Here is a 144,179-nt window from a genome sequence, read left to right on the forward strand (position 1 = left end):
AACATTGTTGTGCTCATTGTTGTGCTTTTAATTGTTTACATACATATGTTTTAATGGGCAAAAACAAATTAAACATTTTCTTTAATACACTGAAATTATTCGATTTTTTCCATTCCATTTGGTTTCCCCTCTGAAGATTTTCTATACCTCAAGGGATCAAAGGTGGCGGTTCAGATCATCATCAGACAGTACCTGTGTGAGTCTCTCTGATTGACCTCTTTCCATTTCATAATGGCCCCACATATTCCCAGATCCTTTAACCTGGCAACCCATCAATCCCCATTTGAAGGCCCTTGACGTAGAGTAGAGGCAGGCTTTACATCATTTCTCCTTTCCCTTGGACATTCAAAGATTTTTCTCAGATGGCAGAACATTTTCTAAGTGCTCCTTGCCTTTTAGAACCCACACTGAACACAACTGCAATCACAGAGAGGAAATAGAGAGCAGTCTCAAAAGGCAATCGTTAGAAGATTTCACCAAGGAGAGCCATAAATCGCTCCAACTGGACATGTGATGGGCCCTTTACCTTTGAAGCTCTGAGGCTGCAGATGTTGCAGGCAAGAACACAGTTCCCTTCAAAGGAGTTCTCTCTCTCTCTCTTCCTCCTGCTTTCTCTATCTACCTTTCTGGCTCACTCCCTAGCCCTGTTTCTCTTCAGTCTGTCTCAGAGTAAATAGTCAGAGTACCGGAGTGTCATCCAGGGGCATGTGTGCTGCTCTCTCAGGGCTGAGTGTGTCAGTGGTATATAGAGAGAACGATGGAGAGACCTGTCAATCAGGGTCTAGTTCATGTTTTCAACATGTCTCCTCTTCCTGAATCAACATCCAAGGATGAAGTCTACCAAGTTTAGAATATTGCCCCCAAAATACTTTGTGTATGTTGCTGTGTTCACTTAGTTGAATGAAGACAAAACTAATTAGATCAATTATAAGATCAATCCAACAAATGCAAGTTAATGAATCCTGAAATACAATCTAAATAGAAATGTCAAGGATAAAGGAAAAAAACCTAAAGCACCCTAATTTGCCAGGCTAACACAGACACACGGCTAACCAATGTTAGGTTTAAAACTACAATCCAAATGTGGCTTCTCTCCAGTAGACAGAACTCTAGATGCAAGAGTTGTCTATAAATTGAAATGGTAGTTTTCAAACATATTTCACAGCTATAAATGTTTTCTTAGAAATACATTAACACATAAATGGAGAAAAACAACCATATATTTGGGTTATGACAAAGTAAGACAGTTGTACAGAGCATTTTAGACATTCATTAATCAGATTCTTCTAGAATCAATGAATTGAAATGACAACCAAACATGCACAAATACCAGGTTTTGGCCTTAAGAATACAAAATAATATGTCTTGAACTTGCAAAAAGAGGAAGACAAAAGACAATTTGGTATAGAATATGAAATATTTTATTACTAAAAGTCGTGGTACACTGAAGGTGCTCTTTTAATCAGCTTCATTTCACAACTCTATTCTTTATTGAAATCACAAGATTTTTCAGCTTACTGAAAAAACAAACAAATCAATCACATGAAACAGTGGTAACAATGGATTATATACAACATGGAGGGGAACACAACAGCGTGTGGCTTCCAGAGGCTGACTGACATTGTTCTGTGTTGTACAAACTAGGCTCATGCAGGAGGCACTTAAATCTGAGAGCCTATAGAACCAGAGCCATGCCTGAGTGTGTGAGGAAGAGCGAGAGGGAGAGAGATAGAGAGACAGAGAGGTGGGGGAGAGCGAAGAGAGAGAGTGTTGTGAAATAACCAGGGGTCAATTAAGCTGTTCAGTAAAATACAACAATGACCTGCCATGAAATGGATAGTCCTATTGTTCAGGGAGTACAGTACTACTGTTGAGTCTATTCCTTCAGTGCAAGCCTGAGACCTGCGGAAATGGGGCTAGTGCCAACACGTGGAATATCAATGCACACACAGAGCATTTACACAGGCCTGCACCACACACGTCTATAGCACAAGAAAGGGTGCACATTCAAAAGCATGCATCGCCCCACAATGAGCAATGTGATCATAAAAAAACAAATTGAGGATGTGCTGTCATTACGTATCAGCTTTTAAGCAACTACAACACAAACTTCTAAACTGACTGACACTCAAGATTCTTAACAATGCAATAGACATATTTACAGGAATTAAATTCAATTTTTTCTTTTCTTTTTTTTAAACATCAGTCACTTCAATGCCAGTTAAATAGAAAAAGTCCATAACTGAATCACTGAGGGGGGGAGTTTACAATGATATTACTCACAAAATCAATTTTCCATGAATGTCTATTTCACTGCCTTATTTACAATAAAAACAAGATATTGTACCCATCATAATCAAAAAAAGGGAGGAGAGAGAAAACAATTAATCCATAACATTCTCAATAGGAGTCTGTCTGTATTTTGGCTGCCACACTGCGGTGTTTTCTGGCAGGGCTGGTCTGGTAGTTACTAGTTGGTATGGTGGTAGTATTATGGTCTTTCTGTGCTCAGATCTTCTCCTGGATGAAGGGGTGCTGCAAGGCCTGATTGATGGTGATGCGCTTGGCTGGGTCCAGCATCAGTGTAGAGTCCAGCAGGTCTTTGAGGTTCATCATCTTCTTCTTCTGTTCCTCTGGCAGCCGCTGGCCCCCCACCATGTCTGTCAGCAGGTCCTTGGTGGGGTTAATGGTGTTCATGACAGTCACCTTTTCCTGTAGGAGGGTGGGAGGGAGGGGAGGAGGGAGGCAAGAGAGAGATTGCTGTGAGAAAGGTGAACCTTCTCAACTATTAAAAGTCTTTATGTACATTTTGAAAGCCAGCAAGAAATTCATGATTACTAGCCAAAGTCAAGAGCTTGTGTTCTGCACTCAACATTACTCATCATTGGATTGTTTTCTAAAAGCAAGAAAAGTCAAAATATAGCGTAAGAAGGAGCCACAAACCCTTTCCGTCACTTTGTCGACTTCAATGTACAGGAAATTCAAGTTCTGATCGAAGTGCTGGTCTTTGAACAGGCCTTTCCGGATCATCTGGGAACAGAGAAACAAAACATTGCATCATTCACATCCCCTCCTTTAAAACTACAGGCACCAACAATGCCCATTTTTCTAAGGAAAATATAACTTTAGTAGAGGCTAATACCAGCCAGGTTCTCTGCTGTGGACACCACAGAGTAAGTTATATCAAAATGTTGTTAACAATTCTATGGTAGACAGTGTACCTTGTTAGGCATCTTGCCCTTGAGGTCCATGGCCAGTTTCACCATGTGGTTGTTGGAGGAGCCGGGGAAGAGGATCTTTCCGGTGTAGAGCTCGTAGAGCGTACAGCCCACCGACCACATGTCGATACCATAGTCATATGGCTTCCCGATGACTGTGACAGACAGAAACAAGACACGTAAAATGAGTTAGATCCAAGCAGAGGCAACGATTGAGAGAATATTGATGTTTATAGTTGACAAAGCTTACTGATCTCTGGAGCTCTGTAGAACCTGCTGACTAGGTACGGGGTGATGTCGTTGTCAGCCACATGCGACGCAGAGCCAAAATCACAGAGTTTCAGGATGGTCTTAGACTCATTCACCTGGTGGGGAAAAGACGAGGCATAGCCAGTTGGTTAGTCAGGACCGTCCGAGTAGTTTTGGTCGGAACACTAATGTGATATACATATGTTAGGCATCTTACCAGGATGTTGTCAGGCTTGATGTCGGCATGGAGGATGTTGCATCGTTTCAGAAGCTTGAGGGCCAGGAAGAGCTGCTGACTGTAGGAGCGCACCGCCTTGATGTGAAGACCAACATCTTTACCATACTTCTTCAGCACCTCTCTCAAGTTCATGCTAGGTAGGGGATACAAGAGAACAGGTTAGGACAGTGGGATAGATGACATGACAAACATCACTCTGATAATGCTACTGAGGACATAATGGAGTGCTAATGCAGTCTCTCTGTAATACAGTGCAGTGTGTATTCTCTCAGTACCTCAGAGGCTCAAACACCAGACACAGATGCTGCTTGTGGTAGAAGTGTCTGAACAGACGCAAGCAGTGGAACTTGTCGTCAGGGTCGGCGTCGTTCAACTTCTTGAGGAACTCCAGCTCCTTCAGCCCTGTTTTCTGCCTGCAGAGAAAAAAACAAGACAATTGTAGACCATAATAATCCACTAAAACTTGAATAATTTTTTAAAAGAAAGCACCTTCAAGGTAAATTTTAAAAATGTCATGGATGAGATTGCTGCTGCCAGGACTCACATGAGCTCGTTGTTGCGGATGATTTTGACTGCCACCTCCTGGCCGGCCCGGGCGGTGTCCCTGGCCCTGATCACGTTGCTGAACACTCCCTGGCCCGTGTAGCCGTACACATCATATCGCTTATCCAGGGTCTCCCCAATGTTCACCCCTGCACCATGGAACACACAGGGAGGAGGTGAAGAACCAGTTTAATTAGAAGTGAGATTCTTCAACACCTTACAGAGTGAATGAGATAATTCAGACTACCTGATACTGGATTACAATAAAAATTCCATAGACTCTGATTTGCAATAAGACATATTTATATAAAAACATAGAGGGTTTTAACCTTTGTGATTGTGTAATTGTTAGGGAACACTTACGGTAGTAACCCTCAGCATCTGTCCAGTTGTCCCTGAGGTTGGGATTCTCCTTGAAGTCCTTCCCCACACCTGCTGCTCTCATCCTGGCACTCTGAAGAGACAACAACCAGACATGAGGGGGCAGCAACACTGACACAAAGCCTAGAAGCACGAGATCAACATGATGCACTAGGTCCAGGCATGCATACATGTTTACATCAGAAACAAGAATGGCATAAAAATTATAGGCATAAACACAGTCAAGGACCTGTTCCTCCAAGACTTACATCAAAGTCTGCCGCAAACATGTCGTCTGATTCTGTAAACATATCAGGGGCCGAGGGCTTCTTTGGGTTGGCTCCTGATGAAAATGGGGGAGAAACAACATACGGTAAGTATTCATTAAATGTGTCACATTTGCGAAAACATTCTGTAGTGATCAAAACATGCATAACATGATTAGGGCTGGATTAAGGCTAACAAATCAACCCAGGTTTTTGCATTTTGCAACATTGCATTTCAATGTCAGTTGCACACGTACAGTAACCGCTTTGCACTGTCAGCTTTCTCCCAGGCCTTATACAAGACAATGGTGGCAAGCATGGGAGAAGAGAGAGAGTGCCATTGTGCTGTATCCCCTGTCAATGCCAGCACACCTTATAAGAGAGGGGCCCTGGAGTAAGAGAGTGGATGTCCACATCTAGTTTAAAGAACTCATCTGAAAGGTCAGATTAATACAAATATTTACACAACAAAAAAGCAGAGGCAATACGCTATGAAAGTCCATCAATTCAGAATGTAAACAGAACTGGAGACACTAGTCACTTTTGGAGACAGGTCGGACTGGTAGATAATGAACGATAAATATCTGGTATAACTATTTCACCCCAGAATTTAGTTCACCATTCACCAGTAGATTCTTGTCTACGATCCATCTATGATTTGTCCCTGCCACCGTCCTTACCATCCTTTTCCTGGGCGATGAGGTTGTGCTTGGCTTTGATGCTGGCCTCGAAGGTGTTGAGGTTCTCCCTCTCATACTCCTTGACGTCTGCAGCCACACGCTCCAGGATGTCGTCTGGCGAGGGCGAGCGGCTGCGCGTGCTGCTCTGGGGACTGCTGGGCTCAGACGCCATAAACGAACTACTGTCCTCGTTCCCACCCTTGTATTTCTGCACAGGGAGAGGTGGGATTGGTTGATTACATTTATTTATTTGATCATCTAAAAATATATATTTAAACTATGATCATGCAGAGGGAGATGTGATCAAAACAACAATCTGGGAAAAAAGGAGTTTGAGTATACTAGGCCGGCTTCAATAATGTGAGAGTAGAGTTTGAGGTCAGTAAATCAGCAGTTTTTTGTCAGTTACCTAATATCAAATTTGAGGCATGGTAGAAGTGAACTGACCTGGACGATAGCCAGGCGCTGCTGACGGCGTTGCTCGATGAGAGCCTCTTCATCCACCTCCTCGCCGTCAAAGTCCTCCAATCTGCACACAAATGTGAAGAATTTAGACCTAGCTAGACCTCAACATTGTACATTTATTTCATAATGTAGCTCATCATAGGCAGCAGGGTGCTGTAGTATCTGTCTACTCACACTTCCTCCCCTGAGGACTCCCTCTCCACCTTCATGCCCTCTGATAGGCTGCCCTTGAACTTGTCCTCATCGCGGCTGCGCCTCCTCCTCCTGTCTCGGTCCCGGGACATGGAGCGCCGACCGTACTGTCTGAGCCTGCCGTACCTGTCCCTCTCTGGCGACCTGCCACACACAACACAGGGGTACAAATCTTACACACTGAATGATCAATCGACAGGGCGGTAGTAATTCATAGAGTAGAGGTGGGTTTACAATGTCAAGCACTTTGAGACTCAATGAAACCCTCTATACACGTTATTTTTAAGTTAAGTGCAATATTTCAGTTTTGGAGTGTTTGACATCACCCATGGCTCTTCATACACCATCCATACAGTGTCTGGGAGCTCCTCTCACCTGCGTCTCAGCGGAGATCTACTCCGTCGCCGCGGCGACCTTCGTCTCAAGGGTGAGCGGCTCATCCTGCGGCGGGGGGCTCTCGGGCTGGTCTCTCGTGACCTCTCTCTGCCTGGCCCCGCCTCTGGCCTGGGACGCTTCCTGTAGGAGAGACACACACAGCTGAGCAAAACACTTGACATTACAGTAGATTACAGTACATTATGACATCACATTCTAAAGTAAGAGACACAACCTTCTTCTTAGGGAATGTGGCAATATGTTATAAGGCTTACAGGACATGCCCATGTCTATATGGAAAACATAACTGCTAACCAAACATGAAACAAGCTGTGAAATGCATAATAATGCTACAATAATCAATCTTCTGACTCCGTGGGAATCTATGGCCACGTGCCATTGAAAACGCTAAAATGCTACATTTTGGTGTCTGCATTTATTGACTTGGCAATCGTGCATGTTGAATAACTGACTGTCAGATTTCATAACACAGCCGTTGTACGGGACAGTGAAAGCAGGGGGACACTTATATGGCTGGCCAGTAACTTACCTCAGTGGTGATGAGTCCTGTCTATCCATGTCCCTCCGCCTGGCGTCTGGGGAGCGACTGCGGCCTCTCCTGGCTGGGGACCTGGCTCTGGGAGGAGAGGTGCTCTGTTTGGAGGCCCTATCTGAGGCAGTGGAGGCTGCGGGCTGGTGGGGGTCTCTGGAGCGGGGGGAAGCGCTGCGCCTCCTCAGGGGGCTGTGCCCTGCTCGTCTGTGGGGGGACCGGTTCTCTTTCCCGGACGAAGCGTCCTTAGATGGGGACTTAGTGGGTCTCTTGTCCCTCTCTGTTTCTGCCGACCGCCCTGGACGCTCCCGTGACCGACTCCTCCGTCCTGGGGCGCCGCGCTCTAGATTTGGCCTCTCGTCAGGCTGAGGCGAGGAGCGTTTGTCAGGACGGCCGGCCCTCTGCTCTGCTCTCCTGTTGGAGGGAGAAGGGGACTTCCTGGTTCTGTCTTTGGACCTATCCCCGCTCTTGGAGCGTTTCCTGTCTTTTGATTTGCTTCGGCCACGGCCACGCTCTTTGACAGTGGCGTCTTTGCTGCTTTTGGTCGTTTTGTCAGACTTGGACTCCTTGCCTGTCTTGTCCCTGGACTTGCTCCGACTGTGGCGCTTGGAACTTGATTTGCTGGCTTCTGTGGAGTCCCTTCTAGCTTTACCACTCCTTCCTCCTCTAGGTGAAACAGGTTTACCCATGCTGCCCCTTTGGCGCTGCTCCCCATTGCGGACTCTCCCCTCTCCATCCTCCTCGGAGCCAGAGTTATAACCCTGTAAAATCAAGCCCATGCCTGACTGCACCTTGCCCTCCATCAGCTGGCTATCCAGCTCAGCTTTGATCATGGCCCTCTGTTTCTCTAAGTCCTCCAGCAAGGCCTTGTCGTCCAGGCTAGGGATCCCAATAGCGGGGGAGGAGGTGTCCGTTTTTCTGTGACTGGAGCTGTTGATGCCGTGACCAGATGGAGAGGAGCCATCCTTGCGTTTGTGTTTCTTGTGTTTGTGTCGATGTTTGCGTTTGCGCTCCTTGTCCTTGTCCTCCTCAGAGGCATGCTTGTGTTTTTTGTGCTTGCTCCGGTGTTTGTGTTTCTTCCTCTTGTGTTTGCTGCCACTGCTGTGATGTTTGGACCCCTCTTCAATCTTCTCTCCATTGGTCTCAGCTTCCTCCTCTCCACCCTCTTCATCCTCCTCCTCTTCCTCAGACATGTCACCACTCTCTTCATCGTTCCCACTTTTCTCTTGACTTTCCAAATCCTGTTTCCTGTTCGGGAAAAAAATGTAATGTTCAGGGACATGTCTGGGAGGTCATAGGAAACAAAACAAACACGTATCTAATGGATACACTTCTTGAAAGTTGCAGCTGTTGCTAAAAAGTAAAGATTTAGGAATTGTATTCTCGTCCCTCAGGTGGAGCACCTAACAGGTGCATCTGTCTGCCTTGTAACCAAACGTTACCGCTTGCCAAACTCTCAGGCTCAGAATAACATCAACAAGCGGAGCTTAACGATAAGCGGTGGCTAGCTAGATAACTTTTTTGTAATTTGATATAGAAATTGGCTATAACTGGTGCTATAAACATAATTTACAGCGCAAGCAAAGACAAATTGCCAAGTTATCCAACAAAACAAAGCTTTCTTTGTAGCTACTAGCAACAGCTACATAGCTATTTATTTTTGCTCCCCTACTTGACCGCCAAGACGAATTAGCTAGCTGGCTAACATGGTTAGCTAACTAGCTAGCCTATCTACAATGGATTGTTGCTTGCTAACTAGCTAGCTAGCTAGCTGGAATGCCAAATCGTATGTTTTGAAATGATCATATATTCCTTATATTATCGTCTGTAGAAAATAACACCGTATTCGTATCATGAGGTTAGCAAACACTTTTGTACACTCTGTGCTTGAGTCAAGAGCTAGCTCGCTAACGTTGGCTAGTCCTCTCGCTAGCTGATACTGAATTAGCGCTGAATTAAACCGTGATATATTGAAGATAAAGACTAATTCACGACATAATTGAAACAGGTAAATATACAATTATTTGCATGACTGTCTAATCTCCAAAATTATCTTACACGTGTTCGTTCCCATTATTCATTCTTCTAGACGCGATATCCATCTCTACGTCGGCCATTTTCCTCGACCGGAAAATCTCTTCTTCCAGTGTGTACACAATGTACACGCACAACACCAATCAACTGTAATTCTGCCCTCTACAGTTTTGGCGACTGAGTTGAATTTTACTTTTGTCCACTAGAGGACGATGTTGGTTCAGGAAAATAGACAAAGGCTGTGTTCCAAAATGCGTTCTTGCACTCCATAGACCGTATACCAAGTTCAGAATACCCTCTAGATAGAGTGCAAGAATGCATTTTGGAAGACAGCGAAAGATGAATGACAGCGGCAATGAGGAGGTTTCTCTCACTCTGTTAAACCGTTGTCTGTCTCTACTTTCTTTTTAAATGTCTCTCCTGTCTCTCATCTAAAAATATAAAATATCCCCCTATAATGAAACTTACATCAGCCTGTCAACCGTCATCTGAGTGTCAAAAAGCAGAACTAGTTACCCCTAGTTCAGCCTTTATTCAAGTCTAACAATATACTTGCAACTCTGGAAGACGACTCACACTGACACAAACTTTACAAAATAAGTTTGAGAGCACAATTTTCTTCCATGTCATTTCGCGTTGGCCTACTTCAAAACAGTTAAGAATTGATGGTCAGTTCTTTTGCACTCTTTCCGGATCATAATAGATAAACCACCTTGAGTTCCAGTCCATACATATTTTATATGTAGGAACTGTGTATTATAGTGATGCTTCCCAAGGATAGGCGGAGTATACATCCCAGCCTGTAACCAGTGCTTCTTCTTCTTGTTGCACATTCAAATGATGTTCAATGAGTAGAGCATTTTACATTTACATTTTAGACATTGAGCACCCCCCATGGTGTCTGACAGGGCCCTCCAAACTCTCATTAAATCAGTGCCTTAGCCCCAACACCCCAGCCCGCCACAACACACTCCCCGACACCCCCATTCTACCCCCCCCAGCACCCCAAGCTTCTTTCACCCTATCAATGGATTTGTTGGACATTCTCATTTACAGATTCAACCACACTTGAGAGTCTCTGAGTGCAAATTAAGAGGAGTGCATTGTTTCAATGTGTTTACATAGGCAGAAGTCCAACAGTAAAAAGGAACTTTGTGAAGTGAAGTTCAAATCAAATAAAAGTTTATTTATCATGTGCACAGGATACAACTGTTACATACAATGAAATGCTTAGTTCGAGCTACCTCTCAACAGTGTAGTGAAGTACAAGAATAGGGGTACAATAAAAATAGAATAATAACAATACAGTACACAATATACTATCAGTAGTAAAAACAGTCAAACAATAGGTGTAGTCTTGGATGGAAATATACAGATAAATAGTATAAATATAATATTGCAGCAATGATGAACATGGGGTGTGAGTATGTGCATGTATGTATGTGTGTGTGTGTGTGTGTGTGTGTGTTTGTATGTGTGTGTAAATGGTGTGCAAGTGTCTCTAGTGATGCTGAGCAGCTGGGGATATCAGTTCAAAAGTCTTATAGCTTGGAGGTAGAAGCTGTCACAGAACCTGTTGGTCCGAGACCAGATGATCAGGTAATGTTTGCCAGACGGTACCGGAGAGAACAGGGTGTGACTCGGATGGCTGCGGTCTTTGATGATCTTCCAGGCCTTCCTCAGACACCTCCTGGAGTAGATGTCATTTGCTGTTTTCACCACCCTCTGAAGAGCCCTTCGGTCATGGGTGGTGCAGCTACTAGGCAGTGATGGTGCACCTATAGAAATTGGTGAGGATCTGAGGGTCCATGCCAAATGGAAGAACAGGCATTGGAGCTCTGTCTTGATCCCTGTGCCGATGTGGTGGGACCAGTAATGTGTACACCAAGGAAGTTAAAGCTACTGACGCTCTCCACTTAAGCCCCATCGTCGTGGGTGAACAGGGAGTACAGGAGGGGACTGAGCACACAGCCCTGGGGGGCCTCCGTGTTGAAAGTCAGTGTGGAGGAGGTATTGCCATTTTTAAGTTGGCACACTATATTAAACACCTCATAGATATGGCATTGCCTGGTGCTATAAATCACATTTTAACTAAGAATCATGTAAGAAATGCACATCAATTTCAGTGGTAATGCTACAGTACAACTGTTAGAGTGGATGGAGAAAGACCTTTGCAGACCAAGGAAAGCACAAATACAGACCAAGGACAGCACCACCTACGCTGCACAGGGTCCTGTCGTAACTATGGCAACTAGTATAACCAAGTTAAGATGGTAAAACTCACTCCTTTTCGATAGCGTAGCTGGTTTACATCGGGTATTTGAGGAGAAGGTCACGTGTGTTGTCACTGTTTACTGCAACAATCTGACGTCTGTTTCACTAGACTACTGTCTGAACGCACACTCATCGGATTTGGTCTCTTGGAAATTCAGTTTGAACAGTTAGTATTCCAAAACATATTTGAAAAACAAAACAGATTTAAGTATTAAGGTCTTCAATGTGAACAAAGCTTAACAGACCAGATCCTTTCTCTCGTGGAACCTGATTGAGCAAATAATCAGCAGGGTGGTGCTACTTGTAATTATGTTGTGTCATGTGTCATATGTGTCATATTGTGACATTATGCTTTGGTGAAGTAGCTTTCTCCGAAATACATCAGCAAATAAAACATTTTTGAAGGGATCAAGTTGCTGTCCAGAAGGTCTTTTCTTTATACAGGCCAAGGACACTTTTATAAAGGCTTTTGTAAAGCAAGTTGATAGACAGCAGTCTTCACCAACAGCTATAGTTTATATTCAAACACTGCTTGATAGAACACATGAACTTTAGCCTGTAAGAATGTGTCACTAAAGGCAGTAGCTTGTGAGAATATACTGTATGTCTGCACAGTTTTGTCTGAAGCTGTAAATTGTGTTATTTTGGAGGAACTGTTGAATGGTTCTGTACTGCAGTGCTTTCATGAAAGCCTCTTACGGAGGGGTAACATTGCAATAATGTCATACATACGTAACATGGCAGATGGGAGATGCACTAAGGGCAAATGTCTTATATATAGATAAAGCAGCAAAGCACACAGGACTTGGCCCTGCAGCAACATAGCTTTTGAGGATCTCACTCTTCCCTTTCTATTAATATCCAGTCTATATTTCCCTCCTTCTGCTTAACTACAGCATTTGTAACAAAATACAAATATTTTGGTTGGTTGTCTCAACTCATATAGCCTGATTGCTTCCCTCCATTATACATCCCTAGGCAACACCTCACAGCCAAGTCAAAAGATTCCGCCTTTTCCTTGGAAGAGGGGCTGTGGGTTGTAACTTACTGCCATCTCCGGTCTTCCTCTGAGCAGCATGTCTCTGATTTATACCGTAAATGTGCAGGCTGCAGGTCTCACCAGAGATTAAAGTGTCGGACGTACAGACATTAGATATTCCATTAGTGGAGGCCCCTGTCCCATAGTGCCCACTAAATCACAGGCATGGCGTATGGCTGTACCGTAGGAGGAGTCTGGCTCTGGATCTGTAGACTGCCAGACAGTTGACTGTAGGATTTACAGTAAAGCTGAGATTACTACAACAACTACTTCGATGTGGTCCACATTGAATAGGATTCGTCCTATTGTGTCTATGAGTTTGCCCTTGCTCCTTGTGCATTACAGTGGTTCATTGTGGATACATTTTTATATCCTTTGCCATAACATGTACGTGCAATTCAGAGCCTGTACAGTATGTCAATGAACACATGCATGACTGTCAGTAGGGAGAAAAATGTCAGCTGGCCTTCTTTTCTTTAATGAATTTTTTTTCGTGCAAGTAATAACTCCTCTGCAGCCTGTCTTGATAATGAAGTGAATTTTCCTCCACCTACAGGTCACATGACCCATACCGCAAACCCACGAGATCTCCCAGTACAGGCCAGGACATGAAACAGCCAATACCTGACACAGCTACACCAGACCTAGGATGAATTTATGTAAAGTATTTAAGTAATTTTGAATACTTTACATGCACTTGATATAGCTTTCTCGGTGCAATGGAACCATTGCAATAATCATTCAAAGTGCAAACCTTGCCCAGCCGATGCACCAAACAAGCTAAATCAACCACACCTCAAACACTTTTTCGACCCAGGTCAGAGCCACAAAGTATCTCTTTATTCCACTATGGTCCATGTAGTATAAAAAAAAATCTGTTTTTGCTGTTCAAGAGAAGCAGTGGTCACTGTTCAGAGAACAAGTGAAGCAGTATGTCACAATAGCCTACCGATCAGAACTGTGTCTTTGGAAGTTTGGTTTGTCATTGAGATGAATTACAGTGAGCAGACGTCAGGTCTCCTTCCAGCTCGGGGGACCTTTACTCTCTGGGCTTCAGCAGAGACACAATAACGACAAGCCCATAAAACATGGACTCCAGCAGATGCTCCTGATGGCGACCGCAGTCCATTACTGGGTCAGTGAAAAACACTCAGGCCTTTTTGCGAGCGCACCATTGTCTCAGTGTGTAGACGGGTCCAGAGTTATGGCTCCAGATGACTTCCTCCTGGTACAGGGCCGTAGAGGTAGATAGTCCAGGCCCACGACGCCTTTCATTGAGCCTGGGGAACGCCTGTCTCCATCCACGCAGATGTTCTTTGTTCCCTGGCAGATGCCTCCCTCCATCTTCCATCCTTTTGTCTTTTCCCTCTTGTCTTTGCTCCCCTTCTTTCCAGTTTAGTTTTATGGGCCTTTCGGTGTTTGGTTTGCTGCAAGTGGAGGGGTCGGGAGAGGAGTTGCAGGGAGAAGTGGAGCGCTTTTGAGAGCACGCCCCAAGCATATGGCCTTGTCGGAGGTTGGGATTTATGTTTGCACCAGGAGAGCAGACTGGCTGAGATTCATGTGACATCCCGGTGTGTTGGTATCTTCAAGGAGAAGAGAATAACTTTGAGAAAAGGGGTCATTTCTGTATGTATACAGAAATGTATACAGTCATTTTAATGTCAAAACTGCTAGACTTTAGTCATATGAACATGCATTGGCTCCAATGGAATGCACAATGGTGCAAACACACAAAGTCCCGGATGAGCCCCCAGATAGCAACACCTGCATCGTTGTGGAAGAATTACAACATGCTTAAAGTAACTGTCACACCTGAGACAAAGAGAAATACAGTTTAATTAAAAGAGGGAAGAGCAGCAAATCCATCCATCATTTATACTATTTGAGAATGCTGGCCATATTATTTACTTTACAATGACATTTCACCCTCTACATTGAAACATCAGCTCAAACCTGACAAAGACTGCTAGTTACTTAGGAAAAGGAGACGACTCCACTCTGACCAATTCCATTGATGCAAGATAGAAAGAGAGAAAGATATAACAGATATATACTGTATATAGAAAGGTAGATAGATAGATAGATAGATAGATAGATAGATAGATAGATAGATAGATAGTGCACACAGATCCAAGCTGTGTATGTGCAAGTCTGTAGGTGAGCCAATGTTTGACTGGAGGCATCTCAGAGTCAGTTCACACCCACACTGTCCCATAATTCTCCTGGGTGTGGCCATTTTTAATACACCAGCTGTGGTTGAAGGATTAAAGACCAGGAGCTGCAGACGTCTTTGTGTTCCTCCCTTTCACTGTATAATGTATGGGTGTGGATTGTTATAGGTGTTGTAAACAAAGGCCTAAACTGTATAGAGGCTAGGTCCTGCCAGCTACTGCAATCAAAGTACTACATCATTTAGAGCAGTGTTACATATTATTGTTATACTTAGGAATTACTGGACTCTTCCTGAAACAAGAAAGAGTCCAAAGAAAAGCCAATAAGACTTTACAATTTGAAAGCACAGAGTGGTACAGTCGTTGTACATCGTTCTTTCTTACTTCACACGGCAGGGTATGCCATGACCGCACCTTTGGTGTGACTTAACAAATCAGGCATGTGACTAGGACTCTCAAATGTTGTTTCAAGGGGCTTTGGCAAGGGATCATATAATCCCCCCATCCTACCCCCTCTTTGGTGGTGGAGCAACCATTCATCTCTCCTTCCATGCACAAAATCCCAAACTTAAACTCATTCACCCCCTCTCCAAACACATAGGCATACATGCATGTACGCATGTACGCACGTACGCACGACACACACACACACACACACACACACACACACACACACACACACACACACACACACACACACACACACACACACACACACACACACACACACTTTCTCCCCAATAGAGGTTTGGCACTGGGTCTGTTGTAATGGGAGACAAATGTGCTTTGAATATGAACATTGTGCTGTTTTGATGAGTGGTGGAATGTCTTTTTCCATTTGATGTTTTCTTTTTCAAAGGAATTACACCAAAATGAGGCAGTGAGCAGAATTTGCTGACACTGTTGATGCGGCTCAACCACAGAGGAAGGCCTTGCTCCAAACAGAGTGATCCCATTATTCTCTAGAAAATGAGGGGGAAGTTCCTTGGGACAATGATGTCTTGGAGCACATAGGCCTCAAGTCTAATACAATTTGAGATAGACTGACTGTATTACTAGAAACGTGTGGCTTTGCATGAATACAGAAAAACTGTGGACATTTTAAAACTGCAAATAACAGTTGGCCTACTCAGCAACCAACCCTATCACACGCCAATGTAATTCAACATGATAATCAAGGCAGCTTTACTTCCACTGTGCGTCACAGCTATTTTCAATCCTCTAACATCCCTAACCCTAACCCTAACCCTAACCCTAACCCTAACCCTGATGTCAATATTCTTCTGGGGTTATGGCTCATATGAAAAGCTATGTGAAAATTACAATGCAGCAGTGAGGCTAAAGGTTGGAAACCAGGTGTGTAACCAACCCTTACTCTCCATCAGCTAATGGATATTTGCTGGCAAATCTATTATGCCACCTGAGCTTCCATCAAACTGTCCACCAATCGCGTACCATAACTATGCAGACAACACTCAATTATACATAGCTCTCTCATCGAGTGACTAGGTGACTATAGACTCACTGTGTCTGTGCATTGACCCAATCAATGACTGGATGTGCCAAAATTTCCTCCAACTAAACAAAGACAAAACTGAGATAATTGTCTTTGGTGCTAAAGAAGAAAGGCTGAAAGTTCATGCTCATCTTGATTCCCTTTCTTTGAAGTCTAAAAACCAAGTCAGAAATCTGGGTGTTATTAGTGACTCAGATCTAAATTTTAACACCCACACCAAGTCTATAACAAAATCGGCCTATTATCATCTTAAAAAAATATGAAGAATTAGGGGATACATGTCCAAACAAGACCTAGAAAAACTAATTCACACTTTCATTTCCAGTAGGTTAGACTACTGTAATAGTCTTTTCTCAGGCCTTCCCAAAAAGCACTTAGGCTGCTACAGCTCATTCAGAATGCTGCTGCTAGAGTTCTAACAAGGACCAAGAAAGCTGAACATATCACACCAGTTTTCAGGTCTCTGCATTGGCTACCAGTGTGTTATAGAATTGACTTCAAAATAATATTACTTGTCACTTAATGGTTAGGGCCAAAATACATCTCTGACTTGCTTCCACACGATGAACCCTCAAGACTTCTTAGGACATCAGGGACCAGTCTACTAACTGTTCCTAGGATTAAAACAAAACATGGTGAAGCAGCATTCAGTTATTATGCTACACATAGCTGGAATAAACTTCCGGAAGATCTTAGATCAGCCCTAACTCTGGCCACTTTAAAAAATGGGCTAAAAACCTTTATGTTCGCCTTTGCCTTTAATTTAAACTAAATTGCTACTAATAATTGCACTATGATTCTAAAATGCACTCTGACTTTTATTCTTTTTTTATGTCTTTTATTCTTTTTTTATGTCTTTTATGCTTTTTTATTTTTTATGCTTTTTCCTTATTAACTATTTTATGTAAAGCACTTTGAATTGTCTCTGTGTATGAAATGTGCTATATAAATAAACTTGCCATGCCACTAAACCTAAAACAAACATGTAAGGCTGATAATAAACTAATAAATAAATAAATAATAATCTATACATTATTATTTCTTATGATAAAGGAGTATCTCTCTGAAATAACACTGTGTTTTTCAGTTTATGGGACACAAAACCTTCATGGTTCACAATAGATGTACTGTAGACTTTGTGTGTTCCATAGTTGCAGCTTCTGCATTCTTTAACTGGATGAGGGATACTCCAAGCTCATTTGGCTTTAACAGTGCTCAATAACTCGTAAACAGCATAGTAGTAGAGGTCAAAGAAAGCAACTGTATCCTATTAGATATACAGTACATCACCCACAAGCTTGTGTTTAGTATTCCTTCAGCATGTGTACCTCTGATATCATTCATCACATGTAAGCGCGAGCTAAGGATTTATAATTCAAGGGCCCTTTATAGCACATCCACACATCATTTACTGCGCTGTGTCCATCAGATTCCTTATGATAAAAACAGAGACTATTTTGACGTAGAGGCAAGGACTTTGAATATGCTCCAGGGGATTTTTTTATTACAAATCTGTAACATTTTAAAGGGCCAATCTGGGATTGGTACATCCATTGTTTTACTTTTAAATAAATGATATACTGATTGATTATTGAAGAATATAACTTAGAAATGCTGAGTGTGGGTTGCCATATTTTCAGAGACATGCCTAGACGTTTTCATTGGTTACTGTAAAACAGCTGAAGGACCCAAAGAGGGACCAAAGCCGTCACTGAGAATCAGGCTGAAAATCTACATTTTACAACTGATTTGTAACTTGTTTATTACATAATGTTAGCATTATATCATCATCAAATTAAGTTTAACTGGAACCAAAAAAATCCCAAAATAAAACTACACAGTCACACACAGAGTTTATTGTTTCAGAAAAAGTTTTACAGAAGTCCTATTAAATATTAAAGCAATTAATACAGTATCATAATTTATGTCTCCCCCACCAATAATGAAAAATAAAACGAAAATAAAGAAAAGACTTCCAGGAACAGTCAGATATAAAGACGCCATATGTTAAAGAAGCCTCCTTGGGTTACTTTGAATGATAAAGTCATTAGGATGGAAGGTTTTATGTGGCTGTGACACGTGGAAACATTATATTCACCTAACAGGACACATTTTCTTGCTCCTGCAGTGCCTCCATATCCATGGTGGAATGCCCACAGAGGTGCAATTGAGTGCTCAGAGGGAAGATGTGAGCATGTGAACGCAGGCTTTTACACCCCACATCTGTTCTGTTTCATGAAATTCAATGTGTGCATTAGAGGGGGATTGCTTTCTTCAATCTCAATGATACCATCTTCTTCACCATTGAACTAGGGCCCTCTCTTTAACATTCACAGTCATATGTTTAATTACTACTACAGTATGTTGTTTTCTATTCTGTGTGTGTTTGTGTGTGTGTGTGTGTGTGTGTGTGTATGTATGTGTGTTTGCGTGAAGTTAGAGACTAGACATCTATTTTACCACTTATCTTTGCTCACTATAAACTTCCAATTTCCTGTATAGTCAATTATTTTTTATTAATAGCATTTACCAGAACTGCCTGCAGTATTCTTTGAGAATACAGTTGTTATAAATATAGAAGAATCCTCATAATTTGAATTTGTTATGGGTTTCCTGTAAACCTCTTTGAATGGACCCAGCCACTCCTAAAGCACTCAGTGAAACATTACCATGCTGTAATGGTTAATGGGGCATACTGTAGCAGAGGATAACTTACACTCCTCTTTGCTCTGTCCTTTTCTACTCTCACAGAATGAGTGGGTATCCAAAACTATCCAGTATTCTGGTTATTTTCCTTAGGTTTGAATAATATTTTGTTTATGAGGAATGATATTGCCGTACACAATCAAACATGTCTGGAATGCTGTATAAATACATAATGAGATTTGTGTCGCTGTTGGGCATTTGAAGATAAATGATAAACCTCCCAAACAACAGTCCAGAATCCAACACAGCCCAGAATCCTTACACAAGTGGATATACTTCTCACCTCCTCCTTGGCACCTGATCTGACATATAGTCTCTTAATAACTTCATGACCAAGCATTTTGACTGTCTCTGTTTTCTTTTTTTCTATCTCCATGTGATACTCTTTATTTGGTTGCTCTGTAAGTGGCCCTCTTCTGTGCTTCAACTTCTCTTTGAAGATAAAGAAAATAAGATGAGTCGAAGTTTGAGATACAAACCTGACTGCAGGTAGCACTATAGCCTATCTTGGGCATTTTTGTCAATAAACCCAATATTTTTTATCAATAAACTACTGAGCCATTGTTGTCCATGTTAGGCAATTGGTGTTTGTGAAGATACCATAACAATGAAATGTGAGCACCACCTGATTGTCATGACTGTTGTAAAACTTTGTTTGAGGGTTATTCCTCAGACTGATGAGCTACTGTACAAATGAGGTCATAGTTCTTGATCATGAACAAGGGGAAGTTTGTATCACAAGAGGAGCAAAAAAGGGGAACATAACTGTTAAAAATAAATTGATGTACAGTAGAAAAGTGTTGAACTTGAAGCAGCTGTATGGACAATTCGGTCACTCTTCGGGCAGTTGCATTCCTTTCATACTATCCACAGTGTTGACAAGGAAGGGGAAAGAAAAGGAGGGGAGGGAGAGGAGTCAACTTCTGCGAGGGGAGGAAGCCTAGGGATATTTTCTCCCGAGCGACAAAGGCAGTCAACTCTACATTCCAGTCAGTGTGCAGAATGCATGCATTCTCACAGGGCTGACCTCACCAAACTGCCAAGGGATTGAAGGCACGAAGTTAGAACACATCATCGAACATGCAATTCTATAACATCCTATGAGGTACATGAAGATTCAAAAACTATAAACAAAACAGTAAGACGATGAAAAAATACTTATGTGTTTAAGGGAAAGGCAAGCGACTTTTTGAAGGCGTTAATTTAGACTACTGCATACGACCTAAGTCAAATACATATTTTAATAAATTGCTAATTGTTTTTTAAACAATAATCATATCGACTCAGGCTTCGAGTTTCGGGTGATTGTCTTTACGATCAGTTATTTTCTTAACCTGCGTTGTCCGTGCCACGTTTGAGATTGCGTCTGCGATGGGCTGACCAAGCGAAACTGACATCCCTTTTCTGATACAGTGTAGAATGCATACTAGAGTCTGGTTGGAAGTTTTTGAACTGGCCGTTGTCACTATTTGTAACATTTGCCGGGGTTTTCCGTACAGGTTAATGATTCATTTGCTGTAAAGTTATTTTGCCAGGGTGGGCATGATAACGGTGCCAACAACTCCCGCGCCCGACTCCCCTTCTTCAGAATGCTGGACTGACTGTTGAGGAATGGCATCGGCGATATTCGAGGGGACGTCTCTGGTCAACATGTTTGTCAAGGATTGCTGGGTTAACGGAATCCGGAGACTGATCATAAGTCAACGAGGAGAAGAAGAGGAGTTCTTCGAGATCAGAACCGAGTGGTCGGACAGGAACATTTTATACTTACACCGGAGTTATTCCGATTTGGGGAGATTGTTTAAAAGACTGGTTGAATCCTTCCCTGAGGACAGACGAGAACTCTCCAAGTCTCCACTTATAGAAGGTTTGTATTCGGTACTTAAATGCATCTGACATGAGGATGATTATCATTCATTGAATGATATATATATATGTGAACAAAAACAAGGTTAATAGGCTATATTAACACGTTATTTGAGTTACTTTAGGCCTACGAATTAATACCCATCTCTCAAGAGTGCCCATCTCAATGGATATGGATCAAGGATATAGATGAATAAATCAATATATATATATATTATATTGATTTATTCATCTAGATCCATGATCCATATCCATTAAGATGGGCACTCTTGAGAGATGGGTATTAATTTGTAGGCCTAAAGTAACTCAAATAATGTGCTAATATAGCCTATTAACCTTGTTTTTCTTGATCCAGGTAGACCGCTTAATAATTCACAGGGTCCACTTTGGGTGACAAAACCAGACCCATATCACATAGCTGCCCTTTGGACTAGCCTATGATTCACTCAGTACTGTTTAAAGTTCTCAGGAACCAAACAACATACCCGTAACGTCATGGAGGGGTGTGTGTGTTCTCTAGACTGTCAATAATAGGACCGACTCATCTTGCCATCAATACCTTTATCTATCAGCCTGCATTTACTTTACTGATTTGTATAGGTCACATTTAGTTGTGATAGAATACACATCGATTTTTACAATGTTTATACTACATGAGAATTAACTGACAAAGGTCCATGTAGCCTACATTTTGTGAAAAGGTTGGGACAAACAGATGTAGGAGCAGACTTCACCATGATTACTCCATAATAATGTTTATCACAACACTTGAACATTGAAAGACTCAATGTCTCCCTCTATTGAATGTTTGTGGGTCGTTCAATATTCTACTGCTTCAAGTATTTCATTATTTAATTCACCAACATACCCTGTCATTTTAGTTAGTTAGTTATTAACTAAGAAGATGAGTTTAACCTATTTCTCAAGTACAGCATATAGTTTGATAAACCACCAGTACTCACACTGAGGCCTGTTGTATTGGTAAATCTTGTTGAATGGGTAAATTGTAGATTGATCTTTTGGCAAATTGTATCTATCTGTGTGCTGCAGTATTTTTAATTACTGACCACTTAGTTCTGTGATTTTCTCCACAAATTCATCTCTTGCTTATTACTTATGTTTCTATTACCGTAGCCTCCACTAACAGCAAAGCTAAACCTCAACTTACCATTCAACAGGGTGTCTGACTACTACCTGTAGGCCTAGATGATAGGCGGCTTAGATATTGCTAATTTAATTTCTCTCTTGTGACACACACAATTTAATTCCAAACTACTTCACACGTATATGATTATTGGTTGCTATGTGATTGCCTACTTGGCGATTTTACACTCAACTATAAGAATACAGTATACATTTCCTTATTACCCTAGTGATCATTGGACCTATTTCATGCCATGAAAATGTTTTCATGCAATTACTTCTCCTTATTACATGTGTCAAAGTTCCATCTTTGGATCAAACCCACTGCTGCTTAAGTGATCCTATCCCAGAGTAATGGGTAAAGCAGGACCACATACAACTCAAACACACGACCCTGAGGTCTCTCTGTGCCTCTGGTGGCTCTGTCTGTCACAGTGGTGCCCTGACATTGGCATTGCCCAGGCAGGAGGCTGGCAGGACTGCCAGCACGTGCCACGTCTACAATCGCCCTGCACAGCCTCTCTGGCACTTCTCTTTTGTCTGTGCCCGCTCGGGCTAAGTGTGTTTTGGAGAACAGCCTTTTAGTGGCGACTGAAACGCTTTGCTTCCTTCCCCATACACTGGAATAGCTGTGTTGTTGACGATGTGTTCCTCTTCTGCCTCGCTGCCTCTGCCATATGTCATGCATGATTGGAAGAGATACTGGGCTATATGAGTCACATTGCTCCTCTCCATTTTTGTAGTGTCTCATTCCTGTCTTATGTTTTATGAGCTGCAACTGAGAGACAAATGGAAGAAGTCCGGGTATTGAAATGGCGACTTCATCTCAGTGCTACTTCAGTGGTGGTGCTGGTGGCGTATGATCATGTCAGTGATGGATAGCTTGCACCAGATTAATCCCATTCCTCAACCAACTGAATGCCCTTTCTTTAATTTCCACCTCAGCTCGATATTTCATTTACATCCCTCTAATTGCCACTCAGTTGAGAAGTAGCCTGCCGGTAACTTCACTCAATTAAGAAGCTAGCCCTAGCCTCCCAAGCGTTATTTTCCTAGTTTTCTGGCCCTACTCATGTTTTGCTGTTACTGTGCTGTACCTAGGCAACAAGGGAGGCGCGCAGAGGTTTCAGGCTATGAAGTCATCGTGAAAGAAGGGTGGATGATACACATGGCTGGATGAAGGAGTGGGTGCCCTATATTTAGGCTAGTCCCTTGGTCTGTGTTTTCCTTCATCACACTCACATGACATCTGACATGTGACCCTAAAGTGGGCACAGACAGGAAGTGATGATGAACCAGGTTGCATGTGAGCCAGATATGATTGTACCACCCAGGAATCCAGACATGGCTGATTTAGATGCATGGGGGAGAGCTGCTGCACCGAGAGCTGTGTTTAGGACTAAAGTCCACTTATGGAGTGTGATGTTGTTGTGTTACGTTTACTGCTGACTGAGCAGCACAGGAGATGGAACATGCTGATCAACCCAGAGAAGGATTAGAAAGAACATGTTCATTAAATAGGGGAGATGGTGGTTCGGTGATAATACAGTATTGTGCTCACTTGGGGCGCTTTGATCCGCCAGAGTGAAACAGATGACTGTGTAATAACTGTTTGTAGATTGTGTAATAACTGTTTGTAGATTGTGTAATAACTGTTTGTAGATTGTGTGCAGATGACTTGGAATCGTCATGCTTCCTATTATAACTTTGGTCACAGCTCAAGCTCTAATGTATTAGTCAACTGGGTCCCACTTTTATGTAAGTTATGGCAAAACCATGCATTTACATCGGTATTACATCAACAGGTACATTTAGAGTATAAGAACTTTGATACTTGTTTGAGATTTGTGTATTACACATTGAAATTGCCTACTACTACCTAATAACCATGAAGTTACACCCTTTGATCTATGCTTGTAAAGACGCCAGCATCTGTGAAGTCTTTTTCTCCCAACTGATCTTACTACAGTACCTGGTTTAAAATACCATTGCCTGCTGCAGGCTAATTCTTTGCAGTGCACATGGGAACAGCTTGTACAAGAGGACAATTTGACCAATTTGTGCCCATCCTCAGTCATCTGTCAGGCATAATGTCTCCCTCTGGGTGAGGAGGACCACTGGTGCCTCCAGGAAGTTGTGACAGGAAATGGACTCTTCCACAGGAAGTATGAGGAGATGCACTAAAGTACCCTGGTAGAAAGAAACACAGCTGGTTTGAGTTTCAACATATTTTATGGCTTATTTTCAGAGGACCACAACCTATAAATTCATATAAATATAGATAATTGAAATTATAGATAATTGAAAGAGGAAAACATGGCATTCATGTTTTTGTGTCCTTTTAAAAAAATTACAGCCTTGTTTTAGCATTCCATGCCAGACATCATGTTTCCATATCAACGGAGAGATCTTGTGGACATACTTTTATCTGTTTACACAGAAGTGTGGTTGCACTTTATGTCTCTAAGGACAGTTTATGTTTTTTCATTTGAGATGCTAACCACTTTGTGCGGCATTGATTCATATTTCCCCTAAGCATTTACCTCAACATTAATATCTACAGTATGAACTGAGGGTTCTAGCCTAAGATAAAGAAAAAAATACCATATGATATTCAAAATAGTATAGCCATCACTGTGACCTTGTTGAGATCAGGCTTTCCTAGTTTGGAAAGCCTGGGGAAATCCTTTATAGAAAGTAGCTACAAAGGGGTGGAAATCTGTTTGAAACGAGTGACACCTCGCTACATGTTAAACCAATCAAATACCTTTCCTTCAAGTTTTCTTCCATTTTCTTCAATGTTGCAAGCTGTAAAAAAGTCCTACCAGGTTGTAAAAGACGACACACATAACAAAAAGCAACCATTCTACGCGCAGGTGGGGGGAGGGTTCTTGGAATGTAACATCCAATGAAATTGTGAGCACATTCTCCCATCGCTCTGTCCAGTTCAATCCAAGCCAGAACGGCAAATAAAAAAGACCTCAAAAAGAGGCGTGAAAACAACGTGATTTAAAGGTATGGCTATCCGAAACTACCTACACTGTAACTTTTCTGCAGTGAAACCGCCTGGAAACACTATCCACAAGCACAAGGTTTGATGAAAAACCACAATAAACCTCTATCCTCAGACAAAACATGATTTACAGTATAGTTATAGTTTGGGTCATGATTAATCTTTTATAGCATATTGCCAATTTGGACAACAGAGCTCTTTATCACTAGAGCACAAGAACATCATCTTGAAACACTGAACTACACAGTCTGGGAGGGAGAGTCTTTAAGGGGGTGAGCTGCTAGTGATGATTTAATGGCTTAATCACTCCTTGCAACACCTGGGACATGATGTCATCACCGTCGGCCATTGTAAATGAATTGGGCTGATACACCAGCAGAGGGTCGGTCTCACATCCTCTTATCTCACAGCCCAAAGGGAGTAGCTTGCTTTGTGCAAACGAGTTGCATCAGGCAGTGATACCTCATAGATGTTTTCTACATATTCATCATCATCGGCCTCACCATTATCGTCAGCATGACCATAAATGAGGTTTTAGGATGTTTGGGAGATATGGTCAAAGTGACTAATGTGTCATATGGGCAGTCTTGTGTTTTTGTGTGGCTTTAGTATTGTTTCACTTCCCCTTATTCCCTGTTAAAGGATGAGTAAGGATAACACTCACTCCAACTCAGAACTTTCCTCTTGTTTTTGGAATTTAGAGATCAGCTGCATCACTGGTGCATCTCGAGCTCAGAGTCTCAGAGTCAGCACGTGACTAGTATTTCAGTAGATGCTCCCCGTGCTGCAGTTACCCACCATCTGCCATTATTGCTTTTAGAACTGCATATTTTAAAGCATTTCATGATCCATTGCTGAAGGTTGGAATGATATTTTACACTCGCGTGCTATGCCAACATAAAAAAGTATATTTATGTCTCGCTTTCTGTTTAAAGGGTAAAGATTATGGGGGCATTGTGAATAAAAAGGTTATTGCATCAACTGATTAGCACCTTTTCACTTGCATTTGGGGCAACCTTTTAACAGAGCTAGGTGTGATTCAGGCCCTCGCATTCAGTTTTTGTGTGTGCTGGCCTGATGAGAGATAAGACACTAGCGGACACAAAGGTCAAAGCGGCTGATCTTTGCTATGGTCGATGCACAGATATAGTGTTCCATGTGCTCTTACCTAGTCGGTGGGTTGTTTTGGGATGAAAGCTCTGACTCTCTCAAAATGTAACTGTCTCGTGGCTTATGTTTTATTATTGGACTTGTTTTGTACTTCCTGGATTGAACCCAAGTCAGTTTGAGACTAATTCACCTAAATGTTTACCTCAGCTGATAGCCTCTCGGTTTTGTGAGACTACTTGTAAGAAGGTGTTTTGAATATCCATAGTAGTTGAGCTGTCATGTTTGTGTTATTATTCAGGGCTGGTGAAGATTAAAGAGGCACATGACATTGAGATGAAGCTGAACGAGGTGGAGAGGCTACTGAAGAACGCTATCATCATGCCCTGGAAGGTGGGTCTCACCTTCAACCTCAATGAACTCTCGGGAATTACAGACACACTATGATTCATATAATCATGTTTCCTTCAGACAGATATGTAAAGTATGTGTCTCATACAGCTTGTCCGTACATTCGCTACTGTACATTTGCGAAAAAATAACTTCTGTCACAGTATTCAAGGTCAGAGGTGATGTTGACGTTCTTTGAGCGATCACCGCTGGACCAGGTGCTAAAGAATGACAACGTCCACAAGATCCAGCCCTGCTTTCAAAGTCCAATCAAGATATCAGGTACGCCATTACTGTGGGGTACTTGGCCAAGACCAAGACCAATGTTGCTGACAGACCAACACTACATACATACGTGTCATCACTTTTTATCTCCCATACGTCTATAAACCAATGCAGCTCAACAACAATAGTACGTTCCACTTGGCATCTGAACCGACATACCTCTGAGTAGTGGTTCATTTCCTTTACTGTGAGATGTTTTGCTGATGCTTTCCCCACCGGTTGATGTGACCGTGTGTCTGTCCTGTGCCTTACAGAGATCATGCGGTCTAATGGCTTCTGTTTGGCCAACACTGAGACCATCGTGTTTGACGAGAGTCTGCCCCAGGACAAAGAGAGACCTTCGTCCACCGACTCTGCAGAACACCTGTGAGTATTTACTCACTGTTAAACCAATTAGCTTCCACTTGCCAGTCAATAGCAACTCCAACCTACTGTATATCATAAACAAATATCATTCATTTTGTATTGATTTATCCCATTGTTCAGTAATGACAGACTATCCAATGTTACTTTGTCTATACATTCCTTTTACTAATACGAGTGGCTGGTTATGTATGCCCTTTTGCCTGCATATACACATGCCTGTGTGTGTGTGTGTGTGTGTGTGTGTGTGTGAGTAAAGTTCCTTGAATGTGAGTCCCCCTCCCCAGGAAGTGTCTCTGTGCACCTCTTCCTTCCCTGGGTGTGTGTAGGAAGCAAGGGAGGGACATTTACAGCACACAGGCCCCTTTTCCCAGCCACATTTCACCAGACACTTTACATCATACAAGTGCATATTACACAATTTCATAGTACCCTTTAAGTTTCAATTGCATTCATAACAGAATTGAGGAATTTAGACTAAATGAAATAATGTAAGGAGTGTTTGAAGTCAAATAAAAAAATAATCTAAATATATATATAATATTATAGCTTTTCTGTATGTATTCAGTGTATTTGAACCATGTTGTAGTTGCTTTGTCTTTGCACTGTAAGGTTTTACCCAGTCCTTTGATTGACGTTGTCTGATTTTCCTCCCACAGGTATGAGGAAGGCACAGAGTTCCTGACAACAGAACCAGACATCTGTGATGAGGACCCAGAGGCCTATGTCACCAACCTGTCCTACTACCACCTGGTCCCCTTCGAGACAGACATTCTGGAGTGAGGAGCCGCAGAGGCCTGCTCCTCGCCGGTGTATATGCTGTCAGTGAAGAACACTTGCTATGTGGCCCAGCTGTGCAGCTGTGCAAAAGCCCGTCTAGCTAATACCTACAAAGGCTAGCTGTGCACTACACAGTACCTGTAACTGCAGCAACCTTCTCTGCTGCTGCTGCTGCTGCTTGGGCCAGCATTCGCCATGGCAGCTTTTGACTTTCAATTGTTGGATGGGGGAGCAGATCTTGAAGTAGCAGACAGAGTGTATAGAAAGACTGAAAGGGATATACTGTAATACAGTATCACAGGCTTCCAATGTCTAATATCACTGTCTGTGACATCACCACCGTGCCTCATCATCCACAATCCTCACACTATGTATGTCTCAAGATAATGTCAAGGAGCTAAATTCATGAGAAGTGGTGTTGCAGTGCTACTCCTTCATACAATAACTATGTACAGTATGTGTGCAGTGCTCAGCCTTGAACTGTAGTGTTGTCAGTATTATGACAGATTATTGTTTTCTGTCAAGTTATAGCTTCACTCTCTCTAATCCTTTGGATTAGATGGGAAATGTGCTTTTTTTAGGACTATGTGACATTGCCACACCAGAGGTATTGTCAGGATGATAGGTCTGGTTATGTGTTTGAAACTGAAATCATATGTTGATAAGGAATCAAAATGCTTTAAAGATTTTGTCATATTCTTACCGAATTTATGAAATTGGTTTGAGAAATAGCAATGGGTGAATTATCTCTATTCTGAGTCAGATCATCTGATGCACAGTGTAAACAAGCAGTATTTTGCTGTTCAAGCAAGGCCTGTTGTGGTGTAATAAGCAGTTCTTGTGAGCTGAGCAGCTCAGACAGCTGACTACAGTCTCAGTGTGGGAGTCTACAGCCCTGCCCTTCACTAAAGGAACAAGTCCTCTCTTTATCTAAAGACAACAAATGGCCATGCTGTGTGGAAAACCACGGTATAGGGAAATTGTTAAACTGAGGCACACATTGGACTGACATTTTTTTGTCACTATTGGTATATGGCAGCTGAAGACAGGAATGAGTCGTGCAGTCAAACTTCAATTGTTAACATCCCCAGGCCTTCTTCATATCATTAATGAAGCCATCATTTTGACATCTTTTTGGCCATGACAAATGTTTTCAACGTGGCATGCATTCCCCTTGCCCATCTCTGTATTCAGAATCAAATGAAAGATAAAAGTAAATAAACAATCCGCTAAACATTTGTTTCTCCTGAAGGATGTCCAGCTGCCTGCACATTTAGCTATCCTGTGGCTGGGTAGCGACTGTCGTATTATTTGCTCAGAATGTTTCCCTGCAGAAGTTAATCTGTTTGGGAAGCTGTAGCAGCTTTTGGCCCTCTGGTTATTGGGTAGCATCCTTGCTCTGCACAGTTCTGTAGCCGCAGGGGTTTGCCCCCTTTTGAATACACAGGCTCTGAACTCTCAGAAACTTGGCACATGGGGCCTTACCCCAGACTCCCGTCTCTATGAGTCTGTTTAGTAACACAGTCATGCCCACCACTCACCCCGTGAGAAAGTAGCGCTCTTTCTCAGGGTGTGAAAACAGTCCCAACTCTTTTCTGTCTGTTTTTCTTTCTCTGTTTTATCTAAGGCAGAAAGTCTACCTAGGAGGAAAAGAAGCACATGATAGAAATGTTCTTTGGAGGCACTGGATGTTGTATTGAGAAATGGCACAAATTGATTCTTCAAGCTTCCTGGTAGAGAATGCTAATGCTGCCACCACTGACTCTATGCTAGAAAGGGACTGGAGTTTTTCTCTAGAGGATCACAAAGAGGAAACAATTCTGTCTGTATGGATCTGCAGAATGGACATGCATGTTCAGAGTCTCAGTCTGGACACATTAGATTGCCTTATGATGAACCCTGTGCATGCACCATAGCTAAACGGTACTCAACCAATCCTGTGTGGCCTCAGGAGGACCCAACCAATCACCAGTACTCTGGCCTCAGCCAAACTCTTGGAACACACTGATGTGTCCACATTATCATACTTAGGCGTAATAATTCAGAAGAGGATGCTTTATTTTACAATGAGAATCTAATTTAATATAATGTTAAAGAGGTTATTTATTTTTCTAGTCACAATGTATGACAGACTGGCTCTTGTATTGCTAAGCTAACCATGCTTTGCCGTAACCTCATGTTTATATGCTTACGGCCAGTGTGAGCTCTTTGGGGTGATGTAGAACTGTGGTAGCCAAGGGTTGAACAGATGTATTTCTCAATTTGGTGCAATGAACCTTGGTTATACATCCAACATGTTATGTATTTGGACCCCTGAAACATATCCGCTCAGTATTATTCATTATATAAATGCTTATATAGAATCCTCAATGCTTCTGTCAGTCATTGGCAGGTTATATGTAACAATTCTATTAAATATGTTTTCCAATGAATGTGTGTCACTATGTCATTAATGATTTGTGTGGATATATGTGACACCTCAATTGAAGAGATGACAAATCAACAGGTACTGTAGCTGATGGAGCATAGTTTTTAGTTGGGTGTAACAGTGCCACCTTGTGGTAAGTATTAGCACTCTCCAGGAAAATGTAAATGAGATGAGTATGTATATGGAACTGACCATTATATAAGCTATTATAGTAACACACATCAATTAATGTTGGATATACATTTTACTTGTGCAAAGCCAAACATCAATGAAAACCTCACATGCTCTGTGGTCCTTGAATGTTCATGAATAGCACTGACTACTACAAAATAGTTTAACCAGTCTACTATAAACTTTGAATGCATTCTTCAAGATAATTTGGTTCCATGGTGGTAGAAGCCCTATGTGACTGTACATGAAGCAAAACATATGGTATCTTTATCTATGTCTCATGCCTCTTGCTCTCTCTGTCTCAATCAAGACACATACACTCCTGACGGTTATTCCAGGTATTCGGGGCACAAACTGTGGAAAGCTGTAGTGGGGGAAGAAAAATATAATATTATACAATCAATGTACACAAACAACAAGTGTGCGGTTAACATTGGCAATAACCACACAGATTTCTTTCCTCTGGGCTGTAGGGTGAGAGAGGGATGCAGCTTGAGCCCCAACTCTTCAATATACTGTATACATTAATGGACTGGTGAAGGCACTAGAACAATCTGCAGCACTACTCTGAGGTCAAATGTCTTGTGTTTGCGGAGGATCTGGTGCTGCTGTCTCTAATCCAAGAGGGCCTACAGAAGCACCTAGATCTTCTGCACAGATTCTGTCAGACCTGGGCCCTGACAGTGAATCTTAATAAGACAAAAATAATGGTGTCCCAAAAATGGTTCAAATGCCAGGACCACAGATACAAATTCTATTTAGACACTGTTGCCCTAGAGCACACAAATAACTATACTTCACAGTACCTGTACACACAGCACTTCAAGGCTCTGAACGATCTGAGAGCCAAGGTAAGGAGGGTCTTCTACACCTTAAAAAGGAACATAAAACTTTACAGAAAAGAGTTCTGTTAAATTCTACAACCACCTAAAAGGAAGCGATGCCCAAACCTTCCATCACAAAGCCCTAACCTGCCAAGAGATTAACCTAGAGAGGAGTCCCCTCAGCTAGCTGGTTCTGGGGCTTTGTTCACAAATACAAACAGACCCCACAGAGCCCCAGGGCAGCAACACAATTAGACCCAATCAAATCATGAGGAAATCAAAAGAAAGTTATTTGACACATTGGAAAGAATTAACCAAAAACTGAAGAAATTTGAATGTTATCTGGCCCTAAACAGAGAGTGGCAGAATACCTGACTATTATGATTGACCCAAAACTAAGGAAGACTGACTATATACAGACTGGGTGAGCATAGCCTTGCTATTGAGAGAGGCCGCCATAGGCAGACCTGGCTCTCAACTCCGGCCTATGCGACTGGATACTGAATTTCCTGTCGGACCAACGACAGGTAGTGAGAATGGGCTCAAAGACCTCCACCCCCCTGACCCTCAACACAGGAGCCCCCCACGGCTGTGTCCTGAGTCCCCTCCTCTACTCCCTGTACACCCACGACTGCGTGGCCACTCATGGCTCCAACTCTGTGATCAAATTCGCTGATGACACCACAGTGATTGGCCTGATCACAGACGGCGATGAGACGGCCTACAGGAGAGAGGTCGACCGCCTGGCCCAGTACAGCCAGGAGAACAACCTCTCTCTCAACACCGACAAGACCAAGGAGCTGGTGGTGGACGTCGGGAAGAAAGGCCGGGAACAGGACCCTATCACCATCAACGGGTCCGTAGTAGAGAGGGTCAACAGTTTCAAGTTCCTTGGTGTCCATATTTCCGAAGACCTCACCTGGGACGAGCACACCAATCAGGTAGTGAAAAAGGCTCAGCAGCGCCTCTTCCACCTCAGGCGGCTGAGGAAGGTTGGCATGGGGCCCAAGATCCTGCGTACCTTCTACAGGGGCACTACAGTGCCTGGCACGGCAACTGCACCGCCCTCAACCGCAAGGCGCTGCAGAAGGTGGTGCGGACAGCTAAGTGCATCAGTGGATGTGAGTTTCCCTCCATCCAGGACATATACAGCAAACGATGTGTCAGCAAAGCCCGGAGGATCATCAGAAACCCCAGCCACCCCAATCACAGCCTGTTTGAACTGAACGTCAAAAAAGACGGAGCCTCCTCCAGAGCCTCAGGGCCAAAACTCAGAGGCTCTCCAACAGCTACTTCCCCCAGGCCATCAGGCTCATGAACAAGCCTACCCCGAACCCATATCTTTACTCCCAGCACTCCCACAGAATGGACTCTACCAGCACATAGTCACTTTAACAACACCTCTTACACCAACAGCACAGTGCAATAATAATGACATTCCACTGAACCACTTTACTTTTTTTACTCTACGATTATACTGAAATTATGTCATGTCTACTGTCTTGTGTCCCCAACAATCGTCACTGTCCAACCGTCTCACTTATATTGTACTATGTCACTTATTGTCTTGTCCTTACCTCATTGCACTACTGCGTATTTGTATTATTTGTATTGTATGCTGCATTGTCAAGGAACCGACCCCAAGAATTTTACTCCCTGCACTCGTGTATAAACTTGAACTTGAACTTGAACTTGAAGACAGGCTATGTGCCCACTCCACACAAAACGTGCTGGAAACTGAGCTGAGCACATATTTTCCCCAGATCACACAGACCCACAAATAATGTGAAAAATGAAATTTTTATAAACTCCTGTATGTGTTATGTGAAATACAGCAGTGTGCAATCATGGAAGCTTAATTTGTGACCTGTTGCCATAAGAAAAGGGCAACAAACTGTACATAGTAAGTCATATAACATTTGAAATGTCTTTATTCTTTTGAAACTTTTGTGTGTGTAATGTTTCCCATAAATGTCTGATTGTTTATTTACATTTATACTTGAAATGTCTTTATTCTTTTGAAAATGTTTGTGTGTGTGTATTGTTAACTGTTAATTTGTTATTGTTTATTTCACTTGCTTGGCAATGTAAACATTTGTTTCCCTTGCCAATAAAGCTCCTTTGAATTGAAATTGAATTGGATTGAGAGGAAAGAGAGAGAGAGATGAAAAGACACATTGTGGAAAAGTAAGATAATTCTTACATTTATTAACAATACAGGCATTTGTCATTTAAAGAGTCGTAGTGGACATAAAATCATATTTAATCGGGCATCATTGTAAATTATCAGAGGACGCTTCCGATTTACAGAAATGCAGCGTAGTCACAGCGCATGCGCAGAGAGACAGGATTTACCTCTGTATTTCCTGCTTGATATTTCCACTCGGAGCGATGGCAGAAGTGAAAGCCACCTTGATTTGTGCAGGTACTTACACTTTCTGAACGATTTGATTGTGTCCATTGATAAGTATATCCCGGCAATACCTTAGCAATTGGTCTGATAGCTAGCTTTACTGGAATTCTACTACAGAATTCACGGATAGTAGCTAAAGGCGCTAGCTAACTAGCTGATGGTGCATCATGAGGTTGAAACCTAAAGGCAGCAGCATCTCAAATTGCTCAGCATTTTAAAATCCGTACAAAAATGTGTTGTTAGTGAGTTTATTTATTCATGTACTGTTATTTCTGTTTCTGTCATTGAAGCGTTTTTTCTAAGTTCAGCTGTGCTTGCAATTGTTGAAGATCTCGACGACACGTAAGTGATCCCATTTATTTTGATTGTGGCAGCTTCCTGACTGTTCACCAACATTGATAATTGTGTCCCCATACGCATGAAAATTGACAAGCCAACAACAAACAGAACTGCTCACGATTTGGTGATTCTTCAAGACTGCACTCATGTTCTTTAGCTGTTCAGGTCCATAAGGGTTGAAGCTGAACACATTATATATCATTCAAGAAATTTGTATTATTTTCCAATTTCTTTTTAGGAGCATCCACTTTATTGTAATTTCGAAAGTATCTCTTGCAAATATCATAGAATATCACCCCTGTTATATCTCAGTGTGTATGTGCAGGGCACAACCCAGCGCTGTGTTTAATAGTAGTTCAATGTGTTCATGTGAAATGACATTTAAATACATGAGTAAGAACATGGAATAGAATATTCCTGTAGGCTACTTCTAGTAAACTCCTACAGTAGAAGTATGACCCATCCAAGGGTGTGTCCAATCCCATCACCTCCTTGTTGCATGATGTCTCATTCACCCATCAAGACTGTGGATCTATAAAAAAACAAAAACACATTGATTGTTCAAATTGAATAGCTTTGTTACGTAGTTGATAAGAAAAAAGCATGGATTGTTTTAATTGAATATACTCGTTTTTTTTATTTTTTTTATTTGTTTTGTAACAGTTGATTAAAAGAAAAGCTATAGCTACAACGTAAGAAAATATAGTATTGATTTAGTTTCTTTTCAGATTTAAAGACACCAGAGTGGGCGATGTCTGGCTGGTTGATGTGAGTCCTGTGTTTGCAAAAATACACACACACACACTAACGACTAACAAGGCTGTCTGGATCCATTCAGCTCTGCTTTTACACCCTGTCCTGACACTACTGTCCAGCTCATCCCTTACGGAAGTAGCAGTAGCAGTGGTGGAGGGTGGGATGAAGTGAGGTGGGGAGGGTCTGGGGGAGAGAGAGGGGAGTGGGGGTTGCAGTGTGTGTTTTAGTCAATGAGAAGTCATGCATGGCGGGCAAGGCCGGGAGGCTCGGAGTGGTTTACCCTAGAGTTCATGTCTGGGGCCTGAGCAAATCCAGCTGGCACAGAAGCCGCTTTCACTCCTAGTCTGGACAGGGAGGGCCAGTGTGAGCACTGGGGGGAGATGATCAAAGTGACAGTAGTTTTACACCAATGTGGATCACTATGGGCGCAGGCTCACACACAGAACCCCACTCCTGTACACTTGTACAATACAGGGCTAGGCTATTTTCATACTGAACAATGAGGCTAGAAAAGCCTAAAAATGCAAACTCAAGGACAGCACCTCCACACCCAATAGATATATTACACTCGTACTGCTATACCTTTACAACTGACTGTTGTGTGTTTTGAATGTCTTGAGTTCTGAGTATTTTTATGTAATGTAGATAATGTGTGTTATGAGATGCTGGTTGCTTTTTGACTAAGCGAGAGTTCTGTGCCTTGCGCCTTGCAGTTCTATGCACCATGGTGTGGCTACTGTAAAAAACTGGAGCCTGTGTGGTATGATGTCGGGGCTGAGTTGAAAAGCTCTGGGTCGCCGGTCCGGGTGGGCAAGATGGATGCCACAGCATACTCTGGTGAGTCGATGTTACAGTGACCATATGTTAAAGGGTCTTCCCATGCGCCAATTAATTGCTTATAGCTTTACTTACTGAACATTACGCCTAGATTGTCTAAGTACATTTGAACAACCACAGCATCTGAGAAAGCCGACTGTAGACCCACATGGTTAAAAACATACTAGTGGTATTTGCTGTTAGAGTGTTTACCAACATATGTCTCTTCCTCTTGACTGAGTGTTCAGCAGTGTGGTTTAGCAATTTCCTGTGGCCCAATCAAAACTCTTATTTTCTGTATAAAATCCTATAAAATCCAATTAAGCTTGTATCAGTTTCACCTAGCTGTTGAAGATACTGTATTCCTAATGTCAAAACCTAAGTCTGCAGTTCATGGGATCTGTTCTTCTCTTGTTCTCATGTTGACCCCAAGCCTCTTACTCTGGCTAATCATACAAGACCAGATTAACGTTCCAGGGGCTAGATTACATGACAGTCACTGTCTTTACACGGTGTCTAGGATTAACTAAAAGGCTATTTAGAACCCATAAGCAGGTGACAACAGCTTTCAGGGATTACTGGATGTGCATTCTGAGGATTCTTGGAAAGTGTAGTGGAGACCAGGCCAATAAACTTAGGATCACGGCTTCTGTTGTCAGCATGTAGTGGTGCCTCAACAGCAATGGACCCAGTCTGTGCTTGTTGTTCCATAAGGATTATTCAAACTCCTCTTGTTTTCTTAGATAAGAGTGAAAACTGAAAATAGATTGGATTCTAAAAAGTCCCTAAATATGAAAGATTTTACGCTGTTGCTTGAGATATTGCCGTTATTTCTTACAGGTATGGCCTCAGAGTTTGGAGTACGAGGATACCCCACAATCAAATTGTAAGTCCTTTTTGGCAGTTCTTAATAGATTTCAACAACTACAGTTATGACACAATCTCATCACACTGGTATTTGTACGTTGACATTGAGCATTGCAGTGTGTCGGTAGTAGTTTTCCAATACAAAAGGAATCCTATTATTTTCACTTCACAATAATCACACTCCTTAACTAAACTCTACTGAGTCTTCCATTGTGGTTCATCAGCATCTAGCCTAACAATGAGGCTTAGGCTTACCCATGGGGACTTAGGTGTTATTGAGACTTACCCTGAGGCTAACACATAGTCTAATTGTATTAAGAAATGATGATTTAATATTTGTTATACCACACTTAGTGATTAATCATGACATTCTGATTGGCTGAAGAGACATTCTGGAGTGTGCATAATTTTTTGATAACCGTAGCAGTAATGTTAGTGTGCTCTACATTGAAGCACAAAGTGACTGACAACAAAGTCACAAAGCCAACTCTGGAAACCGCACAAACCTAAACATGATGCGTTGTATACCGAGGTCCAACTAGGGGAAAAGGGGAATGTGATCAAAACTGGTACTCGTATATTGTTGCCGGACGAACAATGCAGTCTGGTCTGCAAGTGGCTCTTGTTGCGTTTATTATGTCTGGTTGGCTAGAAGCTAGGTAGCTGGCTAAGAGCTCAATTAAAAGTGTGAAGGCTGCGCCTCGGGCTGTTTGACACTTCCGCGTCGTGGATTATTTCCCTATGAGCCTCATCTTAACCTCATCACTCATTATCCCTTACATAATGTTCCTCTGCAGTTTAGCATAAGGCTATTTGTTCAAAATTAAAGCATGGCACAGACCACTTTAGACTAATAAGGTGACACATTCTAATGTTTTTACTAGAAACAAAAAACATTTATTTTCCTGGTCTTTTGTAGAACATCATATTAGGCACGGTTCTATTTCAGTGAGCTCATTTTCTAAACTTCCTAGGGTCACAGCGGGGCCATATCACATTAAACCAAGCGAGTGATGAAATATTCTCGAGGACTGTTGGGAAACATCCTTGGAGGGAAAAAGATTGAGACTGAGAGCTTCATTTGCTGCAGCGTTCATTAGAATAGATCAAAATAGCCTTGTGTACTGCCGTAACCTTAGAGAACACTCCTTGATGAATTCTACTTAGTCCTAGGGGTCGTCAGAATGGCAGTATATCATGGTAGACCATGTCAACGTAGGGAATAGGATCTGTGTTTTCACACCTGTACTTATTGGAAAGGGTCTAAAGCCCAGAGCAAATGGAAGGGAAGTCTTGATCTCAGGATGTAGGAGATCTTCTCCTGATGAAAACACATTGACCCCAGACCTCTTGCTGTTCGGACTCAGGTTGTTTTTGAGTTGGAGGGCTTTGAGCCTTACTTACAGGAGGAAAACAGAGAACAGATGATTTTAGCTTTGGCATTTTTTTTTTCTTTTTTTTTTGCCCCTTTTATCTTTGGCATTTCCATCATGTTTTTCACAGTATTACAACCTCCTCTGACAAGCCAATTCAATCTGATGCAAAGTGCTTTGTCAGCATGTGGGAACATACAAACACTGAAATGTTGTTTTCTCTGTCTTGTTGTTCTCTTATGCAAATGTATTCTTCTATCCCACACTACCCTAAATTAACTTTCTTATCATTACCCTAAAATAAATGAATATCTCTCTCACCTCCTTTCTCTCAGGCTAAAGGGTGATCTGGCCTATAATTACAAGGGACCAAGGACAAAGGATGACATCATAGAATTTGCCAACAGGGTAGCAGGGTAAGTCGCAGGATTCTTACTGAATATTCAAACATCTCGTAAAGTGAGAAAGCTCTCAATGTCACACCAGAACTTTGACGACCAGTGTCTGTGACACTCCTCTGCCTCCAGGGCCCAGTATTTAAAAACTTTTAATCTGGATCAGAATGATTCTGTAATCCCCTTTTTTGCTATCCAGGATCAGATCGATTTGGCAGATTTTGAGCCGGTATTTTTAAAACATGGTTATAGTGACTTTCACCTTCAAAATCCACCCTTCCAGTGGGATCAAGATGATCCTGTTTTTCAGCATCAAAACTATCCTAATCACTACCTTTTGAGTTTAAACCCCCTCCCAAAAAAAAGCAACATTCAATCTTGATTAAAGGTCAAATTGGATTTCCGAATCCCTATCCGAATGATCAGAATATAATTTTTCTGTTTTGAAATACCCAATTCTACAATTTAATGAAATCTGATTGCCAAAATCTGATCAGATATGTTTTGAAATACTGGGCCCTGGGGAAAACATAACTAGACCCATGAATGACTGAATTGTGGGTCAATACCTGGCTGTGAATTAAGGCAGTGACTGTAGGTTTCTGAAAATCCACTAGATGGTGCCAGATACATACACATCACATGCACATCAGGGTTCAGCCAGAGAAAACAGTCATTGGCCTGTCCTGTGTTTTACAATATAACAATATGAAAATAACTAATGCTAAATGCATTATCTATTATATATGCAAGAACTGTCATTTTTTTCTGTGATGTTTGTGTTGCATGTGTGTGCCTCTCTCTTGTCTTCTCCAGGCCGGCAGTCCGAGCTCTTCCCAGTAAGCAGATGTTTGATCATATGATGAAGCGTCATGACGTGCTCTTTGTTTATGTTGGTGGGGAATCTCCACTCAAGGTAAGAACTCTGAAAGTTTCTCAGCTTCAAAGTAACAGCTTCAAAAGCATAGGGCTAACAATCGAAGTATGTAGGTAATGTTTAGGGGAGTCTGCGGTAATGCAAATTTATTAATAGTAGTTTTAAAAGCTCCTCATGACAATATGTGTGTGAAGTTGTTTAGACCAAACTGCTGTCTACTTTATTGACACACATTACATTTCACATTTCTCTATATTAAAGGGGCAATCTAGCATCCCTTTTTACATGTTTTATTAATGATATATAGCCATTGAAGAATGGCTATAAGAATATAACTTGAAGAATATAACTTATACATCTCATGAGCATAGTTCAACCATCTTACCCAAAATATAAGCTTGTTTTACTCCATTGTTTGTAAACAAACACTCTAGCTTCAAAACTTGGTTAAAACTGTAACCCACCCATAACTCCACCTATGGATTTGAGAGTGGTTACATTTCTCCAGCCCCATCCATCAGCTGTTTACCAAAAAAAGTGTTGTTATTAATTCAATCCGAGATGAACCCCCTTAAAGTTAGTACAATGTAATACATTGTATTAATAATTGTTAGGGGTTTACATCCTCCAAGCTGAAATAATGGGCAGTAAGCTACAGTTCAAGCCACACAGTGAACACTTAGTTGACTTTTAAGACAGTCCTCAGTCCTCATGAATCATACATGGCTGATGTGTCAGCAGCCACTCATCACTCCTCAGGCTGAGAGTCTTCTGTAAGCTCTGGGCTGACGGGGGCGATGAAAGCTGCTAAGAACAAGGGGGGGCACATACACACCATAGAAAATTAATGGGGTTGACGTTGATGACGTACACTTTGTGTAATCAAATGACGTTCATGTTTCTTTGGAGCTTAGAATATCTTTGATGCATGCAAATGTGAATTCAATTGCATTTGAAAGAATTCAGTCAAGTCAGATGTATTTGTTTTCTTAAAATGTGTGGATGAGACGAAGTTAGCTTTACCTCTGTTGATGTGTATGTCAAATTCTGAGCCATGTAGTTGAGTCAAGTTCACTCTGAGTCATTCTACATACATTCCACCATCATGTCTCTATGTCTGTAGATATGAGATGTCGTTATCTCAACGTCTAATCAGTGCCACCGAAGCTGTCACAGCACTTGGGTTGTGTTTATTGATTGGATCATAAAGCAGCCATCTCATGCTGCTGCTGCTGCCAAGCACTCTAATTGAAGTGTGTGGCTCATTTATAAAACCGGTTAAAGACACAACCTTGACAAATGTTCTGCACAAGTTACCGAAGAGACAATTCTTCCCAAAAAACTAGCTGAAAGATGTGTTTGTTTCTCATTGCAGGAGAAGTATATTGACGTGGCGGCAGAGCTTATTGTGTACACCTATTTCTTCTCTGCTTCAGAAGAAGTCTTGCCAGAGGTAAGGTCATTTTCTCTGATTAGATGTCAGGGAAGCAATTTTATATCAAAACCACACAAATTTCAATCTCACTCTCTTTTCCTGGGTGAAATTCATTGTGACGATCGATCGTTTTTTGCACAAAATTAGACTTCCATTCAAATACTCCATTATATGTTTTGTAGTAAATCTCAAGGTATGACCAAGTAAAAGTCGAGACTCTAGAAGTGACATTCTGCACACAGAATGTAGTAATTGTAGTAAATGCAACACAGACAGTAAAGCTTACCAGCATGCAGCATATTTGCAATATTACTCGGCATGAGGTCCACAGCTAGCTTGCATGGCCTGCTGCCAACTGAGAGCTGTCCCTTATGGCTCAGGTGCACATAAATTAAGCAAGTAAGGGATGATTTATGGAAGTCGATCTGAATTATGTATTTGATGTGTTTTCGCCCAGTCAGTGACTTTGGCAGAGCTTCCCTCAGTGGTAGTCTTCAAGGACGGAGCCTACTTCACCTACGATGGTGAGTATTGGGTTTTCTTCTGCCTTTCTCCCCCCCTTTTTTTGGCATGTCATGAAGTGTTTTGAAATGACTAGTTTTTTTTCCATGAGAAAGAGGTCAGTCTAATTTGGGCAAGAAAAGGGTGCCATTTAGTACTCCCCCTGCTCCCCTCCCTCAGCCTTTTTTCCCTACAAGCTTTGTTCTCCCAGTTTTGAGCTCTGAGCGTCTGTTCTTTTATCTGATTCACCACACAGTAGAGTTATGATGTGACTCCCTCATCATAAAGCTGTCCAGGCTCTGCCCACTATTGTCTCTGTGGCCAGGCAAAGTGATGTCCTGGTGGTTAGTCTCTGGGCTAGGCCGACACAGACAGGCAGGCAGGCAGGCAGGAAAAGGCTAGATGGATGGATGAGTAGATGGGACTGGATGTGGGTGTGGGAGACCAGACCACACTGCAGTGCAGTCCAAGGAAACCAGGGCAGGGCCGTGCATTCATCTGTGTTTGACATGGCCATGTCTTAGTCACAGCAGCTTAGTCAGTCAAATTGAAGAATGCTCTGTTATTTCACAAATTGAAAGGCGCCATTTTACGCTGGTACTATTCCAGTTCAGAACCCCTCAGCATAGATGCATGCAAACATTATATGTGAGGTCAAGGGAGACCAAACCACAGTCCAGAGAAAACCAGGGCAGGGCCGTACTAAGGCCTACATCTGTGTCTGACATGGCCATGTCTTAGTCACGGTAGCTTAGTCACTCAAACTGAAGAATTGCTTGTTAATTCTCGTATTGGAAGGCGCCATTTTACACTGGTACTATTCCAGTTCAGACAGAACCACCTGAGCGTAGAAGCATGAGCTCGCCGCACTCTTGCATCACTTCCTGTATACCACCACTGAGCACCTCTTGGGGGAGGCGGAAACGGAAGGGAAGGGCGTCCAGGCACAGGGCCACCACAAAGGGGCTCCAGTAGTGGATGTTCGGGAGGTTTGGTGCACGATTCAGGGCCCTCAGAACAAAATTCATCCCATGGCTTGGCCCAGCCTGCCAAAGCGCATCTATCTGTTCCACCTCGCAGTTACAGAAGGGGGGCTTTTGCCCCCAGAAGCTCACCAGGAGCGGGTCTCCGCAGATGATGTTCACCACAAACATGCCACACTCCATTGAGTCCTCCAGGACCCTGATACGAAGGATGTTCTGTTCGGCTAACATCTCCATGGTTACCTGCAGATTGGCTAGTTAAGGATGTACCGAGCTAGCAAGCAGAGCAAGATGACATGATTGGATCTTCCCCTCATACGATGGATTCTGGCTTTCCCCTGAAATACATGAGTGGGTTGGGGCAGATGAACATATTTTTCATTGCGAGAAAAGCTGTCACCTCAAAAACAACTGTAGGAATATATTCAGTTTTTTTTTACTTTTTCACTGATAAGTGTCAGAACCATACATGCAGTACTTCAGTTGCAAAGATAAATGCTCTAGTCAGTATCAAGTAGTATTTTTTTCAAAACAATGCCTTCTCTGTTTGATAAGTTCTCTGTTTGATAAGTATTTTACCTCTGAGTCCTCAGCATTATTCCCTGCTGTATTTCCTGACGTTTGTACTTCACTCTGTGTCGGACAGAGGAATAGTCTTGCAGAACATCCACTGAAATAATGTTAGCCCTGAGGATGTACAGTAGAGAGAGATACTTTGTTGTTAGACAAAGTGTCAAGTGTCTCTGTAGTGCTCCATGACACTCTTGTCTTTGCATGTGTTGATATCTCCCCACCATAGGCAAACTTATTGGCTCTTTTATCAGGCCACTTCTGGTAAACATTTACATTGACCTTCATAATGAATGAAGCTAATTTATATTTCATGACTACCAGGTACTTCAGATATGAGACCACACCGCCATTTACTGTTCCCTGCAGTTGGGTTGAATGATGAATGATGAATAGATGGTGGCATGTGGGTCATGATTAAGTTTGTTTGCATCATCTATATGTACTTTTCTGTGTATTTGCCAATGTGTGGACAAACACACTCAGAACTCAGAACACCGCTTCAGTATTCTCCTACTGCAGTTTTAGCTGGCCATGTTTAAAGAATGGATGCCAGCAAAGCGGCACTCTATCCAAATACCGCAGCCCCCACTTTGTGTAAACGTTATTTGACATAATGCTGTCGAGCTCTGATCGGTTTGCTGCACAGAGCAAACAGCCCCGGTCCATTTTGGAGAATTCCTCCTGGATTACAAGTCCAGTGCTTCATACATTTTTTAACCGCCTAAGTGCTCAGGTTTTTGAAGTTTGACAAAGTTGGGACTATAATTTGACAATGTTACAGACTGGAGAACATGTGTCGACCTAACCTATACAGGATAGTTTTGTGAGACTCCTAGTGTTGGTATTTCTATTTCTTACATAAGCAAACTCGGTGCCTGTGCAGTGCAAGCTAATGGACTGAATCGTGAGTCCCAACAGTGCTATAATGAACACTGAAATAGAATAGAAGCAGAACAGACAGACTCCCAACGAGACGGTGAGATCATTAGTTTGCTCGTTATTTGGACTTATCTGAGCTAACTCCCTCTCCCTAAGTGCTTCTCTATGTCTCTTTTTCATCTCATCCTTGTTAATACAACACACATATATCATAATTGCCATGAGGTCATCTTGGTAATTTCTTGCTCGGCTGTATGTGTAAGACATTCAGTGGTCTATGGTTTTGTTGCCAGTTGTGTGGTATGGTTTATGATATCAGCCAGCAGAAGCGAGGGAAAATGTGTTCGCAAATGTCAGAGAATATGGGCTGAATAGTTTCCTAAACACTCTCTCTCCCTCTCTCCAACAGTGTCCATTGTCTCACAGGGCTAATATACCATTAACCTTCCTTAGCAGGCATATGTCAGATCTGCCTCTCCCTTTCCTACTAAGATACCAGTCTCTCTTTTGCTCTCCTCCTCCCTGCATCTGCTTTTCTCCATCCCTCCATCCATCCCTCCATCCATCCCTCTATTCCTTCACCCCCCTCCCTCGTTCTTCCTGTTGGGGACTGTATGGATATAGCAGGGCTAGAGGCAGGACGAGGCCAGCTCTAATTTGTTTAAAGGTGAAGGAAGTCCAGGAGCTAGTCAGGCTCTTCAGGCTGTGTCTCCCAGCATGAGGTCTTCGCTTCCCTCTCACCTCTCCCTCTCTCTCTTTCCACTGCTACAGAGGGAGAGGAGAAGAAACTCAAGCCTCTTGCCTGCTGTCTATAAAGGCTTGAACGTCTGTGGAGAGAACTTTCTGGAATGTCTGTCCAGATGTTTGACTGACTCGACATTTTAACAAGGAGTGTTTCTGCAGCGATGTGTATGCTACACGCTAGCATAGCTTTCACTGCAGTAGGTTAGTTTGTATTAGCATTGACCTTGATGATCTATACGTGTATTACAGGTACCAAGGTATATCTCCTGAGGGAACTCTAGCTTGTTATAGATGTATTAACATCTTTAGTATTTGTATTCTTTAAAGCCAGACAACTTTACCAAATGTGTTAGTTATTAACATTTCGTAATGGAATCTTGTATATTTGATTATTTATAATTATTTAATAATTGTAATTATTTAATCCTGTGCCCGACCATTCGTGCCTCTGTTTTTAACCCTGGGAAAGTTGTTTAGGCAACCTGCCTCCACTTCCCTGCTCTCATAGTAGTTAGGAGACATTGAGGGGTGTGTGTGTGCGTGCATGCACGTGTCAAAATGGAGAGGGTATTTTCCACTTGCACGTCTGCTCCAGATGTCAGTGTACAGTAAAAACAAAACAAGTTCACACACTCAGGATATAGTGTTGAATTCTACAATTTATTATTGGTCTTTTTAATGCATCTGGGGAGTTGTGCATGCATTGAGAAATTGAAAAAAGGTTTTCAAGACCGTTTCCTGAATGTGAACCACATGTTTTAGTTCTGAGTCATTCAGCTGTCTGGTTTTCCTCTCATAGGAGAGATGTTTGGCTAATGAGGTCATTGGGGTATTATTTCAGATGTCAGAGACTGAAATACTGCTAGTTAAAACCTACAGTATATCACAAGGTGCAGTAAGCTACATTGGAACAAAAAGAACATTTTCACACTGTTCCTAACATGGTCACTTTGGTTCACTGTGGTTCACACAGAATCCTTGTGTAACACAAATGGGTCATCATTCATGTTTAAGAACTGTCGGTTTTGACCATATCCTCCAAATGTCTGTGGCCAGGTTCACCCGCAGCTTTGACGCACAGTACATATCCTGGGAATAGTCTCTCTTTCAGCTCTGGAATATCCTCTCTGACCACTCTCTGTCAAAACACAGGTCCAGCGGTCCAGCAGAACATCCTTAAATGACCTCTCTCTTAGCAGACCTCAGTGTGTGGTCTTGTACTATACTTTATGTATCCCATAGAAAGCAACAGGGATTAAATAACCTGACCTTCTCGTTACTAACCATGCATCAATACTCCATCTATCCACTTCTCAGCATGATCATTGTCTATAGATTATCGATACATGTGAGTTTCTTCCATGTTATTTTCTTTCAGAGTACGAGGACGGCAGCTTGTCTTCCTGGGTTAACAAGGAGCGCTTCCAAGGATACCTGCAGATCGATGGCTTCACCCTGTACGAGCTGGGAGAGACAGGTGCGGTATATGCTGTACAGTACACTTCACCAACCTAACAGCATGAAGTACAGCCCTGGCTGACCTCTAGAATGGCTTCCAAGATTCTTACTGGTAGTCTTATGTGACATTGTACATGGCTTCATCCAAGTCCATGAAATAGAAATGGTTCATTGGGCACCACTAGGGGGCAGACTGGTAGTCTCTTCACTACGGAAGGGATTCTGTCTCAACTCACTTCAAGCCTGTAGAGTATTCTCCTTCTAAGTTGAATAGCAGTTGTTTCTATATAAGTCCAATTGTCACATTATGGGCCTGTGTTCTCTACTGCAACCAAAATAGCCTAAACCACTGAGTGACAACTTGCTCTTTGAGACAACCATATGAGAGCCAAACCTACCAAAGTGTTTGAAATGACGAATGGAAAAAAGCCTCTGTTCCTTCCCTTTACTTTCTTCTTTTGAGAGGTGATCTCTCTTCTTCCCCAAAGGTCCTTTTATCTCTCTCCTCTGCCATTGTTTTCCCTTCCTCTGTGCATGACTGTGATTTGTAATCCCTCTTCTGCCACTGCAGGCAAATTGGTGGCGATTGCAGTCATCGACGAGAAGGACTCAACAGAGGAGAGTGGCAGGTACAAAGAAGTGTGGTGAAATTAAAGCCCTGCTCCTGGAACAAATTACAAACGCATGGCTGCCACCCGCTCCCATGGAAACCACTGTGGTGGCATTTTAAAAAAACAAGCTTTTTTTCTTTTTTCTTTTTTTTTTCTTTCTCTCAACTCAAATAAGCTGGAGCTTTTTTATTGTTTGGATCTCTCTCTCCCACAAATTACTTATGCATGTACAAAAGAGTCAAAAGTAAGCCAGGCTTGAACTTGTGAATGTGTGGTACTTTACTGTCTTCTCATTTGTCACTTAGATTGAAGGCTCTGATTCAGAAGGTGGCGAAGGAATACAGAGAACATTTTAACAGGTATGGATGTTTTGCAGAGGTCGACTGTCTGAGACGTACACATATTCACACTCATAAGGAAACACACATTGAAGGGAACATTGTTTGCATAGGCTTACTCATCATCTATGCTTAGTAGAGGAGCACGTCTGGTTTCACCCAGAATCGGTAGGGAGGTAATTATGCAAAATGTCAGATCTTCTAAAAATAGGTGTGCTTTCAGAGCTGTCAATCAATGCTCAGTTGGAGTCATTTGTATTAACCCATGCCCCTCAATCCTCTGGTCAGAATGCCTGTTGCGCCATCACCAGTGTGGAGATCTGCAGGAGGTGTTCTGTGTGCTTCATCCACTTTCTGTCATTGAGAAATTAACTCTTACTTTCTGAACCAATCTTCAGATAAGAAAGCATCTGCGATAAAATTGATCCTAATTTGTGAGATTCATGTGCCCTCCCATGAAAACTCGATATGCATTGTGAGTTTCTTTTAGAATAATTTATATGCATAGTTAAGTTTGCACAGCTGCAGATAAAGCACTGTTTTGTTTCATGTGAAATTAATTTTTGCTTAGCTGGCTGGCTCACTGAACAATCTATGCTAGTTTTCATGTATTTCCAAACGAAATAAGGGCTGCACCTTCAACTAGCAAAGTCCTTTGCTAGTTTCGTGGTCATGTAACTAAGACATTTGCTGGACAAAAACATGAAAAATAATTAACAGATGTATTGTTTCAGTTACAAGTAGTCTACACATTGTAACCAAGGCAACGTGTAGTAATATGACAGCACATTTTACTTGGCTACTTTTGATCTATCCCATGAGCGTTTGCAAGATAGGCAATGGATCAGTGCAGACGGAGTCGCACTATCTGACATGAGACAATGCCTTACAACATCAGGCATGTGCTTTCCACATTATTTGGTTTACTAGTAGAATCATCAGCACTGGGCCTGTAGCTAAATTAGGAGGTATTATCTCAGTCAACATGATCAAAGTCTCTCGTTTTCCCCCCCTCTCTCTCCATGCAGTCCCATTAGATCTGATTGAATTACATTGTATCACTCTATCATCAATAAGACTATCTGCTATGCTATCTCGGCTCGTGTTTGAAGTCAGACTCTCTGCAGAGATGCTTACCGAGATTAGAGAGGCCCACTGTGTTTTGACACACCTAAACGGTAGTTGCAATTACGTCACACCCCCTCATTGTCGCCCCCTGTGGATGGCACTGGCGGAATCAGCTGACTGGCATTGCTGATGAATGTCATTTGAATGAGGGAGTGGGTTTTTTGAGGCGGTAATGAATAGTGTGGCATTCAGCTCACCCTCCATCCACAACAGTGTGACAGAGCGAGAAATGCAATCTCTGAGTGATGAGACTACCCAAGGAGGTGTGTGTGTGTAAGTACATGTGTGCACACGTCTGCATCAGTGTGTGTGTGTGTACGTGTGTGCGCTAAGGTTTGGGGATATGTGAGTGTGTGTTGGTGGTACTACGTTGTTCCACACCAGGGAGCGTAGGAGTGGGAAGGAGGTGAAGACGAGGGGGAACAGGAGGCGTGGAATGTTGGTGTGGTTGAGTAGGAAGAGCTTCTGTAATGGCTATGATGTACTGACATGCATAGACGCACGCACCACAAACATACATTCTCCTCCTTCACGCACACACACACACACACGCAGGGCCGGATCATGTTCCTGTGAGGCCCCTGGGCCCCCCCCCGCCCCCGCTTTCCTATATTGGTGTCTTTCTTGTTTTCCTCCTCACAAAATCATCCACTAGATCGTCAAAATCTAGCGGTCTGACTCTATTGACATAAGTGACAATGAGCTGAGATGTGTTTGGCACATGCTACTCCGCAGCTCATTTTTTATTCTGCCTAAAAGGGAAAATGTCCGCTCACCCTGGCAGTTTGTCACGGGCAAAGTTAGAACACATTGGGGAACACTGATTGTCGATTAAGTGCCTGCAACGTCTCAAGCAATTTAGTTGGGCACTTCTCATCCTCAGAGTCAAACATGAAAGACTTGAATTGGATGAAACGCTTGTAAGTGTCCAAGCGATGTTCAAGGCATGCCACTAGCTTATCAATGACCACATAAAATGTTTCTACTTTGAACTTCTCCCTCCCCTCAAGTTTCACACCTGGCTGTGAGCTCTCATCTGCAAATGTTTTGCGTTTCCTCTTTTGCTAAAGATCTTGCTTATATGACTGAGAGACACCTGTCACACACATTGCCCTTTCAAAAGCCTCAAACTGGTCTCGCTGTCCCGCCACAAAATCCCTCAATGTAGACAAAAGCTGTGCTGCTACAGAGATGTCAATGTCACTTTTCTATAGGTGCATGCTTGTAGCGTGTAACCGGTCAAGTATGATGTCCCAGAAATGTGCCATGAACACCATCTCTAAGGTGTCCAATTTAGCACGTAGTCCAGCGGCCTCAATTCGAGTATCTCTTTTTTCATTATCTTCATTGCACATACCACCGAAGGCCTCTCTAATGTGGGTGTAATTTCTCCACAGTGCCTTGGTTGACTTTGCCCGAGCACTCCACCGAGTACTGGACAGCAATTTTAATGTCAGTCTGACACCTGTCTTCCGAAAGACTTTCCCCCATCTGTGTGTGGATGAAGAGCAAAATATGTACAGTGACTGCAACATGTTAAAAAAACTTGTCAGCCTCTGGGCTACTGCCGTCTAAGGTGTTAACACCAACTAAGTTAACTGAATGCGCTGTGCAAGGGACATACTCTATCACTGTTTTTTTTGTTTCAGGTGGGCCTGTAGCCCATTATATTTTCCTGACATGTTGCTTGCATTGTCATATGACTGACCTCTACAGTTTGAGAGGTCCAACCCAAGGCCCTCCACCATCAAAGTCACACAGTCTGCTAAATTTTTACCAGTGTGGCTCTCAATTGGCTCAAAGCCCAGGAATCGTGCCACCACATTCCCGTTGCTGTTAACAAACTGGAATACGAACGTCAACTGGTCCACATGACAGGTCTGGGGTGGAGTCAACAATTACTGAAAAATATTTGGCATCCTGAATCTCAGCTGCTATTGTTTGGCGAGTTTTCTAACCCATTAGCTCAATGAGTTCCTCACATATTCTCTATCAAATAGGACACTGTGCCTCTTCCTTTTCTGACAAACTTTTTAATATGTTGAGCTAAGAATGGGTCAAATTGTGAAAGCAATTCTAGGATGCCAAGGAAATTACTGTTATGGGTTGACCCAAACCGTTCATCATCTCCCCTAAACGCAAGTCCTATTTCACCCAATAACTTGATCACTGCTACAACTCTTTTCAAAATGTCCCTCCAGTATTTACATTCCCCATCAAGTTGCTGCATGAGATCTGCATCTATAGCACTGCCCTTTGTCCGCTGCTGCAAGGCAAGTCAAAACTCTTTTCGTGTTCCCCTATTCTTTCAGAGTGCTTCCAGTCACTAAACCCCTGACTAAAGCCACCGAGCTTGCTAGAGAACAGTTTGCATGCAAAACAATACACACAACCTGTTGAGGGAGAGTACAGTAGCCACTGTCTAGAAACCTTCTGCCCATTTGGCAATATACAGTTCAGAAGTTCATTGTTGAAACTTAAAGTCTTTCCACCAAGCGCTCTCTCGGACTGAACCTGGGTATTTTTCGCTGTGGTTTTGGAAGGGGACTGCTCCTCTTTCAATAAGCACTGACTTAACAATGTCACTGGAAGTGCTTTGCCATAATGCAGGGTCAGTGACCTCATAGTGCCAGGAATGGCTTTGTTGCTGATATTGATTCTTGTGAACTGTCCAACTGCTCCTGAGGTGGAAATGATGGTTCTTGTATACCATTAGCTGTTGACGGTTCACCTTCAAAGGATGGCTCTGGGGGAGTGACAACATTACTGGAAACTGAACTATTGCTACTTCCTTCCTCACAGCTGACAATAGTGCTGCTGTCATCATTATTACTATCAGAGGGTTTTTGAAAGAAGTTGGCAATGAGTGGAACACTTTGAAGCACAACTGCCTCTCTTGCCTCCTTTTCTTTTTTGGCTTTCCTTTTGGAAGCACCACTTTTCCAACGTTTGTGGTCCATATTTCAGAACTATGAGGCTGTGGCTTTACCAAGAAATGTCTTTATATACAGTTGTGGTCAGAAGTTTACATACAGTTAGGTTGAAGTCATTAAAACTCATTTTTTAACCACTCCACAGATTTCATGTTAACAAACTATAGTTTTGGCAAGTCGGTTAGGACATCTACTTTGTGCATGACACAAGTCATTTTTCCAACAATTGTTTACAGACGGATTATTTCACTTATAATTCACTATATCACAATTCCAGTGGGTCAGAAGTTTACATACACTAAGTTGACTGTGCCTTTAAACAGCTTGAAAAATTCCAGAAAATGATGTCATGGCTTTAGAAGCTTCTGACAGGCCAATTGACATCATTTGAGTCAATTGGAGGTGTACCTGTAGATGTATTTTAAGGCCTACCTTCAAACTCAGTGCCTCTTTGCTTGACATCATGGGAAAATCAAAAGAAATCAGCCAAGACCTCAGAAAGAAAATTGTGGACCTCCACAAGTCTGGTTCATCCTTGGGAGCAATTTCCAAACGCCTACAGGTACCACGTTCATCTGTACAAACAATAGTACGCAAGTATAAACACCATGGGACCACGCAGCCGTCATACCGCTCAGGAAGGAGACGTGTTCTGTCTCCTAGAGATTAATGTACTTTGGCGCAAAAAGTGCAAATCAATCCCAGAACAACAACAAAGGACCTTGTGAAGATGCTGGAGGAAACAGGTACAAAAGTATCTATATCCACAGTAAAAACTAGTCCTATATCGACAACCTGAAAGGCCACTCAGCAAGGAAGAAGCCACTGCCCAAAAACCGCCATGAAAAAGTCAGACTACGGTTTGCTACTGCACATGGGGACAAAGATCTTACTTTTTGGAGAAATGTCCTCTGGTCAGATGAAACAAAAATGTTACTGTTTGGCCATAATGACCATCTTTATGTTTGGAGGAAAAAGGGGGAGGATTGCAAGCCGAAGAGCACCATCCCAACCGTGAAGCACGGGGGTGGCAGCATCATGTTGTGGGGGTGCTTTGCTGCAGGAGGGACTGGTTCACTTCACAAAATAGATGACATCATGAGGAAGGAAAATTATGTGGATATATTGAAGCAGGAAAGTTAAAGCTTTGTCGCAAATGGGTCTTCCAAATGGACAATGACCCCAAGCTTATTTCCAAATTTGTGGCAAAATGGCTTAAGGACAACAAAGTCAAGGTATTGGAGTGGCCATCACAAAGCCCTGACCTCAATCCTCCAGAAAATTTGTGGGCAGAACTGAAAAACCATATGCGAGCAAGTAGGCCTAAAATCTGACTCAGTTACCCAAGTTCTGTCAGGAGGAATGGGCCAACATTCCACCAACTTATTGTGGGAAGCTTGTGGAAGGTTACCCAAAATGTTTGACCCAAGTTAAACAATTTAAAGGCAATGCTACCAAATACTAACTAAGTGTATGTAAACTTCTGACTTACTGGGAATATGATGAAAGAAATAAAAGCTGAAATAAATAATTCTCTCTACTATTATTCTGACATTTCACATTCTTAAAATATAGTAGGGATCCTAACTGACCTAAGACAGGGAATGGTTACTAGGATTAAATGTCAGGAATTGTGAGAAACTGAGTTTAAATGTATTTGGCTAAGGTGTATGTAAACTTCCAACTGTACCTGCCTGACACAGAGAGAATTATGTTGCTTGAAAGTCAAAAGATTTTTTTTTTTTCCCATTGGCTGAACAACCAACAAAGGTTTCTGATAAGTCAGTGAAATGACTTGGAGGACTATGCACATAGGCTACACCCCATCGATGGGGAGGGGGAAAAAAAGACCATTCGACAATTTATGTCAACGTTAGCATTATCTACTTCCATGGATCTAAAACAGACGGTCTATGGAAAAAATGAATGGGGTTTTCCTTAACCTTTTAAGTATGGATTGGGTCTCTTATATATGCGTTAGTGTATGAAAAAATATAGATTTTGGCATATTTTTTTAACGTTTCACAAAACCGCTAGCTAATAAGCTCTCAATTGCATTTTTATTCCCACGGCCACAGCATCCCATGTTTTGAACTAATAGTAGTTTTAAACTAATAGCACTAATAGTTAGCTAGCTAGTAGCTTTGATTTAAGCATCATGACTATGGCATGCTGTTTTAACATTTATTCAACCCACTGTAGCTAGCTACCTTTTTATCTTATGCCCCTTTCACACAGACGACCCGCAAACGAATGCCACCTAACTAGTTAGACAACTGAGTTTTAGGCCAATAGCTAGTTAACTAGGTGGCTTATTAGTGCAGCTAATATGGTTGTAAGGGCAGCTAGCTGGCAAAAATGGCAGCTAGCTAAATAATTTCTGTTAACAAGCTGAATCATATGGCAGCTAGCTAAGGAAAAAGGGCAGCTAGCTAAAATAAAGGCATAGCTAGTTACGGTAAGTCAAATAACGAACGGCTTGCCATAATATGATGGCCTTCAAACTGTTCTGTTATTTAGAATTAACTGACTTGTTGGTGAATATTGTGTCATGTCACAGCATATTGTAGTGTGCCAACCAGTGGCTCAGTTGTACAGAAGCACTGTACTCTCCGAGAGGCTCTCGTTTTAAGCATGTACTGTATGTACCAAGGGGCCCAGGTGTTACGCTCGATGTATGCACTGAGAGGCCTGGGGGTCCTAGTGGTCAATTCACACTGTAAGCACCCAGGGGCTCGGCGGCCCTAGTGGTCAGCTCACGCTTTAAGCACCATATTGTAAGCGCTGCGGGGCCCGGGGGCCCTAGCGGTCAGCTCATGCTTTAGGCGCTGAGGAGTCCAGGGAACCTCAAACTGTAGGTGCCCTGGGCCCAGGGGCCCTAGTGGTCAGATCACGTTTAAGCCCCAGGGACCTAGGGGCCCTTGTGGTCAGCACACTCTTTAAACGCCAAGGGGCCTGGGAGCCCTCACACTATAAGCACTGAGAGGCCCAGGGGCCCTAGTGGTCAGCTTACGTTTTAAACACCATGGGGCCTAGTGGTCAGCTTGCGCTGTGCACACTGAGGCCCCTGACGTTTAACTTCCTTTGCAAGTCTTGGGCCACCTGGAGCTTAGAGGCCCCCTGGCAGTCCGAGGCCCCGGGGCACTGGCCCAGTCCATAATCCAGCCTTGCACACAAGTGATGCACGGGTCAGCTGTTTGCTCACCCGCAGCTACCTGTAATCGCTAATAGCCTGTCTGCAACTGGCCAATTATAGTGAAATTCTGACCCGACCCCCAAGTCACAAATATAGAAAATGTGCTGTAGCCTACAGTTCCCTTACACACTGTCCTTTTTTTTTTTTTTTTTTTTTCAGTGCATCATTAACATTTTCTGTACAAGTTCCCAAAAGCATTTGGCGATTGGTGTATATTTTTCATGCGTACAGTTGGTCCCTAAACTAATTGTAGGCTTAAGCACTAATGGCAGATACAAATATTGAAAGAAAAACCTCAATGTTTCTTATAGATTAGGGTTGGGTGACTGGAAGATTACATTGGGGATCACGATCGACCGAATCTATCGACGGAGATTTCTTTGCCGATTTTAAGATTTTGGCCATTTTAAAACAGGAGAAAATGCAATTTTATGGCGCATTTTAAGAGCTGTGTTTCTGAAGTAGATAATCGCCTCCTCAACCCTCTGCTTTCCCCTTTCCCAAAAGTGTTATGTATAGGCTATTTTAGAAGGCTGACATTCAGAATTTAACTAACATTTCATTTTTAGGAGACCCACAAAGGCATTACTAGTCAACTGCGGAGTTTGGAGTAGTAGGTCTCATGACGCATATCTCCTTCATTCAGATGTCTGACTTCTACTGTGTAACTTCTACTATTACCTTTTAAGATCATCAGCAGGCAGTGTCATGAGCCATTAAAAATGAGAGGGGATGAGGCATAGCTAGACTTACTCTTCCATCAGGATGAGGCCCTCATTTCATTCATTGCGTTATTGCAGCAGTGTAATAGCTATAGGCTATGCCCCCCCTCCCCCCAAATGAATTGTGAATGGCACAAGAACGATACATTTTGTATGCATTGTTTTTTGCACACACACATACAGATCAACTTACCTTCTTCCTCTTGGCTAAGAGTAATGACTCACTTTTATCCAAGTATCTTAGTTTAGGAAAAGCAACCAGGCCCTCCATTTCGAAACATTCAGTCTCTGGTCCAATATTATCACATCAGACAGAGCATCAGACTAACCTGAAGAATATTAGATTGGATCTGAGTTTAATACAGTTGAGTGTCGTCATAATCTTGTCATTGATATTGGCACAGGCAGTATTGTTTAGCACCCAAGGGATAGACGTGCTATGCCGGGGCTATGATTCAATATGAAGGTAATATATATGTTCAGGCCCAACCATAATCAGTCTTTCGGTGGAAACGACTGGCAGTTTCTGGGGACTTGCACTGCACTCCCCTTTCCCCCACTCCTACCCATAATGCACCGTGCTCTGACACAGGGACAATACAATGAGATACAAATTGAATTCCTTTTCAGCCTTATCGTTTAGATAGATCACACTAGAATGTTTTTTCCGAAGGAGAAAACAGAAAACGAAAGGGAGAGTTGGAGGGATAGCGGGGCGCTCAGGGAGTCGGAAGAGGCACAATGCGATGCCAATTTCCTTTCAGCGAGCACAACGAGAGCAGGAGTGTTATTTTGCTATTGTCTGCCTTTGGAGAGGAGTAGGAGGACATCTGTTGTTGAGATGGCACCTCTCGTCTCCTCACTAGAAAACTGGGTCTAGTGTCATGTTGGGTTATGCATGCGTATGAGATGGGGCACTTTGTGTACTGTAGGCCTTGGTAGAGTGGTGAAGTTTTGTTTCATTTGTCTGCATGCATTATGCTTTGTCTTCCCAGAGACTTCCAGTTTGGCCATATGGATGGAAACGACTACATCAACAGCCTGATTATGGGGTGAGTGCTTTACCATCTACCTCCTCTCCCTGTTCTCCTCCTCTCTCTCCTCAAGGTTACCTAGGCTACAGCACACAGTCAGACTCCATGTTTGCTAGGACTCAGTCAGCTCCTTCTCCTCGGACATTAAAATGCACTCTTACACACCCGTCAATTACCCAGATGGGCCGCCATTTTATTTTAGCACCCTTGTCAAATGTCTACACTCTAGCTCCATGGTCCACCTTGTATGGGAGAGAGAGATGAAGAGGATAGATGTACCTAATATGAAGCCTAGTGAGGAGCAGGGTGTGGATTAAAGCCTTATTGGGGCTGGTTTAATAGCTGTCTGTCTGTCTGTCTGTGGGAGAGAGCAGTGCTAATGATGCAGGAAGCCCCTTGTACTGAGCCTGGGACAGACAGAGAGACAGACTGCTGGGGTGTCATGCTCTGAGAGGCCGTCTGACACCCCAGAATTTTAATTAGGCCCACCCCCAAGCCTCACAGGCCAGCAGGACACACAGCGGGGGCGCAGAGGTGTGTGTGTGTGTGTACGTGTACACACTGTACAAACAGTATATGTTGTTTGATGTAATGAATCAGAGTTGGTGTGTGCGTGCGTATATGTGCGTGCGGGAGAGGTTGCAGTAAGTATTACATTCAGTGTGTTATTGTTTGTGTGGTAGAGATTACAGCGAACATGCTCTCCTGAACCCTGTTTGTGATTAAGAGTGTGTTTGTGATCACACCCTTAATGTGTTTCTGTGAATATGTCTATGATCAGTACACACACAATCTGGTCTGTGTAACAGAGATTATAAATACATATGATATGGTGTATTTGTTGTGTGTGTGTTCACTGTGCTCATTTTCAACCGCTCTGGCCAAGGATTAATTGCCCTCCTTTGAGGAATGAAATCCTGGCCTGTCAATGTCCCCTAATCCGCTCCCTCAGGACGGTCATGGGAATAAATCTGATGGCTTTTTATCCTCCCCTCCTTCATCACAGAGATTACTGTGTTCTGGCAACGGTCATATCTGGCTTGGCTGGCATCGCACACATTCACTCATGCACACACGCTCTCTCACGCACTTATGCACGCATACACACACACACACACACACTCAGCCCCTATGGACTCTAAGTCTGAGGCTGTCTCTGGTTTGTGTTTGAGTGTTGGATTAGCGCTGTAGCAATTTTGCAGCCTCACATATGGTACGGTATGCATTGTGCCCTAACCCCCCCCCCCCCCCCCGGTTCAGATTGAAGGCCATCTGCTGGTTGAGGCCTAGTGACAGACGGAGTACACATGCAGAGGTTGAGGGTGGTAGAGTTGGGATGCGTGTGTGTGTGAACGTGTGTGCGCATGTACTGATCGAGATCTCAGCTGGGCTGGGTAGTGTTGCCATGATGAACTCTCCCAAGCGCGGGGGGGGGTTTGTATGCCAGAGCTGGGATGTGGTGTGTGTGTGCGTGTGGGTGCGTCCCTCCCTCTGTCCGTCTGTCCATGTGTGTGGTCGCTTGATTGCAGCTGGGCTCTGCACCACTGGGATGTGGAGTGGCACACTGATGGACTGGAATTTTTTTCTGCCTGTGTGTGTGCTTACTGCTAAGCACACCATATCTGTGTGTGTGTGTGTGTGTGTGCGTGCACAGTATGTCTCTACAGGCTACAGGTGTGTGTTTGTGTGGTCTCAGCTGGGCCATGCAGTTGTGTTGGTTGTTCTATAGTGGGTGTGCCTTTGTGTGTGTGTGTGTGTGTGTGTGTGTGTGTGTGTCTTGTCTCAGCTGGCCTGCCTAGTTGCACAGTGCTGGACTCCCTGTGATTGACTTGTCAGCTCTAATTTGTAGAGGTCTTTTTAACTGTGACCAGCACATCCCTGCGATGCCCCTGAGTCGTACACCGTTTGCATAAAGATGAAGATGACACACACAAAAAAGCTGCATTGCCTTTTATCCACAAAAATCTACCCTTTGAAAATATTTCCCTTAGGAAAAGTCAGGTTGCATCGGGAAGAAAGACTCATCTTGATTGTTTTAATTCGCTCGTCAACCCTCTTAAATGGTCTTTTGATTAAAAGTACGGTTGATGTGATTGTGGCTATTGAAAGTATACATCTGCTCTTCCTCAGTGAGGTGTCGGTGCCCTCCATCATCATCCTCAACACGTCCAACGAGCAGTACTTCCTGCCCAGCGAGCCCGTGGAGACCCTGGAGCAGCTGGTCCACTTCATCAACAGTGTTCTGGATGGATCCGCTCAGGTCCTAAAGCCCTCTACTCTCTCACTGCGTTTAGTTGAAGCCCCTTCTCCTTCCTTATGTCTATTCTACCATTCTAACCATGCCAACCAAGTCTTCAATTGTTATTTAGTGTAGATGTACATGTTTCATTTAGCCTGTATTTTATTGAACCAGTCCCTTTTGAGATGTTCATCTGTTGTGTTCTTTGCCTATTGAGATTAACATTTAAATTTATTTTTCATAGATTACCTATAGATAGGTAGGTAGGTACTTTATTGATCCCCGAGTGGAAATTAAGGCCTTATAGCAGCTCACATCACAAACAACAACAAAATAAAGTGACAATAGAATAAAAATAAAATAGACATCTGAATATTGTTCACAAAGTCATTGATTGTTATCTCCCTTGTCAGAATGGAGTGTATGTTCTCAACTGGTAGCTGGAAAAAGTGACATCCCTATTTCCCCATGGATCATGCATTATACATAATGCGTCACTCCGATGGATTAAACCATAATCCAAACAATGAAAGTCCTCACTCTTTCCAAGAAAGGTCAGGGTTATTTTCTGCCTTGTAAAACAAACCAAGGCCCACCATATAAACAGCGGTGGAGCCCATGTTCTCCAGGCCAGTGCCAACCCGCTCACCTCATGCCCGCCATGGCTGGCATACAGACACTAATGAGACAGCGTTGGCTCGAGGAGGCCTCTCCAGCACGCTCTAACGTGTGTGTGTGTGTGTGTGTGTGTGTGTGTGTGTGTGACCCTCACAGGCCCAGGGAGGAGATGGCATGGTTCAGAGGGTCAAGCGACTGGCCTTCGATGCCAGATCTACCATCATGGTGAGTGGGGTTTAGTTTACACGAGGCAGCAAATATAGAATAAGTAATTAGCTAATTTAGGTATACTGATCCTTCTGGCAACCCAAAGGGATTTATTTTTGCTCTAGCCCAGCATTAGAACACCTGATTCAACTAATGAATGTATTATGAAGCCTTGAGTAGTTGAATCAGGTTTGATTATGATAGTGATGAGAGTGCATTCGCAGATGGATTTTTCAGCCAGACACATCAGAACCTCAGATTACCAATTTAATACAATATCTGTTACAGAGTCTCTTGCATCAGCAAAGTGGCTTGTACAAAGAACATTTATACAATACACAGATACTGAGTAAGATATGCATGCATCTAAAATGTATATTCATGGGTCAAGATGACAGTCAATCTGTCACCATAGTCACTCTTAGCACTTAGCAATCACAATTATCTTAGTAATTAGGGGATTTTGACTATAAATCGAACTGATTTGAAGTAATGGCGACAAGATGGAGTGGTAGTCAATTAATCAATAAATGCAATGTATTTGTATAGAGCTTTTTACAACACACTTACAAGACACTTGCCTTAAATGTTGTTTTACAACAACCAAAACATAGACCCCCCCCCCCCCCCCCGATACATTAAACAGTAGGAGAGAATCAGCATAAAAGCAGGTGGCCTGAGGCCCGGCACAGTAATGGCCCATTTATGCTTCGGCTCACTTAGATGGAATTCACAATAATAATATTTTAACAAGTGTTAAAACAATGAAGAATATGGGTGTGCTGCTGATGCTGTAGTGGGACCTCGCTAGAGGGATTCCATTTCCATGTCTTCAATAGCATGTTGACCATATAGGCAGCAAACTGTGATGTGTATGTATAGATAGGCCTACATGTTTTATTCCAAATGAATAACATGCTGAATATCAAGTAGAATATACGTGAAGAAACACCTAGCTCCAGTATGTGCCCTTGTGCCTTGTTGTTTTCCCCTGGTAACCGCCAGAAGTCTTAGAAAGAGAAGGACTGAAGACTGGGATTAAAGGAGAAAAAAAAAGAGAGAGAGAGAATAGAAGATGGAAGGAGAGGAGTTAGAATGAGAAAAGGGTGGAGAGAGGGGTCAGGAGCCTTCTCTCTCCGTTCCTTCCTCCCACTCTCGTACTCAGAACCGTTCTAGGCTGTGGGTGGACTGGTGTGTATTTATTTGACTGCAGGTGTGATATGAATGTAAATGAGGTGTATCTGTTATCCTCATGCTATTCTGTTTGCAGAGTTGTACAGCACCACAACCAAGGGTAAACTTAAAGGTGCACTGCAATGGGACATCAGGTAGACGTTCAAAACAAAATGATCGATTTGATTCTGAAAAAACTCTGATCCGACAGGAAAAAAGTAATGGAAAATTCCCACCTGAGGGGGAGGAAATCATTATGTACACCTCCCCTTAAATTTACCTATTGAACTTTTGTATTAAAGTTTCTTGGTTTTTACTTTTTTTGGTTAGGGTTAACCTAACCCTAACCCTTTTTTTCAGGTTCTAGCTAACTAGCAAGCATTCCTCCCTCAAACAGCAATGGAAAGTGGACGGTAGTCTCCTGTGAGGGGGGAAAGAAAGTCACTCTCTTTTACCGTAAGGCAGGGCTCCAGACTAATCTAACTTTTTCATTTGGTGGCACCAGCACATGATTTGGTCACACCAACATTTTGTCATGCAATAAAGAAAATAAGTAGTCTAATTATCTTAGAAATTAACTTGCCATTGCATTCAGAGACAACTTGTGCTATGTGTGTGCTACACATTCCTCTTCTCATATCAATGGTCTTACTATTTATAAATGCATACAGAAACGCATTACATGTTATGTTGTCTATTCTTTGATTAAACAAAATATAACAAAATATCACAATTGCATGCGGAAGACACTTCCGGGCAGCATGCATAAACAGTATAGGCCAAGACAAGTCATATGGATATCGAATGGAGAGAAAATGTTAAATGATGCTTTTAAACGACTATCCACACAGAGTTAAGAATCTTCTATACAAATTATAAGGCACCGCAGATCTTGAGAGAAAAGCTAAATACAGGGGCTTTGGAAAGTATTCAGACCCCTTTTACTTTTTCCACATTTGGTTGTGTTATAGATTCATTTTAAAATGGATTAAATGTATTTATTCAATCCACACACAATACCGGATAATGACAGTGAAAACACGTTTTTAGACATTTCTGCAAAATGTATTACAACTTAAATACAGAAATACCTAATTTACATAAGTATTCAAATGCTATTAAAATGTTCTTAACAAGTCACTCAATAAGTTGAATTGAGTCCATCTTAATGCAAGGATAATAGTTCATGTGATTTGGAATTAATATATTTGTTTTTAAAGGGTCTCTGATTTGCATAGCAATCAATTACACACGGTGTATATCAGGTTGTCACTACAAATTGAGCAAATGGAAAGGAAGAAAACTGCAAAGGAATGCTACCCTGATGCCTGGGGAGACTTACAACAATCTACAAAATTGAATGACGGAGAGGAAAAAGCACAGTTGATGGGACAACATCATCTCAGTCACTCTACAAAATTGGTCTATAACCAAGAGGCCAAAAATAATCTCTTAATGGAAAATAATCTATCTCACATCCATAATTGTGTTTGCAACAATGAATTCAAGTGATACAACAAAGAAAGTGGCTGGAAATGTGTTTATTTGGTTTTACTACAAAGCATTAAGTTTAGTGCAAATCCAGCTCATTTAATGTAGTTTCCATACCATCCCTCATGTGAAGAATAGTGCATAGTAGCTGCATCATGTTATGGGTGTTTGTCACCGGCACTGGCTGGGGAGATTGTCAGGATCAATAGAAAATTATTAAATTTGCTGAGTTGGTAGTGATAGCCTAATCTACACAGTGTGTAATTGATTCCTATGCAGACTAGAGACTGTCAAAACAAAATATATTAATTCTGAAATCCCATGAACTATTATCCTTGCACACAGATGGACTCAATTCAACTTGTTGAAGACATTTTTGTATTTGAGCAAATTTTAAGAGTGTCATAACAAAGGGTCTGAATATGTATTTCTATATTTCAATTTTAATACATTTGCAATCATTTCTAAAAACGTGTTTTAGCTTTGTCATTATGAGGTATTGTGTGTGGATTGATGTCAAAAATGCATTTAATCCATTTTAAGTTGGGTCTATTCCACAACAAAATGTGGAAAAAGTGAAGGGGTCTGAATACTTTCCGAAGCCACTGTATATTTTCTTACCGGACATTTGGTACTGCTTTGGTGAAAGCCTCTGCTCTGTCTTCATTTGCATCCGAGATACAATATCCTTGTATTGCCACACAACTGGCAGGGTCCGAAATTAACACCTGCCAAGCGCTAAATACGGGTAGGCCTTTTCTTTGTGGCGGGTGAATCTCACAGGGATCACCTGCCACACTGGTGGTGGCTTGTGAATGGCAGCATTTTATTCTGTATCCTCACAGAGTTTTTAAATATCTGTCAAATAATTATAGTTTCTTGTTTTTCAAAGATTGGACAGATGTGTTTCGCTTTGACACTGCAAAGTTCAAGGCGGAAAGCCTATTTTGCAGTGCAGTCTGTAGTTTTCCTTTCCCAACATCAATGTAAAATAAATAAAATAATTTATCGGTAGGTAATAGTTGTTTTCATGTAGGTCTATGGCTTTCACTTCAGCAGGTGAAAACTACCAGAGAATAGTTTTTGAATAGTCGGGATTCTAAACGTGACTTGTATAATTGTATGCGTAGCATTATTCAGGCTATTAGGTTGCTATTAAAATAAATGATGAAAGGTCTGAATGAATGTCAAACATGTTGCATTATAAAAACATTATCTAGGCCAATGAGCACTCTGAGAGAGTTTTCACAGCTCGCATCTGGAGTCATTTCTTTTTACTCGCACAGCAAAGTGAAATGGTCGGCAAAGTGAAATGGCTGGTTTCCCAAACACAGATTAAGCCTAGTCCTACACTAAAAAGCACCATTAATGGAGATTTGCCACTGAAAGTGTGATTAGTCCAGGACTTGGCTTAATCTTTGTCCGGGAAACCACCACTGAAAGTCCTTCTTCATTATAGCAAGCTTTAATTTGTTCCCTTTTTCAGCTTGAGTCACTCCCTACAGTAGCTAGCCTGGTTGAGAGATGAGCCATCACCTTGCCCTTGCAGAGCACGCATGGGGAAGCGAACATAACTTGTAAGGGGAAGCGAAGCCGCATTAGGCCCAATGACTCATGATGCTACAGTATGTTAGCATTAGCGTACCCATCTTCACCTCATCTAACATAACCCAGGACCAGCGATTACCATCCCTCTTCTTCTTCTCCTCCTCCTCTGCCTCTGGCATTGTCTGATGGAGGGAGAGGATTTCTCTTCCTCTCTGCTCCCTGGCTGACAGGTTGCCATGACCGAATGTCTTGGCTAACAGCCCTACAAGGCACATTGTCTCCTGCAAACCTGCTATTTTAAGGGCAGATGATTCACTGTCATTTGTGCATTTTAAAGGTGTGACTTGTGTGCGCATGCACGTGTGTGTGTGTGTGTGTGTGTGTGTCTCACTGGAGCGGCCCATAGGTAATGGTTTGTAGGTTGTTTAGGAGGGAACACTAAGAGAGCAGGCAAGAGAAAGGCAGCACACAAAGTTCTAGGTGTTAGGCAGGAATATATATATTTATATATACATATACAGTGGGGGAAATAATTATTTGATCCCCTGCTGATTTTGTTAGTTTGCCCAATTACAAAGAAATGAGCGGTCTATAATTTTTATGGTACTTTTAGTTGAACAAATAGAGACAGAATATCAACAAAGAAGTCCAGAAAAAACACATTATATAAAGTTATAAATTCATTTGCATTTGATCGAAGGAAATAAGTATTTGATCCCCTACAAACCAGCAAGAATTCTGGCTCATACAGACCGGTTATATGCCCATGAGGCACACAGATTACTCCTGTCACTTTAAGAAAGTACTCCTAATCTCTGCTTGTTATGGGTATAAAAGACACCTGTCAATAGAATCAATCTCTTCCATTCCAACCTCTCCACCACCATGGGCAAGACCAAAGAACATTCAAAGGACATCAGGGTAAGAGTTGTAGACCTGCACAAGGCTGGAATGGGCTACAAGACCATCAGCAAGAAGCTTAGTGAGAAGGAGACAACTGTTGGTGCAATTATTAGAAAATGGAAGAAATACAAAATAACCATCAATCGCCCTCGGCCTGGAGCTCCATGCAAGATCTTGCCTCGTGGGGTAAGGATGATCATGAGAAGGGTGAGGGATCAGCCCAGAACTACACGGGAGGAGCTTGGTAATGATCTCAAGGCAGCTGGGACCACAGTCACCAAGAAAACCATTGGTAACACACTACACCGTAACAGACTGAAATCCTGCAGTGCCCTCAAGGTCCCCCTGCTCAAGAAGGCACATGTACAGGCCCATCTGAAGTTTGCCAATGAACACCTAAATGATTCAGAGAAGGCTTAGGAGAAGGTGATGTGGTCAGATGAGACCAAAATTGAACTCTTTGGCATAAATTAGACTCTTCGTGTTTGGAGGGAGAGAAATGATGAATGCTACAATCCCAAGAACACCATCCCCACCGTCAAACACGGAGGTGGAAACATTATGCTTTGGGGTTGTTTCTCTGCTAAGGGTACAGGACGACTTCACTGCATTGAGGGGCCAATGGACGGGGCCATGTACCATAAGATCTTGGACGAGAACCTTCTTCCCTCAGCCAGAGCACTGAGGATGGGTCGTGGATGGGTCTTCCAGCATGACAATGACCCAAAACATACGGCCAAGGCAACAAAGGAGTGGCTCAAGAAGAAGCACACTAAGGTCATGGAGTGGCCTAGCTAGTCTCCAGACCTTAATCCTATAGAAAATTTGTGGAGGGAGCTGAAGCTTCGAGTTGCCAAGCAAAAGCCTTGAAACCTTCAGGTTTTGTAGAGGATCTGTAAAGAGGAGTGGACCAAAATCCCTCCAGAGATGTGTGCAAACCTGGTGACCAACTATAAGAAACGTCTGACTTCTGTGCTTGCCAACAAGGGTTTCTCCACCAAGTACTAAGTCATGTTTTGCTTGGGGATCAAATACTTATTTCCTTCGATCAAATGCAAATGAATTTATAACTTTATATAATGTGTTTTTTCTGGACTTCTTTGTTGATATTCTGTCTCTATTTGTTAAAATAAAAGTACCATAAAAATGATAGACCGCTCATTTCTTTGTAATCGGGCAAACTAACAAAATCAGTAGGGGATCAAATAATTATTTCCCCCACTGTATATACACACACACACACACACTGAACACTTTATTAGGAACACCTGTACATCTTCTCATGGTGGAGGTAGTGAAATGGTGTGGGGAATGTTTTCTTGGCACACTTTGGGCCCGTTAATACCAATCAACCATCGCTTGAATGCCACAGCCTATTTGAGTATTGTTGCTGACCATGTGTATCCCTTCATAGCCACAATTTACTCATCTTCTAATGGCTACTTCCAGCATGATAATGCACCATGTCACAAAGCAAAAGTTGTCTCAAACTGGTTTCATAAACATTACTATGACTTCCGTGTTCTTCAGTGGCCTTCCCAGTCACCGGATCTGAATCCAATAGAACACCTTTGGGATGTGGTAGAATGGGACATTCACAGCTTGAAAGTGCACCTGAAAAATCTGCAGGAATTGCGTGATGCAATCATGTCATCATGGACCAGAATCTCAAAGGAATGTTTCCAATATCTTGTGGAATCAATGCCAAGAAGAATTGAGGCTGTTTTGAGAGCAAAGGGAGGCCCTACCCAGTATTAGTATAGTGTTCCTAATAAAGTGTTCAGTCAGTGTAGATATTCATATTTGGCAAATTAATGTGTGGTCAGGACAGAGATGCTCGCTGTACCATAAAATAATATGTTTATGTACAGTATTGTGCTTATTGTGTGCATAAATCTCTTCTTGCCCTTTCCCGCTTTCTTCTCTCCACCCCCGCCTTTCTCTCCCTCTTCCTCCTCCCACGTCTCTCACAGAGTGCTTCCTTCTCTTCTCTTTTTCCCTACCTCTCTTATTTCCCCTCTCTCCCTTTCTCTCTTTCTATCCCTAGTTTCCATACTCTGTCTGTAGTTTATGGTGTTTAACATTATAAAGGGGTGATGGACTGGTATAATGTGTGTGTAGATACAGTACTGTCATTGCTCCTTGTCTACGGTGCATTTGGAAAGTATTCAGACTTTTTCCAAATTTTGTTATGTTACAGCCTTATTCTAAAATTGATTAAATTAATTTTTTCCCTCATAAATCTACACACAATACCCCATAATGACAAAGCCAAAACAGGCTTTTAGAAATGTTTGCTAATTTATTAAAAATACCCCCCCCCCCTCCGCCAGTCGGTGTTCCGCAGCTCCCCGGTGCTGGGCTGCTTCCTGTTCGGCCTGCCCCTCGGCGTGATCAGCCTGATGTGCTACGGCATCTGCACTGCCGAAACTGACGATGGCACCGATGACATGGAGCTGATGAAAAGGGAGGGCTTCACTGACGAAGAGGAGGAAGAGGAGGAGGAGCGCCGGCAGGCCATCACCGGCCAGCTGGAGGGCCCCGACAACGGAGAGAATGAGGAGGAGGAGGAGGTGGAGCAGGAAGAGGAGAAGAATCCAGATGACAAGAAAGCTGATTAACACAGGGGGGAGCGTGTTCAGAGGAAATTAGGCCTATAGTGACATGGAACTTAGAGACATATCAAGGTATTGTTTTTTTTTTTTTTTTTTTTTCTCCATTTCATTTCCCCTGTCATCCCCCTTTTTTCTGCAGACTGTTCTTTTAATTGCTTTTGAATCCTATGTACAGTACCGTATATAAATCAGTAAGGTCAACACCTAAATAATACAGTCAAAATCATGTCCCAAACAAGCTGTTTATATTTATCAGAGTAGGGTTAGGATTAGTTAATGCTGATAAATCAATGAGAGAAGAATGGATTGAATAAAACCAAATATTTGGAGAAATTAAACAATCTTATTTATTTATCATGGCATAAACCAAGCACTTCGTCATTCCATACACTGCTTAGTTTGATTGTTGTATTGAAACTTAAACATTCTACTTATGCTACCATTTCTCTAGAAATGGGTCATTTGACTTATTTTATGCCCCAGATTGTGTTCTCTCTATCAAAAATCTGAACCAAATGGCCTTGTCGTATAGACATACGTAATTTGAACAAACAGAGCTTTTTTTTTTTTTATCCCCAACAACCCCCCAAACTAAATGTTCTACTAGTCTGTAACTCACTCATAGGAGAGGAAGTGCCCATGAAGGAAAATCTGCCATAAATGAATAATGCTTTTTTTTCTATTATGTATGTATTTTTTTGCCTGATTATGAGACCTGCTCTGCGGATGCAGAGTGATGAGTCTGTCATGCATTTCAACTTGTTTCTCACATTTGACAGCTCCCGACACTTATTCAGCAGTGTCCAGGACACTTCTGGAAATGCCGTCTGAAGCGGTGTCTGGCTTATTTTACATAGCTTTTAATAGAAATACTGTAAGTAGCGTAAGTTTCCTCTACTTTAAGTAGCCAATGGTAATATGGTGATTGGTCACAGAGGTCTAATGACCTCAACATGGCTTTGAGTGGTCTTGTACTGTATTTTAAGTCTTTGGTCCTGTTTGAGCACTGTGAAAATGCATCCCTCCTCCTGAGACCCTTCCTTGAAGAAATCACAGATTTTACATGATCAGATTAGGGGAAGCAAGCTCTCCACTGCAGTGCTTTTCACTAATCAAGTCACGGCAGATCAGTGATTACTTCTAGGAACGGTCGGAAGGAAGGATACATTTGTAATAGTGTTCAAACAGGACCATTGTCTAATGGAACCAAAATGGAGTCTATTTGCTTTCCTCTGTAAAGTGCTGCCTGTCCTCAATCATAGGCTCTGGTGTTCATCTCTCTGGGAAGATAGTGGTGTAAGTTAGCATTAGTTAGCATCAGTTAAATGCACTGAGACTAAATACAATTCTTGTGAGTTTACTCAATGCACTGAAGAAAACCTGTTCGAGCACTAGGTCATATTACTTTCCTTGGTGCAATGGAAGGGTTACAAGTTGTTTGAAGGGGTATATTGTAGATAATATTTTGGCCTCCGTAAGCATTGCATGACTCGACATAAACATTAATTTATTTCATATGACATACAGGAGAGAGACAGTGGTGAACTGTTATGAAGGTCGCTCGAGGATAAACAATTCACAAATGTTTATGAATGTTTGCGAACTGTTATGTTTTGGTCACGTAGGTATTATGGAAAAACAGATATCCACCCCCTTTTGATAAAGTGTTATCCAATCAAGATACTGCATAACGATTGTTACATTTGCTTTTTTTTTGTGCTTTGTTTTATTTGTGCTTGTCTAGCTGAGTAAGTCTTGCATTTATTTTGACTGTTGGGCACCTGAACCCAAGCACACACCTTGTTGGTTTTCAGACAGACACAAAGGTCTGTATCCTACTGTGAAACTGCACTATGGAAACCATGCCCTCGCCTTGCCTTCTGGTCATTGTAGTTGCCTACCATTCTCCGCCAAACTTACATATTGGGTTTGAATTGAGATTGTCACATACTTTATTACCGGTTTGAAATAAAGATTGTCCTCTTTTTCTTGTTGACTGCTGCCTGTTTGTCCTCCATGAAAACACTGTCTTTCACTGTATTTGCTGTCTGGTCCCGAAGTACACACTCTCCTCCCTTCTATTAACGCTTTCTATTTTTTTTATTCGCATCACCCATGCATGCATCCACCCTCTGCCTTCCTCTAATGTAATTCCAGGTAGAGGCATCTACTCAATTATTGCTGATGTAATCAAGTTTTGGAGATCGAGGTTTAACAGAGACTGATTACATTACTTGAATGTAAAACTCATTTCTTCCTTTTCCTGAGGGGATGACTGTTCAGGAGTCAAACTTGCAGACGTGATTTAAAAGCACCTCATACAAAGGCATACTTTCTATAGACAATGGAAGAACCCCAAATGGGATTAGAAAGAGGAAACCAAAATACAAAGCATTTTTCAAATAGTTAAAGGCAGTTTGAGGTATTGTTTTTCTAGGTCTGATAAAAGGGAGATGAATATGTTCATTTTCATTGGATGTCATTAAAAGGATCAATTACTGTAGAATGGGAAATAATATATAACTACATCAGAATCAGTGTCATTGTGTGGTGCTCATGCAAAAAGCTATTCATTGCTCAATTACCTCGCTCTATAGCGAAAATGGTTTCATTGTGTGGGTAAATGAAGGAGGCTCGCTGTCTCCCATAACTACCCCTGCAAGTATTTTGTCTTTCACAAAACCAACATTTGAAATCACTGGACAAGGGTAATTACGCTTTGGCATTTTTCCGGCTTTCATTATTATATGGCAGATGAGGAATACATTGGCCTACAGTAGCTATCATTTTCTTGTTTCTTCTTTTTTCTACTATTGGATTTTTAGTTAATGGATTTGAGGTTGCTATAAAGTTCAAGGTGAGAAGATGGATTTTCCGTTTCAGGTGTTAAACTCAGGCTTGCTCACTAAATCCATGGAGAAATGGATGATTAGCATGATTATGATTATTCATCATGGAAACCAACCCACACTTGTCCATCAGAGCTCTTGACGGATCATATTACATATAGTTCCTTCCCCCCCTCCATTATGGTTGATGAATGGCTACAAATACAGATACATTATGTCAGATATGTCCATCTGTTTCCTGCTACACGTGGGAAAAACCTCCTCTCCTATGTAATTACACAAACGCTGTTGACAACTCAGCCTTTTGAGATACTACAGTACAGTATACTCCATCAACAAATACAGCTGCTCTCTCTCTCTGTTTGTTGTTGTGTTTTTCTCTTCACTCAAAAAAGATTAGCTTCCCTTAAGATCACTTCACATAGCTTTTTTCCAAGAATTCTTTTCCACCGCAATTTCACGTCAGATTGTCAGAAGTGCAATGGGGTTTAATAGCTGCCTGTCAGGCTTGTCAGTTCATAGATTGCAGCGCTTGTTGCTTTTGTTTTGCTCAACTTGACATTTTAGGGAACTTTATTGTGAAAGTGTAAGAGAATGTGGAGCCGACTCTTGTCCATCATGGGGTGTCACAGCTTCTCATGCATTAACTATCATCAGTCACAAGGTGTATTCTCAAAGTCTTCACAAAAAAAAATGCTGCATCCACTCTACTCCCATCGGGATGTATCTCTCAAAGAACTGCCACAAGACTTCAATGAAGATGAATGTTTCATCCACTCCTCTCTTTCAAGACTAAAAAATATATCAACAAAAACACTTCAAAACATTTCGCAGTTTTCAACTGTATACCTGTATAGTCACCTAAATAGGGCAAGAACAGCCTCAGTTTCAAATGCATACAGTACAATGTTGTCAAACATTAGGTTTTGATTGCATTCTTGGTCTTTCGTACAGTTACATTATATTAATTGGAATTTGAATCCGCATGGCATATTTTGTCTGAGGGATTTTAACAAAAGTGTTATGAATACTAATTTATGTTTACAGTAATTATGCACATCTGTGATCTGTACTGTCATCTCTTACATTATGATTATACATCATTAAATGCTGCTATAAACCGAAGAACGTGCTTACTTATAACAGCTATTTGCCACTGATTCTAGTTATATCAGGTGCTATAGTGCGTCAAATTGAAGATGGGATTGTTTTAGCTCAGTATGGCTCACTGTCATCTACTATATTTCATAAGCTGTAGATTTATATATTTGTCATAACAATTCAACACCATGTTAAAAGCTGTTTAGATAACACAAGTAAGGCCCGCATTTACCCCCGTCACCTTTCAGTGCACTGTAAGCATTTTCCCTGTCACCTCTCAGTGCACTGTAAGCATTACCCAGTGGAGTGTCCCTGCTCATAATTCTGCTGTAACAGAGCCACCGAGCAGTCACCCTAATGATGTGTCCCTGTTCTTGATCATTTGCTGAGGGGACCTGTCCCCTCTGGGTGGCCAGGGTGACTTACCTGGAGCACACAGCCCCAGGGGAGGAGGTGACACACACACACACACACACACACACACACACACACCGCTGTCGATGGTGCTGCTACAGCGGCTGCAAGCTATTTTAATCCCCCAACCTGATTATTTAGAGAGCTTGGAAAAACAGCTCAGGAGTGTGACTGAGGTTGATTCATCAACACGTAGATGAATACTGTGTGTATGTTTTTTCGTTTTTTTTTTACAGACAGCATGGCCTGTGTATAATCTCAGCTCCTGTCCCCTCTCACACACAGATGTTCAGGGATGTGACTTGCCTGCTGTGTCCAGAGCTTAATTCCAAGCCCCCCACGCAGTGACAGGAGCCAATGGGGGTTTAATGACGGTGCACTCTCTCTCACGCACGCACACACGCACGCACACGCACGCACACACACGTGAGTGCTCATGCTGAGGCTTTCACCTTTTGACGTTAATGCAGCAGACTGGAGTGTAATAGCCGGGGCTTTGGGGAGTAGTCCCTGAATCCCTCAACCTTGGGGAACCGGGAGATAACTAGGACTAAATGGTGTCTGAGGCTGAGCCTGGGAATACCATGGAACTTCTTGTGAGCAAAGCTGGATTTCTTTAAAAGCTAAGAGCATTTTGCCACTATAATCTTCTCTCCTCAGAAAATTTCTCTTTAGTTGACTTTAAAATGTCAGATGGAACAGAGAACATAATGCAAGCAATTGTCAATTTATCTCATACGACTGTTTGTGAAAAAATTTCCTCTGGAACAATAGAGCCAGGTGTTGCAGAGTCATCATTGTGACCTTGCTATGATCTGCCGATTAACAATCTGTCTGCAGAGAATTATAATACCAGCATACAACTCTGGCACAGTCAGTCCTTGCTCTAGTTTATGGTAAACTCCACCATCTAATTGGAAATATTTTCTTTTCAGCACCCTCAGATAGCTTTTTAATTGCTTTCTGTGACTCAGTAACCTTTCCCCTTGAATAGGCTGGAGATCGTGCCTGTGTAAGGCGTGAGTTAGGTAGCTCTGATGTTATCAAGAATTAATCGTAATTACACAAATATCATTGTCGAGATTTATTCGGTTTAAAATGACCCAGAGCTGTTTATTCAGTTTTTTCTTTCAATACATTCTGGTTGAGCATAGATTACTTCGAGATATCTTTCAAAACAAACTAAAGTGAGGCTCAAGGCCTATTAAAATGACTGATAGCATGATAATTACACTCGCAGTGGCTCCAACAAAATCTCTCAGGGATAGGCTACTACATTAAGTCAGCTCTAATGGACTCCCCTGGGAGCATGTTTCACTTGGTATCTTCCACATAACATTTTAGGTGATGCCATGCTGTCACTGTTTTGTCCAATTAGTATATTTCGATGCCTACATGTTCTTTCATTCAGTGGATTTGGAGCTGGGTTTGATGTAATGTGGTAAAGACATTTGTAACAACACACTGTTCCGAGTACTACCTCAAAACATCCTCATAACAGCCTCACTGTAAAATGTTCACTCTCGCAGGCACTTAACTGCACTCCCCCAAACACAGGGGAGCGAACACCACAACGTCTCAGTCATTTGGCGTAAACACTACATTTTAAGGCTGTTAGCCTACTTCTGCTCACCCAGGGGACTCAGTAGACAAGCAAATGTTGTAGACTACTTAGAAAACCCATAACCACCCGCCCCTCTTCGACCACCACGTCCCTCAATGATAGTTAGTGAAGGAGCCTCAGAACTGGGCTGGAGCCCTGTTTTCTCTATGGGTGGGATGCTTCTGTGGCCTTCATACGTGTGTGTGTGTGTGTGTGTGTGTGCATGCACATGCGTGCATACTGTATGCGTGTGTGTGGGTGTGTGTGTGATTGTGTGTGTGTGTGTGTGTGTGTGTGTGTGTGATTGTGTGTGTGTTTATGCATATGCATATGTATGTGTTCTGTGCCTTGAGAGCAAAAGACTGTGTGGGCACAAGGTTGACAGGGCGGAAAGTGTGCGGAGTGAGTGGTCTCAGGCCTGAGACAATGGCAGCACGGAAGATGAGAGGAGCAGAGCATGGTACCTGGAGTTAATGAAAAAATCTACCTCCCATATCTAACATGAAGGGTCCTGTAGGATCAGGGCCTGTCACAGCCACTTAGAGGCTACATTTGTCACCGGCTAAGAATGGAAGGTGGGCAGGCGCCATGGCCGTCTGAAAGTCCTTCGCCTGCTGCAGTTTCTATCAATCAGAGAGTACTGACAGGCAAAGCAATGGGAGGTAGGGAGGGAGGGAGGGAAGAAAGAGAGAGAGAGAGAAAGAGAGAAAGATAGTGACAGCCTTATAAATGCATATATACTTTCCTTAAAAAGCATAATACCTTGAGCAAATCCCAAATTGGCTTTCTTCCAAAAGACTGCACTTTAAACCATATTTACTCCCTCCACACCTTCATAAATCAAAACATAAAAACAAATAAATGCAAATTATTTGCCTACTTTTTTATTTTTAAAAAGGCCTTTGATTAAATCTGGCATGACGGTTTACTCTACAAAATTCTCCAATTTTGTATAGGAGGTAAAACATTTGATATTTTGAAAGAATTTCCACAAATGTGGAGTGAAAATTGTGTGCAAAAGAACTGCATTCTTTTCTCAGGGCTGCAGTTTGAGTCCAACAATGTTCAGTATCTGCATAAATCAGCTAGCAACAATGTTGGAACAATCTGCAGCCACCGGCCTCACCCTACACGACTCAGAGATCAAATGCTTGTTTTATGCAGATGACTTGGTGACTAGCAGCACCCACAGAACAGGGGTTGCAGCAAAGTCTGTCACTAAAAGAGGAATATTGTCAGAGGTGGGCACCAGGCCCGGTGCCAGAACCAACACCTTTGGTAGCAAGGTAGCAAGGCCGGCGGTGGCTATGGGCAGTGCTAAATAGACAGTATATGGACCTACAGTAAATACAAATATGAGATTAAACATTCAAACACGCCCCCGGAATATCAACAATTCAGAAAAAAATAATGTCTATGTCTAGCCAGCACCGGGGCAAGACGCATGTTTAGCCACTGCCGGCCTTGGAGGGCACTGACAGTAAACCTGGAAAAGACCTCAATCATGGTATTCCAGAACAAATCCAGATCCCAGGGAAGCAGGTTTACCTTTGATGGAACAGTGCTGAAACACAGTACCAGTTACCTTGGGCTTGAGATCAGGTCATCAACTTGGCTACATATGCATGAGTGAAAAGGCTCAAAGGGCATTCTATGCCATTCAATTTATATTCTTGTTAAGATTTGGATCAAAATATACAACTCTATTTCAACTTCAATCCTACTATATGGGAGTAAAGTAATATCAGACCCATACTTTAGCAAATGGGATAAAGAATAGAAAAATTCCAATTGGAATTTTCTAAAAATCCTCGGAGTCCACAGAAACACCTGCCTGCAGAGCAGAGCTGGGACTCTTCCTCCTGCATATCCAGGTCCAAAAAAGAGCTGTCAAATTCTGTTATCATCTGAACCAAGCAGATCCAAATTGACAATTGAAGGACAATTACACAAATGTGGCCGCCTGGTGAGAGAAAAAACCAGCAACAGAAAACCTCTGTGGAAAAAGTATCCACTCCCCTTGTTGTGGCTCTCCTAAAATTAGCTGAAATGCAAACATGTCTTCACCAAGTTACTCAAAAGGTTGAGATAAATCCATCTGAATGCAAGGATAATTGTTAATGTGATTTCAGATAGGGTCCTTGATTTGAATATGAATCAATCACACCTTTGGCTGTCACTTCCAACTCAGCAAATTTCTCAATTTTCTCTTTATCCTAACAAACTCCCCAGTCCCTGCCAGTGACAAGCATACCAAGGGCGGCTGGTGTAATTCAAGATTAAGGAGAACTATTTGATATTTAGGGTTAGGGTTAGGGTTTTTAATGAGCAATTTGCCACCCTATACCCATCATTAGATTGCTACAACCTAGCCCACAAATTAAAGTTTATAACATAGGTGCTAAATTGGAGTAATCAAGGTGACAGTGACACATTCAATACCGCCTTACACACTTTTCCCTGCATAGCTGATCTATTCAGTTTCCCGAAAGCTGTGTAGCTTAAGTAGTACTTTATTTCTTTTGATGATCCAGGCCCATGCCCCTCCTAGACCTGCAAAGTTCTTCATTTAACAAATGTTGTTCTTTCACGCACAGCAGATTGACCTGCAAACATTGATTTCACAATTGTTACTCTCTGGTGGCTTTGAGGCTGGGTTGTGGCGAGAAATTAGGTATTACTTAAGCTACAAAGCTTTTGGGAAAATGAACCCAGATCGCCCATAAACACAGTTCATCACTTGCTTGTTGTACAATTCCTTTTTTGCATCCACCCACCCTCCTCCACTCACTTTTTCCCTTCGCCTAGGAACTTCAGTGCACAACAGCTATCTGTGACCAGGCGCAAAAACCTCTCCAAGCCAAACCTTCATGCCATAACTGGTACAATAACCGCTACACAGCGTACATCGTTGTCACATATTAACGATAGTTAAAGATTTGTGAGCCGAGGGTTGAGTGAGCTTGTTTTGGTCCTGAAGGTTGGAGCATACACTCACCGGCCACTTTATTAGGTACACCTTGCTAGTACCGGGTTGGACCCCCTTTTGCCTTCAGAACTGCCTTAATTCTTTGTGGCATAGATCAACAAGGTGCTGGAAACATTCCTCAGAGATTTTGGTCCATATTGACATGATAGCATCATTGCTGCAGATTTGTCGGCTGCACAAAATTATTATCATTGCACTCAGTGGACTCAATTCAACATATTGGTTAAACTGTCTTTTTAAAAATGTTGACATTTAAAACAAAGTTTCTTTCACTTTTCAAGTATCCACTAGGCTGTGTAGATCAGTGGGAACAAATCCCAATTTAATGTATTTCAATTTCAGGCTCTGAGGTAATAACATTTTTAAATTGTGGAGGGGGGTGCTGAGAATAAAAAGTCAAAAGATGCAGGAAGGAAGGGTGCACTCTTACTAAGCACAGAATCAACTCAGTTCAGTTCTACAAATATGTGGGGGCTGTTCTTATTAGAATCGGTATGTACATTTTAGAACAAACCTAATACCTGTTCCTGACAAGATCCTGCATGTGGAAGACATAATCCAGAAATAATCCATTCTGGTGTCATTTGCTAAATCCATCACCTAGCCTTGATGCCACACTCAGGAAATTGTATCTCTGTAATGTCCCGCCCTGTTCCTTAGTTTATGTTAGTCTTTGTTTCATGTTATTTCATTTATTGTTTCCTGTTTATTTTTGTGTTACTAACCTTGTCTCTTGTTTCAGACACTTCACCACCTGCCCTTGTGTGTTTCCCGCCTGTGTGATTGTCTACCCTACCCTGATTGGCTTCACCTGTTCCTCATCCATCCCTGTGTATTTAGCTTGTGTGTTCCCCTGTCTCTGCCAGTTCGTCTTTGTACCTTGTGTCAAGCATTCCAGCGATTTTTCCTAGTGTTGAGTGTTCCTGGTTATTTTGATCTCTGATAGTGTTTCTGACTTTTGCCTACCCCTTTTTGGATTATCTGCCTGACTTTTTGAACTGCCTACCTGTGTACCAAACCCTGCTTTGCCTACCCCCTTCCTGGATTACCTGCCTACCCATTGACTGCCTACCTGTGTACCGAACCTTTTTTGATAGTAAAGACTATTCTATTGGATTTACGTTTTTGTCTCCAAGTCGTGCATTTGAGTCCTCTGCCTAAGTACTCCAGTCATTACAGTACGAACTGGCCAAACTATGGACTCATTTGCTTTGTGGCATGGCCTCTTAACTTCTTATGAGTGATTATGATTGACTACAGCTGGTGACTTATTTCAGCCCATTTAAATAGGGCTCGTTTGATACACTCATTACACTCAGCCAAAAACACTACAATGGGAAAGTCTAAGGAGCTCAGCACGGATCTGAAAAAGCGTATCATTGACTTGAACAAGTCAGGAAAGTCACTTGGAGCCATTTCAAAGCAGCTACAGGTCCCAAGATCAACTGTGCAAACAATTGTTTGTAAGTATAAAATGCATGGCACAGTTGTGTCACTGCCACGATCAGGAAGAAAACGCAAGCTGTCACCTGCTGCTGAGAGAAAATTGGTCAGGATGGTCAAGAGTCAACCAAGAACCAACAAAAGCAGGTCCACCATGAATTAGAAGCTGCTGGAACACAGGTGTCAGTGTCCACAGTCAAGCGTGTTTTACATCGCCATGGGCTGAGAGGCTGCCGTGCAAGAAGGAAGCCGTTGCTCCAGAAGCGGCACCTTAAGGCTTGACTGAAGTTTGCTGCTGATCACATGGCCAAAGAAAAGGCTTTCTGGAGGAAAGTTCTGTGGTCAGATGAAACAAAAATTGAGCTATTTGGCCACAATGACCAGAAATATGTTTGGAGGAGAGAAGGTGAGGCCTTTCACCCCAAGAACACCATACCTACCGTCAAGCATGGTGGTGGTAGTATTATGCTCTGGGCCTGTTTTGCTGCCAGTGGAACTGGTGCTTTACAGAAAGTAAATGGTATAATGAAGAAGGAGGATTACCTCCAAATTCTTCAGGAAAACCTAAAATTATCAGCCAGAAGGTTGGGTCTTGGACGTAGTTGGGTGTTCCAACAGGACAATGACCCCAAACACACATCAAACGTGGTAAAGGAATGGCTAAATCAGGCTAGAATTAAGGTCTTAGAATGGCCTTCACAAAGTCCTGACTTAAACCCCATCGAGAACATGTGGAGTGTGCTGAAGAAACAAGTCTGTGTCAGAAAGCCAACGAATTTAGTTGAACTGCACCGATTCTGTCAAGAGGAGTGGTGAAAGATTCAACCAGAAGCTTGCCAGAAGCTTGTGGATGGCTACTAAAAGCGTCTAATTGAGGTGAAAATGGCCAAGGGACATTTAACCAAATATTAGCATTGCTGTATGTATATTTTTGATCCAGCTGAGTTTGTCACATTTTCAGAAGACCCATAATAAATTCATAAAAGAACCAAACTTCATGAATGTTTTTTGAGACAAAGAAGTATGTGCTCCAATTAATCCATCACAGAAAAATAAGAGTTGTAGAAATGATTGGAAACTCAAGACTGAATGACATACATGTTCTTTACAAGTGTATGTGAACTTCTGACCACAACTGTATCACTGTATGCATAACCGACTCCATTCTACTAGCCAGAACTTTGGTTAAGATCTTATAATCGCAGCAGAGAAGACTGACCGGCGTAAAGGACTCACACTTCAGAGGGTCTTTTCCCTTCTTGAGAAGGACTGAAATTGTGGCCTGAGTCATTGTAGGGGGGAGTGATTCACGCTCCAGTGCCTCAGCATACACATCTTTTAGAAGAGGGGTTAGTTTGCCTGAGAATATTTTTGAAAAACTCAATCGGTCTGACATCTCACTGGACTTCATCACGGGGTTACCCGCCTCGGAGGGTGGAGGCAACGTTGTTTCATGTTTTCCGTATCCATGGATTCCCTAGGAATGTGGTGTCAGATCGGGGGCCGCAATTCATCTCTCAATTCTGTAAGATATTCTGCTCTCTTCTCGGGGTCACCATCTGTCTCTCCTCCGGGTACCATCCCCAGTCCAATGGCAGAGCGAGGGGCCTAACCAGGAGCTGTAGACCTGCCTACGGTGTCTTGTGTCCCAGAACCCAGCCACTTAGAGCAGGCACCTCATCTGGGCTGAGTATGCCCACAACACCCTGCAGGGCTCTGCTTCTGGTCTCTCCCCCTTCCAGTGTGCCTATGGTTATCAGCCCCCGTTGTTTCCTGACCTGGAGGTGGAGGTCAGCATCCCATCTGCTCAGGCGCTCATTCGCGGGTGTCATTGCACCTGGAGCTGGACCTGGCAGGTGCTCCTCAGGACCCCGGCCCGGTACAACCAGATGGCAGACCACTGGTGAACTCCCACTGCCACCTACCGGCCTGGGCAGAAGGTCTGGCATTCCACCCGAGACCTCCCCCTGCATGTGGAATCCCGCAAACTGGCTCCCTGGTTTGTGGGTCCCTTCCCAGTGTCCATGGTTATTAACCCTGTGGCTGTGCGACTTCGACTCCCCAGATCCCTGAGGGTGCACCCCACCTTCCATGTGGCCAGGGTCAAGCCAGTGAAGGAGAGCCCCCTTGTTCCCGCCACCAGGCCGGTTCATTGATGGAGGGCCGTGTACACGGTTAAGCGGCTCCTGGCAGTTCGTCGTCAGGGTCGTGGACGGCAGTACCTGGTGGACTGGGAGGGGTACGGTCCTGAGGAGAGATCCTGGGTCTCCACCAAGAACATCGTGGATCCAGGTCTCATCCGGGATTTCCACCAAGCCCATCCTGACCTGCCAGTTTCTGTTTATTTTTGTCTTACTCACCTTGTCTCTTGTTTCAGACACTTCACCACCTGCCCTTGTGTGTTTCCCGCCTGTGTTTTTGTCTACCCTGCCCTGATTGGCTTCACCTGTTCCTCATCCTTCCCTGTGTATTTAGTCTGTGTGTTCCCCTGTCTCTGTGCCAGTTCATCTTTGTACCTTGTGACAAGCGTTCCAACGATTTTTCCTAGTGTTGAGTGTTTCTGGTTATTTTGATCTCTGATAGTGTTTCTGACTTTGCTTTTTGCCTACCCCTTTTCGGATTATCCGCCTGACATTTTGAATTGCCTACCTGTGTACCAAACCCTGCTTTGTCTACCTACCCCCTTCCTGGATTATCTGCCTACCCATTGACTGCCTACCTGTGTACCAAACCTTTTTTGATAGTAAAGACTATTCTATTGTATTTAAGTTTTTGTCTCCGAGCCGTGCATTTGAGTCCTCTGCCTAAGTACTCCAGTCATTACAATCTCTGCATACTGTATATCCATTCTCCCTCTTACAGTAGTTGTTTCCTCTATCAAATACTTTACTTTAAAAGGCCATGGGACATCATGAGCTATACATGTTAATTTGGATACCACATCTCTGTGTGATATTTCACAGAGCCAGCTGAATAAAACATTATTTAATTAAGAGAGAAAATCAACCAAATTGATCAATCCCACCACCATTGCTACTCGAGCCATTTGTCTTTCTTTGTTGGATTGGACTCCTCTGCCCTGGTATTCTCACCCCTCTCCATCAAATGGGACTGGGGGACATGGTGTCACTGTTGTCTTTACTGATTCAGCATGGTTTATACATTGCTCACTGTAATAGGGAACCGCTGGGAATCGACTGCAAGACTTACTAAATTGATTAATAGTCGTCATGAATCAACATTAACAACATTAAGAGCATTATGCTTCTATAGGTTGTGTGGGTCAGAAATGCAATTTTGTTCTTGCTCATGTACATTTTGGCATTTTAACATTGTTTTTCTTTAGCATAGTGTGATTTGTAAGCCAATGTGGGTTGAAAAGCAGCTGTAGTAGGTAGATGCAGAGTGGAAGTAAGATAGCAATTCTCTCCTTTATGACCCCACAATGAACAGTATGAAGTGAATCCTTTTTTTTTTTATCAAACATTTCACCAATGCATATGATTTATGACTTTCCAAAATGAATATGACACAAAACAAAATTGTCCATTTCATGGTCTCCGTAGATATCAAAACAGTGTAATATGGCCCATTTTGTTGATTCACCTGGGAACAAACCAACCTAGGCAACTGAAATTACTCTTTTAGTCAACGTTACTGAGAAAAAAGTGTAAACCTTCGTGTTCTGTTCTTTGTAGTTAATTTCATCCTCAAAATTACAAGGTATGCCACACGCGCACGCACACACACACACAAGCTAAAGTTGACAGGTTTTCAAATGCCAGCAGCATAATGCGACTAGACAACCTTATCTCCCATGAGTCATCTTCAACTTTAAAAACTGCTTATCAAAACATTTAAAAAAAAAAAATTAAACTGGCCCCACTTAAATTCAGCACAATGCAAAACGTTTTTGACAGGAACACACACAGACATAAACAGTGACACATAGCCACATATACACACATTTATCTGAGTGTGTCAACATATTGTCTGCTGGGTCTTTATGGATATTTACTTAGTAGCTGTATTGTCTGCCTATTTACATGCAGCGACAAATCTTACTGTAGTACTTCACAGATGAATAAAGTATTTCAAGTGTTTTTATTCACAAGGGATAAAAGCTTTAATTCGTAACAGACAATTAACACATACTGTACTGTGCCAAAAATGTACATTACAGTATAATACAAAATGGAACATATATTGTTGTGTTTATACCATCATTTCCATTTCTATCACCTCAATTAAGAAATTCCCCAGTGCTTCAGAAAGTATTCTTCTTTACTCAAAGCAAAAACTTCAAAAGGAGAAACAATGACTAGTGGTATTTCGTCTTAATTCACACAAGTGTGGGTCTGAAAGATAAACATTATAATGAACATTTCCCCAGGGTCAAATACTGGAGTGGATTGGCCAAGGTCTTAGCCAGTGTTAACGAGCTGTTGATGTTGTGGGGAAGGAGCTCTCCAGCCATGGCTGTGCTGCCTCACAATGAATTCATTAATAGCTCCTGTTTAGAGGGCTTTCACATTCACACATGCTCCTACACACACACACACACACACACACACACACACACACACACACACACACACACACACAAACATATGATGGTTCACTGGACTAATGGATCTGTGAGTAATGTAATATATACGATAATTTGCACAGAGGTGTTCCAGTTAGATTTGACTCTATACTACAGTATGTCAGTAATGTCGCTGTTAAATTACAATGAACATGAGTATGCTTACATTTTTCCATTGAATGTTGTTCCAATCTAAACATATTTGTAAGTGGTATCATGTTCGTTATGGTGCAGTACATTCATTACACATTCATAAACATTTAGTTATCGGTAGCTCTTTTGTGAAGTTCAGAGAGAAGAATGATGATGGATTGAACAGTTTCAAGTATAATGTTTTCATAAGGATACAAGAGCTCTACCAATGTGATTGCTACCTATTATCACCAAGACATGCCCTCATTCAGCTCTGGAGTGCCCATGCAGCTTTGTGGCATCCCACTTCTGTGGTCTTTTGTCCACCACTTCCGATTGTCTGACTAGTGGGGATTGAAACCCCTGTGTCTGACTCGAATGCTCGTCCACTGGCCCCAACGCAGCAGTCTCCATACATCACTCTTACTCCCCCCTCCTGCCTGTCTCTGTTCCCCCTCTCACTCTCCTCCCTCATGGGCGTGTGATGGCTGTCACTGGCCAGAGGTCTGTGGGGACACCAGCTGTCACATGTCCCTGGTATCTCTGGGAAGACCTGTCAGGCCTTGGTCAACCCCCGTCCAGCCCCGGCCCCATCCTGGAATGCCAACATGGAGATAGATGGGTGGATGGGAAAGTACAGTGTATTTACTGAGGGAGAGTGAAAAAAAATTCATTCAGTTATTTTCAGAAACTACGAGTTTCCATCCAGGAGTGTATTTGTGGCTGTAGTTGACGACGTCAAGGAAGATGGCTGGTTGCAAGCAAAATGCAAAATCCTCGAAAAATTGACGGTAATACCGCTCAACAACACCCTAGCTCTAAGTCTAATGCTAACACGAGAGCTGGACACGCTCCTCAGAGCACCTTGGACCCCCCTGCAACTGAACCTACTTCTAATACCGAGATTTTCGAGCTACTCCAAAAGCTATCAGAAGACCAATCAAGACATTTCACAGACATTCGGAAAGAGTTGTCGGAAACCCGGAGAGCAGTTGCTGCTGTTGAGGAGAAGTTAGCCGATGTGCTTACCCGGTTGGCTAGCGCTGAGGCTAGGCTAGATATGCTCGAGGACGCAGAGACTCAGTGCCGTAACTGCCCTTTGGCCCCAGCCTTGGAGCTCCAGAGGCTGAACGCCAAGCTGGTGGAATACGAGGACAGGGATAGACGGGTGAATCTGCGCATCTACGGATTCCCGGAGCGTTCCGAGGATAATGACGCCACATCTTTCCTTAAGTCAACACTCCCGGAGATCCTCAACGTGGATTTTCCCGGAGGCCTGGATTTGGAGCGTGCTCACAGGTCGCTAGGTCCAGTCAAGATCGGGGGTCCCCCAAGGCCCTTGGTGGTACGCTTTTTGAGGTTTCAGCAAAAGGAGCGCGTGAGAAATCTCGCCAGGGAAATCAGAGATGTCCGTTGGCAGAACCACAAAATAAGCTTTTACCAGGATTTCTCAAAGGCCACACAGGATCGGCGACACTCCTTCCTGGAATGTAAACGGCTGCTTCACTCTGCAAAGATCCCGTTTGGCATCGGATACCTGGCTGTTTTATCTTTCACTGCACCTGGTGAGATTAAACACCGTTTTGATGACCCGAAGAAGGCCCTGCATTGCATCAAAAACTTTTAATATTTGTCTCGTATAATGAACTGCTCTTGCTTGTTCTGAGCCTGTTTTTTACCGCTCCCCTCAGTGAACTCTGAATTATATTGGTAAATTAATCTTGAGCAACGCTTTTATCCATTTATTTCCAAGATGTTTTACTTTATCCGTATTTTGCTTGCTGAGGTGATTATGATCCATACTTCTCTGCTATCTAACACATGACTAGTCTCAATATAATCTCCATTAATGCCAGGGGTCTCAATATCCCTCATAAAAGGTCCACTATCTTAGAATTTTTGTGCAAGAAAAATGTTGACTTTGCCATGGTTCAGGAATCACATCTGCTCCTTAAAGATGCTGGCCGCTTTGCAAATAAGCTTTATCACCCTATTGTTTTTTCGTCTGCTCCTACAAAAACAAGGGGTGTGATGATAGTTTGTAAGCGCAAGCTGAAATTTGATCTCATTGGCTCATGGGCCGACAAGGAAGGGCGGTTGGCTATTGCCAAGATTCGGCTGGACGGTCAGAACATTGCACTGATCTCTGCCTACACTCCAAACTATTTCGATGCTGGTTTTTATGAACTATTAACTAAAACTATTCTGGATCTCACAGGTTTTCGTCTGGTGCTGGGCGCAGATTTGAGATAGTATGAGTATGAGATAGTAATTTTGATAGAACAGGTGGGGCAGAGAGTAGGGACCAACGTCTTGCTTCTGGGGCTTTACGCCAGTGGGCAGCCCACACAGGTATGAGTGACGTCTGACGTGTGATGAACCCTTCTATAAAAGATTATTCCTTTTTCTCAGGCAGACATAGATCCTTTTCAAGGATAGATTTTCTCTTTGCGTCCAAAGACCTATTCCAAAATGTTCAAAACGCTTTCTAAATACCAGTTACTTGGTCTGATCACAAACCCATCTTCTGTTCTGTTACCATAAGGGCTGCCCCCACTAGGGCTCCCAGGTGGCATTTTAACTCCTCGTTGCTGCGCGATGAAACATACAAGTCTCAGTTTGAGTCCAATTTCCGCAAGTTTTTGGGGTTCAATAACCTCTCTGACCCGAGAATTTTGTGGGAAGCAGTGAAGGGCTTTATTAGAAGCAAAACCACTTTGTATGCATCAACCCAAAGGAAGGAACGCACAGCTAAATTGGAAGCGCTAGAATTAAAGTATGCTACTCTCGACACAACGCTACAACGTTGTTACAGCGATTCTGTTGCCCTCCAAAAGGTACTAATTAAAAAAGAAATAAATTCTCTCCTCAGGCGCCGTTCAGAATTTCTCATGCACAGAACCAGGCAGACTTATTACTTTCACTCCGCCAGACCAAGCCACCTGCTGGCCCTGAGGCTTCGGACCAACGAAGATTTTTCTGATATTTTTAGCGTCCAATCTAAAGATGGCACTGTTCTAACCGATCCCAAGAGTGTGAACGCAGCCTTCGCTTCTTTTTTTACAAAGAACTGTACAGCTCGGAGTATGGCATTTTTTTACTAATATCCAAATGGAGTGTCTCTCTGACACTGAAGCTGAAAACCTAAATGCTCCTGTTACACAACTCGAAATGCTAAAAGCGGTGACGGTATTCCACCCGAGTTCTACCTTGCCTTTTGGTCCTTGCTTGGCCCTCTGCTCTTAGAGATGGTACTCTTTTCAATCAAGGAGGGTTCTATTTCGAGAGATGTCAACACTGCTTTAATATCCCTGCTTCTTAAAAAAGGCAAAGACCCAGCAGAATGTGCTAGCTACAGGCCCCTTGCACTCCTAAACGCAGACATAAAGATCTACGCAAAAGTGCTGGCTCGGCGCCTTCAGGGTCATATGAAGAAACTAGTACATAGCGATCAGACAGGCTTTATTAAATCCAGGCTGGCCTCTGATAATGTAAGGAGGCTCCTGCATGTCATAGACAGTGCCCAGAATATGTCATCTCCAGTTGCAGTTCTCTCGCTGGATGCAATGAAGGCCTTTGATCGTCTCGAGTGGCCCTTTCTGTGGTCAGTGCTCAGCGCAATGGGCTTCGGTGCCCCTCTTATTGACATGATTAAGGTGATATATAGTAATCCAACGGCCATGGTGCTCACGGGCAGGAACTGCTCTCCCCTATTCGCCATCTCGAGGGGGTTGAGGCATGGTTGTCCCCTAAGTCCATTGCTGTTTGCACTTTCTCTTGAACCACTGGCCCAGACCATCCGTCAGTCATCCGTACTGTCCCCGATCTCTATCAATGGTACACATCATCACATTTCTTTATATGCCGACGATGTATTATTGTACATGGACAACTCCGTACAATGTATCCCACAAATATTGTCTATTTTCGATCAATATGGTAAGCTATCCGGGTTTAAAATAAATTGGCAGAAATCTACTCTGTTACCGTTGAACCAAGCGACGATCAGTGCACCTGTTCCTTCATCTGTCCCAGTTGTAAAAATGTTTACATACTTGGGGATAGACTCAGTCAATAGGTAAACATAACTATGGTAACACACTTCTCAAAATTACTTCTGACTTGGATAGATGGTCCTCACTGCCTAATTCTCTTCGCAGCCAAGTATCAATAATGAAGATGAACATTCTACCCAGAGTTAATTTCTTTCGTTCAATGCTACCTCTTCCCTCACCAAATCAGTACTGGGGTAAGCTACAAACGGCTGTGACGGAATTTTTGTGGCGAGGTAAACGACCGTGTGTCAAGCTTTCCACAATGCAGCGGGAGAGGCAGGCCGGGGGCCTGTCTCTTCCAAACTTTAAACATTATTATTGGGCCTTCACGCTTAGACCTTTATTAACCTGGTTCCAGCCAGGGGCATCGGTATCGTGGCGGGCCCTGGAGGAGAGTCTGGTGCGTCCGTACTCTCTGCAGGACCTTTTGTATTCAAATGTGCCTATCATTTAATGCCATCATAGGTTTGGCCCTATGGTGTCGCAATTGCTCTCTGTATGGAGGGCGGCAGAGAAACTGTGTGGCTGCCCCTCTGCATGGAACCCATGCTCCCCATTATTTAATAATGACAGACTGTTGATCGGTGGCCATCCTATTCAGTTCCCTCGTTGGAAAGAAAAAGGTGTTCATTCATTAGGGGACATTTACGGAGATGAGGGATTGCGTAGTTTTCAGGATCAGTGTTCAGAATTTGATTTACCAAGCTCTTCCTTTTTCTTCTATTTACAGTTAAGGTCGGCTTTGAAGGCTAGTGGAGTACCATGGCAAAGTCCTCTCGCACCACACCCATTGCATACAATTCTTCATAGCACTAGAGGCACAGTTTCCAAACTTTACCGTTTCATCTCAGAGCATGCTTACAGACCCCTGGCATTAGATTCTATATGGAGGGCTGACTTCCCAGATCTGGACTCAGCCTTTGATTGGGACAAAGTCTGGTCCAACATACTACTAGCTTCGAGAAATCCCGACCACCAGCAAATACATTACAATTTCATACATAGATATTACTTGACTCCCAAGAAGCTCTGTTTGATGAAAATAATTGCTAACCCTACTTGCACCCTGTGCACTATACAAGGTACTTACTCACATATGGTTTGGGAATGTCCTCCAGTGGCCAGGTTTTGGGAGACGGTCGCCTCTAACCTCTCTGAGATGTTTGAGATCATTCTGCCTCACTCGCCCGTTACACTCATCTTGAACAACCTGTCTAATCTGGGCCTGTCTCAGATGAAAATGTGAGCTATACTGGCCGGGCTTACAGCAGCAAAAAAACGAATTGCTACATGCTGGAAGCCTCCTCATTCCCTCTCCCGTAGAGTGTGGGTTCTAACATACCTAGACATCGCGTACCTAGAGCTATCGACAGCCCGAGTACATGCGGCGAAGGAAACAACGATAGAGATGTGGAATTCGGTCTCTGTGAACCTCAAGAGCCTTTTAGAATAACCACCTAGCGGGGGGATGGCCTGGAACCAGGGGGGGTGGGGGGGGGTCGTCACTGTTCTCCCTGTTTTTTTTTTGTTTTGTTTTGTTTCTTGTTTGTTTTTTGGTTTGTTTCTTGTTCTGTCTCGTGTTGTACTTATTGTTTCTGTTGGTATGATGTAAACAATAAAAAAAAAATATCACAAAAAATAATATTATTTTTAACCACAATGACATCATAGGGAGTAAATTCTTTAGGACCTTTTCTCTTATCTTTTTGACGACAGAACATAGAAAATTGCCGTTTCCAATTATGTTTAAATTAGACACTGGTATGGTGCTGGAGATAATGAATGAGATGTTAAATTGGTGAAGTGTCCCTTTAATTATGCATGAAATAAACATACAGTAGACCTCAAGAGAAAAACATGAATCCAGATGTTATCACAACATATTGCAATCATAACAATTCTCATTGAGAGAGCATTGCTCCGCTCCTCATCTCCCCCATACATCATTTTTATTATTATTTTCTAGAAGTGAACAACACTTTTTTCATATGAAGATGTACTTTTTCCAGCATTTCTTCAGCATTTTTCTAAATGTTCTCATCTGCACTCTACACATAAATGTACATTACGTCACATGCATCACACACCCTTCACCCTCATTGGCCATTCCTGATGACACACACAACTGTTACATACTCCTGTATACTCCTTTATGCCATGTGCAACAGTAATGTCCTGATTCTACTAGCATCCCTTGAAGCAGCTGCTGAAAACTGACAAGCCTAATATTAAATTAAATAAATCTAAAGATTAAGCAAGAACAAAGTTATTTTTTTCTGTGTGGACCCTATCTCTTCAATTTGATCCCTTCCAGTTCACTGTCTCTCCTCAGAGGTTAAGTTAGGGCAGCGAGGTGATCCGTTAGGCTTGATGGATCGTTCTAAAATCTAGATGGGAATGGAGGGAGTCTTATATTTACAGACAGCATAATTTAAGAATGAAAAAAGAAAAAGAGCATTCAGGAGAAAAATGACAGTACAGTACATGACACGTGGATACAAACACACACACACACACACACACACACACACACACACACACAGATGCAGATACAGATACAGCAGCAACTGAAAATGCACAGTGCATCGAATGAATGCATGGACCAGAATACAGTGAATTCAAGTTATTGCTTATTCTTTCTTCCGTAGAGAATGTGCCCAATGAATAATACATCTGTGAATAAACACACACATATTGATTCAAACATAACTCTATGAATATACTATAGATTTGCTCCTGATTTCCCATCCCCTCCCTCAACAGTAGTACCCATTACTTGATAATCGCTGACCTCAGCACATGTTTCTATTTCTATTTTTTGTCTTTTTCATCCCACTGCCATCTGTGAAAATAAATGAGATTCTTATCACTATGGATTAGGGAAGCGCAGCCTAAAGGCATAACATGGTCAAATCCAAACAAGTAGGATGTATCCACTGATCCCAAGTGTGAGTCACAAAGACAGGGATTTTGGGCCCTGAAATGTCTGACAGCTAACATCACTGTCACTCTGTCCAACAGGGCAGAGAAAGACAGAGGGAGGAGGGTGGTTCATTTAGGGTAATGATAAGAAAGTTCATTTAGGGTAGTGATGGAGAGAAAACACATATTTGCATAAAAGAACAATAAGACAGAGAAAACAGCATTTCAGAGACAGAGAGAGTGAGTGTGTGTGAGAGAGACAGAGGAATTTCTCTGTTGTTATACAACTCTGAGGCACAGTACAAGACACATACTGTACTGTTGTGCAGAGAAACATCTGCAAGATGACCGCCATCTGGCTCTTTACCTCGGTAATGAACCCCTGTTTATAAAAATTCATAACCCGCAATTAGCATTCGCTGATCAAACGTCTGGCAGAGATACGCCGGCAGAATGTCTACGGTACGGTTTAAAACAGAGATGTTCCCCCAGTAGAGTCTAGGAGTAAAACCGCTGCAGGACACGAGTACTCCTTCCATATGAAAATGATACTTGAAAGACGCGATAAAATATTCACCAGAGAGGAGTATGGGGAGATAGCACACAGCCTTGAGCGAGGAGTGAGCCTGCTGTGGAATGTGTTTTTCCAAGGGAGAGAGAGAAGGAGATAGAGGGAGAGGGAGAGGGGAAATGAAAGTGACCGCAGATAAAGACATCGGATTAGGGGACAGATCATGAAAGGAGATGGGAGAAACAGTGAATTATCAGCTATCAACCCCTTACAACACTTACTATTCAATATGTCTACAGTATATAGCCACAGGGGACTTTTTTTTTTCAAAGGGGACATAGCACTGTAAATGTCATATTTGCTTGACAATTTGGTATGTAGTTGATAGTGTTTACAGCAGCCACATTATTCTTGAACCCTCCATCATACAATAGGCCTACCATTCTAACTCACCTGTCTAAAAACAGAGACGCCCACAATAAGTACATCACATGCTCTGCTGCTAATGTTGGAATCGAAGCAATCTCATCCCCAGACAGTAAAACTCCAGAAAGATAGAGCACCTATTTTCCACATGACATTTTCCTCTCTCCCCGCCCTCCGAGTGTCAGGGACAGACACATCAGAGAGATCATTAGATCATGAGAGAAAATTGTGGCGTATCGATTCGCCACCGAGAATTCTAGGTCACCATTGATTAGCAGATATGGGCTTTTTGCTGCGTCTGTCGTCGGGTACCCAGGCTTTATTTTTAGGTGGTCTGTTGATCGATACGGAGGCCTCTCTCTCTCTGTGTCTCTGTGGCATCGTTGCTTCCCCATGGACCTGATGTAGGTCAGAGCAGAGTACTCTGAAAGGTTGACGGGAATGAGGGGAATCAATGGGTGGGAAATGTCAGCTAGCATGGCTGTTTTCACCACATAGCAGGGTTTGGAGGACACTATCGAGACCGTATTATTTCATGTGAATTGATGCCTCAACCCCATTTACTGTTTTCATCTCACTCCCAGCCAGGAGTTGGAGACAAATGTGCAGAAAGGCAGGGAAACGTTCTCGTACACACAGGTGACAAAGGAGATAGCACCTTTGTCTGCTATCTGCCAATGTCTAAAAAGTGATGACAGTAGCACACACTTGCCATAACACCCATCGCAAACAGTCATTATAAATATTCATTACCGGTTTCTAGACTACAGATGTCAACAAAAAATGTCACCAAAAATCCAGAACCTGGTATTAACCGGCTATCACTAATCACAACAACATATATTTACTTTCCCTAGCTTTTTTGCCATTAGTTGCATATAGAGAACTTTCAAGTAGCCTACATAGAACCGACATGAATATATTGAAAATTCAGGGGGAAAAATACAGATTCTGTTGCTTGGAGACACAGTACAGGAGACACATGTTTCATAATTTTCATCAATCAAATCACATTGTAAGCACAAGCTGCAGCTGCCCAGCACCTATGGATATGACCATGAATATTTTGTTGATGAGGGGAGAGTCAGCATAAAAATAAAAATAAACTGAGGGTTGATATCTAACCATCTAGTCATTTCACATCCATCAAATTTGCTTTTCCCATCTGTGGACAATCAATGAGGATACATTTAGTGTGTTTTATCTTGAACATACGCAAAAAACAGATTAGATAAAGTGCTCAGATTAAACAAATGTTTTTAGCAAAGTGGATCTGGTGACCCAGGAACCTCTCTGCATTGTTGTAAGCATCTCTTTCATTTCTCGTGCAAATCCTCCAGTCCACTCATGGGGCATGTGACCACCTACTCAAATGAGTCTTGAACCGTTCAATCACTCACCTACACCATGACTATCCATACATTAGAGGCACTTGAAGGCACTTAACAATTCCATTATGAAAATGGATTGAATACTAAGTAACTGATTTTAATTTGCAGTAGAACAGGGCTTTATTTAACTAGAAAAATAAGTTCCAGAAGAAACTTATTGGGCTTGCATAGTCTTATTATGGTATTAGATAAAGTTTAAAGATGGTTTGGTAGGATGGATGGATGGATTGATGGATTGATGGATGAATGGAAAGATGAAAGAGAGCACAGATAGATGAGAGATGATGGCTAGGTAGTGGAAAAAAGTGAGATAATAGGATGGACAGATGGAAAAAATATGATTAGAGGGTAGGATAGCCAGATAGATGAGAGAAGAGGAGAGAAGAGTTAGAGGATAGATAGATAGATAGATAGATAGATAGATAGATAGATAGATAGATAGATACATAGATATGATGATCCTGGGGTGATTCAATGGAGTGGGTAGAGAGAATAGAGTGTTTTTTACTGTGGTCGAACTAATGATGTACACTATATGTAGGGCCAAATATAATGACAGTTACAATACGGAGGCTTGACAATTTGGCTATATGGCCAAATTTGGCTATATGCATTGTAAATAGCAAAGCATAACTTAATATTATTAATCTGACTTCAAGTAATTTAATTAACACTATATGCAAACAATTGTTCAGTTTGTGCTGATTATTGCAAGAATGGTCAAATAGGATGAATCAAATTAGGCTTTAATAATACTGTAAACTTATACACTGCTCAAAAAAATTAAGGGAACACTTAAGGGACACATCAGATCTTGATGAATGAATTATTCAAGTTGAAAATCTTTACTGATGTACATTGTATAATTTGTTGAGAACAAAATGACGTAACAACGGTCAATGGAAACCAAAATCCTCAACCCATTGAGGGCTGGATTCAAAATCACATCGAAAATCTAAGTAAAACATTCACAAATCACAGACTGATCCAACTTGTGTGAATTTTATCACGGCAACTCATGATGTGATTCAGTAGTGTGTATGGCCCCCGCGTGCCTGTACGCACTCCCGACAACGTCTGGGCATGCTCCTGATGAGTCGGCGGATGGTGTCCTGGGGGATCTCCTCCCAGACCTGGATCAGGGCATCAGTGAGCTCCTGGACAGTCTGTGGCGGTACTTGGTGGCGTCGGATGCACCGATACATAACGTCCCATAGGTGCTCAATTGGATTTAGGTCAGGGGAACGAGAGGGCCATTCAATGGTATCAATGCCTTCTTCATCCAGGAACTGCCTACACACTCTGGCCACATGAGGCCGGGCATTGTCTTGCACTAGGAGGAACCCAGGGCCCATTGCACCAGCGTAATGTCTGACAATGGGTCTGAGGATCTCACCCCGGTACCTAACAGCAGTCAGGGTACCGCACGTATAGATGTGCCGTCCTGGAGGAGCTGGACTACCTGTGCAACCTGAGTGGGCTGCAGGTACCGCCTCATGCTACCAGTATTGACAAGGACACTAGCAGAACACAAAACTAGAGATGAATCAGTCAGGAAGGATAAGGAGAGAGCAATTGTCTGTGGCCACCACATGCAAAACCATTAGCTTTTTGGGGGTTGTCTTGCTTTTGCCTCTCCAGTGCACCTGTTGTCACTTTATTTGCACCAAAGCAGGTGAAATTGATTCACAATCACTTGTGCTTCCTAAATGGGCAGATTGATATCCCTGAAGTTTAACTGACTTGGTGTTACACTGTGATGATTAAGTGTTCCCTTAATTTTTTTGAGCAGTGTACAATTATAACAAGGCAAATACTTCATAGAAGTATTTGAAGTATGTTACATTCTCCCCTCAATGATAAATGGTAGATAGAGAGAGAGAGAGAGAGAGACATGGTCACTCCTACAGTATTCACAGGCTCAGATGAGACAACACACTAGGAAAAAGAAAGATAATCTGTCTCTAAGCATTCTGTTTTTATACCCTGACTTCCAACCACAGTATTTAAATTAAGAGCTTTTTGTAAGGGAACCAATCAGACCTCCATCCTAGTCATATGACACCTCAGCTTCAACAAATTGTCACAGAGTTCAAAGTTATTTGGCCCATTGGGGGAAGGGATCTCAAGGGAGGGGGGCAGAATTGATGCTTCCCTCATCAGTCCACTACGTGGAAACAGCAGAGGCAAAAGGCAGGAGAATGTACATGAGACCCCAGGATGGAGTTGAGAGGTCAGTGATGACATCACACTTCCACACAGTGGAATCCTGGTCATAATGGTCACCCACTGTGCTTGTTCAAAAGACGTCCCTTACCAAAGGGAGGAAGCACTGTCCTTGACATGCAAAGGTCCCCTAGGAAACAACTTTCTGCAAACAAGCTATGTTGACACAGGCAGATCACACACACACACAATCAGTGGAAGAACATAATATTGATCAAGATGTTTGGAATGGTCTGATAAGATTGGCTCCTTACAACAGCTCATAGTAAAATTGAAACACTATTAAGCCATCAGAATGGATATAAAAGAGAAGATCCTTCTAAAAAAAAAAAAAACATATAAGATGTATAATCAAAGATTACATTTTAATAATAGCAGATTTAACTTTCCCATAGGAAAGGAGAAATATGTCACTGCATGTTAAAAATGAGCTACCCCCTTCATGAGAGAAAGAGATCACCTTGTAAATAAACAAAAAAAAAAATAGTTTGGAGTCTGTCCTTGCAATTAGATACCAAATCAGTCATATGTGACTGCAACCATTTAAATGTTTTATTATCAGCAATGTTGTAGTGGGAAATGTAGGCGGAAAGAACAAGTGAAATGTTATAACACATGGACCCGAATCAGGTTCACGTCATGCAGGGGGGTCTTATTTATGTTGCTGTTTTGAGGAATTTTAGCTGGGGGCAAACTATTTACGACTCTATTGTAATACTAATCAGATAGCCTAGGGCACCCCAACCTCCAGACTTACTGGCACCATGCCACATATGGTATGGGTAGGCTTACAGAGAGTTGTTGTCTTTCTGTATAAATAGGAGCGAAACCCCCATTTCGTGGCTCTCTTATGGGAAATATACATTGACCATGTATCTTCCAATGTGAGCCCAGGTCGATCTGAATTAAACCATCCTGATTCAATTTCGTTGCTCTCATGTGGAAATATGCACTGACCATGTATCTTCCATTATGAGCCCAGATCGATCTGAATTAAACTATCCTGATCCAACTTTTATTCAGCGTATCTACTTTATTTACATCACCGGTGACTGCATTCTTCAACATCCGAAAATCATCATTACAGTTGCCTTTAATAAAACCTTCCTTGGGAACAGGATATGATTTTTGACACTGTATTGGTTTGTGGTAGCCACGATTGGTAAGACTTAAAACAATTCTTACTGGTCCATGAAGAATTGTGGACTCGTCCAGGTTGTTGGACTAGCAGCACACGAACCAACACAGTACATACCTTCCCTTTGTCCAAATGAATGGCTTGGGTTGAAGTACGGTTGAAGTATGGTAAACAGTCAACAATTTTGAAACAATATACAGTTAGGCCCATATATATTTGGACTCTGATACAATTTTTGTTATTTTAGCTGTTTATCAAAACATATTCAAGTTATAATATGGGCTTAAATAGTGCAGACTCAGCTTTAATTTGAGGGTATTCACATCCAAATTGGAGGAAGCGTTTAGGAATTACAGCTCTTTAATATGTAGCCCCCTCTTTTCCAAGGGACTAAAGTAATTGGACAATTGACTCAAAAGCAGTTTCATGGACAGGTGTGAGCAATTCCTTTGTTATTTCTTTATCAATTAAGCAGGTAAAAGGTCTGAGTTGATTCCAAGTGTGGCATTTGCATTTGGAAGCTGTTGCTGTGAACGCACAACATGCGGTCAAAGGAGCTCTCAATGCAAGTGAAACAGGCCATCCTTACGCTGCAAAAACTAAAAAAAAACATCAGAGAGATAGCGGCAACATTAGGAGTGGCCAAATCAACAGTTTGATACATTCTGAGAGAAAAAGAACGCACTGGTGACCTTGGCAACACAAAAATGTCCACGGAAGACAACAGTGGTGGATGATCGCAGGATCCTTCACATGGTAAAGAAAAACCCCTTCACAACATCTAGCCAAGTGAAGAACACTCTCCAGGAGGTAGGCATATCATTATCCAAGTCTACCATAAAGAGAAGAGTTCACGAGAGCAAATACAGAGGGTTCACCACAAGGTGCAAACCATTCATAAGCCTCAAGAATAGAAAGGCCAGATTAGTCTTTGCCAAAAAACATCTAAAAAAGCCAGCCCAGTTCTGGAACAGCATTCTTTGGACAGATGAAACTAAGATCAACCTGTACCAGCATGATGGGAAGAAAAAAGTATGGAGAAGGCTTGGAACTGCTCATGGTCCGAAGCATACCACATCATCTGTAAACCACGGTGGAGGCAGTGTGATGGCATGGGCATGCATGGCTTCCAATGGCACTGGGTCACTAGTGTTTATTGATGATGTGACAGAAGACAGAAGCAGCCGGATGAATTCTGAAGTATTTAGGGATATACTGTCTGCTCAAATTTAGCCAAATACAGCTAAGTTGATTGGACGGCGCTTCACAATACAGATGGACAATGACCCAAAACATACTGTGAAAGCAACCCAGAAGTTTTTTAAGGCAAAGAAGTGGAATATTCTACAATGGTGGAAGTCAATCACCTGATCTCAACCTGATCGAGCATGCATTTCACCTGCTGAAGACAAAACTAAAGGCAGAAAGACCCACGAACAAACAACAACTGATGGCAGCTGCAGTAGGATCACAGGCCTGGCAAAGCATCACAAAGGAGAAAACCGAGCATTTAGTGATGTCTATGGGTTCCAGACTTCAGGCAGTCATTGCCTGCAAACGATTCTCGACAAAGTATTAAAAATGAACATTTTATTTATGATTATGTTAATTTGTCCAATTACATTTGAGCCCCTAAAAATAGGGGACTATGTATAAAAATGGTTGCAATTCCTAAATGTTTCATACAATATTTTTGTTCAACCCCTTGAATTAAAGCTGAACGCTTGCACTTCAATTGCATCTTGATTGTTTAATTTCAAATCCATTGTGGTGGCTTACAGAGCCAAAATTATGAAAATTGTGTCACTGTCCAAATATTTCCGGACCTAACTGTACGTGCCTAGGAACAATTCTGTAGGCTTGGCGTTGTAACCTTCAAAGTATCAAAAGAAGAATCAAAATCAAAAGAAGATTATACGTGAAAGGTGCAAAAATGTAGTTTTAAACAGATGTAACGAAGGTTTGAGACAAACAACATAGAAATGTGCTGTGGAAAGTACAATTAAAACTTAAATGAAATCAGAATTCAAAAAACTCTAATATGTACATCTGAGTTATGTGTTGTCTATCTACATAAACATATATGTTTGCTAAATTGATTTGCCATGTTTACTGCAGATAGGGTCAGGTGAACTACAAATTGTATTGCAGAAATGTAGTCCTGACTTTACTCCAGGCAGGCCATGCAAATGCTATGTGAAGTTTAACATTAGGCTGTTAGCCTACTCACCCCTTTACTTCCGTGGAACATGGTCAAATATAGCTGCAGTGACACTGGTCTGTCTGAAGAGACAGATAACAAGCTGCAACATTTACACAAAGATGAGTAAACTTTATGAATATGAAAACTCGCATAACAGGTCACCTTTTAACAGGTGCCAAAATCTGTAATATGCATAACAATATAACAAACAGGAAACAGAATATTCCCCATGTGTGGTCTAAAGCCATTTAAAAATAAACTCAGGGAAACCCTGAAAAAGTCTATATATGGCAGGGTCAATACACCTACTCCTTTAGATAAACTTGAATTACCAAATGCACTATGCATATTTAATAGACTGACAGTACTTGCTCCTCTGTGTTACTTCAGAGGCCACTAATCTGGCTTTGAGTAACATAATCTGGAAAGCATAAGACTGAAATGTATGGCATCCGCACATGGGTTTATAAATATTATCTGTGAAGAAAAACATGTTATGTTAGCTTGTCACACAGTTATCCATTTAAGCGATTGACTGGGAATTTCCCACAATGTAGGAGACACAAAAGACATTGTGGAAATCATGGATTGATCAGGGAATAAATGATGATAGTTAGTGAACAAGTTTGATCTGACTCCAATAGAACAAAATATGATAGATAAGCTCCCTACTTGCGTACACTAGCCAAACATAATGAGCCAAATATAATGAGCCGGAGGTTTATAGTTGGAATACCCATAAACGTTGGGGCCAGTAACGAGGGCAACACACTAGACTCTTTGAATATACATTTTACCCAGGAATCAATTATGCAAATAACTAGTTTGAGTAAGAGTCATTTCCTGCCACTCTGTATGTTGGAAATATCCCTCTCAATTATGAGATAAGATTCTAATTGCAGAAATTGCAAGGCTATAAACGTCAACCGGTGATCCAAACCGTATTGTACGCTGATCCCTGGGTGTGCAAACACAAACTAATTGATCATAAAGTAATTTCTAGGTTAAACCTGGTCAATAAATTTCAAAGCATTAGTTCTAGCAGTATATCCGAGCTCACAGCATTCTCGTATAAATGAGGCGAGCGTCATATCATCAATTGAATTTAGATAAGAAGTTCATGTAAGCAATCCAGCTTAAAACCACTCGTTGCAACCTGCGCACCCTCACCGCTCTCTCTTCCTCTGTCTTATCCGCCCTACCCTCTGTTGAATCCTTCTCTCTTCTGTCCACTGATGCAGCTTCCTCCACCCTCCTGTCCTCTCTTTCCTCATCCTTTGACTCTCTCTGTCCACAGATCTCAAGGCCGGAATGATCCACTCCACGCGGTCCCTGGCTGTCTGAAACCCTGCAAGCTTGTAGAATAGACCTGAGAGGAAATGGAGAAAAACTGGCCTCCGTGATGACCTAGACCCTTATCTCTCTCTCCTCCTCAACTACACCTCATCTGCATCAGCTGCTAAAGCTTCTTACTACCATTCCAAAATTCAATCCTCTGCCTCTGACCCAAGGAAACTGTTCTCCACATTTTCCTCACTCCTCAACCCACCTCTTCCCCCTCCTCCCTGTCTGCGGATGACTTTGTCACCTACTTTGAAAACAAGGTTGATGACATTAGCAGCTCTTTCCCTCTACCTCTCACCAACACTGCTACCTTTCCTCCCAATCCCACTGTGCAACACCCGGTCTCTGGTTTATCCGATTTTCCCCCCCCTCTCCCCTGATGATGTTCCAAAACTGGTCAAATCCAAGTGGGCAACCACCTGCCCCTTCGATCCTATCCCCTCCCCCTTTCTCCAATCCATCTCCAAAGACCTCCTTCTGTTCCTTACCACCTTAATCAATTCCTCTCTATCCACAGGATCTGTCCCAGCTGCCTTCAAGACAGCCAGAGTCAAGCCTCTTCTCAAGAAACCAACTCTTGACCCGTCTGCTGTCCATAACTACAGACCGGTATCCCTTCTCTCCTTCTTATCTAAAACCCTTGAATGTGCTGTCTCTAACCAACTGTCTAACTACCTCCTTCAGAACAACCTCCTTGACCCTCACCAATCCGGCATTAAGGCTGGGCACTCGACTGAGACTGCTCTTCTTGCTGTCATGGAGGCCCTCCACTCTGCTCGAGCTTCCTCCCTCTCCTCTGTTCTCATTCTTCTGGACCTGTCCGCTGCATTTGACACAGTAAATCACCCAATCCTTCTCTCCACCCTCTCTGAATTGGGCTCTGGCTCTGCACTCTCCTGGTTTGCATCCTACCTGGCCGATCACTCCTACCAGGTGACGTGGAGAGGATCGCTGTCCTAGGGCCCTTACTGGCCCTCTATACCAAATCTCTTGGTAATTTCCTCACATGATTTCTCCTACCACAGCTACGCAGATGACACTCAACTCTTTCTCTCTTTCCCCACTTCTGACTCACAGGTGGCAACACATGTCTCGGCATGTCTTGTAGACATTTCTGCTTGGATGTCAGCCCACCACCTCAAGCTCAACCTTGACAAGACTGAGCTGCTCTTCCTCCCAGGGAAAACCTGCCCTCTCCAAGACTTCTCCATCACAGTAGAGAACTCTACTGTGATCTCCTCCCATACAGCCAAGAACCTTGGGGTGATCCTTGACAACCACTTATCCTGTGTGGCGAACATCACAGCGACAGCACGCTCCTGTAGATTCTTCCTCTACAACATCAGAAGGATACGTCACCAGAGAAGCAGCACAACTTTTGGTCCAAACACTTGTGATCTCTCGCCTTGACGACTGCAACGCACTCTTGGTCGGTCTCCCCGCCTCCACCATCAGGCCTCTGCAGCTCATCCAGAACGCTGCCGCCCGTCTGTTGTTCAATCTCCCCAAATTCTCCCATGTCACTCCCCTCCACTGGCTCCCGGTAGCAGCTCGCATCAGATTTAAGACCCTGGTGCTCACCTACCGGGCGGCAAAGAGAACAGCCCCTCCCTATTTGCAAGCAATGGTCAGCCTCCAAACCCCTGCACGATCACTCCGCTCTTCCACCTCGGCTGGCCGCCTGGCACCGCCGCCTCTATGTGGATGCAGCAGCCGCACTACTCGGTCACGGCTTTTCACTGTCCTGGCGCCCCGCTGGTGGAATGAGCTTCCCACTGCTGTCATGACTGCAGAGTCACTACCAATCTTCCGCCGTAGATTGAAAACCCATCTCTTCAGGCTACATCTTAATAGTCCCTCCTAAAGACCTTTTCACCCCCACTACCTCCCTGTACAAGTTTTTCTCCTGTTAAAAAAAAAAAAAAACACTTCTTCCAGCATTGTGACTGCCAATGATGGCCCCTGGTCTGAGCATTTATTACTTTATCTTATGATGACTGATGGATAGATGATTCAATTACTTAAACAAATGTACAGTATTTGTTGTAAGTCGCTTTGGATAAAGGTGTCTGCTAAATGCCATAAATGTAAATGTAAAAAAATAACAGGACTGTGCTATACTATATCTGATGGGTGGCTTGTCGATTACAGTCAAACAGCTGTATGCTCCGTCGAGCTCAACTCTGAATTCTGTGACACGAAGGATAGGGGTCGCCCATTTCCTAAATCCCAACATTTTGACTTGGTGTGACCATTCCATTGGCAATAGTCACAGTGGGTTACTTTACATTGAGAATATACACCATATCTGAACTATAGAGGAGGATTCCCTATTTCATGATTTCTTGAAATCACAGTGTCCCTGTCTTTTACAGTAACTGCATCGTCTAACGTTATGTTGGTTGTTGGCTTTGATTGCGTCTACTGAGGACTCTTGACTAGAAAGTGACTCCCTATTGCCTGTTGAACAATAGCCCGTAAGAAAATCTCTTCTCTTGCCTGCATTGCTTGCCATTGTCGTGATTGCAGAGACATGCGCATTAGTATTTCGAAAAACAGAGACATGCGCAGTAGTGTTTGAGGTTTCAGATTTACAAGAATCAGAAGTACAGTTTGAATCACGTTGGAAGTCGTCGCTAATTCCACTTTCAGTGTTAGAAGCATCACGCTCTACGACTCAATGTATTGTAACCAACGCTTAAGCCAACGCTTAACATTACCTCTCAATGTAGCAATCATTTCGCCTTCTTTCTCTTGCTGTTTTCATTACCAAAATTATCAAGTTATAGTTTAAATCCCCGAATGCTCTCCTTATAGGACTTTTCGCGTTGCTTTTAGCGCATCATTCTGAATATTCTTTATCGAGGCCTTTTCAGTAGGATCGGTATTGTATCGTATTAAGATCCTCTCGCGCAAGATCGTTGCGCAATATCGTTATGCAGATGCGTGTTCACATCTCGCACGTGGGCAAGATTCTGTTGTAGGTGTCTGTTAAGCAGATATCCAATTCCATGTAGAATTCACCTTTTCTCTGACTTGCTTTTACGAATGCCAATTGTTTGCCAATAATCAAGGATTTAATTCTCAGACGAATTAGCTGTAAGATGCTTCTTGTCTTTTGTGTTCAACTTCTTCAATATGTCTTTAACAGTTACCGAAGCACACAACTCAATCAATTCATGCACTTCTTTATCTCTTGCCGTTGCATTCGTTACACGTGGTGAGTGATTACCTCAAAGCACGGTTTATATTGGCCCTGAAAATAGGCCTAGTATATTACGCTATTCAATGCAGAGTTTTCCTTACAGACCATGCGATTATAATACCCGTGCCATGAACCAATACAACAAAATGTATGAATCAATTTAAAGCAATTTCAAGTGTCATGTCAGGGTTCATCCAAACCTGTAGGGCCAAATATAATGGCAGTTACAATATGGAGGCTTGGCAAGGACATTTGGCTACATATATTGTTAATAGCAAAGCATAACTTTTAATCTGACAAGTAATTTAATTAACACTATGTGCAACACATTGTTGAGTTTATGCTGATTAGTGCAAGAATGGTCAAATAGGATGAATCAAATTAGGCTTTAAATAATACTGTAAACTTATACAATTATTACAAGGAACATACTTCAAAGAAATTGTTTAAATTCTACCCTCAATGATAAATGGTAGATAGAGAGAGAGAGAGAGAGAGAGAGAGAGAGAGATGGCCACATGATCACTCCTACAACCACAGTATTTAAATTAAGAACTTTTTGCAAGGGAACCAATCAGACCTCCATCCTAGTCATATGACACCTCAGCTTCAACACATTGTCACAGAGATCAAAGTCATTTGGCCCATCGGGATCAAGGAAAGAGGACAGAATTGATGCTTCCCCCTTCATATAAACACTACTACACTACGCTGCCATCTCTGCTGAAGCAAGCCCTCTAATAAGTATGAGGAAGAACAAGCCAACTAATTATGGACAATAACATTGTTTGTCTGAGACTTTAATGATACTGTAGGCCTATTAGCTAAGGCAATATGTGACCAATTGTGAGAAAAGATGATATGGCTTATACTGTATCATCCAAATACAAATCCTTTTTCTCATTCTCTTTGTGATATAGCAGTGGGTTAGAGAGATCCCATACACAGTGCATCACCTGAGAACCCCAGTCATGATAATGTCAGAATGGACTCTAGCCTGTGGCCCAGATGTAGCTGAGTGAGAACATTTATCCCTGCTACCTGGCCTCTCCTCAGTCATTAGCACGGCTACCAGCGGGCCAGGGATCGCTGTCCAATTGGAGTGGAGCTGCAGTCAAAGGTCTGAGGAGAAATGATAACAAAGCCAGTTCCCAGGTGGGCAACTAAATCTAAGGTTTGGCTTGCTTAGAGAAGAAGAAAAACAGAGGCTTGTTTGGAGATAGATGTGAGCTGAGACCAAAAATGGAGGCCAGGGCTAGCAGTTATTAAGCCTCTCAGAGTAGGAAACAGCTCATAAGTGCTTGAAAATTCAGAGAATGATGCAAATTTGTTTCTACTTTTAAGCATATGAATAAAAACAAGTTATCAAGATTCTTTAGACAAAAAAGTTGTTGAGTTGAGTCCTCAAGAGGTGTCATTATGAGTAGGCTATGAGTTACCGATAGATGACTGCATGGATGATAAACTCACATTTTGGGAAAGGAGAGATGTTTTACAAACATTTAACTCACAGCTCCTTAAAAGATAACAGTTGGATTACTTAATTTACTTCATCCCGTATGTAGATAACGCCTCAATGAGTTCCCTCCACTTCTTTCTGTTTTTGGCAACATGTTATGCCTCGTTTCAAGAGAGGTTAATCACTGCCAGCTCTTCCTTCACGATCTTACACCAGGTGGTCATGGGCCGCCCAGATTTCCCTTTACCGTGTGGTGTCAATCTAAGGGCAACTTTGGATGTGGCCAAGCCATTTGAGTCGCCGCCTCTTGATTTCTTGCATGATGTTTTGACAGCCGGTCTTCTTGGGCAGATATTTGGGATTTTGTTTGGCCAGAAGATGCAGTAGATTCTCCTGAGGCATCCATTATGGAAAGACTCCCATCTTCCTCATGTCAGTCTTGACAATACACCAGCTCTCAGAGCCATACAACAGCACTGATTTGACATTGCTGTTGTATAGATGGATTTGAGGCTGTGCTGCTTAGACCTCCATATGGGACCTCCATAAACTCCCTTCACTTTTCCTATCCTTGCCTTGATGTCTTTTGAGACTTCATTGTCTTTACTGATGAGACTGCTCAGGTATGTGAAATCATCCACAAACTCAAGTGCGGCATCATTTGCAATGATAGGTGCATGGGGGGTGGCATTGATGTACATCATTTGGGTTTTGAAAGAGTTGATGTTGAGACCTGTCTGTTTGGCAGAGTTAACTAGTCTATCATTTTTCTCCTACAGGTGGGAGTGGTTGGTTGAGAGGACAGCAAGATCGCCAGCAAAGTCTTGATCTTCCGGCTGGGAAAACTCAACGTCAAAATATCCACGAACAATCTACCTTCATGCATATCAGTGTAACGTAATACCTTAACCGTAATGAAAAAAACATGGTAGGGTATTGTGGTATTATTTTATTGTGATGATTAGGCCTACACCAAAATAAAGATTTACCCTCAAGTTGAACAAAAGGTGGTGAAGGGGGAGCTATTCTGCCCCCCCTACACTGAGAGCCCTTCCTCAGAGGAGACAAATGGCTATGAGCTCTGTGGGATGTTTTATGAGAGGTGTCGGAGCTGTGATGTCATCAGTATAGAAGTGATAGGATGAATTCTGGTTGGGTCTCCTTGCAAACAGCTCCTAATATAAATACTGTGGTTGTAGAGTGATATAGAAGTAGAGATAAGGGAATAGCTTGTTCTCTTTTCTTTGTTCTGGTGTTTGGTTCTCGTCATGAGCTGTGAGTAGCATTGTTTGAATGACCTGTGGTCATCTCTCTATCTCTCTGTCTCTCTTTCCCTCTATCTGCCATTTACCATAGAGGGTAGAATGTAAAATGTTTCTATTAAGTATTTGCCTTGTAATAGTTATATAAGTATACAGTATTATTAAAGCTTAATTTGATTAATTCTATTTGACCATTCTTGCACTAAATCAGCACAAACTATCAATATTAGATATGCTTTACTATTAACACAATATAGCCAAATGTGTTAGCCAAACCTCCACATCGAAATTGCCATTATTATAAATGGTCTACAGTGGTATCAATCATGCATGGTTATGTTCATTTGCTTGTGTTATTTTAATTCAGTGTCACTATGACTGCATTGGATATTAAATGTTTGGAGCAAACTCGATATGCGAACAAATTATAAGGAACATCATCAAAATGTTGTTTGCGGCTCCAAATATGTTGTAAAATCGATAAGAAATGTATTGATTATAAGAGTTGGTCCTACTCATCACTCAGAGTGTGAGTAAGAAGCTTGATATCGCCCTTTCACTGCCTACTCTGAGCTGTGAGTTATTTTAGACATATCTGTGCTTTTAGCACAATTCTTATACAGTAAGTAATTCTGAGAGGCTTGAAAACTACTACACTTGTGTGTCTAAGACGAGGATCCAGTTCTTCAAGATAGATGGCGTGTTTAATAGTTATAGCAGTAGGGCGAATGAGGGAAAGAAATGAAGGAGTGTGATGCAAAGACTTTTTTGACAGAGTAGTTTTTCTCTGCATGAGGCGTGTGACTCATTCAAGGTGTTTACAGCTCTAGTGTTGCATTGAAATGGATTATGTATCTCAGCTTTCCATGCTGAAGGAAATAGCAGCGAAATCATGTCACCTCACATTTTCCTCTAGAGATTTACATAAGGAGGCACTGGGAGATATATACCTTGAGCAGAGTGAGAGAAAAGACAAGGTATCTGGATGTAAGTTCCATGTAAATCTGTGTGCATTTAAATATTTGCTGGGGGTAAATGTTATCTGATGCGAGTGCGATTGACAGCCTGCCACAGAGCATGAAGGTCTGTATGTGTGAGATGTTTCACATCTCCAAACACGCCCCTGCACCTCTCTTCCTCTCCAGATGATGGGGTTTCACTGGTAATTTGAACAAGTGTCTCTCTTGTCCTTTGATCTTGGTTGATCAGTGATGTGCTAGAAGACATGGGGAAGAAATTGAAGCCAAGTCAAGCAGTGCAATTTGTATTCAGAACCTCCAGTTGAGTCTCTGATTCAACTCGGTCTGTAGGTGTGTTTTTCATAATTACAGGTTATATTTAAACCGTGGCCAACGTTGTGACGTTTATGTTTTCTGTGAGAGAATATGTTTTCCGCATGATAGGGCTGCTAATGGGACAACTGCTGTTAATATACACAGGTGACCAATTAAATTCCCAATTATTTGCTTTTTGCAACGCATTTGCTTTTGACTGTATATTGGAGTGCACATGATCCATGATGACTTTGAAGCACAAGTCAGACACCATTCAGACACAGTTAATGGACTGAGCTGAGCAGCTTCTAAAACTGTCACTATAAGATGTAACTCCCTGTGAGCTAGTCATTCCCAATGCAAATTATGCTTTTCATTCAAAGTGAGGGAGACAGGTTAGGCAAGGCAACCTGCTTTGTTAGAGTATAAAGAGAGCTGAAATTATTCCGTGAGGAGAGAAAATACTTCAGGTAAAAGTTTAAAAGTACCTAAAGTCTGCAGACTCTTGCATCTGGATCAGGTACCTATTTGAATCTCAAGTGTCTGTGATCAGAGAATGTCAATGCTATGCTTTGCAAAAGGGGCTTTTATTTGATCCCAGTGCATCAACACAAAGGTATGCCATTGAAAATAGAGATGGCACTGATGTTATTTAGCTTTTCTCTCATACTACCCAAAGACACATTCCTCATTTGCAAGTCTGGTTCTACCTTCAGAGTCAAGCCCATAGAACATGACACAATACATCTTTTGAAACACTACCTTTGACATTAAAAGGTAATTGTTGTTGAGCACAGAGAAGCTTCCCAAAAATAGGTTGTTTATTTATATCTCACATGTGTACTTGAAAACTTTATCAGTTATTCTTCTCCATAAGTAAAGAACAACTTTTTCAGCCTTGGTTGAAGCAAACAGGAAGTGACATCATCTACTGTAAAACATTGTTTTTTGACACTCTTATGTTGTGGGGACATACTGTCCATGGACATTGAGCTTAACATTGGTATTGTATTTTGGTCTCTGGATCTTCTAATAGAAGCCCATTTAGCTTGTCCACCCCTCCCCTCCCATCCCAAACCCTCTGGGAGCTCACATTATAGTGTGGGTGGGAGAGACAACTACGCCACCAAATTGTTTAAAGATTTAAGACTCTAATTTGGTAATTACTGCTCCCTCTTTAATGACACTGACATAATTTCATCCAGCTGTTTTTAGATTCACTGTGTTCGCCGTGGTCGTCTACTTCCCTCTTCCCCTATCCGTACATCGCAAATAGAAACCCGGCGATGTTTTCTCCAATCAGTCTGAAATTACAGACATGTCATGGAGCCAGAGGAAGAGGGGAAGAAGGCATTCCATTCATGACAAAATAGAATAATTAAAGTGCTTGGAAGCCTGTGTTTTCATCCCCTACTTTACAGTCCCTTTGACGACAGCTCCTATTACTGTCGCCCCAGACAGCCAGGCCACCCAAATTACCAGGGATACATCATACCTCCCGTCTGTACGTTCTAACCACAGAGGCCTGGGAGCTGAAGTATATCATGTCAAACAATGACCTGATTTTTTACCACCACAAACATGCTGTACAACTTGTCTCTTTTCGTCTGCCTCTGCCACACTGGAATTATCTCCAAAATGGCTGTGGTTTCCTCCTGGAGCTCCTCTCTTTTCATCCCCCACCATCTACAGTTCATTTTTACAGTAATTGTCAGGGAAGAAAGGATGTGGAGTCGGCAGGTAAAGAGCTGGCCTCACAGGCTTCTTGTATCATTAAGAATGGACCACCACGCTGGTGAGTGTGTCTGACATTTGAGAGCGGGGGAAAGGTGTAAGCCATGTCTGTCACACTGATAACACTCCCACACACACGTGTGTGTCTGTGTGTGTGTGTGTGTGTGTGTGTATGTGTGTCATCTTTATTTCTTGTCTTGCTATCACAATGTTCTACCTGGTCACAAAAGTATAAGGGCAATTGACGTGATGTGTTATTTGTGTGTCCAAAGACAATATTTAAATATCAAAATAATTGATAAAAGTACATTTTTTACTTAACATTTCTACATGCACTGTTGTTGGTACCACTTCAATTAATTACAAAGTATGTGAATTAAAAAATTTGCTGTGTTAAAGGGTGAAAATATCATATTTTCCGAGGTTGAATTTGAACAACAAAAGTGCTCTGAAATTGGTTTAATTCACATCACAACTGTAAATTATTTGGCATAAATGAATATGGGTATGATACCATCTAAAAATCAGGCAAATATTGAATGATGAAGATATTATTTAATTTGAAATACATATCAACCAACTTATAAAGTTTTTGTGACTGTATAACATTTTTCTTCATGTGTCATGATATGACATCAAAGCCTACACTGTGATGGATCCTCTGATTCAACAGAAAGAAAAGTCTCCCACAAATATTCACATTTTTAACATTAACTTCATCCTGTGTCATGACAGGGGAACATCAAACCACTGACAATGTGATACAATGATGTTTTACTTTAAATCAAGGAGCATTTCAATTTTGCCTCTTTCAATCAATCACCTACCTCTACTGATGATGTTGTCATGTGATTACCCAGGTAAACAGAAACAGGAACAAGCTAATGTGCAGTGACAGACATACTGAGGGGCAGTTTAAGAGTGCACACACTCATGCTAAGTTATCAATTTAAATAGATACGTTACTTACACCTCCATAGAGGCTATTGTGGAGGCATTTTACTTAAGAAATATGTCTCATTAGCTAGCTAGCTAATTAGCTCAGCTAGTTAGCTAGCTAGAACTAACATTAGCTAGCATTAACATTAGGAAGCATATGGCTCCTTAAATGCTCTGCAGCCTTTTTAGTTCTCATGAGATACTGGGTCACACTTGACAGTGCTCATATTACAATGTAATTATTCATTGACTAGTCATAGTCATTGTTACACTGTAAGGCTACAACTAACATTGTCCTTAGGTTTCTAGCCTACTTAGGGTTATGGTTAGGGTGTGTGTTTTTCAATGGTGTTGGGCAAGCTGCAATAACATGTTAGGCTGTACTATCTGCACTAAAATAAAGTTTACAAATAAACTCTACCGCAGTCTAAATTATTTCAGAATTGTAATTATTTTAGGAAATCCAAGAAACTGCCTGCATTCCCTTCTCCCGAAGAGTGCACTTGTGCACTTTCCGACACGGATTAAAAAGCATAGATTTGGTCTGGACATGGGCTTTTACACCAAACTATTCCCATCTAAATCAAGTGGGGGAGTGCACACTTCAGGCAAAGGTTGAAGAAACAGGCCACATGCAATGTGAAATCTATGTGTGGGAAGACTAGGCCTAATTATATTTTAAAAATCCAGATATTTGTTCCTAGCACAGCATGTGACTTCTTAACTCGTGGTTAACATAGGGGTATGCCTGTGATGAGAATTGACTCATGAATTCACTAGAAATCATAACCAGCTCTCTGGAATTAAACCTGTCATATGGGGTATATCATCTTGCATCATACAGGGTAACCTCTATTATGCATTCCCAAAGGCTTTCAAGTACAGCAATATTTTTTTTTTCTCAAATGTATTGCAAATGTCGTATTTCTATGGGAGTAGATGATTTTTGAATGTTATATTTAAGTTTTTTTTAACGATTTACAGGATTTTCCTCATGGACAGTACCTAAAACTTTGAGTTATCAAGTAAAAAACACACCATGTCATTAATCATTAATTTAGATGTATTAATGCATATGCATCTGAAATAGTCTAAGAATGACCAAATACAAATATATTTTGTGAGACTTTAGCTTAAAATTATTAATTGTAAAATAGAGTGTATTATTATTTTCATGAAACTTAACAGAGGAATCCTATTTAAAATAGATTAAAAACTGAATTTCAATTTTAAACCATCATTTGTTTATAGACAGCACTTGTGTGAACATACCCATCAGTGTTGAAAACCTCAATCTCACCTTAACCTCAACGTCAATTGCCCATAAACCAGTCAATGAAGTCGTAGACATTAAAATGCATGACATATTTGAGGTTTGATCATTTAAGAAATTCACAAGCTATTATTTTTACATGATGTTACAATAGTTCCTGTATTGTTATATTACTTTGCAGTAGATAGAAATAATTTTTCACACACTATTGAAAGTACAGCCACATGGGGTGAAGCCTCCTCCCTCGAGCCCAGCTCTGAAAATATGTTCACAATGTTGCTCCTAATTCAGGAGAGACAGGACTGCTGGACAATGACAGTGTGACTTACAAACCCCCAGAGTAATACTGTATGCTATTTCGTCAATAGCCCACCTCTTAGACTAGAATCTCCCTTGTTTACTGTCTTGGTGGCTCTGTTTTAAAATTCCAAGGAGGAGGCTCCATGGCTTTCTTTATGAGACTGGCCCATTCAAGTGCACCCAGGGATTTAGATGCAGAGCCATCATAGCTGTCTTCATAGGGGCTGGATTCAGCATGGTGCCAGCATTAGGAGGAGCTGTACTTGATCTTCAAGAATTTCCATCAGCCTTTGAGAGAAATGTCTCCATAGACCACGGTCATGCTTAATCCACTCACGCATCCATAGCATCCCATCCATAGCTATAGCATGGAGAATATTTTGGAAGCTTGTTCAAGGACACTCATACAGTTAATGTATGTATGTACATTTGTTATACCTCTTGTTAATGAATGTGTTCTCTTTCTCTTTTTAAAAGGTAAATTCAATTTCTTGAAGATAGATAAACCGTTTGGCTCCATGCAAGGCATGCACGGAACTCTTTGGCTGTGGGATGTAAGATAAATGGATTTCATCGTGTTTTCATTAATGCTTTCAACTCCAACCGATGTGAGCCACCTGGTAAGTGATTGTGGGACGAGAAAAGGGTAATTTCATTTGATAAGGTTATTAACACGGAGTGTCACTGAAACATATTAAAAGAGCAGAATTAACATACCCCAAATTATTCTCTTGTCACATTTTGTCTAGTACATGTCAAGGAACCTGTTACAGTAATCCTTTTAGGCTTACATATACAATTTCAAATATGAATGTGCAGTCTATTCACAGTAGGCTGGCCTACTATACAGTAACTGAAAGACATGTCACTTAAAACAGTGGTAATTCATTCTATAACTCATAACAGGCAAACCCTATGTTGGACCGATATCAGCGGTCTCTGATATATTGTAACTGAATATGGAGTGGGACTCTCCTGGAATCTCCTAGGGTGTTTCAGGGCATAAGGGATGGCTATTTTGTCCCTGGTTGGGATGAGAAAAGCATAAATATAATGAAACTTTCAACTTAAGTTTACTTCAGCACCAATACAAAACTTGATTCGGAATAGTTTTCAAGTTGAATTTGTTTGGGATAATTGGGGCTGGCCTGGAGACCCACCAAGATGGAATGAAGCCCTGACAGGTGCCTGATGTTCAGAGAGCCAAATGGCCTAATGGCTGCATCTAGTGGTTCCAGTGCCAGGAATTGTGGGAGATACAGTCTTTAGGTCAGGCATTCCCTCTCAAGTCACCATTTTGACCTGAAGGTCAGTACAGTAGATTATGATGTGTTATGATATATAACCTTTGTGACAAGGGCAGTAAAACAGACCACAACCACAACAAGGTCAACTACAGTACACTCTCCTGAGAGGAGCTATACTTAGTTGCCACATCAAGCAAGGAAGGAAACACTTTTTCAAAGCCTCAAATTTAATGTTTGAGATGCTGTGTTTGAAACTATAGAACCTGATAATTACTTTGAACTTTTGTACTCACTGATCTGCAGTTTAAGCAGATTTTCTTGTTTTATCAACATATGGCATTCGGCTGATGCATTTCACCCCATATGCCATAGTTAGTGCTCATGTGCAAACATGTAATCAGATCAGTAAACATTCCTGGCTGTTGTGGGTGACAGAGGATTTTCAAGTGGTATTGTCATTCTGTAGGAAGCTAACCCACCCTTCGGTGGAATGCTGAGGGAAGTTACTTCAGACTTCTCCAGACCATCAGTGCAACAGTTTATCTTTTTTTCATACAATGAGAAATGCACAGATGCTCATTCAATGACCTTGTATGCCACTGTGAGCTGAATTTCACCATTGGCGTTTTTGGGGATTGTACATCAAGATGGACTCAGTGTAGCAACAGAGGTGAAAGTCAAATGTAAGATCTTGTAAATTCTATCAATTCATCTTTCTCTCCTTTGAGTTTTTCTTTCTCTTGCATGTTCTAAAGGAGATCAAACTTAGAATTCAAGGTCACAAACATGGAGTCCAGATCTTATCAAAGCGATTACTGGCCACAGCAACATACGACTAGATCTATTTGCTTCATCAATTACTTGTCTTTATCATTTGAAGTCAGTGGGCAAGGGAAGTAAATAACAAGGAAGGTAGGCCCGCACGGTCTTTTGCTACAAACAAAAGAAGAATGCTGACCACATATAAGGTCATTTTTTAAATGGAAATCTTTCTCTACTGTTTTCTGATGAGCAAGCGATAGCATCAGAATACTGACTAAGTTATGATATTTTGTAATGCATGTTACATAACAGCAGATAATGAATAGATATGAATCAGATTCACAGAGTTCGAAATTCTTTCCTGTTAGTCCATCCAGTTACCATTCTCCCGCCTCCCCTGTATCTTCCAATAACGATGAATACAGAGGGCAAGCACATTTTTCATTAGAATTTTAATTCCCCATCTCATTGTGGTCTCTCAGGCACTGGCACTATCATTGAGGAGGTCTATCTCTCTCCCACTAAAATAACGGAATTACTGACACAGGGATGAGGAGACTGAATTCTATCATTATCGCCATGGCAACATGGGCTCTGAGTGTGAGCTGGAGGTTTGATATTGCACGATGAGGTTTAGCTCGTTTGCACCGGGTGGAGGGGAGTTCAGGCCATTGTGTTCTCTGTGAAAAAGGGGCTAACTGGATTGCTTCTCTCTGTGTGCTAGGGCTGCAGGAGATACAATATGTATGAATATCAAATTATATCAAATACATGAGTGACCGAGTTTGCTCATATAAGATCTGTTGTGCAAGGAGACGAGGGTCTCAGAGGGGTTTTAAGCAAATAGAGAACCGAAGAGGTCTTTCATCAGAGGAAATTAATAAAACTGAGGAACAGCATGTATGGTTCCTTGGTCCTGAAAGAAAAGGAATTCTTGTTACAGTACAGTATGTGACATATCGTGTTGTGTCTTTTTTATGTTACTTACAGCCAGTTGATGGTAGGTCATTTTGCTGGCTCCCCCTTCAGCCCACTCCACCCCCCCGAAACCGGTCTCCCCTCTTTGAGAGGCAACCATACTGTCAAAACAGAGATCTGCTCCACATTTTCGTCTAGATCCCAGACAGCACACATGGATCGGATTGACTAAACTACGAGAAATGTCTGATGCACTTACGTTGCATCGATGTAGCATGGGGATATTTTTCTCATTGGGCCTCTGTCGGTAATGCAGTACATCTGGAACAGTGCGTCTCAAAACTATCTCCAGCCGCTCCTTTACCATGGTTTATACGTCGTCATTACATCTTAAACTATGAGAAATTTTATGCAATCGCATAGATGTAGCATGGGAATCTTATCTGATCTTTTTCTCAGAGGGTAAAATACATCAGGAAAAGTGCGTCTTGAAACTATCTCCAGCCGCTTCTTTGCGATCATCAGTTATCCATGGGCACTACATATGCTAGCTCCCTTACCAATGTTATTATTTTTTCTTCTACAGAAGCACTCTGTTTATCCTAAAATATGCCGATGTCAATTGCCCACATATTCTCTGTTACCCTGATGTATTACCAATGCTCACTTCCGACTAGTCTAGCCTACTAAACTGCTAAAGCAATCATTAATAACTTATTTGATGCAAACATATGTAGGCTGTCAGGCTAAATGTCAACTGATACAGGAAGACAAATGTTACCACTGGTAGGCCATACATTCATTATGCAATGGCTTCCCATAAAAAGAGATGCTCTTGCTCATTGCTCTCTTCACTCATGTCTTGCACTTTAGTCAGACTTTATCAGGCATGCAATCGTCCAGACCACACACACCTGAATAACAATGCAGCAAACCCCATATAAACAGCTCCTATACCATGGTAGGCACAATCAACACATCACAAAGAGGCACCAATCGTAGTCAGCAACACTAACAATAGGTATCCATAAACATAACCCAACAAAGTTACCCCAGACAGTTATAACAATAAGGTCACTTCACAAAATGTACAGCCGCAAAAGCATGATGGGCCATGACACTCAAAAACAACAGGAGCTGGCATATGTAGTGTTAATGTATAACTGCTGGTCGGCAAAGGAGCGGCTGGAGGTAGTTTCGCTACACACCTTTTCCTGACGTATTACCAACAGAGGCCCTCTGAGAAAAACATCTCCATGCTACCTCTATGCAACGTAAAGTGCATCAGAAATTTGTTGTAGTTTAGATGTAGTAAAGATGTAAATCCGATCCATATGTGCTGTCTGGGAAGGCAGCACTCCTGCCGCCGCTACAATAGGCCTATAACAACAACAAAAAATTACAATGAAAAGCATAGAAACAGGATGTACAACAATAAATGTATTTATTTTAGAATATAGGGTAGTCCTTTGCTCCAGTGTGGTCATTCAACAGGTGATTAAAAGGTGCGCACAGGTGCGTTCTATGATGTATGGATCATCTGAGTGAAATTCACAAAATAAGCCGTTGTCATTATGATGCATTTTCCTGATGCTATATGAGGGGCGAAATGCACAACATTTTGATGCTATACTGACGGGCGACGTTAGATACTCAGCCTGCATATTGCCAACATGTACGTGCTGTCTGGGATAGAGGAACATTGTTCTTTTGACATCAAAACTTGTATTCCATGGTGGAATACTGACAACAGCCCCCAATGGAGGAGAAGGGAGGGGTAAGACATATTCATCTAACAATAGTTCGAGGCTGTGAAGCTGCATTGATTCAACAGTGTTGGGGGTGGGGATGGTGAGATATCTGTTGTACATACAAATGATGCATGCAGTGCAACACAGGGTGAGAGATACTTAAGTCAACAACTGAACAATTGGGATTGATTGACTCAAATCTTGGATTATCTTAAAACATTGAATTAAAATAGTATTGTAATGCTACTAATATCAATTCTATGTGTAGGCTTGTCTTTCAGCCAATGCATCAGGGGAATCCTAAGTAGCTACTGAACCGCTTTTAACCAACCAATTTTACAGAGTTGAACCTTCTCATAACATATACATAAGGGATATGCTCAGATTTGGTTTCAATTACATGAGGCTCATTACTGTAAACAAACAACATTAACATCAAATATGCAAATGAGTCAGTATCACATTACTCTGTGTGATGAATCACCTTAGATAACACAAAGGGGCATCCGTTATGTGTCTGTACAGCCTGTGTGACTAGACTGGTAAACATTAGGCTAGCTACTGTAGCCTATTACCTCCCTGGTTCCTCTGAGAACACTCATTTGCATCTGCACAATGTCACAGCAACACACATTTACAATTCAGCGACGAACCAATGTACTCACACCACTGCTTTTGATCATATTTATGTAATGAAAAAAGGATTGCAGATATAGTACCAACACAAACACTTTCTGGCTCAGAACAGCATGCAATTAGTCCATGGCCAATACCAGCGATATCAAGCTAATTACAAACTTTCCCTCATAATCACAGTTAAAGCTTTAAGATGCTGGTAGAGTTTACTTCAACTTAGTTTCACTCAGGCATTACAATTATGTCTATTCAATGGTACAGTTACACAAAGGGTTTCTCAATAGTGGCACTTCAAAGCAGAAAACAGTATGACAGGAGCATTGTGGCACTAGGGACTCTATTTACAGTAAAAGGTAGTGCGACACCTGAAAAGAAGTACCCACAGTCTAGTACAGTAGCATTTAAATATGACTCATCATGTTTTGATGTCTTTCTCATTCTCATTTCAGTGATTCCTACGGATCTGGTTCATTGTTAACCATCACCAAGATCTGTTTGACTGTGTGGCATAATATTAGCATCTTGCTGTCAAGCTGTAAATCTCTGTAGCAACTCCTTTTGTTCCTAACATTGGACAGTGAATAAACATCTCCAACACTATACAGTACCATTGTCTACATGCAGTATTTGAAAGCGACGATTTGCTATGTTCGGTAGTAAAACAAATAAGACAACAGGTCCTAACGAAATGACCCCCATTTGATGTAATTGCGGGTAAAAACACATTTAATTCAGTGATTTTCAAAAACTGCAGCTTCAAATGCACTTCCTCTAGCTAAAAACTTGTGGTTTCTGAAAATGACAATGACATAATTGGGGGTAATTTCCCTTTTCTTTTATCTTTTTGACTACAGAATGTAAAAAATTGCTGTTTTCACATGTAAATACTGGGGAACCATACCAGTTGGAGGAGCTGCTTTTTTGTATTTGAGTCTAAATTATTTCTATAGGTCTAACAACATTTGTTGGCATCGCTAGTTTGTGCACATATTCCTAATAATGTATCTGCTCAGGCATTTTCGTCTTAGTACTTTGTCGATGGTCCAATCAGAACTCAGGTACATTACGCCATGGAAAAGGCAGCTAATAGCGTGCCCAAAAACAAGAACGAAGATGTAAACAATGTTCAGCTAGCAACGTGGTAGCAGGGAATGCGCATACTGAATCCCTTCTGTTTGATTCATAATAAATCTGTTTTTGGGTGCACTTCAATTATTATTAAATATATAAATGTCATCATCGCCGTGTAAGGTGTTCAAGGCTGTTTATATTGTCAAACAGCCCAGCTTATAAAGGCTCATGCACAGTGCACCCAATTCATTCTTTTCATATTCGCAAGCCTGTCTGCAGTGTTCTGAAATCTAACTACCTAGATTTAACTGTTCCACTGGAAAGTTAACAGCTTTCCCCTAGCCTAGCTACATTCTCTCGTGCCCTGGATCCCACATGAGTTTTATTACTAGCTGATGGGTGAGCTTTCATTGTGTACAACACCATCGAAGTGCTCCCCTCTTTTACTACACTAAGTGAAAGATCTCTTTTATTACACCAAGTAGAAGAAAGAGTCTAGTTTGCTCCCTCGTGTTTTCCACACTAGTTAACACTTGGTTGCAGCATTGCTTGGCTAGCGAGCCTATGGTACATGACTGTAAGCCTGCTCCCCCCCCACTTTACTGTTATTAGCCTGGCTTGCAAGCTTCACCACACTACATGAATCTACGTTAACTGGCTGACAACAACAGAATGGTTGGCTAGTAATAAACCCACAGTAGGTAATTACTATAAACCTCTACCTGGCTACTTTCTGTCATAGTTCGTTTCAGGTTCAACTTGAATTTGTGTGTCAGAGTGCATTGTTACGTTACAAGTGTTATTACTGGCTATTACTGCTTTTCTTTTGTGCTGCAGTGAAACTCAATTTTGAGCTTTCTGGGCCCCCTCCACCCACTAAGAGGACTAGGCTGGATGGTCTCACTTCAGCAGGTGAAGCACGCATGTGCATACCTGTCTTCCCAGACTGCTTATCCCTGATTCAGTCTATGTGGAATTAGCCCCTCATCTCCGGCATCATCAGACCTGGCTACGGCCACCTAGATATGGCTGATGAGAGGCAGTGGGCTGGAACTCTCTCCTGCCTGTGGAGACATCATTGGCTGAGTACCTCGACCCCAAGGCAACGACTGCCTCCTCCTCCATGATGGCTGCACTGAAGCCTGAGCGCTTTAATGCAGTCACCTATGACAGGACCTACAAAGCTTCGGAACAGGCAGCGCACTGCATTAATGTCACAGCCCTCCTCTCTGTCTACCTAGCAGAGCAGGCTACGGAGCTGTTTGACGCCCTGGTCTATATACATGCATATCCCATAGTGAGATGTCTCTCTCATCTCTTTCAGAGAACCAAGGGTTATATACCGTAACCCAAAATGACCCCAAATATACTCAGTTTATCCTTTTCATTTTGGTGAATGAGGTTTACCCAACTTTTATGCTAGGTCTGTTATTTGCATTAGGATTTTCCAACCTATTCAATACATGGTGTTCATAATTTGACCAGCTGTTTTCTTTTTACCACTACATCCCTAGATAGGATTATATGTATATTCCAACAGTTTATCATTTCAACTACAGTAGCAGTTTATGATACAAATCAGTCAAGCACCTCAATTAATCAATCAATCAATCAATCAATCACTTTATTGTCCCAGTAGGGAAATGCATTATGCAGCCAGGAGTTAACAAGATACAAGATACATACTGTACATACAAAAATATTAAGGCAGCATGTGGGGTGAGGTGCTACCACCGGCTAAGGAGCTGGGTTGATTAACCGGTACAGAGGCTCACGGAGGCAGGGTACAGTCTTTATTCACATAAGGTTAAATAAAGCATATCATAGATGAACTCAAGCTTTCACAAACACTTAGCTCAAACAGTTAAAAATAAAGACACAGCCACAAGCTACCCTCAGTCCTGTCCAACTTCTGTGGCTGCAGCAGCTACTAAATGAAGGGTGAGTGGTAGGAGCAATAACTTTGATTGATAATTAGTCTCAGCTAGACCCATCTATCCAGATGCCCCTACAATGGATGGGATTGTAGTGTGGGAAGGGCGAGAGGGGGCGACAACTAACCCTATTTATAAATACATTTATACATACACTGACACAGTTCACATCACAAATACACAACTAACAATTATTTAAACAATATTTGTACAAAGAGAACATGTATGGCTTGTATCTGCCAGAAACAGACTGACTTGCAATCTCAACTTCGCTTGTTGGAATCGTGACTGGGACACTTTTTTTTTTTTTTTTCTAATCATTTTTGCTGATGCTAATGTTTGCTAATGCCTTCCCCTGACAACTTACCCTAACCGTAACCACTCAAAGTTAATGCCTAATACTGCCTAACCTCCATGCAAGTCATAATTCACCTACCTAACCTTAACCACTCAAAGTTAATGCCTAAAACTGCTTAACCGCCATACAAGTCGCATTCATAGCTTTTCATACAAACTAGGTTATAAGATTTAATACAAATTTGGTGTTCTGCTTATTGTATGAATTCATACTAATTAAGCGTGAGATCCTGTTGCACAACTGTATCTCACACTCTGAGGAAGAGGTCAGCTTGATGTCTAAACGTCAATCACCTGTACCCATCCTGAACATGGATTAAAGTATGCTATAAGAAATCAATCTCTGCCTCAAATTAGTCCTTTTGGAAGTTTTTCTTGATAAACCCTACTCATATATCTCACAACTGTACATATGTGGAGTCCTGAGGCTCCCTTATTGTGGCTGCAGAGGGGATTGACTCCTATAGCACAAAGTCATCCTACTACTGTAGGTCTTTATGTTATTCGATATTAATAATAATTTTGTATGAATTGCGATTGGAAGATTATTTCAAAGTAACATGGAAGTAGAGGACTTCAGGTTCACAAAGAGATATTGCAATTGGGAATCGAATAACGTTAAGACCTACAGTAGTAGGATGACTTTGTGCCGTAGGAGTCAATCCCCTCAGTAGCCACAATCCAGTATCCTCATCAAGGGAAGTCAGGTGAGAGGGTAGAGAATTGTGTTAACCAAATTAAAACAATAACGGCATAGCATTGCAGATGAGGAGTGAGATGAACGTCCTAGCAGTATATATCTGTGACAACATAACTACTGTACTAGAATAGAGGCAGAGCACCTTGAGGGAGTTCTGCCATCCTCCTTCGCCAAACATTGACAAGGCTATACTGTAGGCATTATGATAATGTTATTGTTCTTACACAACTAACATGATTTGTTATAAGATAATGTGACAGTATGAATGAGACAGATGGTCCTGGCCTGAGAAACAGATTACAGGTACTTAATATGTATGTAATCAACCTTCATGCCAATGCTGGATTATGGTGATATCATTTACCAAAAGGCAGTAGCCACCACTCTTAAATCCTTGATGATAGTTGTAATACTCATCATTGCATCCTTTACCAAAAGGTCGGCTGGACCTCGTTAAGGTCCCATAGATCGCACCATCACTCCCTTTTTGTGTAAAAAGACCTACTGCATAAACTCCCTGCTTACCTCACCTTGTTATTGAAGTATAAGAACAGAAGTTATCAAACTTGTTCTCAGAGTTGGCTAACTCTTGAGGTTCCTCAGATCTCTACCAAAAATAGTTTTGGTGGACCGCACTGCTGGAACAATCTACAGAGTACCGCTCAAAGCCATCTCCTGACCTCAAATCCAAATTGGGATTTACAGATTCCCTTCAAAATTAAAGTGTAATATTACAATAACAGTAACCACTTTTAAGATTTAAGGCATTTTAAGACATGGAATAATATGACAATAACTGATGGGGCTAGGTCCTTATCATCTGCTCTCTTTTCCCCCTATCATTTTGTCTCATTACAATGGGGTACAAGCACAGACAGAAGACAGTGATGAAACTGCAGTCAATGTTCTAGTTCTACATGTTCTAATTTTGAATAGGCCCCCCGCTAGAGGTTTTTAGGGTGTTCATCAAGGATGTCAAGTTCATCTGGAAAGGTTACTTCGGGACGGCAGCCAACAGAGTGAGTAGTGAAGCAGGTTGGTTTTGAGGCTCATGTACAGTGAACGGTACTGTTACATAAAGCTCCCCCCTGGGCAGAAAGGTGACACAGCTTAAGTACCCTATCAGAGATATACTTGGTCCAGTTTGATGTGCGGCATGCTAATTACACAAAAATGGCCCTTAACCTCAAAACAGTACAACAACAGACTAACTACTTGTAGCCATGCTCACTTTGATGGTTTGGAAGGTGGGTAACAAACCAGTATTCGACCAGAGTAAATTCATCCACTTGACTTTCCATCTTCTCTAATTACTGAGGGCAGAGTCAAAGATGGAGAACAAACATGCAAACATGCTCTTTTCCTATACAATACTCTATTTCTTACACTTGGCCTCTTTAAAATAGACCTGATCAGGTCTTGGCAAAATACTATAAGCCCTCTGGAAAAATACTTTCCATGGGTGCCATTAGCTTGCTAGCAATAAATACACATTGTGAAGTGTCCCTTTAGAATAGATTCAATAGTAATTGCAGCATTCAGAAGTTAGATTAATTAATTATATCAGCCATAATAGGAAGGTTGTGGAGGTTTTTAGGATGATGTACAAGAGTTCAGTGATACATCTCTTACTGTTGAAACATGTGGGTCTTTGGTGGTCTCGTTCGACATGTGCTTGATGCAAAACCATATGCAAACACACTTAACCTTCTGCTTCTTCCAATTTGCCTCCTATGGAGCTAATGTTTTAGTAATTATAATCCTCGGCAGGGGTCCAGAACCTAAATGATTTCAGGATTGAATATCCCACAGAATCCCTAACAGGAGAAGAGCCTCCAGGATACTTTGTTAAGCCATGGCTGTTCACGCCATGGTGCAGATGGGTGTGCCTTTTGATAAATAGCCAGCAGTATTGTCCTTTAAATTTACTGCCCTCTTTTTACTGTACACAATAAATTACCCAGTGTTACAGCCCCCTTTCTCCACTTGCAAATACTAACTCAGTCAAAAAAACCTGGAGAATTATGCCCTGCGGTCGTTGGCCACAGTACGCTTGGGGAATTGATGGGAGGAGAAAAATGCCATCCTGTTCTACAGGGAGACCTTGAGAGATATATGAACAGTGGAAGACGGCTGCAGAGAGGCAGGGTGGCCAGGAAATGGAGAAAAGTGAACTATGCAAGAACAGGCAGAACAGAACAACAACCTTAGATGATTACATACCCGAGTGCTTTGACCTGAAATAGGACTAAGAAAAAAAAATTCTGTCTCTCTCTCTCTCTCTTTCTCTCTCTTTGTCTCTTTCTCTGTAGTCAGGAATGGTCTCAGGCATGATTAAACAAGGCTGCCGGGCATCTTTGGCCACCGTAACAATCTCTGACTGGTTCACAGGGACGCCCATTAACCTTTACTTTCACAGGGGGCAGAGACGAGGCCAAAATAACCAAGAAGCATGGCCTATTTGGATGTACTCATTACTGCAGCCCTGTCCTCTAAGTGGGGTCACCAGAGGTCATAACCGAATAAAAACAATGTCAAGTTCATCTGGAAAGGTCACTTCAGGATCGCGGCCAACAAAGTGAGTAGTGATGCAGGTTGGCTTTGAGGCTCATGGACAGTAAACAGTACTGTTACATAAAGCTCCCCCCTGGGAAGAAAGGTGACACAGCTTAAGTACCCTATCAAAGAGAGACTTGGTCTAGTTTGATGTGTGGCATGCGAATTACACAAAAAATGTTCCTCAATCTCAAAACAGCACATAAGACTTGTAACCATGCTCACTTTGATGGTTTGGAAGGTGGGTAACAAACCAGTATTCGACCAGAGTAAATCTATCCACTTGACTGTCCATCTTCTCTAATTATTGAGTGCAGAGACAAAGACAGAGAACAAACATGCAAACATGCTATTTTCATATATGATACTCTATTTCTTACACTTGGCCTCTTTAAAATAGACCTAAACAGGTCTTGGCAAGATACTACAAGCCATCTGCAAAAACACTTTCCATGGTTGCCATTAGCTTGCTAGCAATAGCAACCATCTGTATTTCAAACACATCATATGTCTCTTTGTAAACATTATCTATTTGTGTTCTCATGATCTCTGTGCTTGTGCTCGAGGTTCTTCTCATTACATGTGGTTGTCATGCCTGCCATGAACTTCCCTCAGCATAAAAACCACAAACAAACAAATATGTTGGTTGTAACAAATTAAGAACCTGTAAATTGAGAAAAGATATGTTCCAACAGCTTTAGCATGGTCTACTTTATGAAGCTGTGTGACTATATACAAATAGGCCTTCAAGAAGAAAAAAATTATAATTGCCCAGAAATGTCATCTGTGTTGTTTGTCTATACAGGTTTGTTGAGCAAATGTAGACCATACGTTATCTGAGATTGATGTAATAATTATATGAAAGCTTTTGCATTCCAGCCTGAGAAAATAAATTAGATTATTGGTCGCTGTAGCTCCTCTTTAAAGAACTTGCGTATACCCATCCTCTAACTTTTGAATTATTCAAAGCATTTGTACTTCCTTTTCTCTCCAAGAACCATCTCTCACCAGAATAGTAAGCCTCCATTTGTGCCTACGCATTCTTTCCTGGACCTATTTAAAGGCCAGCCATTAAAATGAACACAGCTTCGTCCATCCTCCATCCTTATTTTCCCCCAATGCATTATAGGCCTCAATTAACTTCCCCCACCCAATCAACAGTCTGTCCTCGGCATTAGGGATGTATGTTACCCACATCTCTCATTACAAAATTACCAGGGCGTCTCCATGCAGCACCCTGTGGTCAACTGTCCCCCACTTAGAATGTAAGGATGAGGACGCCAAACTTTACCACCAGCGACTCTAACAAACTGTGCCTGGAATATCCATCTATGTGTAAGAATTCTTGGGACCTCTCTGGGACCTCAAATCTATAAGTAACACAAGTCCCCATTGCAAAACTGGCGGCATGGCTGATTACATCTGACCGATGTTGAGGTTGGCTCAAGAAATGGCTTATGTTTTCTTCTCATCAACATAAGCGATTCCAAAATGGATCAAACTTTGTAACATACCCAAGTTCTCGTAAACAAGTACAGTAAATGAATGCCTGGTATGAAATAGCCTACAGTATGCCAATTTACATGAAAGGTTTCAGTTACATATCCTACAAAAAATGGGTGGACCCTGTCCCATGCAGTCAACACAGATAATTGCATAACATTGAGACAGATATACAATAGCTTAGTTTAGTTTAACCTTCAAACTGCATTACCTGTGCCTGCAAAAAGCTGGAGGGAAAGTACAGACAAACAGCGGGTGGTCAAGGATGCTTCTCAGAACATTTTAGCCTGTCATCACAACACATATCCATGTGAGAGGTGTACCAGCAGTAGTGATTGATTTGAGAGTCCATCTCCTCTTAAGCCTCTGTGTGTGTTTTCTCCTCTTTGGTGCCATGGGTTATAAAACATCCGAAATCCCCGCCAAATTGTTTTTCCCTGCACCATCAGATAGAATGAGAAAGGTGGGTATTGTGTGCCATTACATTTTAATAAGACGGATGAGAGAGAGAGAGAGCGACATTGAGAGGAAAATAAATAAACTCGGACCCCGCTGACTGTGGGGCGGGTTTTGAGAATGAATCAATGGACTATTAGAGCTTGAAGTCAGCCATGAAAATGCGTTTATCTTGAGCGAAGAGATATAGAGGTCACCGATGACACTGACAAGATGTGTGCTCCTGTCAAAACTCAGACCGAGCTTTTGTCGCGCCTCATCTGGCTGTGTGCAGAGCATTTGTTGTTAATGGCACCATATGTCAAAATATACATAAATGTCACTTGCCTCGCATTCTAATTGCATGACAGAGTTGGTGTATTGACCATACAATTTCAATTAATTTGTACGATATATACAGTATGGCATGGCAAATATTGATAACTGGTTGCCATAAGAACTATGCATAGTGCTTAACAGGTGGCAGATAGATGTTGCATTCACAACATCTAATACTTTTTCTAATGCTTTTGCACCATTTTATAACAGATAAAAGTTCAGTCATTAGACTATATATGATTTTTTCCAGAACCATGACTAGACTGTTGACAGATGACATTGATCTTTTCAGCAGGGGATCTAGCTAACACCGAACCATCAACCATAGTCCTCACTGGTCACTTTCCTGCAGATAGCTACATGATATAAAAATCAAAATAGAGATTTGATTAGTCTTTGTTGCTGTTTCCCAGCTAGCCCACCAAGGTTGACAGATGCCACACATTCATATCCTCTCTGGGCTATCTTTGGCCTGTCATTAATCAATACATCTCCCACCAGTAATTACTGCATTCACACTGTACAGCCTCAGCCAGACCTGGGCCAAGCCTGGGCCACATCGCTAATGAGGGTTAATGTGCTGAGGGTGCCATCATTTTTCACTGTTCACATTCTTCCAGCAACACGCACACCATCACCACTGAGAAGGAGACAGCAGCACTCTTCGGCCTTATTGTTTGTAATTTTTTGTCTGTTATCATTCTGTGCCTGCTCCCTACTGACTGCTGCAGACACTGGAGTGACAATAAAAGGCAATATTGTGAACACCTTTTGTAATTACATGTCAGTGCCTAATAGACAGGAAACAACGCAGTATATCTGCCTGAGAGAGAGAGAGAGAGGGCCATCTGGGCCACACCGGCAAGAAAGGAAACTCAAAGACAGCACATTTCTCCGATTAGGAATGTATGAATATAACCAGAAAAAAAGAAGTCAGTGTTGCCGTCGGAAATGTGTTTTTAATGCGTTGAATGGAGCGCAGGTTGCTGGTTGGGTAGTACAGTTAAGAATCAAACTGGGGATGGTGCTTTTGTAGAGGTGGGCGACGCTGCATCACCCCGGCCATCCTCGCCATTTCCTGTTTACATGGAGCTTGTTATCAGCAACAGGCAAGGCATTTGTCAACAGACGCACTCCATTGCATTGACTGGAGGGTTGAGGAAGAAGATAAAGCAGCTTCCAGGCAGACATGCCTCTGTAATAAAAGGCATGGGGTTGCAGAGATGGAAACCTCCTGTTTGATTACTTGTGAGGGAGGCTTTTTTCTCTCTCTTTTATAGTGCATACTGACAAAAAAAATCTGTCCGCTAAACCTTTGACAACATATAAACAAATCATGAGAAAGGTTTTGAGTGTATCTTTGTAGGTAGGCAAAGAGAAGTTTAACATAGTGCCATGAATTTACATTTTTCTTCAAATGAAAGACATGTAACTTGTCTTTGCAGTCATTGTTTAGCAATCTGAAAGAGGAAGAAGGAAATATTTGAATCAAATTGACTGACAACCTGAGTCTCTCTCTCTTTCTCAGTGCCACTCCCTCTATCTTGTTTGCCCTCCCTCTCTCTTTCTCTTGCCGCATAGCTGCTGCATGAATTTTTTATTGTCTAAAAACTGCCCCACTCTCCTAGGCACTGCTAAACCCTCTCCTGATAAATGATGACAATTAAACACATTTCCATGCCTTTTCTCCTCATTAAGTACAGTATGACAACCCGGCCTGGCCCGTTAATATGATGTCACTGTTCCACGATTAACTTCAAATAAGCCAAGCCCGGCAGCACACTGTGGAATGGGACCTGCATATGAGCTCTAGACGTCATAGTAATTTTTCTCAGCGTTTCTCATCCGGTGAATTACAAAAAAAAAGGCTGGGATAAATTGAGTATATGGAGCTGACAGATCTACTGGCCTCTGCCCTTTTTATAATAACTAGCTCCATAGCTTTTCAATGTCTCCACTGTCCCCATCCGCTACAATTTACAGAGCCTGTTTAACGATTGGCAATGGTGGTAATGAAGGTAAACAAAAGAGTGTGGGAACTGGAGTCAGCACAAGCACTCATTGTGCAGAGGTGGATTGTGGTTAGACTTGCTTACTGTGGTGCAGTATCTCCTCTTAATTAAATCTGAGCCGTCGTCTTACAGGGATCTTAAGTTTTATGATCCGGGGGTTTATGATGGCAATTTTCATGGTTGGTTGTGAAATGCACCATATGGACAGTGTGGTCTCAGTAACAACAGTGACTAAAATGCATATACGGCCCAATCGCTTCAATAGGGTTTCAATTTCAGTTGGATGCAAGTCTGTAAGCTAAGAGAGAGAGAGAGTACTGTATATGCTTAAGCTTGCTGAAAGGCTTCCATTCTACCAGCAATATGTAAACTTGTAATGTTAACTGAAGATTATACAAACACTAGGCCTAATAGGCTTATTCTTAATACATGGCTTGATACAAAACATTCACAACCAGTTTCTTTACCCATCCTTACTGCCAGATAATTATTTTTATCATAGGTGGCAGCATGATTTAATTATGAATTTCTCCAGGATGATTAATGTCAATTACTTCTCTAGAATCAATGGAAGAAACCTATTAATGACAAATGCCTTGATGATTATCATTAATCACCCTTTATCAATAGACAGGTGATTTATGACCAAATCCACTAATGCACAATTTTAAAGAACCAACCAATATTTCCATAGTTTTTCTCAGGTAGCCTACCTCATGTTTAATTTGACACTTGTGCCACATGGAAGTTGGTGAGGCGGGTAGCATAAAACATAGAATCAAACTCTCAATCTCTCAATTTAAGAATGACCTCTGTTTCAGATCCCATGTGTAAGCCCTGACAGAGCAGTACGCCAATGCTCAAATGAAAGGACCAGGGATCCCTCAAGCGACTAACATCTTAAAGGGAGAAAATGTGGGAATGCAGGTTAAAACACACAGCCATTATTTTTAACTAGGCTCTCCCTACCAGTGCCATGTGGACCACCACAGCAGTGTTTTCATACCAGGGAGTATAATTAAAACTGGTTCAGAAGTGCACATTTGGCTGAGCAGCTACAAAGACCCCCGGGCGAGGTTAGAGGCACCTCATTACAGGACAGTGGGGGAGACGCCAAAGCCAGACAGATTACTGCCAGTAAAAGAAGAAGACAAGCCATTTATTAAACTATGCTCACTTAACCAGAAGCTGCCAGGCGTCAACAAATCAAACCCCTCTTGTTCTTTCATTGAAGGTGAGGTCTATTTACCGCATGTCTCGTGACAGAGGTGTAAAAACGTTATCATTATAGTGAAACAGAGGGATGGACTGAAGGTTACTGAACCAGCAACAATTGGCATGAGCTCACAATTCGGGCAAAAAACATGAATGAGCCAAGTTTATGATCTATACTGCTGTGGAATTGGCCTACAGTATCCTTTGCCATATTACTGTTGATGATTTATGTTGGCCTGGTGAAATATTGTATTATATCATCTTGTTTCCTCTCACTGTACATGAACAGTACTGTAATTTAGAGAAACATGGGTGTGTAGCTCAGAGTAGCTCCGACTCAATTTCTAAGTCTCTCTTGCCAGACTGCAAACACATAGGCTGTAGAAAGGGACTACTAATAGCCAACCTCAGTTATGACAGTCCTTCTACTTTGATCTACTGTAATTTGCCAAGCTAGATTCTCACAATTGTATTGATGGAAATGTTGAATCATCTTATGTTGAATCATTTGTACTGATTACAATGAGAACTGAACAAAGCCTTTTCCCATAATGGTAAGTCAGTGGATGACAAGTCAGTGGACATTTGGACATCATCATTGTCCCCTGACAGTCAGTCCTACAGTACGCGACTCCTAGTCACTCAACTCTTAATACAACATCATAGTTTCATAAATCAAGACAACATATTGTGCTCAAAAACTCATTATTCATACCAGACTTTTCTAATCAAACTCCAATCACACAGGCATCTGCCAGGATGTAGGATAATCCCACATATGTTCTGTTCTATTGGTCTTGGGATTAAAGTAGGAAGGAACCTCAGTTTCCTCTACTAGTTTTACTCTGAGGCTCACTTGTGACACCTTTGTTGCACTACACAGATGGCCTGCTTTTGAACAGCCTGTGATGAGAGCACAACAGAGATGTTCAGTATTTACGTTGTTCATTTGTTCCAATCCCTTTCCTTGTCTCCTACCCCATACAATTAAAAATGGCCCAGCATCCCATCTGGTGTTCTCATTCTGGGGCCTCCTTGAGACATGGAAAAGTAATATTGGAGCATAATCTACACTGAACATTTGTAAGTCTTTTGGGGGCAAATCATTTTGATGAATGAAAAATAATGTGTATACAGCAGGCCATGCAAAGAAAAGAGCAGGGGCAGTAATGGAGTGGACATCTTGTCTATGTGACAGAGGTGATTTGGAATTACGGTCTTGTGATGAGGTAGCCCTACCTGAGCAGCCTGGTCACTTATAAATAGAATACATGTGCCTGCACACAATATTAGTTACCGGCTAAATGTGTGTGAAGTCACACATCAGGCAATGGCAAGGATGGCAGGAAGCTACAAAAGGAAGAATGATTTGCTAGGAGGTAAGTTGCAGGTGGGCGTAACCCCAAGACTTGCAACCTGATTTTTGTGGGTTCTTGTTGGCTTTGGGGCAATTTTGACAAAAGTGCTTTTAGTGTTTTTGTTTGCTAATTCTTGTTGCTAATGCACATTTTTGCAGAGTTCGAACCCTGCCTGTCACATCTACAATACATGTGAAAGATTTCCAACTCACTGCTACAACAATGTAATGACCTCGTAAAGGCAATATCTTTTGTTTGTCATCAGACAGTAAGAAATGTGTTATGTAACACATATAATAAAAGACTACATAGCACAAGTTCCAGCTTCAAACAAATCTTTCATTACAAGAGGACAATCCACCAAAAATAATTATCACGGTAGAGAGGGGCTGAACACTATGGGAACCATTATTCTGATCTCCACAGGAACAACTAATGGAAGCCACAGTGCTTGCATAAGTCTGTGTAATTAATAGATTTTTCAAAAGGAAATAGTAAAGACCCAATAACAGTTTTTCATTCAACTCAGTCTTGTCCTCTCTCCCAACTGCACTTTCCCCCAGAGAGTCTCTATAAATGGCTTTGAATGCACATTTATCACCCAAATGCAATCACATGGGAAGGTTCCGCTATGACAATAAGGGAAAACAGAGCCTGGAAATAAACACTTGGGAAGTAAGGGAAACTATATACTCTGTGTTACTCCTAATTTGTCTCCAGTATACTAGCAGCCTTGCATAGCTGCCTACAAACAAACAGAAATAAGTTGTTTTCTCTGAACAGAGGAAAAGGAACTGATGTATGAATTTATCCCTGTAAAAAACTAGAGTGAGATATATAGGCCATTGAAGTGAGGAACAGCAAGGTGATTTTCCTTGTTCAGCAAAACACAGGGCCGGTTGTCTGTGTGCTGTGTATTGTTGGTAATACATTCATTTGGTTACAAAGGGCTCAGAGAGTTAACACATGTATCTATCATAGAGGACGTTGAGACTGATTGTGTCCTCCACAAAGAGTGACCTTGCCATGGATTACATCATAACTTCGACCCCTCTGTGAATAACAAATGACAAAGCTGGATTGATAGCCTTGTGAGAGATACAGAATATTCTCACTGACACCATAATTTCTCTATGAAACATTCATTTGCATATTTTATCTTTAGGAGGGGGTATATCGGGTATAGCAAACCTTGAAAAAACCCTAAGAAAAAACATACCACTTTTCCTTCACCTTGCCTTAACAGGCTAAACATTTTCATTTTGAGCAAGATAGCAAGCAACATATTACAAGACAAAATATTACAAAAAGCTTTCTGCCAAATGTTGTTTTGAATGAAGATGCTTCTCAAAAGCAACAGGAAGGAGGCATTGAGTGTTCAACCTCCCACGATACAACAGCTGTATGGGAGCGAAGAGGAAGTTCTCCGAAAACATGGAACACAGAGGTGAAAAGAGCACAGCTGAATGACTCAGATTACATCCATCAGCTGTAAGTCATTGTGCAGTGAATATTCGGTTAAGAACAGCATTACTTTCCTCGCTCAAGCAGACACACTTGAAAGCTAAAGATACTCTGTTGCATTCAGTTTTGTATAGCAAGAGCCATTACTGGAAATATCTTACAAAAGGATAACAAAATATAAATGACTGAAAGATGCACTGAGTTTTTATTTATGTCAAGGTTAGGGTTGTTTCTCTGCAAGAACTATAAATATGTTCTTGATATGGATCACAGTGAAGAGTCAGTATATCAAGTATGCATGTAATTTATTAATTTGTCAACAAGTTGGGTTTAATTGGGCTGTGTCCGCTACAGTATACATTATTAACAGCTAATTACAAGCAATACCTTATTCAGGCTTATTTAGTTTCTGGGCTATAAAGGAGTAGATCTGATTGCTTGTACATCTGAATTACACTGAACAATTACTGCTTTGTCATGAACAGCGAGGAACTAGCATCACAATTGTCTAACCAATCAGTGACTAACACAGCGTTTCATTATGGCCAGATAAAAAGAGTGCTGAGAATGGAAGGATATACAGTATCAGCCTGGGGAAACAACTGCTATGGGGCACACAAATCGATTTGGATTTTGAGGACAGAAAATACCCCATCTTCATTGTAGTATACAATATAGTTTGAGTATTTAATAAAGTGAAACATAATATGAAGTAGACACATGTTTTTCAGCACAGCTAGCATTGGTAAGTAACTATGGAGACATATTTGTACGATTAAGTATTCTAATGACTGCCTTAAGGAAGAAGAAACCGTCCATAATACACTTTGTGTGAGGTTTTTCTTATGGTACTGTAGCTCGTTTGAAGTATTTCAACTCCCAATGTGGCCCCATTAATTCATTATTTGCCCAATCAAATTAAAAGTGTCAGTTGGTTGCTGGTTATGCTCAATCATCGTCTGATTGTGCTTGGGGCCTCCTTGGGGGATGCTGGCTGATAAGAGGCTGGTACAGTGATTGGGGCGATTGCGCTGCGATTATGTTTTGACTAGGGCCTAATGTCGAGCTGTTTGTGCTTTCAAGGCTGATCACGAGGAACATGGGTGTTGTTATGGAGACGTGTCCATTTCCGAACACTTGTGCGAGAGACAAGTGACAAAAGACGAGACTTACTGTGGCTCATGTCATCATGCCATATTGCCCTTGTCCTAATGTTTGACTTATTGAATTAATCATAAGCGATGGAATTAATCAGTTATTATCAGTGATGAGTTATTGTCATACTGTGATTGCACGTGTGTTCCAAGTGTGGTGGAAGTCTAGGATTTACCACTCTGTACTTCAGCTCTTCGGAGGTAAGAATCAAGAAACAAGTCCGGAGTAGCCACAATATTTGAGTCTGGTATTTATTGCTTGCAAACAAGAGACAAGAGCGTAACAGCAGCCCAGCGGGGTCTGTTCAGCACAAGTCTGAAGAGACGATTATCAGGGTTGTCTTTTATACAGTTTAAACATAATGGTAGGCGCCACAAAGGCTATCGGCTAATGGGCTTGTATTTACGTGAGAGAGGGCGGGAGAGAATGAACAATGGGGAGACTTTCTTACTGATCAATCTGTGTTCAACATTTCACACCTATCTGCAAGATATGTCTGTTCCCCCATTACTGCGCTCCCTCACCACTCTGTTAAATTGCTTTATTATGAAAATTGGTTTCTAAAATTGGGTCTCTAAAAAAGTGAATTATATTAAAAGGACCCTTTTTATTACATTAAATTATTCTAAAATGCCTGAGGCAGACTAAGCTTATTGACACTAATTGTTATTACTGTACATTTAAATACAAAATTCAATTGTTATAATTCCTTTTAATTCCCATACAGTTCTCTATGAGAATGGGGCAAAGTCATAGCACCACTTGTTGTACCTAACTCACCCACCAACAGATCCAGAACTTAGCAGAAACCCTTTGGCATTTCGTCAGCCCCAGGGAAATAGGGCTTTAGTTGCTGGTGGGGGAAACAGAGAGAGAAAGGTTATGAATGTCATTATAGTCCTCTATGGACTCTCTGCTATACTGACTCTCTCAGAGAGCCTCATAGAGCTCTGGCCTTGAAACACCAAGATCTGGCCATTTTCAGACCAAAGAAAAAAAGTATCATACCTGTGACAATCAGGTCAATCATCCAATTGTAATGTCTCAGATAATCAGGTCAACACAATGAGAGGCAGCAGACCTCACAGCCCACACGACCAGGATTAGACCTGCCCAAGCTTGGGGGAGTATAAAAACGGAATCACAAAGTGACAGAAAATTCATAGCCTTTTATAGAAATGGCACACAATGAGGATTGAAAAAGTAATCATTCCCAATCATTTCTCATTTCATAGAGCTCTTTTCATTTCCTAAGCTCACTATTGAATTTTCTCACTCATCCCCCCAGCAGGCCTTTATGGGGTTTCTTTTCTCTGGAACACTCCCTCATGTACGCTGGTCTCTGGCCCACAGGGTAATAATGAACGCTAAAAGGGTGTTGCATATTAATGCAACCCATGGGGTAATGTTGTAAAGCAAAATCCGCCTTTCTATGTTGCCCACTGTTCTAAAAGCTGTTCCATCTCTGCTTGACTTACGTCCAGGCTTTAAACACATATCAAAGCCATTGTTTTAATTAACATATCTACTATATTGGTTGTTGAGAATACTACTGAACTAATGACACATTAATGAAGTACAGTAACGATTAATCCACACTCACAGAGAGGAGCATTCAAACCCAGATAAAGAGAAAGATGTCTCTAGCAACCGGAGCAAGGTCAAGACCATAAACTCATTTTCTCTGCTATGCTTTTCCTTCAGCAAGCATGCATCATTTCATGGCCACCATATCGTCTTGGTCTGTCCTTCAAACACATCCTGTCAATCTGGGGTAATTGCACCATGACAGCACTGATTCCAATTCCCCATAAATCACCTCAGATGGAGATAGGGGGCCCTTCCCTAAACACTACCACTCGCTGTTACGCTGGTCCGGTAGTCCCAACCCCCCCCCCTCTCACTTCCCCGTCCGGCAGCTCCGGCACCATGTGTTTTATGGCCCCAGTGATAAATAACAGATCCAATGCTCAGCCGCCCTCCTGCACCGGAGCCCAGTTTTCCTGGCCCACGTCCTATCAGGGAGACCGTGTGCAGTGAGTGATATATTGACCACGTTGGGCTTGTGACAGCTTTCGTCGGTGTTAGTGCCGGTGGGTCGTCCTGTAGTGCTCCGGTCTGAGGGAGCCAGACCCTGCCTCCCTCTGTGTGGTATTTCAAACTGTGGACTTAAAGCTGTACATCACCCATGGCTTGGTATCGCTCTAAAGAAATAATTGTCCGAGGTTAGCAGTATATTTACCACCCATGATGATAAAAACATGGAGGAGAATACATTTGTTTGAAAAAGCCGGATGTCTTTGACAAAGGTTGTTTAAAAGTATGCATACATCACCTTTTTATACATACACAGATGTTCCATAAAAAATGACAGTCGCTGCTTTTGTATTCACAGGAACGTTTTTTAAAGATTTCTCTTTAGATAGAAACGTACATGGTAATCTTTGTACAAATCCATGGTCTGCTAACGAATTGGACTTTGTCCAACATATTCAAGGTTTGTTGTGCTGCTCAGGACTGCCTCATGGAGCCCTCAGATCTGCAGGAGGAAGATAACACCCTTGTTTAATGGAGCCTTGGCTTCTCTAAATGGCATGGTGTCTTCTCTCGATTAAGTGATTACTCCACACAATGGTATTGACTTGGAAAGTGATCCCTCTTTAACTGACCTTTAATTAATAATTACTGCTTTGTGAGGCGTCCTTTTCAACGCACACCATGAAACAGATCAATAGCCTGTGCTATTCACACAGGATGTTCTATTCAAAACGAAATCTACAATGTATTGAGACATTACAACATCTTGCTGAAGTTATGCATTGTTAATTCCTTTGAGGGCATCAGAACCAATGAACCACCAGTTATATACTATTTTGTATTCATGATAGTTGGTTAATTTGGTACCGTACCTCCAAGGGTAACAGAGAAAGGATGTACCCCCAGAACACAAGGTGATGGGAAATTGAACGATTACCAAGAGACACTCAAACATTAAGAGCACTATCCTGAGTCCTTGAACAGACATTATGAATGTGCAACAATATTAATTTTAATGTTACTTGCAAGCTGTTGAAAAATACATGACACATGGTGCTTTATCATTATTATTTTTGATTGATTGGATCATCTGTACAGTGTTGTTTTGTAACCTTGCCACATATGTATATTGTGTATGTTATATATGTATATACTGTATGTCCCTTGTATATAAATTGTTTCATATGGTCTCATGATCTACATAAGATAAACACTTCCCCGGTAAGAAGAGGGCTCTCCCATAATGGTACCCTGGTGAACTACCGCTGTAATCTGTCTCATGCACCATTATTGCTACAAATAGAATATCCAACCACACTAACTGCTATTTTAGTAATGTTCACCCTCACATTAGCTAAGTAGGGCATTCTCTTTTGAGTTTGCCTTCGCTTGTTATGTTTTCACAGACACAGCTGACCATGCAGTGAAACATGTCCTTGTTCTTTGAGCTTGTTTCCTCTAACACAACCTATTGCGTAACAGGGGGCGCTGATGACTAACATTTGTCTGCACTACCCATCCCCCATCTTGTCACAGGTGGGTTGCTGCTACTGTAGGTTTTTCAGAGTCCTTTTCCAGAGTCGGCTTCTCTGATCTTCTGCTGGTTATCTGCTGGGTTGGCAACCTCAGAACTCTGGCAATCTGTGCCTGTCCGAACAGGTTAATGGACTACTAAATACACCCCTCCCCATTGATTAGCATAATGAATGAAATTGTGGAGTTAAACTGAGCTTTCCATCACTCCCCTCTCTACTTACCTCACTACCTCTCCATTCCTGCCAGATGGTATCAATGCAGAGAGGAGAGGAGAGAACAAAATCAAACGTAGGTACAGTAGGCTTCAGACGTTAAAAGCCAAGAAATGCACTGCAGTTATTTCTTGCTGTTCAAAATGACACATTACTCATCATCTGAGGAGGGAGTGTTTAAATGAGGGACTACACTTAAGAGACTACATCATCTCAACACTGTAGCTGGAGAAGGAGTGGTCTACAAACCTCAAAAGCTGAAATGATTCACTGCGATTACGCCTCTGGCTATGAGGAGCAGGCTATGCAAACATCAATTAAAAATGAGGACCAATTCCACTTCTGGATGTCAGTTTCATTGCAACTTAAATTGCCAATTTTACTGATCATCTGAGAGCTTTGTGTTGATAAGACGGAGGAGAGGCATCAACAGCTTTATGGCGTTTCATCAGTTTTCATTTGTTATGACTGCAATAACCGCAGGTCCTGGCATTTGATTGGCTAAGAAGGCAATTGCTATGTACAGGAGATAGGTCTGTCTGTAGTGGAGATAGGGACAGAGAGAATTCCCTCAGGGACTTCTGTAGTGTAGTGGAATGCATAGTCGTGATAAGAAGCGATTCAACAAGCAGAGTGGTACCTGGACGGTCCAAGTCCCTTTTATTATTATTCTAATTAGGGAAGAGGCACAGAGAGGGAGCATAACACATCCCTAGCTCTCAGTCAGTGTCATTAGCTTGAAATGTCAAGGTTAGCTCAGCATCCATGGGAGTGGTATAAGAGGACGGTTTACCCCAGGGGAAGCAGAGATATTTCTGGCTGTTGTCCCTGTGAGCTTACAGCATTTTATGATTATGACAATGACTACAAAGATCCAGCAGAGAGATGGCAGTTTGCCCAAGTGCTTTCTGCAGTGGACAAGTGTCTGTACATTCAACCACTTAACATAAATTGTGTGTGTGTGTGTGTGTCTGTGTACAATCATTAGAGCAGATTACAGCCCCTAACCCTCTTCAATGCCTCACCTTAGTTTTCAAAACCTCTTCTAACAACCCTGTTTGCCAACCACTTCTCAAATCAGCAACCAGAGGCCAATCCTGTAATGACAGGGTTGATTTGGACAGTTGAGAAAGTAGGTAACACTTTGCCTCCATTTGCAACTATGTTTTCCACTCTAAATGCACGCCTCTTGCTTGAACTTCCACTCTATTCTTACTTCAACTCTTATTTCAATTTATCTTCGGAGGAGGGCTGGGTTATAGGGCACAGGAGAATGGGAATGAGTTTCAGCCGCATCACTTTCTAACCACAGTAAGAGCCTCGTGGGGTATTCTCACTACAGATTAAAAGATAAAGTAATTAGAGGCCATTTTGTCTAGAATAGCCTCCTTTTATTAAGACAAAGCAGTGTATTCTTTCAGGACATGACTCTCTGGGATGTATTTTGCATGCATTGCTTCAGTCCCTCGTTTAGGTGATTGGGAGTTTTCAAGAAATGCGGCTAGCATAGTAATCAACAAGAAAGCGTGGGGTACCCACAAAGCTCCTGTGACCGGAGAGTAATTCTCCTAATCTCCCTTTAAGCCTATCGTTACATCCCAGAGAGCCCCTTTGGAAGAGGCTGTCTGAGGAAGTGATAAATGTGAGATTATGCACATATTTATGTGATATATATATATATATATATATAAATGTAATCACTGCCACTCGCTACCCGCCAGCTGGTAGATACTGGTAACTAGGACAACCAATATATTTTCCTCTGTCTGATGGGTTTGAAGAAATAAATTATGCAGAGGATGAATATGAAAGAATGCCTGATCAAGCATCAAGATAAGATGCCTCCCATAAGCATTGATATAGATCATATTTCAGGAGTACATTTATAATGTCCACATCTGTCTCTTGTAGATTAATTTTTCCATCCCTTGAACGATGTCACGGTATAGCTTGCGTTCTGAGTTAATCCTGACACCAATTGAAAATGGTCTGAGATTAATATGACCGGTTTATAACGCTGATATAATCTTATTTACTGGTATTACTAGTAAGCACAGGCATCATCTAGGAGACCTCCAGCAAAATATATTTTCTCTTATCTGTATCAATGAGTTTATGAAACCCATACAGATACTTCCCCTCCAAGGGCCTCTGAATATCAAATACATTGAAAGTTTACTTTGTAATCTACTGTGTCATGTTCACAATGTTACAGTAGCTTCCATTTGTCTTATATTACTGTGGATATTACAAACAGAACTTTCTTAACTTTAACCACTGTGTGCAGACATTTATCACTCCGTCCTGTATAAAGAATGTGTTTGTGTTACAGAGATGGGAGAACTTATACAGTACATGTTTAATGAGCTATGGGTATTCCACTTCTGAATCCCTTTCGAAGCTGCAAATCCCACTTACAGCATACATAAAGCCCTACAGCTTCTTATAGTATGGAGTTCAGTCTTCATACAGTATATCACAAAAGTCACTCATGCAACATTAAACACAGCAATTTAAATCTGTCAGACTGCTAAGATGGTCATTATTAGCCTTCTCTGTTTCTGTCATCATTATCTTCAGCCTCTTGAGTAGGAGTGTTGGTAGCACAGTAGTATAGTAAGCAAAAGGCCTAAGGAACACATACCTAAGATCTTGCAAAACGTAACGATTTTAACATTCATAACTGATCAATCACTTTCCTTGTCCAAGCAAAGTAACAACAACACTGATTTCCTCTTGCTTATCAAAACAAATTGGTTATCTAAGATACTGAGTTTACATTTGAATCGGTGTCCATGTATATTTAAACTCTATAATTGCCTGTCAGCCCATTCCAAGGCTGAGGACTTAATTAACTTGTTTCATCATATTGGATGGCGTGTGAGTCTGACACACACATCAGGAGAGTGACAGCAAGGAGCAGGCCACAGGGGATATTTTTTATAAGTAAGGGTAGGTAATGAGAATGAGTTCCATATAAAAATATGACTGAGTTAAATGCCACTGTAGGAACATATGCTTAGAATAGTTGATTAGCACTCTGGTCAAGCTACTGTAATGCTAACTGTCTTCTTCACTGGTTTGTCAATAGCATTGAGTGAATCTTAAGATGGCAGTGATAACATTGTTTTCAATATTAAGGCTATGGCTACTGCATTGGTATTACTACATCTCCATATGCAACAATTAAGTCGATACCATATGGTCTTAACGTCTTATTTCATGGGTCAGATGGTACACTCTGTGAAATGCCGCGTAACCAAATGTGATATGACATTCATGTATCTGTACCCTGGCTCCCTTTGATGTACCTTTGAAACCAACTTCAAAGCATCTCTTAAGGACCAGCGAAGAGCTGCATTGAAGTCCTTGCCATAGAGGGGATTGAGGGGAGAGCTCAGATGAACAGGGCCGTTTCAAAGGGATGCAGAAGAAAAGCAACAGAAACAAGGCCCTTGACTCAGGGCTCCAACGACACTGGCTCTCTTTCATGGAGGCGTGATTTGCAACAAGCGATCAATATCCAGGCCCAAGTAAACAAACTACAGTAGCAACTTTTAAGTGCCCTTTTCACTAAGCATTGACATCTCTAATCGTGACATGAAGTCTATGTCTTGTTGAATTTATGTAGTGGTTTGACATTTATTTTCCTCTTCCATCAGATTCACTTGTTATCCACAAGTGAATCTGATAGCTGCCAAAGTAGGACACATTGGATTCACCTCTTAAGCTGTCACGCCCTCCACTTCCCTAGCCTGTGCTAGTATCTCTCTCTCTCCTGTCTGTCTCTGTCTGTCTGTGTGTGTATGTGTATGTGTGTGGGCGTGGCCCAGGCTCCAGCTATCAGTCTCGTCATCTTCTCCACCTATTCGGTCTTCACACCTGTGGTTCATCACTTCATCTACTCACAGTATTTAAGCCCCGGCTTCCCATCCACTCATCGGCAGATTGTTGTTTGTCGTTATAAGTTAGTCTCGCTCTCGGCCGCTTAGCAGCACTTCGTTTCTTGTATATTCTCTGTGTCTAAGTATTTTGTCTTACCACGTTCTCTCTGTGCTACAGGACCACTTCCTGGTTTCTGCCTATCTGCCTGCTAGCCTGCCTGCCCGTCTGCCTACCTGCCCTGTCTGCCTGTCTACTTGTCCTGCCCGCTCTGCCTGCCCTGTCTGCCTGTCCTGCCTGCCCTGTCTACTTGCCTGCCTGCCCTGCCTGCATTTACATTTACATTTAGCAGACGCCTTTATCCAAAGCGACTTACAACAATACATTTGTTTAAGTAAGTGAATCATCTATCCAACAGTCATCATAAGACAAAGTAATCAATGCTCAAACCAGGGGCCATAGGCAGTCATAATGCCAGTAGGCTATTTTTATTTTTTATTTTTATTTTTTTAATTTATTTTATTAGCAGGAGAGAACTTGTACAGGGGGGGTAGCGGGGGTGAAGAGGTCTCTAGGTTTGGGGTTAGGCTTAGTATAGGGGGGGTAGTGAGGGTGAAGCGGTCTTTAGGAGGGACTGTTAAGATGCCTGCCCTGTCTACCTGCCTTCCTGCCCTGTCTGCCCAGCCTGCCTGCCCTGCTACCCTACCCCGCTTGCTATTCCACCCTGCTACTACATTCCCCACTATTCCCTCATTAAAACCTGATTCTGTTATATACGTGTCCTGACTCTGTGTTCTGCGCTTGGGTTCCTTAGGTCTGACCGTAACATAAGCTCCATGAAGTGATGGCAATCAGACCTGGGTTCAAATAGTGTTTGAGATCATACTGTAGCTGTGCTTGATTGAGTTTGCCTGGCACAATGGAATGGAAATGTCCCAAAAATACAGCCCTGCCAATCTGGCACTACAAAGTATTTGAACGTATTTTAATGACTTGATTCTGTCACAACTGTTTATTGATTTCGCTCTGTCTCACTTAACGTAGAAAAGAATGACTTTACTTATGCAACTATAACTCTCTCACCAAAGCAACCCTCCACTTGCTCCCTTTATTTTCTGAAGCCGGCAATGACTACTGTCAGCTCCATATCTTTTGGGGTAGGGGGTGATGCAACCGTCCGTGAACTGCGGGTGAATAAGCAGACAGGATTATTTAGAGGCATAAAAGTGAAGATGAAAAGACAAAGAGAACTTGAGTGACTTGTTTGGAGAGAGGAGGGTTTTCAAAGTGAAAGTGAACTCATTTGGTCTTTATGGGGGACAAGGGCGCGGTAATGAGAGCAGACGATAGCCCTTGAGAGGGAATCATAGAGAGTTCAATTAAGCACCCATGTTGTTGCTCCTGGCGCAGAACGGCTGTGATGTGTGTGCCAATGTGGAATGTCTTGAGTTTTATATTGAAGAGAGGCTGCCATAGTGCATAGACCCATACCCAAGTATGTATTGCTTATAATGTCCACTTACTGTGGAAGACCACTGACCACTAGTGTTATTGAACATTCTCATTAAATTGTATAATTTAATGAGAATTAAATTATAATTCTCATTAAATGAGAATGATTTATATATTTCTCATTTAATATATAATTATGTATATATTTATATAGAGTATATATATATATATCGTCTGCGCCTCAGACTGTTTTACAGCTCCACGGCGTTAATTATTTTCCTATAACCGCACACCTCGTTGTTGATTATACCTTTCATAACGTTGCTTTGAACCATCTTCCTCTTTTATTCTTGCCCTGTGATTGGAACCCACACTTATGTTTTAGGGTGATTTTACTTGTGCAGTGTTTACAAGATGTGGTTGTTACAGCCTTATTATTTGAATGCACTTAATGCAAGCACATGCTAGATGAGTTAAATGTCAAATGCAAATATGAGAATGCTCATATTAGACTAAAGGGCAAACAGATTAAGTATGGAAATGTTCAGTTTGATTCATTCTATTTGATTGTCTTGAATGTTTTGCTCATGGGTCTTAGTACAGTCAATATGATAAAATATAGATCTTAATTGAGGTATTATTTGTTAACCAAACTCAAGGAGACAATAATAACTAATTTGATATTTGGCCACCATTGCTTTTTCTTGCACAAGGTAGAGTGCAGTGTATTGATACAACCATTGAACCAACCAAGTTACCCAAGGACAAAACCAAACTTATTTTCAAAGCCATAAATTACCACAATAACTCTTTCACTCACTTTTCCGAGATTGTTTTACTGTACAACTACTTTCACACTGAACCCAGGGAATTACAGGAACCCCATTGGTTGAATGGCAGGAACCCCATTGGTCGACCTGGAGTAGCTTTAACATCAAGATATGATGAGGTGGGAGGTGTATTAACATTAAGTATGGCAATAAATCTTCATAACAGCTGGTGTTGGGCCCAAAATTAATGCTATCATTTTTTCTCATGAAGTCATTGAACAAAAAAAGTCCACTCTCACAGTGGGGGGAAAGTCACTTAAATTGATTTGGGGCTGAGGAGGGCCCAGTGTGGACGGATGCCATAATTCATCAATGCTCGGCTCTAATTTGCAGCAGAACCCCTGAGATTATAACAGAATGGGGAAGGAAATGGGGAGGGGTAGGGGTGGGCTTATGACTGTACTGGACTTTCTGTTATTAAGGGGAGATTTGAACATGTACAGTATGAACAGTTGTGAGGGTGAATGAATGGCATACATACAGTACTGTCATGGTCTTTACCAGAAGTGGAAAGTAATTAATTACTCACATTACTGTAGTTGAGTAGATTTTTATATAAGAAGGATTTATACTTTGAGTATTTTTGAAAGTCAAGTACTTTTACTTGAGTATGTTTTTAGTTTTTTTTTTTTTGTATTCTAGTTCTCTGTTTTGAGGGGCTCAGAGCCCCTCGGACAGATAAGCAGATAGAACACAAGATTAGAAGCTATTGCAAACTGAAAAACTGATACACAAGATGCTCAGAGCCAGCACCGTGACCATCCCAGCCCACAGAGGGCCTACGGCAGAGGCCCCAGCCAACCCAAACTCACACACTGCAAGAGCCCACCTACCACTGAACAGGAAGAAGGACCCAAAATCGGCCCAGGCAGCAGATACCACCCCCCCAACCTGTACCAATTTGGTGGCACAACTGCATCATGGGGTCCAACATGAAACACCCAAGCCTCGACCCATCCACCGGTGCAGGGCATCCCCGCTCACAGACAATGACTGTAGCCAGAACCAGATAACGCCTGGGGCAACCACCACTGCCCCAAATCCATGTAGCATGTGCCACATGCCTGCATGGGACGGATAGTAGAAGCAACCCCGGCTGGCCCAAAGTCCCAACCTGCCAGCGCCCGCTCACCCCCTGGGATGAGGAGAGCATAAATCGCCCCTAACAGCAAACACCATCCACTGGACCAAAGCCAATCCTGTGGCATTCCTGCATCAGGTGGGGAGGTGCAGATGCCCAGGCCAACCCAGCCACCACACCACCAGAAGGTTGCCCAGTAACCATCCAGCAAGCCAGCCCCAAAACAGAGACTGCAAGTATGGTCTATAGCCGGGCTAAGGCCTGTCGTAACACTGACTAAAGAGATGAGTCTTGAGCCTAGACTTAAAAATTGAGACTGTATCTGACTCTAACCCTAACATGAATCGGAAGATTATTCCAGAGATTGGGTGCTCTGTAGCAAAATGCTCTGCCCCCTGCCATCGTCTCAGATATTCTAGGAACAGCTAATCTCTCCTACTCAATCGTGTACCTATACACGATAGTACGCGTTCTCAAATGCGTGTCCTGGTTGACACTTTTAGCTATACTGGCAGGTGAACACAGAAGGCAGAGCGCTGTATAAAGAGGCTGGTGGGGCAAGCTGGCATTAACAGCTTGCCTAGCAACTCCAATGTCGCTGGTTCTAAACGTTTGTTTTTCCTTTGGGAAGGGAAATGTTATGTTGGGTTTACATTCACCATTTTGCAAGTATTTCAATATAATTTATTCCATCCTAGCCTACTATGCCATTCGGCTTGCATATGCCTCCTCTATCAAGGGGGTAGTGGGGCCGGTGCAAGGCACTTTATGGATGATGAATGGATCTTGTATAAATATTTCTGTGAACAATTCCCATTAATAGTTTTTAAATGACAGACCATCATTTACAGTCTAAATACAATTAATAATGCATCTCCGTCATCCCAGCCATAGCCATATCCCACCATGAGAACGTCTCTCATACTCTCTTGATTCAGGGAAAACTGGATCAGCAGCCTGGGCCAAAAGGCAATACACTCATTCAGGGACTTGATTAACACTGGTGGGAAACGCCTGAAGAACACCCTGATTCCATGCGACACTGAGTCTCTGCTCTCTCAAAGTGAAATATGCACCATTGATAGATGGCAAACTTGACACAGGATAACAAGGGTTTTCTGTGTGTTATGGCCTGGTAGCAAGCTAACACTAGCAGCCCCAGGCCCTCATTACTATCCAAAATATACAGAGTGACGTCATGCAAATAACTGTTATTGTCTTTCTGTCTATACACTCAACGGACACTTTATTAGGTACACCTTGCTAGTACCGGGTTGGACCCCCTTTTGCCTTCAGAACTGCCTTAATTCTTTGTGGCATAGATTCAACAAGGTGCTGGAAACATTCCTCAGAGATTTTAGTCTATATTGACATGATAGCATCATTGCTGCAGATTTGTCGGCTGCACATCCATGATGCGAATCTCCCGTTCCACCACATCCCAAAGGTGCTCTATTGGATTGAGATCTGGTGACTGTGGAGGCCATTGGAGTACAGTGTACTCATTGTCATGTTCAAGAAACCAGTTTGAGATGATGAGAGCTTTGTGACATGGTGTGTTATCCTGCTGGAAGTAGCATCAGAAGATGGGTACACTGTGGTCATAAAGGGATGGACATGGTCAGCAACAATACTCAGGTAGGCTGTGGCGTTTAAACGATGCTCAATTGGTACTAAGGGGCCCAAAGTGTGCCAAGAAAATATCCCCCACATCATTAGATATTTGCGTTATCGAGCAGTTGAACAGGTGTACCTAATAAAGTGGCCGGTGAGTGTATGTGTGACCCATTATGGTTGAAATGGGTAAGCCATTCATAACTGTAAGGTCAGTTTCGATTCACCATGATGAGGGTAAAAGCTACGGTGAGGGAGCTGGTGTTAATCGTGCCTCAGGATATGACTTGGAGATGGATCAAAAAAAGCTGTGGTAGTCATGAAAAAACTGATATTTAGGTTAAGTCAAGGAAGGAGGAGGGCATGGGTTTCTTTCTCCTGAAAGAGAACTCCCAGACCCTCTGTCCAAATTATTATAGTTCATTTTAGCGCCAATGATTGTGCCATAGGTTCAGCTGAAACGTCACTAAAAAAAATAGCATTATACCCCTGGACAACACAAAACAAAACATTGCTCAATGCAAGAGAATAAAAAGGTTCAATGTGCGAGAGAAACGTTTTGTATCTGAACATTTGTGGCCTTCCTTGCAGTCACTCTCTCCAAAGGACCCTAGAGAAGTTTGGGTTTAAAATAACGATGAAAGACAAGTTCAAACGCACGCTGAAAATGTAGTGCTCCGTGTCGCCTCCTGCAGGAGTTGCTGATACCTTCAGATGCTGTGCCCCTGATCGTTATGAGGTAGGCCTACTTGGGTTATAACTTAATTTTGTTAATTGCTTGGGTCTAACTTTAACTTATAGGCGGCCAGAGATACAAATCACTTCTTCAAGCAGCAAATGCGGCTCGGTTTTCGGTGGTAGGACATTGTAGCCTATGGCGGAGGTGCGATCTGTTTTGCGGGCTGGGTTGTCACGGTTACTGTGGTTATA

The 144,179-nt window shown here is 42.0% G+C and overlaps 3 protein-coding genes across 3 annotated transcripts; 2 read left to right on the forward strand and 1 right to left on the reverse strand.

Annotated features, from left to right (window-relative positions):
- Positions 1 to 2,339: 2,339 nt before the first annotated feature.
- On the reverse strand, positions 2,340 to 9,255 carry prpf4bb (pre-mRNA processing factor 4Bb). Its single transcript, XM_083680314.1, has 15 exons — positions 9,195 to 9,255; positions 7,137 to 8,384; positions 6,587 to 6,727; positions 6,194 to 6,355; positions 6,002 to 6,083; positions 5,555 to 5,762; positions 4,878 to 4,951; positions 4,612 to 4,702; positions 4,250 to 4,397; positions 3,981 to 4,118; positions 3,685 to 3,838; positions 3,469 to 3,583; positions 3,222 to 3,373; positions 2,944 to 3,030; positions 2,340 to 2,712 (listed from the first exon to the last, which is right to left on the reverse strand). Exons 1-15 carry the CDS (start codon positions 9,251 to 9,253, stop codon positions 2,509 to 2,511), a joined length of 3,063 nt encoding a protein of 1,020 aa, XP_083536440.1. The 5' UTR covers positions 9,254 to 9,255; the 3' UTR covers positions 2,340 to 2,508.
- A 10,631-nt stretch (positions 9,256 to 19,886) lies between these two features.
- pxdc1b (PX domain containing 1b) lies at positions 19,887 to 28,254 on the forward strand. Its single transcript, XM_083669677.1, has 6 exons — positions 19,887 to 19,981; positions 20,400 to 20,743; positions 26,307 to 26,398; positions 26,560 to 26,677; positions 26,935 to 27,046; positions 27,703 to 28,254. The coding sequence occupies exons 2-6, from the start codon at positions 20,488 to 20,490 to the stop codon at positions 27,824 to 27,826; spliced, it is 702 nt and encodes a 233-aa protein (XP_083525803.1). The 5' UTR covers positions 19,887 to 19,981; positions 20,400 to 20,487; the 3' UTR covers positions 27,827 to 28,254.
- A 5,304-nt stretch (positions 28,255 to 33,558) lies between these two features.
- tmx3b (thioredoxin related transmembrane protein 3b) lies at positions 33,559 to 68,407 on the forward strand (the record flags this gene model as incomplete). The annotated part of the gene is given in 17 exon segments (XM_083674417.1): positions 33,559 to 33,590; positions 33,592 to 33,671; positions 33,950 to 34,001; positions 34,727 to 34,766; positions 35,468 to 35,591; positions 36,411 to 36,456; positions 38,146 to 38,226; positions 39,022 to 39,121; positions 40,458 to 40,535; positions 40,975 to 41,041; positions 45,576 to 45,674; positions 46,227 to 46,284; positions 46,572 to 46,625; positions 55,579 to 55,635; positions 57,748 to 57,877; positions 58,631 to 58,699; positions 66,130 to 68,407. Coding segments are annotated over 17 exon segments (1,455 nt in total). The 3' UTR covers positions 66,418 to 68,407.
- Between the last annotated feature and the right edge of the window lie 75,772 nt (positions 68,408 to 144,179).

Source organism: Argentina silus (genome assembly GCF_951799395.1).
Source record: "Argentina silus genome assembly, chromosome: 1".
NCBI classification, from domain to species: domain Eukaryota; kingdom Metazoa; phylum Chordata; class Actinopteri; order Argentiniformes; family Argentinidae; genus Argentina; species Argentina silus.

What these genes read in the sequence shown, in the direction of transcription:
- pxdc1b (XM_083669677.1), top strand. Translation starts at nt 20,488, where the DNA reads ATGGCATCGGCGATATTCGAGGGGACGTCTCTGGTCAACATGTTTGTC. An exon ending in CTATCATCATGCCCTGGAAG is followed by an intron (nt 26,399 to 26,559) that starts GTGGGTCTCACC and finishes CTTCTGTCACAG; the next exon opens with TATTCAAGGTCAGAGGTGAT. An exon ending in ACCGACTCTGCAGAACACCT is followed by an intron (nt 27,047 to 27,702) that starts GTGAGTATTTAC and finishes TTCCTCCCACAG; the next exon opens with GTATGAGGAAGGCACAGAGT.
- prpf4bb (XM_083680314.1), bottom strand. Translation starts at nt 9,253, where the DNA reads ATGGCCGACGTAGAGATGGATATCGCGTCTAGAAGAATGAATAATGGG. An exon ending in AGATGCTGAGGGTTACTACC is followed by an intron (nt 4,398 to 4,611) that starts GTAAGTGTTCCC and finishes TCCATGGTGCAG; the next exon opens with GGGTGAACATTGGGGAGACC. An exon ending in AGGGCAAGATGCCTAACAAG is followed by an intron (nt 3,031 to 3,221) that starts GTACACTGTCTA and finishes CTCTGTTCCCAG; the next exon opens with ATGATCCGGAAAGGCCTGTT.